Here is a 121,896-nt window from a genome sequence, read left to right as displayed (position 1 = left end):
GTTGGCATTGCAAGAGCCCGTTGCCTGTTACGAAAGAATTATTTCTCCATTTCCAGACCACTGAATCAGTAAGTGCCAGCAAGACCAACCCGTCTCTCTTGCACACCGTGCTTTCCATTAACCTACAATATGAAGCCCTTAGCATGTCATTATGTTCAGAAGCCAGCAGCAGTTTCATCGCCTTTCCAGGAGAAAAATCGAAATAATTTTCAACAGGTACTGCAAGCTACTGTAAAAAGGAATACTCACTTTTATTAATACTTCAAAAAAGATGTATAAAGACAACCAAAACATTGTATCACAATTTACAACCTGTACATTATAAACATACATCTCGCAGTAACTCATACAAATATTACAACAGCAGTTTTCCCAACACGATTTTATCAGTCCAGACAGTGTCCTGTAACATTTAGCTGCCTGTGTAATATTTAGCACGTTCCCAGATTCAGTTACAGTGAAGCGTAGCTGCAGAATATATCCCTAAAGGGGCATTTCTCACCCAAAGCTTAGTTAAGGGAAGCCAAGACGAGGGCTCACCATAGATCTGCATGGCTGGAGTGCCGCAGGCTGATGGGAACATCACACAAGATTTGGCTCAAACTACCTCCCATTCAAGCAGCTGAAAGAGGGGGATGTAAATGAGATTTTTTTCCATGGACTCTGGCTAGAGCTTGGCTAGAGAGAAGAACCACGTGGATAGTTAAGAAAAATATCATTGTCTAGTTACAATCTTACTCTCCGTAGAGTGTTTCCACCTTGCTGTCTTGTACTGTTGCCTTCTCGTACTAGGTCTGGTTCCTTGCTCTCCTTTGATTAACAGAAACAACAAACCAGACCTTCCTTCCCTTCTTTAATTTGTCCACCCTCCATCCCTGCTGCCAGGATTCTGCAGGCACTGAAACTTTAGCAAAGAAGTATAATTTGCTTGAAAGAAAATAAAGATTGTGGGTTTGAACTGTTTAAAATCAGGGACTTTTTAAAAACCAAGTAACAGAGTATTTGAGAGGTTCGCTGAGAGATTCTAGTTTGCATAAATCCTTAGGTCAGTATTGTCAGTGCTTCCTAGCAGAAAAGATTTCAAGGAGGTTGTTGAGCTAACCCTGAGCTAACCGTGAAGGAGAAACCTCCCTTCTCAGTTTGTAGCATATTGAATATTTCTAGTTTTTTTCCATCCCTATTTGTTTTTCTGTCTCTGGGTTGTACCTGGACAGGGAGACAGAATGTTAAGTTCCTGACAACTGTCTCTGTATGATTACAAGTTCTCTCTGTGTTCACAGAGCTGAAATAAAAGAAAAACGGAGACAATTGGTTCGCTATCACAGCCAGCAGGGCCAGTATTTGGCCCACATATCACTGATTGATCACTGGCCCACATATCAGCACAGACACATGATAATGCTTTGAAATATGTTATTGTCTGTCATTGCCTAGTTATTCATAGCTCTGTAAAAGGCGGCCACATAAATCGCACACAGTAGTGATTTCACTGTCAAGTATAAAATCGATGCTTGTACATTTATGCTGCCACTTGCAAGTGAGAAACTAAATCCTAACCCAGGTATAAGAATTTAAAGTTCACATTTGAGATGGAGTAAAAACCTTTAAAGGTTGTCACTTTGGGGATTTTTGTGTAATGAACTGAAGCTATTTTTATGCATTTGGATTTCTGTGATAATGTCAGAAAAATCCTTAATAGTTTTCCAGTTTTAATTCATTTCTTCTGTTTACTTCTTCCCCCCTTCCCCCCGCCCCGCGTCTTTTGGAAGGATTCTGTAACAAGAGAGTGATAGCCCTTAAGATATCCCTTAAGACAACATTGGTGATTAGCATCAAGAAAAGGGCTGCTTCTGGATTCTCGTGGATAATCTTACAATATCAGACTGTCTTCTATGACTGATCATTCTTATTTATGCTCCTGACCCCAGTGCTTCAAATCAGTCCAGATACAAGGTGAAATCAGCAACGTTGAGCTTTGGAAGTCCAAAATCATCAAACCAAATTTGATCACAGTTACTACTGGCACCATGAAACAATTAGGTTTGATCTGTCACTCCCTCAGATGTTGCAGGTCCAGCAACTTGCAGTCTACTCTTTGATGAATCGATGATGGAATTTTATACTACCAATGTCCTGGTGATTCCTGGTCACCTTTAAAGGTGATCACAATATCCAGATGCTTTTTTCATCTTTGAAACTCAATGTTTCTTAATGCTTCATCACATCAGTAGAAACACAACTGGGTCTTTGAATAGCATTTTAAATGAGTTTTAAAAAATTTGAACTCCGTCATTCACCTACTTCAAGCATCACCCAGAAGCTTAAAAGTGACTTTTTTTTTTTTCATTTTGCCACTATAATGAAAATCAGCCACTGATTCATAAAGCAGCAAGAAGATAGGAAAACACAGAGGACGCCTTCCCCTCTTCTTTATGTTACCTGTGAAATGATGAAAACAGAATATTAGATGCACGCCCATCAACTTAATCACCATTAACATCACCAAAACCATATATTTGGTATGCTCTGAAAACAGAAAACCGTGGCTGGTAGATGCTGAATGTTTCAAGTTTGGGAGACAGGGTCCAGACTTCCTGCTGCTACTAATGCTCAGTGCTAACGAAGAAGAATGTTTCCTCGCATATTGAGATACTATATTAATGTGGTAACCGGTGCCACAGGCATGGGCTGCAAACATGAGAGAACAGCAGTGAAGAGAGGTGCAAGGGGTTGTTTATGTGGAGCTGTGCGAAACACTTCTTTTGTTTGGCACGAAAGCTCACCAGTGTCCAAGAATCACACAACAGAGCTCTCTACCACTGACTGCCATTGCTCTGTGTCCAGAGGAAAACCGAGGTCATTTGGGAGCTGACCTACATGTTCAGAGACTCTTATCGCATGCTCCCCTCGAATAACAGACACAGCAGGTTAGAGAAAGCTTTGTTTTTGTAAGGTTCCCTGGCAGTGTTCATATCTCTAATGTCATCTTTCCCAAGTAGGTACGGTTATTCAACAAGACGAAGCGCTAGTTGTACTTTAGGCACTGTAGGATCACTACAGGTTTTCACTGCTGCTGTGTAAAGCTAGTCTGTCAAGCTGGTAAAGTATCTAAGTCTTCCACAACCTATAGCCTGATCAGTGCCATATATATATATAGCCCAGTCTACATCCAGTGACTAGTGCACTGAGAGCAAGAATCACGCAAAAGCTTGGCGCACTGCGTAGTTTAGGGAGCCATTAGCAAGCGCAGCCATTGCCAGGACCATTCAACCCACAGCTCAAGCAGCTGGCAATCACTCTGCGATGCGTTTTTCTGAAAGCAAGCTGGAGGGCATCTGGTGTCTTCCTTGACTCCGGCTTCTCATTCTTCACTGGGATCATTTCACTGATGCATCCCGAGTAATGTTTTTTTAAGAGTAAGAGGAAACACGTGGCAGAAAACTGGGAGCAGAAATCCTAACTTCCCAGTGCCTGCTGCAGCTCCTTCAGTCCAGGAGCGTCAAGGCAGTCAGATCCATCAGCAAACTGTTAGCAAATTGCTAACAATGCAATTATTTCAAGAATCCTTGAAATTGTGCAGGCAGAATCAATGAAGTTAAAGTGACTGCCAGTGGCTAAACCACACAAAGAAGACTGAGAACAAGGAGTGTAGGAGCCCATGGTTCGCTCCGAGTACAGTGTAGGCACAGCTTCATAGTGAGGCAAGCAGCTGTTGAGGATTTGTACTAAACAAAGGAAAAGTGAAAGGACACTTACTAAAACTCAACACAAAACAATCTCTAAGCAGTACAGAACTCATCTATTAAACATGAGAAGTATACAGAGCTATTCAGTTTCCCGCAAGAAAAAAGAGGAGGTAAGCAGGCCAGCTGCCAGCCCCTGCCCTGGGCTGAACGAGGAGTCCTCGAAGTCCATTCTTGCTGATGCAGCTCTTGCAGTCTCTAGCGATGGTGCCAAGGAGGTGGGGGGTGCAAGGTGAGTGGGGGCAAAGGCGGCCTGATGTGATATGGATCTGTGCCACTCTAGGGCAGCATCTCTATACCTAGCCATGCATGCGTTGATGCTGTTACTGTGCCTGCTGCTAGTGAGACCAGATCAACAGCTCCCCCAGAAACAAATCTTGTTTCAGGGAGCCAGGGCTTACGTTACCTTTATGGGATCATCTGAATCTACACACTGATCCTAGAGTCCAGCTGCTGAAGGTGTTCGAGAACTCCATAGGGAATGGTGGGATTCCACATCCTGTAAGGGCAAATTCAGAAAGGAAAGAGATTTTAAGAAGTGTAATTTCCTTCACAGTTTTTTCAGTGTGCTTAGCATGTTAGTCTTTTGTTTTGTTTTTAAAGTTGCCTTTCCCTTTTGAATATAATTCCATCAAAGTATTTAAGCTATGGAACAAATGAAAATGCATTTTCATTTAGAAGGAAGCAGTTCGCTCCCCCATAACCTAGCTGACTCTGGTTATAGGACACATTACAGTCCTCTTCCATAACTGTTCCTTAGCTTTCTATCAAACCCCCCTCTCCTGAGTGTGTACTGGCAGCTGCAGCCTATTTAACCTCTAATGACGGCTGCTCATTGTTTATCCTTCAAACACAAGTCCTGCAGCAGAGTAGGTCAGGTACTCTGGGACGGTAGAAGATTAACAAAGGGAGGGTCAAGATAAACTATGCTTAAAGCAGGACAAGTGGGAATTAATGCAGCTGAAACCAGAGACAACATTTTTAACATTTCTATGACTGCTTTTGTGTTTTGGTGATGTCTTTTTTTGTGCCTCTTATAAATCTGACAAATACACAACACAGCTTTAGCATGAATTCTAACTCAATTTACAGAACAAAGATACAGCAAATGGCGTATCAAGAGACTTACACCAAGTTCTTTATATGGGGACATTTTCGTAAGCTGTCAGTCAGCTGCTGGGCTCCAACACCAGTTATTTTGTTATATTGAACGCTGAGGGAAAAAAAAAAAAAATCAGCAAACTTTGTTAATCCAGATCAGTAGCGGTAGCAGTGTAATCAAATATTTCATTCAAAATCAAAAATACTACATGGGTTTATCTGCAGATAGAGGAAGAAAGAAAAAGAAAAAAAAACCCCACAAAATAGATCCTTCATTCAAAAAAACCTGTCATAAAATATTCAAAGGGTCAAGCTGGAACTTCATTAGGTCAGTTTGTCTGAAGAATTCCTTATTCTATGTACCACAGGTCCTTCTCCAACTCCCCATGACCCTGTTCTCCCATCTTAAAACCAATTTTTCGGGTTTTATGGTGAACTGCTCCTTAATCCTTTCTAAACACTGACTATCTGGACTCTGCACAAGCACATTTTCCCTGTGAAATTTCCCTGAAATTTTCTTCCTCAAATTCTGTCTCCTCTACCCTGAGCATGGAAGATATGAATTTTCAGTACGCAAGCAAGCAAGCTTTTCTGGGCCATCTCAAAAAAATTCATACTCACTCTAGCACTCTTAAGGATGACATCGCAGGAAGAACTTTCGCAAGATTTTCTGCTCCAAAATCACAAATGTTATTATTGTATAAGCTGCAGAAAACCAAACCGGTATAGTCACAATTGAATAATGGATAATGTAAACAGATTATGTATTAGATCAAGGAATTTCAGAGATGGTTGGTACATCTTAACTTCCAATTTATCCTTATCTATTTGCAGTTAACTTTTAAAACACAGTTTCATATTTTTGGTATCAAGCAAGGCAAACGGTCACATCCTTTCTTCGGCTAGCACAGCTACAGCAAAAATAGGTCTGGATTCTGAATGAATAATGAGAACACCTCTGTCTACATTAGATCAAATTAAAAATCTGCAAGAAAATGAAGCTCATATTTGGGGCACAGCATTTAAAAGATTTCCAAGTGAGCAAATTATTCCAGAATTGCACACCACGGTTTCTTGCATTCCCTACCGAGAGACTTCATTTCAGGCCTATGCCAGACATTTTAATGAGGTGGGATGGACCATTGGTCCCATATCAGCACACACACACCACCTCGCTGCTGGCTTACTGTTTAGCACTGCGCTTAGCAAGCTCCACATAAGCTTGCAGTAGATCATGGCCCTGGGTGCACATTTGTACAGGGTATTATTCATAAGTGGGTATTACGGATTGGATTTAAAAATCAGTACAGTCCTCGTTATATTCCTGAGAGATCCTTCTGTACATCTACACTGGGTCATACATTTTTCTCCCCTTTTCTCTAAAGGCTTTATACAGAACAAAGTCAAAAGCTTGGCTGCTGCTCAGTGTACGTATTTGTTCCATGTTCCATAATTTCTGACAGAGATAGCAAGGTATGGAGTATAAAACTGAACAGGATACAACTACTTACCTTAGTGTCTTTAATGAAGACAAGGAAGGAAGAGCTGTAGCTAGTTTCTCTGCACCCACATCTGTTATCTTATTCTGCGATAAGCTACAGTAAGTGAGATCACTTTGTTAGTTGAGCACGTTTATTCTAATTTATTACAATGTAGGAAAAGTTAATTTTTGACATCTTTTTTATATAGTTTGGACAGTCTATTTAGACCAAATGCAGCTAAAAATACCAATTATGACCCTTGAAGGGAAATGAGGAATTGCTTTAGGATTAACCTATTTTTCTAATGAATGTATAGATTAAGTATGTCCATAGACTCATTGGTCTTGTATGCCCATGGGTTAGTTGTGTCCATAATTGTTAACACGTAGCCCCTTAAGGCTCTAGGTTTAATCTATTTCTTTGCCATTTTTCCTAGAACTGTTAACCTTGCACTTACTTCAGTATTTCCAGTGATGTCAGGGTTGGAAAGACTTCAGACAGACTCTTTGCTCCTTCATCTCCTATGCCATTTTCACTCAGAGCATCAAGGCTGGGTGACAACAAAGAGAGAATTAGCTTCCCTTTTAATATAAATTTTTGCGGTTTATTCACCTCAGAGACCACTCTATCATGAGACCCTCCTTCTCTGCAGTAGCCTCAATCACCAAGAAGCATCACACAAATTACAGCTTCTCTAATAAGCAGCTTTCTGCTTCCCAAATTTAAGCCTAAGAAATTTTTTTTAACTAGTTGAACGGCTTGACCCATTTTCTTTGATATGCAAATGGTAGCACTTAATGCCTTGCTTCCACCATACACTGACGATTATTTAAATGGTTATGAAATAGCTGTGTTCCAGCTATGCTGAAATGAGATTTCCTGTGCACACAGAAATACAGAACTGACAAAATCCAGCAGATGCTGTAAATCCCTGCCTAAACAGCTCCTTCTCCAGATAGGGAGTATTAGAAATTCCTCGTTCAGGTATCCAGATATTTCAGAGTTTCAGATAGGCACAATTTTAGATTTTGGATCCCCTTCTAATCTGACAGACAAGGCTGGGATACATCGGACTCATTTCAATTTTAGAGCTTTATTGTTTTCCCAAAATATCACGAAAAGGCCAGATACAACACAAACAAATGGCCAATGGGCTGAGCCAGGAAGGCCAAAGGCTCTCTCAAAACCCAGTAATCTTCCCACAGAGATGACAGCAGAATATTGACTATTGTTGCTACAATTGTTTCTAGCATAAAGAAGCTTAACATTCAGAGACAGCTGGTTTGTCATGGATACAAGACAATAAATAGTAACTGGAGTTCTTAAAACTATTTCTAATACTGCTCCTGGAAAAGGAAGGGACAAAGACCGCGCAAAAATATGTTGGCAGAACAAAACCAGATACTAGCTGAATATAGCTTTTAAATATCTTTTATATTAATTAAATCCACAAAGCTCTACCTCTTAGAAGTTCTACCAGAAGTTCAGGATGCCTGCTGACACTGTAAAGTGCACAGCACGGGCACAAATACGGAAGTTAACCCCCACATTTAACACTGCTTCTGGTTCAGGAGGGAGCCTGTCCTCTCCTGCTGCAGACATGACCGTGAGTCCCTCAGAAACCTCACCACGAGGGAGCCTGGGGCTTGGGCACGTTATGGAGCTTGAATGAAGAAATAAGTAATCTGCAGACAGTGTTGATCTCTGTGGCAGGGAGAGGGAGCACGCCATGGGGCTCTGTACTAAACCTTTCCCACTTTTAACCACTGAAGAACACGTGGGGAAGCGACTGAAGAAGTATCAAACAAACCACTACCAAGTGTCTTAAGGCAGATGACGAGCACTAGCTTTTAGTCTGCAGTTATATTCTCTGAATGTTTTTGTTGTTCAGTTTGTTCATTAAACCAAATAGTCTTGTTGACAAATAAAATGTTTCTTGGGTACATGACTTCCCCCATCATCAAGGGTTGCTGAGGAGCAACATGTCGGGGGCGGCTAGCAGAAAAGTACAAGTATGCAAGAAATTCGAGGGCATGCCGACCTTGCAGACCTGAGACAAATAAATCTGAAGAGCCAGGGAACAACTAGCCTTGCAGGTCTGAGATAAATAACCTTGAAGAAGTAGGGAGTTAAGCAACAAGTTATCACTGTAGCTTTTAGCACATTCCAAAACTGTAGCTTCTAGCATGTAGCGAAACTGCAAGTAGGAGGGATTATTGTAATGAAACATTTAGAGCTAAGCCAATTAGAAATGATAGAATTTGTGTAATTTATGTAACTGTTAAGTAGCTGTATAAAAAGCTTTCCGACGCGTCTAATAAACCGACATTTTGCTTGCATCAAGCAGCGTCCCGTCTCTCAATCGCGGCAGCAACATTAGCCAAGTTAATCTTTAGCATTACTCACTCTAAATGCTGAAGTGATGGAAAGGCTGCAAGAATTTCCACAAGTTTTAGGAATCCCTGAAGGCCGCATACCGGACCCAGCCTGAAAGAATATAAATACAGTTTTTTCACATGCTCGGAAACAGCAGAAGTTATGAATTTATAAGTTCTTCCCCTACAGCCCCAAATGCAAGCTAGTTTACGCTCCTCGGAAGCAGCCATTCCCTACAATCTGCAGCAAGGATTTTTGCTTTGAAGCCTCCAGAGGCTTGAACCCCACAAGGCTAAGGGCAGAGAGGGCAGAGCTGCTTGCACAGCAGCAGTGGTACCTGCATTTGCCACTTTTTTGTTACTCTCTGCAAGACTCATATCACTTGTTTTAGATTCCTGTATTTATGTTATTTTTCTATTTTTTCAGGTTTTTAATTTTAAATATTATAAAATTGGTATAGAGATGAAAAAAAATATTCCCCCCCCCAAACTATTGACAATTCAGGCTAACTTAAGATAAACATTTTACTGCAGCTTAAAGCATAAATTGCACTTTAATATTCCAGCTCCAAGTATTTGTCCCTCAGATGCTAACCTCTTAGTATAGGGTTTCTTTGGTATCACAACAAATTCAGACAAGTTAAAAGGACCAGAATTTTAACCAAAAATTTTAAATAAAGGGAAAGTAGGAGAGGAAATGAGAAGAGAAAGGAGCATAAAATCACAAGTGAGGCCAAGCATAGCAGTTCTAGACTGGGCCAGATGTGAAGAGGAGGAAAGAGATGAAGACTTGATGAGAATTCTCCATTGCACTGGTGCAATTTCTGCCCAAATTAATTCACATACAATGGCAGGAAATTTTAAGCAGTAGAATAGCCTTGGAGGTTGCTTACAGTTTGTGGGAAGAAGAAATGTTACTACACCTAATTTTTAAAGTCAGTGTTTCCAAGTCAATCTTCCTTCTACCAGGAAAATGGTGCTAAATATTTTATTTGGGAGGCATTCTCTGACCTTATTCTCATGGCCTAAGCTCTGGTAGGGCAGAAAGTGACATGAGAAGACTCGGTTAGAAAAGCTGAGCGTTTCTGGGGAAAAAATAGTTCCCAGGTAGTTGGATCTACATCAAGATACTTTATACCCTCGGGCACAAGATCTACATCTGGCGATAAGGAGTTAACTTGTAATAAAATAAAATAAAACAAAATAAACCAAAACAAAATAAAATAACATATGATAGAACCATGTTGATCTGTACCACTGCAGGGGCCAGAAATGAATTTTTTTTAGTTTTGTCCATAACTTAATAAATTTAGTTGAGAAAAGGAAAATAGAAATAAATGGTGTTTACCTTAATGTGTTACCATAAACTAATTATACATTAGTTCAATGACTGTAGCAAATATCCATGACTCTTCTCAGTCTTAAATGTAATCATATATCAATCAACAGAGGGGTATACCACTTACGCAAATTCTAGTTTTCTGAGGTTTTTGATGGCAGGAATTTCATAGCTGCTGCAACCAGATGCATCTTGCACACTAAATAAACCACAGTAGAACCAGAGTATGAGAAATATTTTAGTAATGAAAACAGTGTTTTAAAAATAATTTCTTAGTAAACTTTTACAAGAAATAAACCACTGCTGGATTAGCTGAAGAACCAGGAAACTTCAGAATAACTTCTGCTTCAACCTTTCTTTGTTTGATTAATTTCAATCTGATAATTGCCTTTCATACTGCAGTTCTTTGCTCTTTTTCCAATAAAACTTAAAAATACATTCTTCTAAATCAATTATCTTCTGTCAAAAATGAAACTTATTTTGATCAAAATACTCTGCCCATGTTAAAATGGAAGTCACCATTTTTATGTTAAACACACAACTGAAGTACCTTAATGGTTTTAATTGCAACCAGTCTCCTAACCACACTATAAGCAGGGATGAAACACAGGATTTGTAGATCACATAACACAAGCTTTTACTTCCTGAGCTAAAGGACTGACACGGGTAATTTGTGACCCGTGCAAAATAAACCTTCATTTATGGCCCAGGTGCTGCAGGGGGGCGGAAAAAATCAGTTAGCCCAAGGTATGTAACTGAAAGCAATTGGAAGATAGCATATTCGGAGAATAAAAGGAAATCTGAAAAATAAAAAAAGACAGCTTGCTTTTTTATTGGCAGTTTTGACTAATATTCTGCATGGTGCTGTCATTGCTCTTCCCTGCCATGACAACCACCACACATCAGGGTCGGAAAACACTCTGAGATGATACAAGAGTTTGCAGTGCCTTAGTTACTTCTCCTTTGGACAAGCTGAGGACTCCATTCTCCATCACTGTCAGTGAACCCCCTCTTAAATTGAGAGTATATTAGGAGAACTTTTGATTATAAATGAGCCTACCAATTGATCATCTTCTCCTGCATCTCTACAAGGTCTGAAAGGTCACTGATGTCCTTCATTGTCTTTGCCTTAAAGGGATCAAGAACAAATTTCTCTGTTGATGCTCTCAGCAGCTCGTAGTCTTTTGTTTGTTCTAAAGATTTCCAGAGCCTGACTGTATCACTGAGGGAGGCCCTGTGAAGTGACAAAACATGTGAAATCAACAGATATGACTGCTGTTGTTGCATGAAAGTGTCATCTACATACAGTCTAATGAATGACACTACTATCTACAAAGAATGACCAACCTGAACGATGCCACATTCTTTAGGCCAACCAAGTCTTTTAGCCCTTGCATGTCAATGCTGCTGTTCCACAAATCCAAGGAAAACTCTTTTCTTGACCTTTTTAAAATATAGTGCAGTACATGGACATCAGGTGGTGTAAGAACTACGCCCAGAAAAGACAGGTCTGTCTTGAGCCTTAAGGCCACATGCTGCAAAAGATAGTTGCTTTGTGTTTCATAAATACAATGTAAAAGATCGAGTAACCTCTCCGGACAGAGCTCATTTATCTGCAGCCTTCTAATATATTTCAAGAGTGTTTTCTGCTTCTTGGTTGATTGTTTTACATCCTCATTTGAAAGGGAGCAGAAGTAGGGGTCGTCCTGCAGGAACAACAATCCAGCCAAAAATCGAGGCACTAAATCTAACCAGTTATAAGGTTTTTTCTTCTTGGATGGAAAAGACAGGTACTTTATTAGACTTTTATCCTTGATCTCTTCTGCTAACATAAGGTGAAGCGCACCCAAGAAATTCTGAATGACAAAATCAGAGAACGTGCTCCCAAATTCCTCTTCTTCACTATCTGAATGTCTGGGGAATGCAAATGGCAGGAAAAATCCATGTTTCAGAGCAAACTCTTTAACTTCCTTAGAAGGAAGAAGGTTACTTTTCACGGCATTTTGGTGCTTTTCTCCAAGATACCAGGCTATACGGGCTAACGTAGCAAGACTCTCTTGATTTTGCATGGCTGTAACATCTGTTTTCATAGATATTATCTTTTGCTGAACAAATTTCAGGAAGACTGTAGTAAGAGTTGAAGGAAGGCTTTTGTCTCCCATTTCAAGTACTGTCTCACAGAGAAAACAAACAAATCTACACATAAGAGGGCTGTAACAATGACTGAACAAGTACTCACACTCTTTGATTAATTTCAGTGCATTATCACAGTAGGGTAATCCTTCAAAGTATTTGGTTATGTATAATTCTCTCTGCTGAGGGGAAAATCCTACTATTTCAATAGTCTTATCCACTTTGGACACATACTGGTACACCTTGTCTTTTGGTCTTGCTGTAAGTAATAAAGTACAACCATTGAGTATCTTCTTTTGGATGAGTCCTGAAAGCAGCTCCTTTATACTGCACAAGTCTTTTTCAGGCTGACTGGCTGAGCAACGAGGAAAATTCTCATGATCATGCAACCCTTCAAAACCATCAAAAAGCAGGAGGACTTTAGTAGGATTTTGCAATATATACTCAAAGATCTCTTTGCTTCCCTCTTGAGGTTTTACAAAAAATTCAAGAAGCAGATCCTTCAGGCTGTATCGTTTCTCAGGCAAGCTTATTTGTTTGCAGTCAAACCAAAACGCAAACTCAAATTGAGAAAACTCTCCATTGGACCAGTCCTGGCAGATCTTCTGAACAAGAATGCTTTTGCCCATTCCTGCTTTTCCCAGCACAACAATCACTTTAGTCTCTGAGTCTTTACCTCCTGGGATTTGAAATATTTGGCTTCTTTTAAGGGCTGCCTTTTCCTTCCCTTGCAGACCGCAAGTTACCAGCTCCTTTTCCATTGCTTTTATGCTATTCTTCCCAGTCTTGGTTTCAGTTTGGCTTTGAACAAATGTTCCATCAATAAACAGGTGATCAAGAGTTACTTCACGCTCCATGGCCACAGATTTGCACACATCTTGGAAATAATCCATAAGTGATATACAGAAAGCTTCCACTGACTCTACAGAAATAAAAAGCACACACAAGCTGAAGAAAACAGCCCACAAACTACAACATTGTTTCAGGGTGGTTTAAGTACATAATTGTTATATGGTCAAAACACATCAGTCCCCATAAAGCATGTAGGTCTGGATTTATCCCATGCAACTACAGGTACTTAAACAAGCAGTGCAGGCACAATAGACACTTTTAGACCTATAAACTGAATAATTTTGGAGGTATCTATGATATGATAAAACCAGCTAAGTACACTGACCTCCTAAGTAGGTACTACAGCTAGATATCTAAAGGTAGACAAGTCTAACATCTTAAAAACCAGAATTGTGCTCAGACACTCAGAACCACTTCACAAATTGTTGAATGACAATTCCTACAGCAAGCAGCTTTTCTGTATGGAAAGAAACACCGAAAGATTAGGCAAAAAAATACTGGAAGTTTTAAGTTCAAGAGATCTAAACTCACTTGGTCTTTTGAAAGTTTCTTCAGAAGAAATTATGGGAACGCGGACTTCTTTGAACATTTCTAAACCTGGAGAAACAAATAATATACTTGAAGATACCTAGATAGTAATCCATTCTGCTTTACTAATTTTAAGAATAAGACTAATGCAAATTTTCAAATTCATTGCAACATAAATTATGTGTCGTCCAGAGAAAGAGATATTTTGTTTATTTACAAGGGAAAGGAAAAAAATCCTGACACGAGTACAATTCAGCTGACACGAACTGTTGCAGGCAGTGTGACACCAAACCAGATGATAGCTGTTCCAACCGCTGTACAAAGCGGAAGACCTATCATAACAAGGTGACATCCACTGTTCTTTGCAAATGTCTTTGCAAAAGTGTTTTACATAAATTCATGTTCACATATAGGACTTCTTTATGTCATCAAAAGCAATAGCTTCTTTTTGTTACTCTACACTTTGTGACCAAACTTGAGGATGAAAGCGACCATTGGTAACAGAATTTACCCATTACTCTTCCTGATGATGTACTGTCACTGCCCAATTTTCTTTCTTTTTGCCTGTTTGTTTTCCAACTACTGCAGGCCTTAGCATTTGGTCAGATAAGCAGTGTCTGCCATACACAAAGAAATTGGGAATTTTTCAGAGAAAGCATATTTTCTAGAGCCTGTTAATGACAGACTATCAGTTTTGACAAAACTTTGGTGGGAAAAGCTTTGCAGACACAGAACATAATTTAAATTGACAGAGACTGTAACAAAACTAACCTCATGAACAGTCTCATGGTAACCACACTCAGCAGAGACACGGGAAAAAAAAAAAAAACAAAACAGGTTAATCTCCCTAGATTTGTACAAATCTATTTATTACCAAAATATTTCGTTCATCTTGATGTAGAATGCGGTTTTAAAAAAATACAAATCTTAAGTTTCAGAGATCTGTAAATAAATTCCTACCCAGCATGCCAGCAACCAGTGGAACAGTTAGAGTTTAGAGTTGCTTCTGGCAGACTTCTAATAAGCAAGTCCTTTTTCCAGTGAAAGAATACATTTGATACAGAGATAGTTCTCCCCCTTGTAGAAGAAAAATCAATTTAAGATATTAAATAAAGAGGGGGCATGCCTGTTTCCACGCAAGTGGCTGTTTTTTGTTTACTATTTATTTTATTAAATGAAAACAACAGAATGGAAAATCAAGGAAAGCTGTAATGAGACGTTTAGATGGCAAGCAGCATTGGTCAAATCAATCAAGTGTTAATAATTTTTTAAAAAGGAAAAGAGACTGCCTTGGTAGCTTATGTGCTAATTTTTCTGCTGCATTTGGAATTCTGAGGTTTGTGACATGCTCATAGATTTTATGCTGCTGTAAATCAGTCGGAATTATCAGTATTATGTATTCACAGAAATGTATATATAATTTACAAATACTTCCCTAAACCTAGGGGCATTTGCCTATTAAGCCCCACTTTAAAATTTTGCTATTTTGGGTGGTGTTAGCCACCAGAGGGCAACAAAACACTTGTACTAAGCTGCAAGCAGCTGTAATCACCAGGATGCTCTGAGGGCTGGAAGAAGCATCTTAGGAAAGTTTGCTGCTACAGGTAGGACTGTCATACCCTGACCAAGGCTCTAATTTCTTTATAAGTCTTGCTGTATTTTAGGCTTCTGTGTCGTTTCGTTAAATCAGTCATCATCACGCTGGTTTTGGGCTTCCATGCGAGCCGACTGCAGTCCAACCTCCAGCACTGAGCATTTAAGATGCTCAAGCCATGCCAGTACCAGCACAACTTCCACTTCTGAGGGTGCTCAAGCACACTTTTTTATTGTTTTAACTAGACAAGACGACTTCATGTAGAAACTGTACTTCATAGCAAACACAGTGGATTGGCTGCTAATATATAGCTGAACCTGTAGCTCTACAACCCCTTATTTGCTCTGTATTTTGGACTAGACTAAGCAGCCAGTGATCGATACAAAGGAGGAAACACCGTTAATTTTTACTTTCCTCAATAAGGTCAATATGAGTAAAGTATGGCGGAGAGAATTGGCTTTGGGTGGAAGCAATATACTCCTTCTCCCAATCCAAAGTTCTGCATATTCAAAACATCATTTTCTACTTACCACATAAACTAACTGGAAAACTTGGGGATATCAATGTTTGGGTGGAAGAAGTCAGCACTGGAAAGAAACAAATGATAGTTTTCAGCCTATCATAGCTATCAGTAACTAAAATGAGGGAGCTTAGTTCTTTATTGACAGCATTGATTTTCCAGTACTTTCTGCCTGTTTATATGGACAAAAGGTTATTGCTCTTACTTGGATATATTATAACATCAGATGTGCCATTTCCAAGAACGAAGTTAAGTATCTGCTGAGGAGGATCTGCAAAGCCTGTATTCTCTTGGCTCCCTTTCACGCCGGCAGGTAGACACTCCAGCGCTGAAGATCCTGAAATGAGTGCAGAATAATTACTCTTCTGTTTTTAAAGGCTCCTGGTTTCTAAAGATTTCTGAAAAAGAAAAAGCTTTCTAAAAGTTACTTATCCTTTCTGGCAGCTTCTGGGCAAATATTCACAGTGGAGAGTTTATGAACCAGAATTCATAGGTCCACAGAATACATTAAACAAAACCCCTTAAAAGGTATGATGAATGTGAAACACAAGGGATTACCCAGCTTTTAGTGACCACTGGTTTTCAACAGTCTAATGAGAAAGTCTATTAACATAAGGGAAAGTGCTTGAGGCAAAGTCTGTAAATGTCTGGAACAGAGATCCAAAAGAGAGAAAATGTGTAAGTATTATATATCTGAATTAATTTTACCGTCCTTTGCACTACATCTTTCCCACATAATTGAACACCGTGCAGCTTGTACAAACAGACAGCAAGCAGCCTCCCTCTGAACCCACACGGGGAAATTTTTTTTGTTGATGCAGTGCTTGCAATTTAATCAGCCATAGCTGAGTTTCTGTAGGTGCGACAGAATTTCTTCTGCTACTTTGTGCTGTTTCAGCTAGCATCAGATACTTCAAGACTTCTAACTTACCCACTGCTTTTTGGTTCTTTTCCAGCATAGATTCAACAGCAAAAGGTGTTGAATTGTGTCTTTGTCATTAGTACTTGCCAGAGTACCATAAGAACCCTCTGCTACACAACATGATCAATGTGAGGTGGCTACACAGCCCATCACTTGGATTAGTGCTCAGTTTCTGTGAACAAAATCCCAGCCTAGATTTTGCTCTACTATTGCAAATATAATTATTCCACAGTCCTTTACAAACCTCTGGATGAAAAAGAAATTGGAACTAAACCAAAGTTTATTATGAAAATTTTGTGATTTCCGATTCTTAAAACAAGTAAGTAATTATTTAGATTAGCATAGAGTAAATAACTCTGTTCTCTCATTTATTAATCTGCACTTCACCAATGAAATGAAAGACTCATTCTATTTCATTAGGGGCAATGCGCTTTTAATTTCCCTTGAACATTTTTCATTCTTTTAGTGAGTGCCACACTTAAGTGCTTGATTGAAACAGCTGCCATACTTGTTTTCCCTGACATTGTTCATCGTCAAAGACCAGATTTATAAGAGAGTTTTCCCCTTGTATAAATCACCCTGCGTACAGGTGCACACCTATAGCTGTACTTGTACATACCAGGAATTATGAAACTTCTTTCCAACGCATTGGTAGCAGGAACAGAAAAGGACCCGTGATGGTTAGTTTGCGAGGTGGATCTAGGTGGATGACTGTTGAGAGGCATAGCTAAGAAATTGCCATTCCCTGCAGACACTGCAGGGACTTCCACTTGAAAAAAAAGCAAAACAAAAGGAGAAAGTTATTTCATTGCTAGAAGGTAAGGGGGCCAAAAAAGAGGTCTCAATAGGTATCATAAACCACTTGATTCTGATCAGTTGTGTTTTGATTTTTCCAGAAGCAAGAACAATTCAAAATAGCTTTCTGAAATTTACTCAGGTCTCAAAATCTAAAATATATTTATGAAATTCTGTAGTAGATCATTTTTTCTCAATAGTTCTCTCCTTTCATTTTCTTCATCTTTCCTGGCCTGTCTTCTTTCTAGAAACCTTCAGATGTGTTTAGATGTAAATGATCCTAAACATAAATGACTGACAGGTGAGACATAACAAGGTCTTACCTTGGCTGTACTAAGTTTCCCAAACATGGTCTGTTACCTTAATATTGCAAAAGATTAGAGAGGCCCAAGTACAATAAACTGGGGACCTTTACTCTCTACTTAGACACTACAGTGCTTGTAACAGGCTGTGTTAAGAGGGTTTCCCAGTCAGAAACACCTGAGTTTTAAAAGATGCAACTTGCATTCAGCACTTGTTTTTTTCACGATGAGAACAAACAGGGAGGGTGACTCGCGTGCATTGCATTATTTCAAATTAAGTAAGATTCCCTTGCTTATTTTGAACTAGTCTGCTAGTTTCCTTGGTTTTGCCACACCCTTATTGTCAGAGTTGGCTTGCTTTTCTTTCTCCCTCCTGTCTAGCAGCAACAATTAAGTCTCTATTTCATCAATTTCTGTGGTCCAATGTTTTATCAGGAGCTACAAACCTGAGTGAGTTTTGCGCCACTATAGCGCACACTGTCATCTGGAATGCAAGCTCTTTAGGATGGGATGTGTTTGCACTGTTTATCAGGAACTGATGTATTATTTTGCTATAGGAATCCTTCATTTTTACTGTGGTATAAAACCAGACTTTTAAAAGTGGTTTTTGGCTTGTGTGTAAATCAGCATATGAATTTCCCGTGTAATTTCCTATCCAAGGATTCTTGCATTGCTACAGTCAGGTAAGATTGGGTACTATTATAGCTAGCCACAAGTGGTTGGGCAAATCTGAAGTTTAATTTCGTTCAATTCCTTTGAAAGAGCCTCAACCTTGGCTTACCACTCTGAACATCAGTACACGTTATACTCTTTACTGTAGATAGTCTTACACTTCCGGAGAGCTGATGCATTTGCCTTTGCAGGATCATACTGTGACACTCATTTTATGACAGGGTAAATAATTCCTGAATTTGTCATGTAGCTCATCTTTCTGTCAATTAGATTTTTGTACCCAGTATGTATACTGCTGTATACTACCAGTATACATACACCATATACCATGTATACATACTACCAGTATGTATACTGCTGTATGTATATTCCTTCCCTCAGCATCTTCATTGGGTCAGGCAAGGTAGAGAGAGTGACAATATTCTGAGCACTTTCCGGAAAAGGATAGCTGTAGCTTTATAAAGCACCCATTAGCTCTGCAATCATACTGTAGACTGGAATGCAAGCTCCGCAGGGTGAGGCATTTTTACTGGTTTGGTCTTGTTTTTTTAAAATCAGGAACTGATGTACCATTTCCTTATTGAAAACTCTCATTGTTAGTGTGGCACAAACACAGGCTTTAAAGAGTGCCAAATCTATAAAGGAATTTAAGCAGATCGAAGATAATCCACTTTAATGGGTACTGCCAGGAACTTTACATGTGTCCGAATAACTACAACCTGCAGGTACCAGTTCAGTAGAAACTCTGATTACATTTCCAGATCCATCAAATGTATTTTTTTACTGTAATTCTGCTTAATCCCCCCCAGAAGTCCACATGAACATTGGAAAACCAGTTTGGGTCACAGTCCCAGTGCGTATGTGTGCTCTCTATGACTTTCATCCAGTCTATGCCAGTTCCTTAGCAATTGCCGGCCTGAATTTTGCTGAAGTGCAGTCCCGTGATCCAAGCACTCTCTGGATGGGTCTCTAGGTTACACACTGGTTTTGGCTGCCCATCCTGACATGTTCGGTTTGGTACAGTCAGAGTTACCCTTAGGAGGCTTCGGAAGTGTGCTAGCATACAGTAATGCATACGTCACTTCAAAACACAGTATAATATATTCATCCAAAGGTGATTGCGTTCACATGGATTTTGGAAAAGTATTTTGCTGGTTTAGCTATGCCTGAGACACCTGGTTGGGCTACAGCTGAGAAAGAACTTTAACACCAGTTTACACCTAGGGAACAAGCTACAGCCTGCCTGCTGGCCACAGGTACTGCCTTGTAGATGGTCTAACTGCCTGCAACACCTAGAAATTTCCCTTTCTCCCATTCTTACTTTGGTTTAAAGGACTGTATAGCATGGGCTGGGCCAAGAAGCCATCTCTTCACAGTTATTATTTTCACTAGGATATTTCATCACATTTTTGGAAGGTGTCACACTTAGACGAAAAGAGGATCAGACCCAGGAAATGCCAAACTATGGCCTGAGTCACATTACATGATGTAAACAAAAGGTGTACATGATAAAAATTACAAAATTTTGCACCAACCCAATTCTCCACTGTTCTGCTTTCTTCTCTCAGATGGATTTAGAAAAGTTTAACTGTGCCTTGCTGATGCTACGGAAGTAATTTTTCTATCACCCAGCCGGAAGATATGCTTTTGAAGCATAAGGATCCAACTGTTTCGAGGCTACCATGCAGTTGGTCCTAAGATGCACCATTTAACAGCTACTGATAAGAGGACACAGATTTCTTGCATCATGAATTAGCCAGAGGTGTATAATAAGAATGTGATTCTACAGTGATTTCTACTCTGCTGAAGTAGAAACATTAAAATGCATGATGAAGCTGCATCATCAAATCTATGAGAGCAAACTTTCCCTAGAAGATAGGGTTACAATACCTAACCAAGGATGAGACCTTGGAACATGAGACAATATATGTTCAATAATCTTCTCCTATTCAGCCAGTAACTTACCAATTTTCTTGTATTTGGGTTCTGAAGCTTCAGAGCAACCCTCTGCAGAGCCTAAGAAGGCTGAAAGAAAGGCGACAGTAAGTGATAAAAATTGAACCAGTTTGGTAATCTTAAGTTTCCACCATGGAAACTTATTTTAACTTTTCAAAGTAGAAGGGGGTGTTAGCAGTTCCAATTCAGCTATTTCAGAACAGTACAGGTCCAGTGTATAAAACATGAATGTGAAAAGACTCATATTATATTACTCAGACTGTGAAGTTTCAATTAGACTGCAGATTTTTGTGCCAGTAGTCAAAGATTACTGTTGTTCTTGCTATTGAAGAGGGGATCATTCAGCTAATACTTGCTAAGCTATAGATACACTGAAAACAAAGCTACCACTGTCACATAGATGATAAAAAAAAGGGAAGAAATATAACATGCTTATTGTCATGTTACAGGACAACAAATTCTGTGAATTGTAAAGAACATGCCTGAGGGAGTTGTTTTCACTTCCAGCCCACACAGGACAAGTAAAGTCAGAGGAAGCACATCTGGTTGCATCAGTGAAGAACTACATGAGACATGCATTGAGGCTGTGTTAAAACCAAAGCACTGCAATGCAAATTTAGAATTCAAACACTACAGCAAACACTACAGCCTTTCAAACTCTTGCTATTTTTCACTTACTTCGTTTGTGACATTTCTGCACCTTTATGTCGGTAAATTTCTCAGTGTTTTCAGTAGCCATTTCATCCAAAAGGCTCCCTGCTAAAACCAAGAAATATTGCCAAATGTCAACCTTTGTTCTCCCAGAAAAATTACAGAAAGATGTAAAAGCAAGAGAAACACACCAACAAGGCAGGGAAGATGAAATATGCTCCAAATAAAAGATGAAAACCAAATCATGTGATAAAACACATATCCAATTCCAGATGATTTAGAAAGCCCACAGAGCTCTGAATGCAGATTCTGTCAGTTTATGTTAGTTTTTGAACTGCAAAATGTTAATCTACTGTCACAAATTCAGTGGCTAATAAAACATAAATACTTCTCAATGCTCTAATGATGCGCAAAGGATAAAACATCGCAGCTGTATCACAGTGTGATCTCAGTACTAGTAAAGTTACTCTTTTTATATATGAAACGGATTAGTTCCTTTAAGAGACAGGACAAAGGGTTCTAAACAGATTTTATATTTTGTGTTGTAAGAACTGTGAAGTTATCCATACCATTCCTCTACTGGCAAATACCTAAGTACTAATATTGTATCCCATTTCCTCTAAAACCAATATAAATTTTGCCATTAGGTGTAAAACCCCCCAAAATTCTAAACACACCATGGAGCAGTAAAAAATATTTTAAAAAAATAATCATATGAGCTTCTTGTAGCGAGAATTGTCCTAGGTAAGGACTGACCTTTGGTCCTTATTCCAAATTACTTTGCCTAAACATAAAACAGGATATATAGATATTCTGTGAATCTTTCTGATTCTACGGATTTCCCAACAGCCACATATTTATATATATATTCTAAAATAGTAAACAGCTCCATTTATGCCATAACCAAAACAATAATTTTGTACCAAAAGTCAAGCAATTATCTCTGGTCAAGCACTGAATGAAGGAATCATTTACTACGTGTATATTATACCATTGCTGCACTGATCAGGGAGAGAAATAAAATTTGACACACTTCCTCCAGCAGCTCTGTGCATCCTGGACAGAAATAAGTGTGCATGAACTTCATTTATATGCATGCTAAGTCCTGTGGGTGGGTCAGGTTTAGTGAACTTATGTATATCATCCGTGTTGCGCTCAGAATAAGTCTGATGCTAATCAAGGGCATATACTGCACTAGGCAGTTAAGCTGTGCATATACTATGGCCACGGTGACATGATCAGCAACTTGGTAAGAGATTAAATTGGCATTTTTGAGAAAGGCCTGCAAAAATACAGAAAATCCTCAAGGTTTGCCAAGAAAATCCTGGGACACAGTTCCCAGGAGGAAAGAAGAGGATACCAGATGTATAGAAACCTTACTAGTATTCAAATTGTGGGGATGAAGTACAGCGCAAACATGAGCCAAAACACTGTCATGGAGAAAATTAATCTTTGCCACATAAGTCTTACCAAAAGTGTCTTCCACCTGCTTCTCCTGCTGATCTTTGAGCACATATTCTGCTAATTCAGCTAGCAAGGAGGAAAAAAAAAAAAAAAAAAAAAGGAATACAGCAATGACACAGTAAATTTCACAGTAAAACTCTTGTAAGCTTACCCTAATTAACAAAATTCTGAAGTATGAGTGAAATTGAAGAGTTAAATTAAGTTTTTCTTGTAAACTGTTGTTCAGGAAATAAAGAACATGAGAAAGGAGAAGTTGAGACAGGAAGTATTAAGCAGAAGAAGCCATTAATAGAGAGATTTTCCCCCAACAACCACAAGCTACTGTTCGTCTGTTTCCCCACAATGCACAGGTTTCGGTACTCAGGCTAGATCTACCATGCATTAGGGACAGGCCACTTGAACGTACACACTGCTTTAGACTGAAAACAGAATTTATGAGAAATAGCTATAGCAACTGATTGGAAAAAAATGATATAAAAATAATAAAAAAAAAATCTTTCATACCTATTCTAGCATAAGCTTCTCTGGTATTGGAACAGAGATACCATTCATCCACATTTTCAGCATTTTCCATCGTACACAGGAAATCCATATTATTGAACTGATCATAGTTGCTGGCATCAACATCAGGATCTAGAATTAAAAAGGAGTACACGTTGGCTCAATGAATACCATAACCAAGGAGTAAAAAAAAAGCAGATAGCAGGACTTGCAGAAAAGGCAGATTTGTTACTTCAGCATAAGGCTTTGGCTCTTCATTGTATGTTGGCTAAGTAGGAAGAGTACTGAACTCTCAGTAAGTTACAGTCACCCAGAAATCAACACTTTTCTTTTGCTAAACTCTATGATTTCATCTCTCCTAGTAAATAAAAAAGTTCCAGAATCTGTTCTATGACACTAAAGCCTAAACACATGGCCTGGTCTCATCCATATTATTAAACCTTCTTATTCTTCAAGATATGGCGGTACCATGTACATTCCCTGTTCAGAACAACACTGGGCCCATGCTAACCCCTGAACTGCAGCTACAAATCGCCAGTGAAGCTACTAGTTGGCCATGGCCAAAAACATGCCAGGGACCATGCTAACATCTTCACAGGAGAGATGTCCAGCTTCCAATAACTGGCACCATGTCCTGACAATATTCAATTTAACTACATCATCGCAGATGTATTTAAATTGGTGAAACATCTATGATATAACAAGAGTCAGTCCTTGATCCCTAATTCATCCTACTTTCGGTCACTGAGCAAGTGAGGCCATGGGAGTGAAGAAACACTCCTGCAGGTGTTATTAACAGTCAGAAGCCAAAAGAGCAAAGCTCAACCTGGGAAATAATTAATCACAAAGACGATTCTAGATTATGGTGCCCAGTTTTCCACTATTTGTCCATGTAACTGCTGACACTGGTCATTCATGTAATAAACGAGGATGCAAGGTGGTATCCTCCAATTTGGTAACGTTTTATATTTATCTGGCACAGAGCTATAGGACTTCATATCTGGCATACATCTGTTCTTTCATTGCCACTCTCAACCCACAGTCCAGCTCATTTGTTTAAAGTAAGCTCATCTGCTTATTTTTTTATATATATCTATAGTTTATATAACTATATATAGTTTATATAGTTATATAAATACATATATACATATATATATAGTTTATATATACATAAACTGCCATGAGATGGCTACATAATTGAGAGGAGATGGTAATAACTTACAGCATGATGACTAAACTAATCAAGCATTTTTTAGTGTTTTACTAACCTGCAGAGAAGTCACCCTCTTCATTTCCAGATAACTTTGGATCAAGGAGAGTATACAGATGCAATGGATAAGTATCACTGTGCAGCAAATCAAGACAGCCACTTTCAGGCACAAATGCTGAATCCATGATTTGTCTCTTGCTGTCTGAAATCAAATTGCAGAACAGTTAGCTATGACAAAACCACGGCTTTTGTCAACCAAAACTAGAAGTCCTGCACTGTGGCTTTCTGTTGACAAGACATTGAAATCTTAAGGCTGTGGAATTGGTATTGCTTACAAGTCTTGTGCTGAGTTATAACCCTGAGTTACCTAAATTTACAGATCCAGATACAACTTGCAATGAGACTTATCTATTTTTTTACTCCAATCAGGGGAGTGGGATACTGCAGTCTGACCACCTGAACCAAAAGCGCCAAGTACTGAATAAGTCGCAACTCCTGTATCTTTATCAGGAGATAAACGATGCACGCACAAATGATCCAAGTAATTTACTCCACCATAACATTGAGATGCCAGCATGAAATGGACAACCAGCAACATTTCCAGAACCTTTTAAAATAGATGTCCACGCACCACAAAAATGAAAAGTTTTAGCTTGGCATCCAGGGCCATATTTTGCAATGAAGGATAGCTACAATACAGCTCTCAAATATTACGCCTTCAGCAGAATGCCATTAATGTCCCTGGTTGCACATGTCTGCTTTTCTGAGGTGTGTAAATGTGGAGCAGCCTGCTGTACCAGGAAGTCTACCTGAAACATGAAAAAACAGAAATACAGCTAACACTGCAGCTCTGATGAAAGTAGGCAGAGAGGACCTAGTCACACACTACCACATTTTTATAAACTAATCTTCATTCCTCTTACCCCTCTATGGGGCTGTCCCTCTGAACAGCTTGGAAACGGACCTCTCCGTGTTCTGCTGCAGAAGACACCGGAATCTACAGACAGAACTTAGAAGAGCAGGTGGACACAGCAAGGTCCCACAAGTAGGAATAATCTACACTCAGGTAGTTCCCCTTTTTCATGTTATGTGGCCTCATTACTTTACCAAGTTTCCAAAAATTTGATATTATTGCCTGGTGTGCTATAAATGGAAAGCAGATGTTGGTAAACCTGCATGAGAACTAAGAATGAGCTTATAAACATATCAGATTAAATTTTCAGTTAGTTGCAACATTTTGCTTTGACCTTCCCTTAGTTGATATAACATAAAATCTAAACAGAGTTGGGCCTTCAAGAATGCCAGGTTGCCAGACTTTGTGAATAATGCTGTTGAAGGACCTCTGAGTCAGTATAATTTTGGGGTTAGAGACAGAGAAGCAATTGGGCAGAAGCCATAAATGGAATGCAAGACAGACAAATGCATTGTTCCAAGTTCAGTGATTAGTAAATTGCCTGATGTCAAGTCCTATGGAAAGAGACTAAGTAGGCCTACTTAATCTTCATGGAAATACTAAGCTTTAATTAGGTCACAGTCATAAGAGCTTTTGTTATTTCTAAACCTTTCTTTCAGTAGCATTTTTTTGTGGATAAATATATAAGTAATGCAAAATGTTTTCAGCTCCAACGGTCAAGGAGTCAGGAAGCGATCAAGAGGAAGTCTTGAAGGTGACAAGTCTGGATAGAGAGCTGAAAATTAGAACGTAAAAGGTGCTATAACCCAGGAGCGCAAGAGCGAGAAAAACAGAGCCTTCTACTTTGGGAAGAATGAAGATTGCCACTCTTTCAAGAATGAAAAACTTGATTACTTGTCTTTTTTGTTTCACCAGTCTGAATGTCTCCCAGCTTACCAGCTTTTTTCTTCATTGCTTTGCTTTTAACACAAATCTATAAATAGGTGTCTTTCTATTGACTGCACTGGATTTGGGATGCTGCGATTTCTTTATGTAGCTGAACCAACAAATTCTTAATAGCAGCTCTGCTCTGCTGCATTAAAATCATGGTGCCACCAGAGAAAGCACTCTGTCTAAGGGTGTAGGAAAAATGAAGTCAGTTTTTGAAAGAGGAAATTTTCTACACCAAGAGTGCCACAGGCAAGCAGAACTACACCTCCGGGACAGCCAGCGTTCTGCTGTGTGTTTTAACTGAAGCACACAAAACGAAACCAGATGTTACCAAGCTTGTTTACAACAGCAACTCCTTTCCCAGGGCTTCTCCTTTTTTTTCTCACAGCATCCCAGCAGTCCCCTGTCTGAGACCAAAGATGAATGAGCTCTATATTGCTCAGCACTTTCTCTGTTGTCTCATAGATGACTTTAACTTAGTTTACTGATAATACATTCCCTTTGGGGTCCCATACAGTGTTGCCAAAATGGATATTTGGCACATTTTCAAATCAGAGGACTAAAATATATCATAATAATTTTTGTGTAAGGGCTGTGAATGCTAGCGCCAGCTCTCAGTGGGAGGAAGCCAGACCCCGCACGGACCTGCAAGACAAAGGACAGAAGCCCCCAGAGAGTCCTGCGCTCCCTCTGCAGCAGGCCTCCCTGTACAAAGTGTATGTGCTGGGTGGGGGGAAGACAGGATGTATTTCCAAATACATTTACATGCCATTCAGGAAGTTCAATCCTTTGTTGTGTGGACACTGATTAAGAGAGATTTTTTTTCTTTAAACCTTTAAATAACAGCTCCTTTCTCCAGCAGCCTATTCACTCCAGCTGCATCGCTATATTCAGTAGACCTCTGTTCCCTTTGTATTACCTCTGCAATGATTCCGTGCATACCCGCTACAGCAAGGGCTCTACTCGGGATGCATTTGTTTTAGCGCTGTATTCTGCATACACAGCACAACAATATGATTCACTTCTAAGACTCTCAATGTTTTGCTCAGTGGTCTTTCAGAGTCTAAGTGAAACCATATGAATTAAAAATGCTGGAAAAGTGGTAAAAGAAATAATGAACATTACCGTACCAGGACAAAGAATCCTGTTCAAGAAGCAGAAGGTGTTCACTTAAATCACATACAAGTCTGAAGAGTTAGATGGGGCCTTTTAGATTTCTAAAGGTAAGGAGGGTGGTTGTGATTTATCATTTGGTCCCAATAATTTGATTTATCTATATCTTATATTTTAAAGAATCAACATGTTAAAGAGTCCAGGCAATGGAGTCTGCTACTAACTAAAATCAAATGGTATCTAACAGAAAGAAGGAGTATACGAACAATAATGTAACATTTACTACAAAAATAACGTGGATGCTTCTGAAGAGGTTTGTTATGGAATTATGGAGTTCCCTTCCCCAAACTCTGTTGACATCTGAACTAACAAGTAATAAAATATTCTCCCACACGACTATAGAGGTTAAGAAAATAAAGTCATTTCAGGAATCGAGGAAACCCCCTTGCAATTTAATTTTTGTACCAGTTTAGGAAGCTGAGGATAATTCACAGAAAAGAGTAGTAGTGCCATGCAAATCACACACTTCTTAACCAGAGGATAACATAACATTACAGCTCCAAGTCTTAGATTACAGAAAAATAAGAGAGTGGGACAGCTGTCAAGACAGGAGGTTGAAAAATTAAACACAAAGATTGCTGAAGAAATGTTATTTTCTTGCAACACCCCAGACCCATGAAGGGTCTATACACAGGAAATCTGAGTGAAGCAAGCTGACAAACGCCAGGCTGTATCAAACTTTAAATAAGGAGTCCAGTGAAACACTGGTACTTTGAGCTAAAAACTCAGTATCATCAGCCACAATTTTAAAGCTTTTTTTTTTTTAAACAACTTTAGAAAGTCTTCTCTCTTCTTCTGTGGCACCCCCAAAGGTTATGTCATTGTGCACAATACACGCACCAGAAGGCAGGGATGTTTCCTGGCTTTTGCTGCAGGCAGCGTTTGGGGCAATGCTCTCTGGGAGGTGGGCAAGCCAGCAGTGAGGAGGGATGAAGTCCCCTCCATGCTACAGTCACCTGTTTCCCGTTCCTCTCCCCAAATCCATCACTAACAATTCCTCTGCTCCACAGGTACCAAACAGATTTTCCTTTCAGAGATGGCCCTGATTACTTGTAAACTGCAAGAAATGGTGCTCAATTTCTATTTAGCTTTGAAGGTTTTATTTTCTAGTTCAGATCTATGAAAGGCTTGTACATCTGAAAGCTGGTTTAACTTTTCCTGTTGTATTACCCAATTTAAAAAAAGATACTGCTTTTACTGACAGTCTTTATCTTGCCCATGGAGTGGTGTGTTACTTTCCACAGGCTTTATAGTCTAAAACAGAAGAACAGAGATGATGCTGGAAAATAAAAGCTGCTCTATATCCCATCACATTCTCCCTTGTGTCCCTTTAGAGAAGAGTTTAAAGAAGTTAGAAAAAGTATAAATATCAGGTAAAAGGAGCTTCTGCCTTTCAACAAACTTAGCTGTACAGTGACCACTGCAACAGATAAAAGAAATGCCACTAGCCTTACGTTGGAGACAGCTGATTTCAGGCAGACTAACAATGTACTGTCCTGCAGGTGTCAGAGTTGCGATTTGAAGCAGAATTTGCTTTTTCATATCCATTATCGCCTCGTGTGTCACAGCTGTGCCCAGCTCTCCTATCCCAGCAGTAAGATGAAATAAAGTGGCACAGCAGACACCTTGCCTATAAGCTTTTTTGGCAGAAAAAATACATTTGCACTCAGAGACTTTCTTCAAGACAGAATCTCTGCCTTCCTAAACAGGGAAGTAAAGCTCTAGGTTGTCTTGCCAGATCTGTGAAAAAGCTGGAAATAAGCCAGTTTCTTCCAATAATTCTCAGTTTCACTTTCTAAAGGTGCAAGATTTGTTCAAAAAACAAGTACATTCTCAACCAGGTCTGAAATAAACTACAGCAACATTCTGAACAAGTAAACAGGGCTAGCCACAAAACACAATTGCTAAAAATTCTCCAAAATTTCGTCCACGTTCAGACTTCATCCTACTAATATTTCAAGCGATGCAAGTCCCAATACTGACACGCTATAGTTACCAATGTCTACAAAAGGTAAGGTAAGATGAATTAGCCATGACAAAAGCAATGCATTCAAGAGTTGAGGAAAAACTGACCTTAGTTAACTGGACAGTTCCTGCTCTTTCACCCTGGATTCAGTACCAAAAACCGAGGAGGGCTGCTATCACTACCCAACGCTTACAGAAAGTAACACCAGAAAGGAGGAAATGAGCCAGCCCTGTGACTGTAAAAAAGTTAAAGGCTCAGGGGAATTCCAAAGAGGAAAATGAAAAGGAACCTCCCTTCTAGCAACCCCTTCATAATAAGCACTGTTACCTTTACCGGTCACTTGTCACTGCTAAGAAGACCTTGCACTTGCCATTAGTTAGGAAGAGATTGATTTATTCGGTTGGAAACCGAAATTGGATGAGAGCCGGCGGTAACGATTTCTGGTGCTCCCCAGAAATCTACCTCTTCTTTTTTATTCCAGTTCAAATCTGTCCTGAAGTCAAGCTGTTAAACAGTCCATCAGTAAGAACAAAGCGAGCAGCATGCAGACACGCTTACCTTGCAGCTCCATTTCGTGTAACGGAAGTGAAAGTATTTCTTCGCATGTTCACAGAATCTACCCATACAGAATTAGTTTGATATCTCCTGCCATTGGCCCCAAAAGACAAGTAGGATGTTTTACAAAACAGGAGGTTGTAAATCTTGTGTGTCTTACACATGGTGTTCAGGGTTTGCTTCTGACAGAACGTTTATTCATCTAATCATCGCTTACCCTGCCAGCGCCTACCTGGCGTAAGACAAACAACCTTTTGAAAACCAACTTCATTCATGAGCGTTCCTGTCATGATTCTGTGTGCCTCTGCAAGGTTATTTGCCTATTTTTTTATCATGCATAGACCTACACAAATTATAAATTAATTATGAAAGAGAATATATTCCCAAGGTAGTATTATTCCATTGGCTACAGCTTATAACAAAAGTTCCACCAGAGTCTGAAGGGCAAAGGAAGGAAGTGGGATTTGATGAAGTCAGTGACACCCAGGACTTGCTGCTACAGTAAGGCAAGTTTTTAACCATCTGCTCCGTAACAAATGGCTTGTGCACATGGCAGCAGGTCCTATAAGCAAAGCAGCTGCTGACCTGCGTCAGCCTTTTCCCATTGCAGAGGGGATCCCCTCCCACCAGGTTCCATTGGAACATGCTCACTGAGAAGAGAAAAAGCTGTTTCATTCCTGGGAGTGGCTGATCTGTTCCCAGTAGTTACAGAGATACAGGGCCCAGCCTGCAATGCAGACCATTAGCCTCTTTCGGCTCTCTAACCTGCCAGGCAGCAGTGTTCTTGGAATTCCTCTACACATATTAGAAGAAAAACAACATCTCAGTACAACAGCATTCACAGCAGAAAATAATGAAAGTCTGCACAAATACAGATTCTATATTTTAGTGCTCTGTTTTGATAGGAGACGCTGCGTGGGAAATCCCTACAAAAGTTAACAGGGTTATTTGTTAGCCCTGTTCTAATGTGCAGCACAACCCCGCAAGTTATAAGCTCCTTTACAATCCCCAGCCCCATACAGGCAGATTTTTTTTTGCCAGCTTCTGAGGCTGTAATCCCATGAGGCAATCTATATACTTCAAGAGTGAAAGTTGGGAGAACAAAAGAATTCGGCTGTTTACTGTGATTCCAGTTCATACCTACAGCAAAGACTGGCTGTCCACTTTTTGTACAACACCCACTGCTGCTTAGAAACAGCAGAAAAGAATTGCTGGAGCAAATCAGAGTACTGGTTCATCTAGTGGACTGGTCTATAAAGATGGTCTTAGAGAGAGAGGGAAAAGTAAACTGGAAAACAGGAGCCTGTGAGACAGCTGAGAACTGCCTAAGCTTCTCAGGTGACCATCAGCTTCTTTGCTTCAGTGATTGCTGATACGCTGCCCTACTGCAAAAGGAGGGAACAGAAGCTATTGATTAGTATTGGAAGCACTACAAAACAGATGTCAATAGCGCACTTTGCAAGAAGGGGAAAGCTGGTACTTTTTTGTCCAGAAATTGTAAAGAACTGTTTTGTGGTAGAATAAATAGTTGCAAAACTATTAAGTAGAAAGTGAGAAACCTGCTGATACCAATGTTCCTAACCCCCAGTTTTCTTTGCAAGGCTTGTTCAGAGTGAAACAATGATTGAACATAAGGGTGAAAAAATCAAGAAATTTCAAAAAGAAAGTCAGGAAAGCATTTGCTTCAAAGAAAGCTGTCGTCTCTAATACAATTTGAGTAATTTCCTGGTGGTCTTTGAAACCACTTATTTTTAAGCCCATCTCTCCTACAGAACCTAGAGAACAGTGACAAAGGGTTGAACATGTGATGGATGAAGACTAATGCTTCTGATGCACTTCAGGTTCCCTCTGTTATGGCTTTGTGACAGAGACACAGAGCCAGGCATGAAAGGATCAAGATCTTTGAATGGAAATTTTAGGTGCTACCATTACAAAAATGAGAAGAAGCAGATATCTTTTCAAGCACTTATCACTTTTTTCAAGCACAAAGGATTTAATTAAAAGTAGAAATCAGACTATATATGCTCCTAGCATAAGTGACACTAGGCCGCTTGCTATGATAGTCTACATTTAAAATATGAATTCTTGGCATTAATTTGAATGTCCGTAATAATAGAGATAAAATCTTCCAGGTTGGTATTTTGCCTTCTCATGAACTGTCTTAATTCTTTTCCCCCAGCATTTCCTCTTGTACTTTCATCTATGCCCTGAGAAGTGATGTCCAAAACTTTAGGAGAGGAAGAGATTTATACCCCTGACTACATTGCAGCCCAAGGTTCCTTCCATCAGTTTTACAGGACTACCCCAATATTCTACTAAGTATTCTTTTACTCTCCTTTTACGGTTGCTTGGTTATCTAAAAGTAATTCTGAATGCTATAATTTAAGATGGGGTTCTGTCATTTTACATAGGATGGACAATGTTAGGATTGTCCCAGAGCTATCCCTGTTCTCCAACATATACAGTAATCCTCTGGTAGGTAAGACTAAAAAGTGAGTTTACTGCCTCAGGATAATAAGGTGTCTGGATTTCTGTCTCTCCTGCTGCCCACTAAAAACCTCAGAACTCCTGAATCCAGCCTCATAAGTCATGAAGTATCTCCTCTCCTCTCCTTAAATCTGCAGCAGTCTCTTGTAGGCAGTGTAATTTTGTTGCTTATAGACATCTGGAATTTAAAAGTGGAGAGCATTCCTCCCATATTTGATTTAAAAAGATAGGAGATTTCCCTACATAAATTGCCAGCATATGCCAGGAACAAATGCTACTCAGACTATGAACGGTTGGTATGTCTGTTCAGAAAAACTGACCTTATCGTGGTCTCTTTATCTACTTTGCATTACTGGTTCTGCAAAAGGTAGCAAAGAACAAATTTTATTGTGGCCTGGCTATGAAAATGGGTATCCAGTAGCTACTCTGAATAATCATCTCTTTTTAGCTGCTCTTGCATTACATTCTGCTCTCTTCTCTTTCCCCACCTGCTCTCCACTGATGTACTTTGCACTATATCACGATTCAATCTCAAAATGCAATAAACAAAAGTAAATCTTTAACAAAGCAAAAAAGAAAAAAAAAAAAAAAAAAAGCTGATTTACCAGAAATGTACTTGCTTCCTGTTGGCTCATTATCTGTCATGTTTTGAGGCTTACTGCCACAGAGGTTTAAACAACAGAGGGGAACCAAAGTGTTCAAGTACAGGTCCCATTTTTCCATAAAGGTCAGAGATATCTTCCTTGCAAGGTCCTCTCTGTCTTTTTCATGGAGCAAGGCTTGATGGTACTCCTTGGATATCACATCTTCCTTCAACATGAGGTTAAGCAATGCGCGGTCATCAGAAGCTGTAGCAGTTGAAAGAATATTCCTTACTCTAGGTAAGATCTCCTTAAAGAGATTCATACCTGCATCTGAAGACGTTTGAAGGAGGTCTGAGCAAAATCTGAACTGTTTCAATAGAATTAAAAAAATCCACTCAGTCAGCATCAAAAAGATGAAGTGAAAAAAAAAAGTTAAGAGACTTTGGCCTGCAATAGCAGAGGTATTTCCTCATTCGATTAAGCCTTTAAATAACATTTCCAGCAACAAATAACTTCTTGATGAAATGACACAACAGCACAATTCTTCCAAGCATTCATAAAACACAGTTTTCCAATCAGCAAAACGGTAACCTGAAAAAGTAATTAAAAAAAAAAAATATTTGTCCCATTAAAGAAGGATTGCTATAGGTGGACCTTTGCCTCCTGGCCAAGTCATTGCTGAATCAGAACAGTACCAAAAGCTTCAGCACAAAACACATCCTCTGCAAGAGGGATAAGTTTAAAACTTGGAGACTCCAATGTAAGATTAGAGATTAGGTTATGAATACATTTATTTGCTGCTAGGTTTTACTACCTTGAATATTGCCATGACTTCTTTTCAGCACTGGACACATTTGAAAGTGAAGCAATAATTCCACCTAGTAAGAAATAAGGCACCAAGAAGAACTTGATAAATCTTAATAAATCTTTTAAGTACACTACTGCAAACTCTGGTTAAGATCCAACATATCTTTGTAGAATACCAAGAATTTTATGCTCTTTCTGATGTTTATGTTCAATATCAGGAAGTGCATGCGAAACGCTGGAAAAATAAGCTATCTCATTATCCAGTAGTATGATTTTGACTTGCAGTGCAGATGGGTAACAAGTTTTACTCTAACTATATAAATGGCAACTGAGAAAAGCAGATTAATTTATTTTCCTTATGGAAAAGTAAATACCTTGGATCTTTCATGCATATTATCTCAGTCAGAATTTGTCTTTTAAACATATTTTCCTTTAAAGTTGTTGCCTACATTGATTCAAAACAAAAGAGAAAACATTCGTTTTGTTGAAGTATGAGTAGGAATAAATGCCAACTCATTCAAAGTAGCATTGTTCCTGGGCTAGTACGTGAAAAGGACTGTTTCCCATCATTTTATCAAAATAAAAGTGCACTGAATAAGATGCCTTCACTTGTACTTTACCATATTGTGGAGCAGAACACATGCTAAAGGCAGCTAGGGGTTTGTCTTGCAGAAAGTTGGGAACTGCTTGCTATCACTGCAAATCTGAATGAGTTTACCATGGCTTGGGGAAGAGAGACAGTCTCAAATCTCGGGTTCTTCTGCAATCACTGTCCTCTTGAATGGGTGCAACAGACTTAAAAAAAAAAAAAGTATTGTCTCCATTATTTGGCTATTATTTTTGGAGGTTTTCAGAAACATTTCTTAGCATCATTAGTCACATTCAAGGCCCCTGTAGACAGCAGTTATCCTGACTAAGAAGTCTCCTTCTTGATGGAAGGTGGAGAGTTCAAGTCACATGAGAAGCTGTGTAATAAAAGAAGAAACTCAATTTAAACTGTAATCCTCAGCCAGTCTCTGCAACTCATTGACCTGCTGCACCTTACCTCTGGAAAAGCCAGATACAGAAAGCCTTCCTCAGTGCTCCAGGGTGTAAGTCTGTTTGACTGTGAGGGGATATAATAGTGTGGGAAAGGTGGATTTCTTTTTGTGGGCAAAGGACTCCCCTCCACAGGATAGTTCCCTTCAGAAGCAGACAAGCAAGTGAGCAAATACCTTGTGATATGTCATCATGATTGCCACTTAAGCAAGAGAAAAGCAGATTTTCTTCAAGCGCTTCACACCTTAACCAGTTTCCATCTGCAGATGTGCCCAGGCAAAGTTCACCATGAATAGGAGATTACAGGCTTTTCAACTCAGATACAATATTTTTTCTTCCGTTATGTCTATATTTAACACAGATCAAAAGTAGGATTGCCTTTGCGTAGGTGTTAACATATAAAGATTTCAAGTTGACTCCTGTCTTATTCTTCCCACATATTTTAAGAATTCCTGAGGAGTTTTCCAAAAAGATCTCAAGATCATCATCTGGGAGGAAGTGTGTTTTCTATACAGTTGTCCCCAGCTCTTGCTGGGCTATAGGCAAACATAGCAAGAAATACTGTGCTAGAAGTACTCTGCCTTTGACCTCAAAACTGATTATCTCGTAGCTAAGGCCAAAATAAGGGAAAGGGGACTACAGTGGCTTAAGCTTTGAAAACTTAATTCAAGTTCTAGTGCTGCTACAGTCCTAATTTGCAATTTCGATAAAATAATCAAATGTGATTTCTATTTCTGCTTTTGTTTTTGCATTTGTATAAATTAAAAAAAATATTTCGTATTATCTTGACACTAGATAAAATCTGCTAAGGCTCGTGACATACCCAGATGCCAGGTACTGAAGGACATAACCCGGCCTACATCAGTACACCTTCAGCTGCTTTCGCTGTAGGAAAAACGGTGAAATGAATCGCTAAGATTTTACTAAGATTATTTGGATTTCAAAATTAGCTGTAGACTTTGGGCAGCATCATATTTACTTAGAAGTGATACTTCCTCTCAATGCAGAGAAATCAAAAGCATGAGTTCTCCTTTTTAACTAACTTTCCTCTTTAAAATGTATCATAGCACAAACAATGTGTGTGAAAAAGAGAACTAAGTCAGGCTGTACATTTTTATTATTTGATACTTATTATGTTGTTATTGGTTAGCACTTTTTATAGTTAAGGCATGTCTTTTCCTTTGGACTTTGACAGGAAGACTACCATGATAATCCTTAAAAACAGACAGCTGCTATAAAACATCACTCTGACATAGATAAGCTTTGTGCCAGTTAAAGAGAATCCTTAGAACAGGAAGGGAAGTTGTGCAGTTAAATACATACATTCATCTGTGAAGCAAAGTAATGAAATGCTGATGCCTATATTATACAGGCTTGAGTCATTGCAATCAGAAAGTAGGGAAACTTGTTAAATAGACTTTCTGTGAAAAATTGCTCAACCAGCAGCATGTCAAAGCTATTCAGCCTTGATAGAAGGAATCCCAAACAGAAATTCTGGTATTGAATCCAATTTATGTCTAGAGAGGCCAAAGACACCAGCTAACTGGGAAACCAGAGCTCGAAGATAGAGCCAACAGCTCAGACAACATGAAAGGAATTCTCAAGGAAGCACAGTTCGTTCATAACACACTCTCTACTGAAATTAATAAGGACTTTGCAGCAATGTCCATGAGCATTAGAGAATGCTGCCCTCAGTGAGTATCTAATTACCAGCCTACCCCTAACTTTATTATATTTTGCAAAGCTGGACTCTGGGAACTTACTTCAGGTAAATCTTAGAATGGAGACTTTGGTTACCAACGTTGTATCTTTTGTTGTGCATACGCACTCATGCAGGATTTCCTAAGTAATTCTGCCAAGGTTTACAGCTCTTAATGCAAAATATCTTACGTCTATTATGAAAATGACTTCCTGTAGGAAAGTAAAGATGTGATATTATGGAAGGTGTTTTGAGCATAAAAGGTCTGTCTTTTATATTGCGGAGTTTTGCTTTTTTCCCCCAGAGCTTGTTTTTAAAACTGTCTGATCAAATCTTTTCCCTCCTTCCTCACCTCAGAAACTAGCTGTGGTTCCATTAATGCATAAAAGTCCTTCAGCATCCTTCCATACCTACACATTGCTTCCCAAATACTATGATGAGCCTCAGTAGCGCAGCACTGCAGGTGAGACACAGCACAGAGTCCAAGGTAATGCGCTACAACGCTGCTGGTCATCCTGGCAGCTTCCCCAGAACATCATTTTCTCAAGTGAGGTTAGGAACTTAAAAGGTTGGGAATTTCCCATCTAGTAGGTGTGAAGAAAGATTAGGGCCTCAAATATTTGCGGTCATTCAGAATCTCATGGAACTTTGGACAACAAGACAGAAGACTGACAGAGCAAAGCAGGCTGAATGAAAGACCTATTTAGACAGCTGCTTTGCAAAATCCTGATAAACTAACTTCAAAAAGCATTCCAGCAGAAATGACCTCGGTTTCTACTTTTATTAGGATGGGATATCCAGGTTTGCTGCTGGTCTGCCATAAACATTCAATGGGATTCTTTTGCTTCTTTAAAATATTAGAATTTAAAAACTCATAATCCTTGCATTTTTAGCTTAGTAACATAAATAATAGTAACAACATAAAAACATCAGTTTGCCAGCCTACCTTGTGCAGTCCAGATTCATTGTTGTGCCAAGAGGACACAGCTACCACAAAGTGCTCTGTAGAGAATTAGGTAGCTATATGAAGACAAAGCCGTGATGCTGTTTTCAACAGCAAGGAATCAAATATTTTCTAAACTATCTTTGTGTTATAGGCCCACATTTAAACTATGAATTCCACCACTTTCTTCTTCACCTGAATCCCAGTGATTCATAACTTGCACTGGCATTAGAATGATTGTGCTATGGTACGTGCTGGAACTTCCCAGAGAAAAAAGTACTGAAAAAAAATGAAAATTAACAAAATATTGCTGTTTTATCAATATTTTGCTAAAGCACTGTGGATTTATAAGCATGCTGTTCTCTTATTATACTATTTTACTAGCACAAGGTATTTTACCAGGAGGCCAAGGATGGAGCGTGAAGTGTTTTCACTAGCAGTTGGCTGCAGCTGTGTGCTCTGCAAGCACCCCATGAGCACCAGGACCTGCACCAACACCCAGCTGCTGCCTGGCCTACGGACGGAGGAAAAGACACTGAGAAAGGATCTTATTTCTTCCCTTGGTTTTCAAGAGGTCTGTAAGTATCAGAAATGCACAGATGTCTTAGCAGCAGTTTTGGGACAGGCAGTGCACAACAGTATTCATCTTGTTAACAGAAGGACTTGTTATACAGCGGAGCGGAGAGGAGAAAAGTGAGAAGAGCAATGCAATTCCTAGCCTTTCTGTCACCACCACTGGACTTCATATACCTAGTCCAGTACACTGGTACATTGGAGAGTGTGACAAAAAACCCTATGGATACTGGTGCATTGGAGCATGTGACAAAAAACCCTGTAATTCTCATTACACTGAAATAAAATTAAGCAAGAACGGGAAACAGAATACAAATGCAAACCCAAACCAACAAGGAAAAGGATGTTTGCAAAATCACAGCTTGTGTCGAGTTTCAGAATGATAGAGGCAAGAAAACTGGGCAAAAATACTACACTGACAGTTGAAGAAACCATGTATTTTAGGGGCTTCCCTAAAGCATTTCTGATTTTTGTCAACTAAAACACATACCAGACACAAAAAAAATACTAAAATCCACATCAGACACAGTAGCTCTACCTTTAGTCACATGAATAAACCAGCACTTACCACAACTTTCATTTCAGTAGCTGTGCTATTATTCTTGTAACTGCAGACAGTGAATGTGGTATCATAAACACAGTCACACTGCCTTTTTTTTCCAGGAGCTTTAGGTCCATGTTTCCGCAGTCCGGCAGTGCGGTCTCTGGACTGCTCTGCCACGGGGAAGGGGAACTCTCAAACTCTTCTGCTGAAGCTGCTCTACCCTGCATGAAGGATGAAAGCCAAACGTTTAGTGCATTCTCTGAAAAACAAACGGGTTTGGGCCCTTGCCCTTCTTCGAAGGTTTATTTCGGTATTTTTTTATTGATGATTATTCATAGTTTTTAAAGACGTGTGGATCGTGAATTCAGGCCCATTCACAGGAGAAACAAATGCTTCACCCCCCAGTTGGGGAGTCAGGCAGAACAGCTTTCACAGGAACAGCTGTGGAGGCCTCTACTACAGCCCAGAGCTTCCTCCTCTTCTAAGCTGAGAGGCTGAGGCTATCACCTTTCAGGCAGCAGAGGAAATTGTGGTCTCTTCCTGAGCACAGACTCCACTGTAAAAGGGGCTCTTAGGCCACTGACATGAACCTTGCTTTTGGTTTTGCCAAAAGAGGTTGGGGTCCTAACTCCAGGAGAGGCTCAAGAGCTGTGTATTGCTCACAGAGCGAGTTATCGTCGGTAGCATCTGGTATATCTTGTAAAGAACATGCAGTTAATCTGCCAGATCCCACTCCAAGGCACTTCATGTTCTGTGGCTCATATGGGGGATCCAGCTACCTAAAGACCAATCCCGAGCACCTCTACTCTTTGTATGATTCAGGCCTACAGAAACAGTATGGATTTTGTGAATTTTAATTCCTCGGACATCCCTTCTCTGTAACTGAGTACAAGGAATTTTAAGGAGTTAAAGCTATTCAGTGAACTAGAAAAAACATATTAACAAATCAAGGAAAGATACTGTTAAACAAGCATGCTGTAGAAGTAGGGACCACAGTCTGCTTCACAAAAATCTGCAGGTCAAAAGAATTAAGAACTGTAGGTACAGGTTTCTCACGTCATTGCATCACCAGATTAGGAACCCTTTCTTACTTCTCTTTTTTGTGTTTTCTCTATATTCTACTTTTTTCTGAGAAAGTTATTGCCTTTACCACCCCTTTGACACCAGTTTAGAATAAGCAAAACCAACAAATGCCAGTAAATAGAGCTGCTTAACCACAGCCTCCACAACAAAAGATGAAGTAGACATTGCTAGTGAAAGTAGTGGTTGAAGAATTGTCCAGCAAGCACCTTAGGGATCTGAACAAGCCTATGTAGATATTACTAGCAAAAAAAACCAAAACCCAACACCAGAACAAAACAAACACCAAAAAAAGCACAGCTAGGGAATAAGCAATTTACAATTTTATAAACAACTTTGACTTTTATTTTTCCAGAGAAAACAGTAGAAGTAACAGTACTCAATTTTTCATATTAATCTCTTGTTGCACTAAGCTTCTCAACTGTTTGATAACCCTTAGGGTTGTTTATCTAATAGGTTTAGATTACTTCCCCCCCGCCTCCCCCAGCAAGCCCATAGAGGACTGTCTTAAGTCAGGAAAGCTATTGGATACTTGTGTGAGTGTATATAGGCCTTTTAAATTCATATAGCAAAGGAGAGAAGGGACCCCAAGCACCTCTTCTGGTGAAATCAGAAGACTGGCACTCTGGGAAATGGATCCTATCCCAGCTCACTGCAGTGGATCTATTAAGTCACTTAAACCAAACTTTTGACAGGTGTCCAAACAGCCCAAGTTCCTTATTTTTGGAGTTCCCAAACTGAGTAATAAGAGATGATTTGCAGAAGTAACAAGTACCAAGAACTGCAGCTACGAATGACTGAAGCTTTGAACATATCAAAAGATATATAAAGCTAAGCACACTAAGAAGTGTGCATCCAAGCGTTGGGAAGCAATGCACCCCAAGCTGGAAGAAAGCTGATGACTTTGCTTTGGTCTGCCTTTGTTTTGGCCGTTTCTAAGTGACTACTGCATAGTCTCAACAGAAAAAGATACTGAAATAAACTCAATAATTGCAGAGCATTTTGTCTCCCAGGTAACCACAGTACAGATTCCTACAGCATGACTTAAATAAGGCCTAAAGCCATACAGAAAATGCAGAGGAGAAAATAAGCTATTTAATAAAAATATGTAATGTTTTCTTGATTTTTTCCTAATTGAAAGGAATGCAGACGCTACTGCACTTTTTAGAATCAAAACCAGTTACTGTGCAATAATGGGTATTTATACTCCTCTTGAGGTACTCAAAATTTTTTCATCTTTTTAGATATGAGGCTGTATTGATCGTTTCCTTCATTCAGTTTGTTTGTTGTTTGGGTTTTTGTTTGGCTTTTTTTTTTTTTTTTTTAAATCTCCATTTATATTTAGGGCCCAGACCTCTTCCGCTTTGACATATCTTTTGGTTACCCGTTTCTTCCTGATGTCAGAACCTGATCTCTTCTAAGAGTGTATTGCTACATATCACCCAACTAAAAGACACTATCCTGATCTGTCCAGTAAATGCTATGGCTTCTCAGCTGTTAATACAGAGCTGCCAATTACAACAATTCAGGTATGCCAATTACAACAATTCCACAGAAATTGGTTCTGGGCCAAAACAGGAAATCATCTTTTACAAATTAATTAGGTGACAGTCTAAGAAAGTTATGTATTTAATACCTTCTCTAATCTGGCCTATCTCCTCAAAATTTAAACATTTCCCTGAACCTCCAAGAAACCCTGTAAGCATGTCTAATGTGAGAGAGGTAAGAGTTATTCTTGGATTAACAATATTTTCCAATATTCAGAGGAAGAGAGTATTTAACTGAAAACTGAATTTAAACCAGAGCAACAACTGCCAAGTTATTCAACATACCTTTGTCCAGTTTACAGTGGAAGTCTCTGGTATTGTGTCAGTGCAAGATTCTGGGCAACGGTCCAAAGAAAGAGAGAAATCAGCTGACTTCATGTTAATCGCGTGAATGAAACACCATATTCGTCATAGAGGAGATTCTATTTATTGTTGAAACAGACAGCAAGAGAGATTTCTCAGTTATTTGTACCAAGCCTTGGCACTGATAGTCCTCTATGATAGAAAGGCCATTACTGCAGCAACTGCACAGCAGCAAATTTTACAGTTTTGAACTGTTTTATGCTATATGTTTCGGTCAGCAATTAAATGAAATCTTAATACATTTCATAAACGGTCAAGGTTTTCTTGTGTACAAACCTGAAAACCAAACCAAAACTCATAAATTCACTGTAACTATCTTTCAGTTTTGTGCTGTTGAAGCAGTATTTGAGGCCTTACATCACCTTTAAGGTGTTGCCAATCTTTCCAACGTTCAAATAATTTGTAGTTAAATCACAACACTGAAAAAATGTTGAAAATAGGACAGTTTGTTCTGTGAAACCCTAGAAAACATTGGAAAGTTCTGAGGTTTTGCTTGGATGTATTTATTTTAAAACAGGGAAGAATGCTTTTCTAAGAATCACAAAATGAAGAAATTCTTGTTTGACCAATGGTTCCTTTTGTGACCTTGTGACCAAGGATTCTTTCTAGCCCCTAATTTGCTCTAAAAGAAAATGATAACTCATACAATACCTTGAATAATCACACAACATAATTTGACATAGCTTTTTAGAGAGCGTTACTCAAAGCATTCGCATAGTATAGTGATAGTCTTCTGTGGGATTATCTAATAGATTTTGTTAGGAAAACAGATAATCTCTACCGTGAATTAGTGGAGGTGAGCACTGGAAAGAGAGGAAAATTAAAGAAACTTTTATCTGTTTTAAAATTAAAAAACAAAACACAGGTTGTGTTTCTTTTTTAGTTACATAATTTCATCTCTAATGAAATCAGTTAGCAGCACCAGAGTACTAAATCAGATACCTAATGCTGTTAACAGGCCAATTCTCACTTCTCCTGTAGAAGCAAGTACTGTTTTGTCTGATGAGAAACGTGGCACACAGTTATCTTCTGGTGCCTTAGAACAAAAATGCTTCTGAGTCAGAAGCCTGTTCTATTTGAGTTATTGTAAATGTGTTGCTCGTAAGCAGAAGTGCATGTTGATACAGTAAATGAAGTAGAGGTCAGCTTCAGGTATGCACATAATTATTTCATAATTGTAACTCATGATAGCTCTCAAAGAGTTTATGTTGTCTTTGTGAGTGAAAGCCTATTTAACTATTTTAATATTGTAAACTATCATGAGCCATCCCATCAAATTACAGACTGCCTATTCAGTTTTTTAGTGCTAGTCTGCTGTACTGACTGACATTCTATAAAGTGCTGTTTTGTCACTACCAAAGCCAAAATATGACTACCACAATATTAACATCATTAGTCATAAAATACACCTTTCACGCTCTACAATTACAAATCCTACTAAGATCACTTTTACCAGTTTTTCTGATTCATTAGATATTGTCTTGCTCTAATAACTGGTCTTGCACAAAGCTACTTTCCAATTAATGTTTTTGAAGTGTTTGCCATAGTAACTTCTGTATTTATTCAATGTTCTGGTTTAGTTAGATGTTTTAGAAAAGACTAGGAAGTTATTATTTTGCAGGCTTATTTAATGCTAGTAGCTAGTCTGATCTACAAATGACTGTGATTTATCAGATCTTCCGTGATCCTCCACTTCATACCTAGCTGACTGGACTATTTCCCCTCATTATTGTGAAACTGTTGTCCCGAATCTGGGTTCTTTACCCAGCACACAAGGAGCTGACGCACACAGAGTCAAGATATTTATTTCATGTCTGTGCAAGATGGGTGCTAGGTGGAAAAGCCACAAAGCTAGCACACCTTAGCACACACATTGAAAGCTTTTACATTTTACAAAAATTGACTAATTGGCATACTATACTTATCATTGGCAGCTCATGATTTCACAATAGGCTCCTACTGGCTACTTGTATTCTTGTTTCGAATTAAAGATATAGTGCATTCATAAATCACTATGCGTGCTCAGAGAGTAGGGTTCTCATCTAGGAGGCACATAGCTCAAGATTTGGAGGTGTGGTTTTCGCAGTATAATGTGCAAAGTTCACCTAAAGAACACATACTTTTTATTTTCAACACTTTGTAACCACCAGCAACCTTGCAGTTTTAATGGAATGCCCCAGTGTCTTTTTCCTATCTACAGAATGATACAACACACTTGTTTTCTTTGATTTCCCAAGGTCTCTTCTTCCTTAGCAACATCTTATCTGCTTTGCCTTCGTTGGGTTGACCAAATTTGATTTCTTACCCATATCCTGAAGCTCCGTTGTCTCATTTCACTTTCCTATGTCCTTAACTCTGCTGCATAATACATCTGCAATTTGAGTAAAAACAGGAGAAATCTTTAACTAAAGGGCTGTTACCCATATTACACTATTAGTACATCTGCAGTATTATTGTTGTACTGGATTGCCCCTCAAAAGCCATATTGTGACAGCGGTGCAGGGCCGCTGCGAGGTGGGGGACATTGGCCCATCACTGACAGGACAACAGACTGCTGGAGCCTGATGCTGTCCTCAGATGGGGGTCTATCATACACGTACAGGTACGTTCACCTTTCTCTCCGCTACTTTTTCCTTTTGGGGTTTATCATCAGCAGGAGGCCTAAGAAGCCCTGTCCAGGTGGGTGCACTGGCGAGCAAGCAGCCCTCTCCCGCGGAGCGGACACCCTGAGAGGCTGGAGGCAGGCTCCGGCTCCTCAGGCCCCAAGCGCGGCCCCCTGACAAGGCCCGTCGGGCCGCCCTGGCCTGGGCTGAGGCTGAGAGCCTGGAGGTGGTGGGGAGGAGGGCGGCAGCTGAAGGCACCTCAGCCACACGGACGCAGGGCAGACGGCCGGGCCCCCCGTCGGGCCCAGCGCCGGCTTAACCGGGGCGGCCCAGCTCCGAGGCGCGGCCCCCGGGCGAGGGGCATCCCCGCGCTCCCGCCCCGCCGCCGGCCGGCCCCGGGCAGGCGGCAGCCCGGACACTTTTCCTTGAAACACCTCCCGGGCCCTGGCAACCATCGCGCCTGGCAACGGGGCTGCGGGGCCGGGCCGGCCGGCCGAGGCGGAGGATGAAGCAGGTAGAGGCGCCGGCGGTGCGGGGCGGGAGGCGGCGGGGCGGCTCCCCCGGTCCCTCCCCGCTGACGGGATGGCTCCCTGCCGCAGGCACTGGTGGACGACACCGAGGATGTGTCCCTGGACTTCGGCAGCGAGGAGGAGCTGGCGCTGCGGAAAGCAAAGATCAGGTAACGGGGCGGGGGGGGCCGAGCGGGCCCAGCCCCGCCGCGGGGGCCTCAGCCTGGCGGTACCCGCCTGAGGTACCGAGCCGGGGCAGCCCCTAGCGCTCCAGTTGGACTGACGCGATGAAATACAACAAGCTTCATCTAAGCACCTAATGCCCGTTTTTTACAGGGAGGGCGGTCGATCGCTGGAACGGGCTTCCCGGGAGGCCGGGGAGCCGGGCAGGCCCTGCCGGCCGCAGCCCGCCCGGCGCCGACCTGCCGCTGGAAACAGGAGTTTTACATACCCAAAGCCAACATATCACAAAAAAAAAAAAAAAAAGCGCCCACCCCAAAACACCCCAACTAAACAGTATTGTTAGAGCTGGAGAGAGCGGTCATCTTCCAGAGAACGGGCTGTGCAGCAGAGAGCTCTGGCCTCGCGCCCAGCTGAAGGGAAACAGCAAGTTATTTGCAATAAAACCATAGTGTTTTCCTAGCACGGGATGTGGTCAGAAATATACGTGGAATATAGGATATCTTATCCTTGTAGCTGTTATCTGAGAAAAGCCATCCCATCGATCCATCTGTCAGGTGAAGCAGTCTACCGCGGTGTTACCGGGGGTGTCACTCAGCAGCTCTGTCCACACCGACGTCCCAGAGCCACTGTGCCATCAGGGGTTTTTTTGAAGAATCTCCCATCAAAGGCTGTCAAGGGAAAAGTTTTATGTCAAAAGGAGTTATACATATGCATGCACTTGCCAATAATGTGTGTAATCAGCTTTGATTTTTATTGCTTTACTTCCCTTTCACCTTGCCCCAGTTTACTCTGGTCTATTACAATATTAGTATATCTTGTAGGCATAAAAAAAGGAAAATAAGAGATGTTAAGCATAACATGAACGTTATCTGAGATGTGCAAACAAGCAATTACATAACTTTACAATATAATTACTCTGTTTTACTAGTGTCTGGTGAAGCATTTCTGCCCTTCCAGTGCATCTGACTTTGCAACTACATGATAAGCAGCCGCAACACAAGATTAGCATTCCCAGAGTGGCTTTGTTTCTGAGCTTTAGCAGCAGCACACAGCTTAAATGAAGGCTTATATTTTGGTGCAGTCTTGGAGACCGCAGTCTAAAGGATTACACTAAACTGGGAAATACAGTTTATGAGCGTGTCTTGAGCATGCAAGCCACAGATTCAGTTGTCGGGACCAGGCTAGCGTTAGCATGAAGTGAAACCACCCTGAAATGTTTGTAGCAGGTCCATGGCACCAGTTACTTCACTCTAGAGATCTGTTCCTACTTGTTCACGCTGCCGAATAAAAATAGACAGGCAAAGTATCAGTGAACCGTACTATTAATTGATCCACTTTGTGTGGATACATATTTCATTAGATACTTTTTTTTTTTATTTGCCCTCGTTGTGACAATACTAAAAGATAATCTCAAACTGAAAAATTTTCTTCTATAGAATACAGAAATGAAACTCCTTACATTGTTCTCACAGAAGTCTGTTTTTATATTTCTAAAGAATCTTGTGCAAACAAGCTTGGAACATGGCCATGTGCTGCAAAATTTTTTTGTCTTAAAGAGATCAACAAGATGTTCCAATCATTTTTCTTTATTTAACTTTATCCCAAGTTCATATATCTTGAACTTGGTTGGAATTTGCATAACAAAAGCACAACTTGCTGTAGCTTATTCTCCAAGGTAAATGCAAGTGCTCCTTAAAAACAAAAGGAATGTGGATAGTGATTTAGTAAGTGTCTACTTTCATAAGGAGGTTAGGACAAAGGTGACATACGTCATCTTTGCTGTTCGTTGCAGTATCAGAACATTTGATCTGGAACAGTTAGGAGCATATGATTGCTTCTTTTTCAAATCAGCCAGGTAACACAAGATGATCAAGTCAGAAAGCCTGGATGATCAAGTCAGAAAGCCCGTTTGCTCAAATTTTGCCTAGATATATTTGAAGTACCAGACAGAGGTATAGAAAGCAGCTTATAGAATGCTGCCATGGCACTTCAAGCAGGTACGGGGAGCAATTCTCCTGTGGTTCAGCGGTATTCCTTAGGGTTGACCCCATTTGATTCCTTAATATGGGATGCAACTAAATTCATAAGAGCTCATTCCTATCCTAATAGGCATCATGCTTGCAAACTGAACAGAGGTTACTGTAACAAGATAAACGGGAATCATTTAGTCTCAATGCTTCAGTTCTACACTGTACAGATGTTAGGATGCAACAAGATAACTAGAAGTCCAAGCAAGTGGGTTGCCATGCTTTCAGAAGCAAATGTATGCCGAGCAGTTATGTTTTAAAGCCTATACAATTAAAGAAATCATGTTAGTTTATACAATGATTTCTTAATGCCATCATATTTATGGAAATTAGCTTTTAAAAAAAATTATAAAGTACAATTGAATTCAATATAAATGCATTAACTTAAAAGCTGTACAGTTTTTTTGTTTCAAAAGGACACAGATGGTTTAGCTTCAAGTTTTAAAAGACAATTTTACCTATCTGGGATTATCTGCTTGTTAAAAAAAAAAATCTCTTCTTATATGATAGGAGTTACAAATTTCATCTGGTGGCTGTGAATTAAGAAAATACATTTGTTCTGTTAAATGAGGAAGCAAACAGTTTATTTACTGGATTCCATTAGTTTCAGGATTATTCATTTTTTTTAAAGGTGGATATTTTCTGAGATTGAGAGAGTTGTCCAAAGAATGAGGTGCAAGTTTTGATATATCTCCATATTCCTCCCCCGGGATGAGAACCTGCAAGCCGGAGTCTTTGGCTTGACTAGCCAGATCCTTGTGAGAGGACTGCTAGTCCATAGTCTCAATGAAGCGTTTCATGCCATGATAAATTTGAGCCCCTTGCTCATGCACTGTTTTTTTAGTAAACACCCTTCAAAGTTTGATGTTGGAACAGATTCAGCATCCGCACAGTAATACATCATCTGACTTCCAAAATGAAACACTACTTCTCCAAAGTTACTTTCACATTTGAAGCACCAATATAGTTATAAAAGCCCAGTCCACCCTGATGCGCTTTAGGGTTGCGATCTACAAATAGCTTGTATCAATACAAGACACGATTTACGCAAGTGAACTCTTATGTCTTCTTGAAAGAGATCAAGACTTGAAGTAGCAAGACACTATCTTTTTGACAGTTCACAATATTCCCTCTGCTTCGCCCACCCACCTGTCTGCTTGTGGCAGAAAAAGCTCCTTTCACTTAAAATGTCACATGTTTAATTTTAAGTCAGGAGTAGCTTTTGGAAAGTTTGAGGTTAGCATGAGTAGGATCAGGAGTAAATATAAGCCACAGCTGTGCATCATTCTTGCTTCTCTGGTCACATGTGTGTAGTACTACAAGCACAATACTGCCATTATAGAACACGTAATTACTAGAACAGTTAAACAGCTATAGACTAATAATATTACAATAAAGATATAACCATTATAATTTAAATCTAATTATAGGGTAACCTTGTAATACACAGTTATAATTGCGTATATATTATATGTACATTTTGTTATACACAATCGTAGAATAACAAATTTAATAGTTGAATAGTTAATTATGACCTAGTCCATACTACTGTTAATTATTTATAGAGGTAGAGGAGCTTAATGAGACAATCACTGACCTAAAAAAAAAAATTATTCAGAAAACAAGTTTTATTCATTCAGCTCACAAATATCCAGTGAAATTAATGAACATTTATTCATAAGAACTGCTAGATTCCCAAATCATACTCCCTCTGTAAAAGGAAGTGTTTGGTTTCAGACGTTACATATGAAGGTTTGTTTTGTCTTATACCCAAGAGTTATATTTGGTTGCGTTTGGTTGGTTTTTTTTAAATTTTTTTTTTATTTTCAGAGGTCCTGTTCTTTTCAAAAGAGTTGTGAAAGGCATCAGGCCTGTCTCAATTCTTTTGTGCCTTGCTATGCTGATTTCTTTCATGAAACAATGAGGATTTTAGGGTGCGGTGTTGAACACAACCACTAAATTCCTTCATGCACTACCAAAGAAACTAATGAAAGACCCAACTTTGTTCTATCTTTGACATGAATGACACATTCCATCTTTTAGCTTTAGATTGGAGGTTGGCTATTGGAAATACTATTGCTCTGATAATGAAGATATACATCAACATATGAAATAATAGCAGCTACAAACCAAAATACCATTACAGACTAGAACTAGTTGTGTTATATGACATTGTTAGCAAATACTGTAATATTCCTTCCTGTCCCATAACTTCCTAAGTGCTCTGTGTTGTTTTTTTTTTTTCCTAGGCACCCACTGGCCACCTTTTTCCACCTGTTTTTCCGAGTGAGTGCTATTATTACCTACTTGTTCTGTGACTGGTTCAGCAACAGCTTTGTTGCCTGTTTTGTCACTATTCTGCTCCTTCTATCCTTTGACTTTTGGTCAGTTAAGGTAAGATGACCTTGAATAGTAGTTACCTTTGCAAGTATTTTATGTGCCATTAAATAAAGCAAAAAAGAAAATATGTATACTGAAAAAGGGGAGAAAAATATTATCTGTTGATTTATTAACTACCTAGCCCATTTTAATGAAGAAAATTGCATATCTTAGTGTTTATCACCATGTTCTCTGTGGCTGATGGGAGCTACTGACATGGTGAGAAAATTGCCTTGCCATAGGTAATTTGTTTGTATGCTTACCCTCTTAAAAAAAAAACAAAACAAAATAAAGTAATACTGGCTTTCAGTAGTGGATACCAAAGGATGTCTGAGGCTGCGGCACTGCAGGGGCTGCAGAAGGTGCCTGGGGGCACCAGTGCCCTGGTCATGTGCAGCCCAGAATCCCGGGGACTCCACATGTGGAACAAGGCTTTTGTTTTGTAGAAGCAAAGCATTGATGCATCCCCAGTATACTGAAAACTAATATACATCCAGGTGCAGAAATATTTTCTTAATTTGTTTGCTCAATTCCATGCAGCACACTTGGTTATAATTAATATTCCATTTTTTTTTTCAGTGTCTTTGTTTGCATTTCTCCTCTCTTACTAAAGAAATTTGTTTATTGGGTGCTTCTACAACTAACTGACTTATAAAAGTTACATCCTATAATTTCTTACCTAAATCAACGTTATTGTGCTAATTACCATATTAGAAGAGAACAGGCCTCTAAATTTGTGGTAACTCATCCATCCTTAATGGCTGGCACAGCTTTTAGAACTAATTGTATTCTTTGATAAAAGAATAAGATTTTCAGACATGCTTGTCTTTTTTTTTGAATGTTAGTCTGACAAGTGAATTATGCAACTGAATAATGTAAATAATTGTTTCTGTCACTAGAATGTGACAGGAAGACTCTTGGTTGGTTTGCATTGGTGGAACCAGATTGATGAAGATGGAAAAAGCCACTGGGTGTTTGAAGCAAGACGAGTGAGTATGTTAATAAAAGTAGGCACAGGACAAACAGAGTCCGCAGGAAAGCTTACGAAGCTGATGCTAAATCAAATAAAGAAGTAACAAAAGAGCACCTTTGTAACAGTTACTTTTTATCCAGCTTCTATAGAAGATAACGTAAGTATTCAGTTGCAAGCACACCGGATTGTCACATCCTGGAAGCATTCAGAACAAACTGGTCCCGCAACATTGGCATCATATGCGCCAGCAGAATAAATATTCATACCATGGTACTATAGGTATGAAAGATTTTTGGTAGTTCTATTTTATTTTCTAGTGAGAAAATCTTGTAATAAACACATCTTCCCATAATTAGTCCCAGTGCAGAATCCTCTTCAGGAAAGGTCTGTGCTGAAAGCAATGCTGAATAGTTCAAAAAATCAGCATTTTAAAATGAATGTTTTATTCATGCTCAGGGAATACAGTGGGGAATAGAACACAGATCACAGAGCATTCTGATACTGCTAGAGCTCCCCCAAATACCCTGAGCAAAAAAAAAAGCTATAAAATGACTCTTGGCATCACTGCCAGAGCCAAGACTGCAGGTTTTTGCTTTCACTCCACAGCCCCATTCAGGAAGGGGCCTGGCAGAAGCACACTAGACATCCCTTTGGAGCCCACACAGCTGCACACAGCCCGGGTGGCTGAGCCCATGGTAAAACACCCCAAATGTGTGGGGCCAGGGTGCCCTCTAGCAGCCCCACTCCCTCTGCAGAGAGAGTGCAGCCCAGCAGCAGGGCAACTGCAGAGCAGAGGACAACAGACGTGAATGTTCTTCCCATAATTTAGGTGACACCTAAAGAGCCAACGTAGGCAATCCTACATAAAAAGCAAAGAAACAAGACGACCTTCAGAATTTCTGAATTCCGTCAAGTCAAGACAGTGAGCAAGAGTTTTCTTAACACTTAAAAGCAATGACATCCATAGAAGGACCTCCTGACCTCAAAATTACTGTAAAATGAGCAAGCCAAGCCCATCTATTACAGTTTGTTAATTCTAGCTGAGAAGTACAACATTGAATCATCTGTGTGGGCTAAAGCCTTCCAAAAATTCTGGCAAGTCATAGCTTGATTAAAGTGAAAATGATAGTACCGCAAGAAGGAACATATCATTAGAGTGGATTGTATTTTTACCATGGCTTATCCACGAGAAATATTTTGTCATGGCAAGGCCCTAGAGTACATGCAAGTCTCTTACTTTCTGTAGTCAGACGTTCCCCCTCCTTCACCAGTCCCCTAGCAACTTTTTAAGATCTCTTCCTCTATGGGTCAATTTGCTTAGAAATATTCCAAGTCACTCACCAACAATAAACAGCTAATTCCAGGCGTGCTGCTGATGCAACAGAAGTTCACCCTTGAAATCCCATCATCTGCTGAGATTTGCTGGAAGAAAATTAATTCTCACACTTGCATTTCAAACATCACAACTCCCTTCCTTGGCATGACTGCAGCCTTTTGTAATCTTGCTCATCAGGTTAACTAGGTCCTTTAGGTGCAGAGTTCTCAGGTGCATTGACTTTTTTTCTCCTAAATAGTCGGTGCTAACGCAATGTCACTGTTGGGTCATTTGTCAATAATTTGGGATACAGGTGATTAAACCTTTTTATTGACTCAGAACATCTGTCTTTTTTTGTAACTATAAAGGTATAGAATGTTATTCTCTGGACCTCTGCAACATCACTGGTTTAGAGGGTACATGGAAAAATTAAAGATGCCTTATAATCATTGCATCTTGCAGGGTTTTTTTAGGTAAGATAGAGTAACTTAACCATATTTACAAGTTGGATGCTATTATCTGCCTCATGAACTCTGGTCTCCTGTGAAAGGTCAGAATCTTCTGAACAACTCTCTTTAGCTTCTCCTGAGTGTTAGGAGTTAACAATGATCCTCGCAGTGCAGATGGAGACACATGAGTTGTGCTGACAGAAGAAATCTGCAACCAGGGTTTTTTGCAGCTGTATGAGGTTTTTTTGCCCTCCCTGAAGAACACAAATAGAGCACCGTGAATAACGATGCCTCTTTCAGAGAGGTGCCAGCAGTTACTACAGTGTCCAACGCTAGTATTACAGAAGAGGCATTTTCAAAGCCACAATTCTTCATTTATGCAGTATCAGTGGACTTCATAAGCAAAATGGAAGTATTAGTTTATGTAATAGAAAACTAAGCTTCATGCGAGATTTAAATTAAGCTAAGATAGTGCATGCTTTTGGGAAAATGTATGGAAACAGACCCTGTTATGAGAATTCCATTGTCTGAGCTGGAACCAACTGATAAATCCCATGGGGGACGTTTAGAGTTTGCTTGTTAGCACTTGCAACAAACGGCTCGTTGCAGTTTCTACATTCAGTGCCATAGCTTTTCTGATACTGGGCTGACTTTTTCCCCCATACTTTTGATTTGTGAACAGGGCACGTGTCAGGAGTCTGCAGTGCGGACAGTGAGGTACTCGACCAAAGCTCAGCTTGTATCACTGTTTCTGTTTCACTCTTCTCGAAGGCCTTGCTCAAGTTTGAATCTATTCTGAAGTTTAAAAGCAATTGTCAGCGTAACAAAACTTTGACTTAAAAATACTACTAATCTGTAGTGTTAGGGGGAGCTATCATTAACAAAAGGAACAATTATCTCATTCAAATGTGAACAGTGATCAGAACATTTTGAAAAGAAAATACTGTCACGTACAGTAGGGCAGCGGGCAGAAAACTTGGCATGAGCTACTTCTTTTCTTACTCAGTGTTCCTTCCACGCATATAATAAGGGAAATCTAGGTAAAGAAGTAATTTTGTCCATTCCTCCTCCTCCTCTGCTGCTTTGTTATTTATTGTGGAATTTATCTTTGTGGCTAGTAGTTTCAACAATTTTCCTTCTAGGTGCCTACAAGAGCTGCCTCAACTGAAGCTGAAGCTCGAATCTTCTGGCTCGGTCTCATTATCTGTCCTGTTATTTGGACAGTGTTTTTCTTTAGCACCTTGTTCTCCTTGAAGCTGAAATGGCTGGTAAGTTGGGGGTACTGACAGACCTGCGGCTGACAGAGTGTCAGTAGAGGGGAGACTCAGATCTGTTAGTTTTGCAACGGTCTTCAAACCAAATCTTCCAACAATACAAAAGTCACACCAACAGTTTCAGGAAACCAGAGGATTTCCCTGCACTCTGGAACGGATTAGCAATTTTTAGCCCCACTTCTGCCAAGTTGGCGGATGTCACGTCCTTCATCTAACTTGAGAACCATAAGTGATTGGCGGAATTACGGACTTTTTTTTTAACTATAGCAACTTACTTTCCCCAACTTATTTCTGTCAAAGGAAACTAATAGGAGAGGACAAAACCCACACCTGGTTTTCAGGTTTTCACATCTCCTTGGGACTTGAATGTTACTTGTTTTTAAAAGTATGGATTTTAGATCTCTGGTACAATTTCCTTTTGAAAGAACCAGTATCATAAGGCTTAAAACCTCGATAAATTGAGCCGTAACTGTGTATTTTGTTATTACTGTATTTATAAGCCATTTCTCTATGATGAAAAACATTACACATTTTTCTAAATACAAGAGGAAATTTTCCCCATGTAGTGCATTATATTAAGATATTTTTGTCTGTGAAATCATATTTTCCCCTGTAAACATTAAGTGCTTGGATAATCATAGAATTCTTTTGTTGAGTTCCTAGCCATGCTACATACAACTTCTTAATTCAGTTTGAAAAGATAAAAAGTATCTTGCGCGTGTGCAGCTGCAAAACCAGTAACAGCCAAGATTATACTTTATTATTAAACAAAACAGGAAATTCAGCTACGGCTATAAATCAATTGCAAATTATTAACTGCTTTCTAGTGCCCAAAGTGGCATAGCTAAACAAGCAAAATTAAACCAGCAGTCTTTCTCCACAGCTCCACCTTTATTTTTGAAAACCAGAGATTGTTTGCTAACTAAGAGCTGGTTGGAGAAGGAGCCCTAACTAGCACGGGAGGCAAGTTGCTCAGTGCTTGTAAAAGGCCAGTTGCACAGATGAAAACATGATGCCTTCCAGGAAACTCTTTCTGCGGCTAAGAAAAACATTTTTTTAAAGTTATTTCATTAGTCAATTGGATGGGTTCCACCTACTGCTAAGCCTATAGTACCACAAAAGTATCCAATTATTTTCACTGCCTGTTAATGATAGATATTGATTTGTATCTATCGCTGCTCTTTGTAAATCTGTAAGTTACAGGATCTTATTTGTGTATAAGGTATTTGTCAGCTAAACAAGCCTGCAGGCTTGCTGTGTATTCGTGTGTGAAACCTTCAGATACAAACCCAGCTGAAAAAAAGTGAAATGATTATGGAATCAGTTGAACAGGCCCTTTTTTGAATAGGTGCTTCTAGGAAAGTAATGAAGTCATTCAAGATACAGAATGATGAAAAATTCGTATCTCCGTGTTGATAGAAAGGCATTTTGTAGAAAGGTAAGTTTGACATGATTGGATCTCTTTGAAGGTTATTAATTACTGCAAGGCATATCCTCCTCTTATAGCATATATGTAAATAGTATGTATACTTACACACACAGTTGTATGTATTCTACACATATAGTCTACATATAGCAGTGTGTTTGTCCCAGCTGAACTGTTGTTTGTCCACAGGCTCTTGTGATAGCCGGGATCTCCCTGCAGACTGCTAATTTATATGGCTACATCCACTGCAAATTAGGGGGACACAAAAGCACCAGGAGAGCAACTTCAAGTTTTGTCACAGCAGATGTTCCCAAGAGTAAGTACCGAGCTGCTCTGCCAGCTACAGCCCCGAAGCGTCACGCACTGACCTGCCTCACGCTCTTGGTTTTGGGTCTTCCCAGGTCTTAGTTCCTAAAACGACTCCTGGTGGGGCTACCTCCATTCTCCAATAAGCCCCTTGCGGAACTTGCCCGGAGGGGCCATACCCCGTGTCACTTTTCTCAGTGTTGAGAAGCCTGCGGGAGCTTCACAACTCAGCTGCTTCCAAGCCCCATGAAGAATGTCCTCTAAGTTAAATCCCAAGGGATGTCTTCTGAGGCCTTACAATGCCTCTGCCTGGGCACAGCTGGGAGAACGATCTACAACCCTCGGGCTTCCACCTGGCTCTCTCCTGCTTTTTGTAAGAGCTGCTGCCATCCCAGGTTTCGCTAACAGCCACGCTTCCTCTGCTCACTCCACAGGACAGGCAAGGAGAACAGCAGAAGACCACACTGAAGAACATGGGAAGACAGGCACCAGATAATCAAATAAAGAACAAAAAGGACAAGCAGTAAAAATACTGATTTATGAAAGCTGTTCTTCGTAAGAAGATATTTAAGTAAAGCTCTTCTAGAATTATGCCTGCATGAAACAATAAGGATTTTACGTCATTTGTGTTTGAGTCTTTAGATTCTGAAAGGTTTCGAGCCTTTGTTACTTGAAAGTTTCAACAAAAAGCAGGTTGTACAGGCACAAACCCAACGCTTATGGTTTATAGAGAGCACCCTTCATTAGGAAAAGATCTTGTCAACTAACCTGAAACTGTTGGATTATCTTAACCACGAATTAGAATGTAATCAGCTGACTGCTAATTTGTTTAATTTTGGAGCTACAATGAACAAAAATCAAACCTTTCCCTCTTCTACACAGTACTGATTTCTTGAAGCTTTGGTTCCTCACTAAAAAAAGGAATTACAATCACAAGAGCCTCTAAGTTATTGAAGATACCAAATGTTTAATTTTTAGTGTTCAGGCTGAGGATCAAGTAGAATAAAGTACAAAAGCCATGTGGCAGGTTCACACAATGCACAGTGTGTGTGTGTACAGCAGTTCCCAGTGCGTGAAGCAGCCAGTTACGTATAAATAAATATGTTAATTTTATTGTGATACCTGTAATAAATATCATACTCATGCTTTAATTAACTTGCCTAAACTCTAGCAGGTTTTTACTTTAAAACTGATGCCAGTTATAAGAAAGGAGACAATACGACACTGAATTTCACTCTAAATATAGATCTTTTCCACTGAAAGACACTAAAATGACCATTATTCGGTAACAGTGGGCATTACAAGTGACCCTAGTGCAGAAGGCAGGACAAAGCCGATACATCAGATACAGCACCCCAGTGTCAGGGAAGTGTATTTTATATTCAGCTTTCTAAATAAAATCTTGTATCTGCATGTCCACAAACACTAACTTATATGCAGTTATTTATTAGCACCATGACAGCAGATGCAGATTGCGCCTGTGTAACACAGATGAAGACTCAGTTTTACAGCTTTCTAGCAAGCTTTGAGAGCACCTGTGAACCACAGGAATCTCAAACTATGGAAAAAAACTAAAGCAAGAACATTTGTATTAAGAATTTATTTGCAATATACAAAAAGAATACATTCCTTCTATTAAATCAAGGCATAAGTTACTTTTCCATAATTAAACATGAACTACATTTTTATTCCATTCATAGACTAGATAATCTTTTCTTCATGAAAATGGTGTTGATCACAGTATTCCTGAATTCCTGCAGACAGGGGAAAAAAGTAATATACTTCAGTTGCACATCAGGAGTTAGTTATTGCTGCATCGCTCTGTCCCCTATTGGTACAAATATCACAAGTTGGGCCATTACCACCGTGAAAATGGCTTTAGGAATTTCCCAGCTGTTTGTAGTTTTAAACTGCACATCACTGCCTCTTTAGGTAGTTTCCGTAAGGTTTTCTGGTGCAATTACAATTAGAAGTGGAGGCAGTAATTAGCCAGCTGTATCACCCCTCAGCAGGCCTGCTCGAGAATCTTAGAAATCTTCTGTGAGAGCAAGTACACGCATGTCTTTTCTGAAAATTAAGGACTGAAACCAAACATTGAAACCAGTTATTAAACGCAACTTTGCTATCGCTTTAAAAGCCTGTAATAACCGATGCCCAGAAGAAGCGATCACAGTATCTGCATCTGTTACTTTCAGAATTGCTGTGCACACCTACTGGTTTTATAATTCGTGACAGAATAACGTGATGCTGTTTAGCACCTTTATGTATTGCAGAAGTGCTCAGAACCGAGAGGATTCATTTGCGCAGGGACTTTCAGACTTACTTTGAATAATATTCCTATAAGATGACGTAGCTGGAGACTCAGGTGCTTCAGACAAGAAAGACTGGCCTTTGTCACAACTTTTTCCTTGAAGAACAGGGAAAAACATGAAAGCAAAGCAGTGGGAAAAGGTAAACTTTTCTTTATTGTACCCTTTATCCTGCTCCCACTTACACCCTTCCGAAGAGCCACTGGCATCTATTCCTTTTACGGAGTCCTCACGTCAGTAACATAACCAGAACTACAGCTTACAGTTTTACAAAGGAATACTATTAGCAGAAACTGCCAGTCATTACTTTGGAATTACTGACCTGTTCCTTGATGTCATTAAATCAAGTATTAATTGCTAATAGCTACTCAGTGGGCATGAACCAAGCCTTCTCACTAGCCACAAGAGGATTTGGGTGGTGCCAGTAACAGTGAAGTTAGAGCACTAGTTTCAACGCTTAAGGCCTACAAGGTATTATTCTTCCTAGTGGTTATGATTTTATTCAGTCTGCACCTCCAGGTGATTACACCAAAGAGAAAAAAACGTTCTTCAAATATGATTAAACAGCTGAGAAGATGCAGAATATAATCTTAAGTTTCAGGCTAAGGAAGTTATCCCAGCACTCTCCTCTTTTCATATCTTGCTATGGCGCAGTTCCAGTAACTTTTGATTCAAAAAAAAGTTCTATCTACAAGTGGATATTTACTTAAGAGACAAAACGTTTAATATTCTAATTTACCAGCATCCAAGTCAGGGTTTTCCAGTAATAACATCAGATCAGTATAGGAAGAAAAACTTATTTTAAATGTAGTGCAATACAGTAACTTTACCTATTTGAGGATCTAGAGGCACTTTACCCAGGAGGGAAACATTTAAGTTTTGGCACATCTTCTCTGCACCTCCAGTAGTCGGGGGAAAGATCTGAGATTCATTCTGGGATAACATAAAATTAAGAGTTAAAATATTGCTATTCAGAAAACAAGGCATTTTTGGAGCAATGTTTTATATACAAACACCACCAATATAAAAAATTCTGTAAGATATAGATTGCCTTACCTTACACTTTGGACATATAAAGCCACTCATATTTTCCACAACGCCTATGACTGGCAGTTTCACTTTACGGCAGAAGTTGATCTCCTTCCGAACATCCTGAAGCGACACTTCCTACAAATAATAGGAAACACACTGCTATTTTGACTGTAATGTTTTGATGCTGAACCCATTAAGTTAGATCCTTAGAGCTACTTTAAATACAGTTCATAATGAATTATTACTGCTGTCTTCACATTTTGAGGAACATAAACCTGTGGTACATGCTCTAGTAACAATTCCGTGCATGGCACTGGAACAGGTACAGCAGTTCTAGCCCACTGAATGTGGTTCTGTTTTGAAATCTGACTTGACTCTAGTAAAGATTCAGCCATATTTATCTTTTATCTCCTATTAATGTCATATCTTTGGTTCTTTAAATGTAACTTTTTCACATTTTCAGTTTACAGAAAACCCTGGGCACTCTCAATAGACCAGGCAAGGGCAAGCACCCTTGTTATCTCTTTTCAAATCCAATTTCAAATAGCTTATTATCCCCTCAGACTTCTCACATATATGCCTGACCTCATTCAGTTCCCCTGTTCCCTTCTTCCCTCACCACCTATCTGGTATCGCCCTCAACATTTCACTTCCTCTACATTTTATTCTTTCAGCTGTTGTGGAAATAGCAGGTGTCTTTTGCTAGTTTGATCTCCTGCTCCTTTCCAAACCAGGCTTTAAAACCTAAGTTTGAATCCGATGTATTTTAAGTTTCAGCTCCCCAGGGCCTCGTTTTTCTTTTAAAAATGCAGCACAAAGTTGCCTACTGGAAACAACAGGCTATTTCACATGGTGGCAAACAGTGTGTCAATCCCGTCACTTAAAAACTAAACTTCTTACTGACTTCTGGACATTAAGCTGTTGGTGAGTAAATTACAAATTCGTAACGATGTGAACTCTAATCTCGAAGAAGGAAGTGAAAAGGAAGCATTTCCCTTCACCAGACAGATCATGACAGCTTTTGATTGTGAACTGCTCAGCCGTTTAGTGACCCGCTCAGATCCCCTGCTCCACCGAGACATCCATCTAGCTCACAAACCAGCCGGCTGCAGGCACAAAGCAAGGAAGTCAACCCCCTTAGATTCTGTACCATCGTTTCTCTGAAGTTAAATAGAGACTCTAAACCAAGGATTGGCTTTAACTGCCATGATGCTTCCATCAATGGAAATCCAGTTCTCATACCTGAGGGGTAGTGATTATAACAGCACCATCTATGTGCATTGCACCAAGATACTGCACAATAGATAAGTGTTCATCTGATGTTCCTGGAGGGGTATCTACAATCAGGTAGTCAATTTCACCCCAGTCCACGTCACGAAGAAATTGCTTGATCAACCCTAAAAGAAAGGATAAGAATGTGGAAAAGAGAAAAAAAATACCTCCCTGTATTTCAAATTTTAGAGTCAACTTCAAATTTTAATAGTCTAGGTATGCAGATCCTTCTAACTTGTCAACCTAAGTACAGAAATATTTATTTTTTCCCCAAGGGTTTAAAAAAACCAAACCAACTCCAACCCACACCAGTACAGCATCTGACCTTCTAAATTCATCAAATGAATATGTTCAACTAAAGAAATGAGTAAACATTCACTAATTTTTTCCTATAGCTTACTATATTATACTTACATTATTAATTAAACAAGTTCATAACACTAAATCATTCAAATACAGAAGTTGTTGAAAACACTTGACACATACCATTTTTTTTTGGTCCTCTCCAGATGACAGCATCATCAGGACTACTAAGCAAGAACCCCACGGACATAACACCTAAGTTTTCTTCAACATACTAAAAAGAGAGGTAGAGAAACTCAGTAAAGCACACAGAACAGTAAAGAAAGAGCACAGAAACCAACTCTAAAACCAGATTTTATAGAAAACGCAGTTTGGGTGCAGGAGGAAGACATCAAAAAAATAGAGGCAGAGAACCTTATGCTTCTCTTTTATTAAAGACCATTGAAAACTACAGTTTTTGTGCAACGGTCACCAACTACATTCATAGACTGAAGAAAACACAGTTGCAGTATGATTTACGTGGTTTACGGAATAACTGGAAACAGCATAAGGATAAAAGCAGCTTTCCCTCTCAGCATCAAGCTGCCTTTTTAACAGTGTACACGCTAAAGGTGATCTTTAGACAATCAACACTCCTGCAAAACTCTGCCTGCATTTTCTAAAGATGAGTGAGGTTTTTCTTGGGTGTAAGATACTTTTTGTCTGTCATTGAATAGGTGACACACTGCACAGCTGCACGATAATCAAAAATAATGAAATCAAGTAACTTATATTTATGGCCCATAGTACAGTACAAAGTCAGTAAAAAAAAGATACTTAAAATAATGACACTATTTTAGACATGTAGTTGTATTACGATTAATAAAAGAAATTTAACACTCTGATCTATATAGCCTATAGAATCTGGATATTTACGTCATTAGAAGAAGAACCAATAGAAGTACCGCCTGCTCCACCCTCACTTGTTTTTCACTTTAACAGACAGTGCCCAACCCAAACAAACCCAACAAATTTTCTGAAACAGTTACACCAACTTACCACTGGAGACCATCCAGATCCACTCTGATGAACCTGAAAATTGAAGTGACACATAAAGTTACATTAGAAATAAATACAGACATTACATAAAACATGAATGTAAGTCAAAACTGGGTAAACAGATATCCTGCCTACAAGTACAATACTGCTTTAACGGAGCAGCTGAGTTAAAAACTGCAGAAGGGCCAGATCGCCATTGATCACAGAATCACAGAAACTTCAGAGTTGGAAGGGACCTCTAGAGATCATCTAGTCCAACTCCCCTGCTAAAGCAGGACTGCCTAGAGCACATTACTCAGGACTGCATCCAGGCGGGTCTTGAAAATCTCCAGAGAAGGGGACTGCACAACCTCCCTGGGCAGCCTGTTCCAGTGCTCTGTCACCCTCACTGTAAAGAAGTTTCTCCGTGTATTTGAACGGAACTTCCTATGTTCTAGCTTGTGCCCATTGCCCCTTGTCCTGTCACTGGGAACCAATGAAAAGAGTCTGGCACCACCCTCCTTCAACCCACCCTTTAGATACTTGTATGCCATAATAAGGTCTCCCCTCAGCCTTCTCTTCTCCAGGTTAAAGAGTCCCAGCTCTCTCAGCCTCTCCTCATAAGGGAGATGCTCCAGTCCCTCAATCATCTTAGTTGCCCTACGCTGGACCCGCTCCAGTAGTTCCCTGTCCCTCTTGAACTGGGGAGCCCAAAACTGGATGCAGCATTCCAGGTGTGGCCTCACCAGTGCAGAGTAGAGGGGGAGAATGACCTCCTTCGACCTACTGGCCACGCTCTTCCCTGTGCAGCCCAGGATTCCATTGGCCTTTTTGGCAACAAGGGCACATTGTTGGCTCATGGATAATTTACTGTCTACCAGGACCCCCAGATCCTTCTCCTCAGAACTACTTCCCAGCAGGTCCACCCCTAACCTATACCGGTGCTTAGCATTCTTCCTCCCCAGGTGGAGGACCTTGCACTTGCTTTTGTTGAACCTCATTAGGTTCTTCTCTGCCCAGCTCTCCAGCCTGTCCAGGTCACGCTGGATGGCAGCACGGCCCTCCGGAGTGTCAGCCACCCCTCCCAGTTTGGTATCATCAGCGAACTTGCTGAGGATACACTCTATCCCATCATCCAGGTCATTAATGAATATACTGAACAAAGTTGGACCGAGTATTGACCGCTGGGGGACACCACTGGTTACAGGCCTCTAACTAGACTCTATGCCGCTGATCACAACCCTCTGAGTTCTGTCACACAGCCAGTTCTCGATCCACCTCACCATCACCTCATCTAGCCCATACTTCCTCAGCTTCCTAATGAGGATGTTATGGGAGACAGTGTCAAAAGCCTTGCTAAAGTCAAGGTAGATGACATCTATGGCTCTCCCCTCATCCAGACAACCCGTTATAACATCATAGAAAGCTATCAGATTGGTCAAGCATGATTTACCCTTGGTAAATCCATGTTGACCACTTCCAATGACTTCCTGTTCCTCAACATGTTTGGAGACGACATCCAGAATGAGTCGCTCCATTACCTTCTCAGGGACAGAGGTGAGACTGCCCGGTCTGTAGTTCCCTGGCTCCTCCTTCTTGCCTTTTTTAAAGATTGGAGTGATGTCAGCCTTCCTCCAGTCCTCAGGCACCTCTCCTGTTCCCCATGACCTTTCAAAGACGATGGAGAGTGGTCTAGCAATAACATCTGCCAGCTCTCTCAGCACTTGCGGGTGCATCCCGTCAGGGCCCATGGATTTATGAATGTCCAGATTGGCCAAGTGGTCTCTGACCCGGTCCTCCCCAACTGAGGGAAAATCTTCCTCTCTCCAGACCTTCCCCCTTGCCTCCAGGGTATGGGATTCGTGAGGGACGGCTTTATCAGTGAAGACCGAAGAAAAGAAGGCATTCAGTAGCTCTGCCTTCTCTGTGTCTTCCACCACTAGGGCACCCGTCTCATTCATCAGTGGGCCTACATTTTCCCTAGTCTTCCTTTTTCTATTGATATACTGATAGAAACTCTTCTTATTGTCTTTAACTGCAGTGGCCAAGCTGAGTTCTGATTGAGCTTTGGCCCTTCTAATTTTCCTCCTACATAGCTTTGTTATATCTTGATAATCCTCATAAGTTGCCAATCCCTTTTTCCAGAGAATGTAAGCTTTCCTTTTTTTCGTGTGGTCCAGCCAAAGCTCTCTATTTAGCCAGGCTGGTCTTCTTCCCCATCGGCTCATTTTTCGAGACATGGGGATGGCCGCCTTCTGTGCTTCTAAGAGCACCTGCTTGAAGTATGACCAGCCTTCCTGGGCACCTTTGCTCTTCAACACTGCCTCTCAAGGAACACTCTTGACCATGCTCCTGAACAGGCTAAAGTCTGCCCTTCGGAAATCCAAGGTGGCAGTTCTGCTGGCTCCCCGCCCTGCCAGCAGAATTCAATTCTTCAACAATTGAAAATTCTACCATCTCATGGTCACTGAGCCCAAGACGACCTCCAACCTTTACATCCCCCACAAGACCTTCTCTGTTAACAAACAGTAGGTCCAGTAGGGTACTCTCCTAGTTGGTTCCTTCACCAGCTGTGTGAGGAAGTTGTCTTCCACACACTCCAGGAACCTCTAGGACTGTTCCCTCTCTGCTGTGTTATATTTCCAGCAGACGTCTGGGAAGTTGAAGTCCCCCACAAGAACAAGGGCAAATGATCGTGAGACCTCTGCCAGCTGCTTATAGAACACTTCATCAGATTCTATGTCCTGATGTCCTGGTCTATAACAAACTCCCATCACGACGTCTGCCTTGTTGGCCTTCCCCTTAATTCTTATCCATTCACACTCAACACTGTTATTCACACTGTTAAGTTCCAGACATTCAAAACTGTCCCTAACATAGAGGGCCACCCCGCCACCTCTCCTTCCTTGCCTATCGCTTCTGAAAAGTTGGTAGCCATTGATTACTGCACTCCACTTGTCTGTGTCTTCCCACCACGTTTCTGTGATGGCAATCAGGGAATAACAACTGTGGCACTCTTTTGCAAGAAATTTACCCATGACTTTATATATTGACTTATAATATTCTAGGGCTGATAAAGAGCATTATGCTAAGATTACTTAAGTTTCAAGTAGTAGTGAATATGTGGCAGATATGCAGAAAAAGCTGGTTTGCAGAACTGGTCATCCTGAAAGCGGACAACTCTTTTAAAAACTAAATTACGCTGAACTTCTCTATTCCACCATCTTTATTTCCCTACCCATTGCCACGCAGGTTTCCCAATAAGCAGTCCTTTTAGAAGCTTTAAGTCTACATAAACCCCAAAACGTTAATGAAAAATTGAGTGGAAATCCTTTCAACAACATTTGAACACTTACCTGTTCTCCTTCGAGACCCATCATTTTTGGGATTGATGGCCCACAGATATCTATGTCCAGCAGAGCAACCTGGAAAACAAACCGACCAGCGCACCCCACTGGAAACAGGCCTACACAGGACTGCTTCCAAGGTCTAAATCATGCAACGAAAACACTGTCGTGCACTTAATACCGCACAGAAGTTCAGACCCCTGACGCGAAGGGGAACGCGACCAGCGCAGCCGCTGCCCTGCCCGGTTACCCGCGGCGTGCCGCGGGGCAGGACCCCGGGGGCACATCCCGCCGGTGCCAGCCCCTGCCAGCTCCTCCCGCCCGCGGCTCCGGGACCCTCCGCCTCCCGGCATCAGCCCGCCGCGCCGCCCCGCGCAGCCCACCTGCTTGGTCTCGTCGGCCGCCAGCCCGTGGGCCAGGAGGGCGCTGAAGGTGCTTTTCCCCACGCCGCCCTTCCCGGAGAGCACCAGGATCGTATGCTTCACCGAGCGCAGCCGCTCCCGCAGTTCCGCCGCCTCCGCTGCCGGGCGACACGCCGCCGGTCAGCCCCGCACAGACCGTACCCCCCGCCCCTCAGCGCGCCTCCCCTCAGGGCCTCCCTCACCCGGATCCGGTGCGGCGGCGCCGGCGGCGCAGAGCCTCTGGTTGGGGCATCCCTGGCAGGCGGCGGCCCTGCCCGCCTCGGCGCTGCTGGTCCCCGGGCAGTCTGCAACGGACAACGACAGACGGACTACCGGCACCCCGGCACCCCGTCCGTCCAGCTGGCCCGCCCGGCCCCGCCGCGGCCCTCACCCTCCGGCCGCGACCCGCCCGCCGCCTCCGCCATGGCGCCCGCCGCTGCGCCACCTCCGCCGCGCGAGACGGAGGCGGGGCTTGGAGAGGGCGCCCTGTGCGCACGCGCCGGCGATCTCCGTTGCCGCCGGGGGGCGGTGTTCCCGGCGGGGCGGCCGGCGCGTGTGCGCCGCCCCTGCAGCGCGGCCGTCCGGCCCCGGGCGAGCAGCCGCCTCGGCAAACAGCTTATGGAACGATAGACTGGTCCGGGTTGTGAGGGACCTTAAAGCCCATCCAGTCCCACCCCTCTGCCCTGGGCAGGGACACCTCCCACCACACCAGGCTCCTCAAAGCCCCGTCCAGCCGGGCCTTGAACACCTCCAGGGATGGGGCAGCCACAGCTTCTCTGGGCAACCTGGGCCAGGGGCTCACCACCCTCACAGCCAAGAATTTCTTCCTAATATCCAATCTAAATCTCCCCTCTTCCAGTTTAAAACTGTTACACCTCATCCTATTGCTACACTCCCTGATCCAGAGTCCCTCCCCAGCTTTCTGTAGCCCCTTCAGGTACTGTAAGGGGCTCTAAGGTCTCCCCGGAGCCTTCTCTTCTCCAGGCTGAACAGCCCCAACTCTCACGTTGCACGTATGCACTGGGGAGACGTGCACGGGTCTGTGGTGACGAGCTAAATGAGACCCATTGTGGACAGTGGCGTGTTTTTAGGGCTACGTTGAAATTTCCCCACTAGAACAGCATTAGAGAGAAGCAACTGGCACCAGTGACACCAGCGCCCCGAACCCGTTGCAGTACCAAAGCCTGGGTGCTCATCAGGACGCGGCCCCTCGGAGCTGCCGCACCCGGCTCCGCCGCTAGGAGGAGCCGTACTCACACAGCCGAGCCGGCCCCGCCACCGCACGGTATTGGACAACTCAAAGAAAACACCGCAGATTGACACGCTTTGCTTTTGTGGTTCAGAAGTTTCATACCTAGGAGATCATCTATAATTTCAGTAAAATCACGCCATTACTATATTTCACGCCAATACTATATCTAGCATTTCTGAATACATTAATTTCCATACCTTGCTAGTAGACAATTTCTATTAATTTAATGGGTACATTCATTTGGAGGATTACTCTCCCTGAACTTGGCCAATCAAATTCTGGGCAATCAGATAGCCACTGTATTTGGTACGGTTTTTATTTGGTATGTTTTATTTTGGTACCTTATTAATGAAATAAATTCATAATTAATTTTCCAAACCGAAGAAGTGTGCACCCGCTGGTGACGTAACCTTATTACTGGCCACCTTACCCCCACCACTGCTCCCTTTCTGCCTCTCCCACGGCTGCCTGAGCATGGCCTTGGCCTCTCTTCTATTTGTAACACACAGCCCAAGAACTGAATTACCGATTGCAAGCATCGGTGGTTATTCCTTGTACTGCTCATCACCCCCGCACAAACTGACGGTGCCCCTGACTGAAAGCTGCGTGACTAAAAACTGCAGTTGTAGGACTGAATCACCTACAGAGACCGCGAATCCCCAGCAGGGCATACCTTACCAACATTCAGCAAAAAACAATCCTGCCTCAAAACGCTTCCAATCTACACAGAACGAGCACTAAATCACAGGACCGTATTTAGTCTTATGAGGAGGAAAATGCTTTTCCAAGATCTTTGGCAATCCTTTCACCTTCCCTTCAGTTTCCCATTACCTATGTATAAAGTTCTCACAGCACTGTTACGGTTAAAAAAGTGCAGAGTCCAACCGTTGCAGATGCAGCGACAGCCACCTGAACGGCTGTTACACAAGTAAAACGTAGGTGTTCGGAAAAAGGCGTTAAACAGTGTGACCACTTTGCTTTGGAAAAGCGCACACATTCACATCCTTTACAGAAGTTTTCACTTTCTCTCCTGGAGATGCATGTAACAGGTATGAACCTCGAAACAACAGCCCCTCCTGTGGTGGTCACTCCTCCTGAGACAGACTGACTGACTCCTGGGGCAGGGCCCATGAATTCTAGTTTAAAAGCCACCGATGGTAACTCAGGCTTGAGAGAAAGGCAGGTTGGGGCGGTGGTTTTGGAGGAACTGTGAATGAACCAGCACATTTCCTGCTCACAAAGCCCCCTTCTCTTGCTTTGGTTGCTGTAAAAAGGGTCAGGAGCCTTGAGTATTCCCACTTCTAACCGATCAGTCACAAAACTTTATTTTTTTAACATACAAGTCTTTAAGTTACTATTTAAGGCGGCCTCACCTTGGAAACACAATATATAGAAAAGAGTATCTGGTAATATTTGGAAAGGTACCAGCTCATCCTGGTGTTACATACGTCTTTTTGAGAGAAAAATACTTCAAAGTTATCTTCTTATGAACACACTCTGCTTCAAAAAACACAAGCTTTTCAGAAAGAACACTCTGGGTAAAAAACACACACCAAAAACTTCTGAATAACTGTCCACCTACAAAAAAAAACTAGAAAAAAAATCTTAAAATACATTTAGTTAAGGTACTTGAGGAGTTTGGCCTCCGTTTTTTGGTCATTAATAAATAGGGTATCGCCCACTTTCCATTTCAAGTATGTTTACCTCAGGTAAATGCCCATCACCGCTTCATACTTGTACAACTTCTGTACTTCACTGCTCTGTAATTCTCTTCTGTGGGAAACTAATGAAAAAAATGTTATGTGGAAGTGGATCCAAATGTCTAAGCCTATTTGGGGTGGGAGGAACTGGCCAGTAAGATGTATCTGAGAAATTCATACTGTACCTTCCCTATGAAAAATTTGGCTCTGTTGTAGACCACAGCTCAGTACAGCACTTTAGGTCTGTGCTTCCTTTCAAACACATGGATTAGATTCACTGATGTCAGCAGGACTTTCCACATTTTAAACCGAGGTACGTGTTCAAATATTTTTCTTTTGGGGCCAACAGATCATTTCCTGTTCCCGGGGTTCTATCGAACATTCCCCACAAAAAGCACTAAAAGGGAAAAGTAAATCCCTTCCTCAGCACCCCCCTTCCTCCGAGCCAGCAAGGGCTCTTCTTGCAGGGGTATCGGGGCAAAAAATAGGGTTTATTTAGTGCTTGAGTCAGGCCGAACTCAGCGGTGAACTCTGGCAGCACTCTTGCAATCTCTCATGCTCAGGAATAACTTTACCCTCCTGGGCAGCTGCTGAGAATTAGTTCCATCAGTTATTGCAAGAGCAAAGTTTTTTGTGTGCGTGAGCATTTGCAGTATCAATCGTACCCTGCTGAGACACCCCGGTCTGGTGTCTGTCCACCGCATGTGGCTCCACGGCCTGCAGCTCACCTCCCTACAGTTAGCACTTACACTTGTGTGTATTTTAAACATCAGGAAAAGATAAATTTCACTTACAATGACCATTGATTTAAAATTACCTCTACTTTTTTTAGCTGGGGTGTAATGTCATGCTAGCTTTCTGAGACAAGATATGTTGTAATGTAATGCACATATCTACACATGTATTTTATTTCCCCAAGTTGGAAAAAAAAAGGTTACCAAGCTGTTCCATAGGTATATATCCGGAGAAGAAGAAACAATGGCAATTGTCTTGCATTCAACCTAGAAGAAATTTGTGCTGATTTAAGGACTCTTCGGATAGTGAAATACAGTGCCTAATTACAAATAATTATTTATGTTCAAAATTCTTGGCACAGATGGTGGGTCACAATGCAATTGTAGAGCACTGGATTTCGGAAAGAGTTTTTTGCCAGAGAGGCCAGAAGGCCAAAAGGAAAAATTAGAAAAGTAAGTTATCTGGGAAGTTACTCAACATTTTAAAGTGGAGAAAAATCATCACCAAAGAAAGGTTTCTCCCATCTTTTATACTTTTTATGAAAGATGAATACAGTTGAGGGGAAGAGCAAAACCCAAGAGAGTTACACTGTTTTTGTCCATTTGGACCAAACCACCTGCAGAGATCACTAAGACAATCGTCAAGAGATGACTCCCAGAGTCTGCGTTTCGGTTCAGAATGCTTGTCTCCACTGCCCCATTTCCCTGCAGTCACCAACTGACACACGTGAACCACTCTGAAGTAAAACTTGTATTTTGCTTCGCTGCAGGTAAGCTCACTGAAGGCGAACCTACACGTCCATCTAGAGTGAGCCTCTGGAAACCCCTCTGCACTGTAAGCAAACAGTCTCCATCCTGTCTAGACCTCTGGATCCCACCATGCACGGCGCTGCTCTGCAGGAGAAAGCACTGTTTCTTTCTGGGAAAAACAATGTGCCCTAGGACAGGGGGTACAAATGGGGCCCCCCCAGGTTTCAACCTGCTGGCAAGATGGAACAGCCCTCGGAGCCCCGTGACACCCACGGGTGTCACAAAGCACGGCACAGCCCCCAGAAGGCTGGCAGAGCCCTGGGGCTGCTCAAGGTGTCTGTGGCCACTGGACAGCCCGAGGGCAGCTGCCGGAGCCCAGGGCAGGATGGAGTTTCTGGGCACCACGCAGGTAGCCAGCTACTGCGGCAGAAGGAAGGGCTGCCTGTTCCCAGATCTAGCTCCCACCAGCACCACCAAGGACACCTATCAGTCCTACTGCCTACCGGGCTACCGCTACCTCAACTCCTGGAGGCCCAGTCAGCTTCACAAAGTGGTTTTGGTCCCTGACAGCTCTGACAAGGAATTTAATTCCACTGGGCGTCCGCCCACTGTTCTGCCTGCATTACGCTCCAGCCTGCATGCCCGCTACAGCACTCGTGACTGGCACCATGCGAACATGGTTCAGTTAAAAGGCTCCGAAGCCTCCAGGTACTGTGCTGGTAGACTGAATGCTGATTCAATGAGACTGATGCAAAATAAGGATCAACTGACTTATCTGATGCAAGAAGACAGTAGAAGAAGCCTAGGAGAGAGGATCACCAACATTGATTTCTGGAGATCTGAGCTCATCTATGAGCTAGAGTGCCTGCTGAAAGAGACCCAAGCCTTGGAAACAGCAAAGCAGCGGCTCCAATGCGCTGCAGATGCACTGCAAGGACCACTGAAGGTAGGTTTGACACAGCTAGTCATCTCATGACTGCGTTGTGGAATGGGTAAAGCAAATGGCTTTATCTCTGTTGAATACTAGTAGGACATTTACTGTTATCATCAAGGCATGTCTTGGTGAAACGTTATCCTCCGTAAGAAGGAAACCTGGCCACCATGGGCTTTATGTATAAAAGTCAACAAAGGAACCTATCCACACGCTTCCAGGCCTTCTTTTCCTTCCTTGCTGCTTGAGGCTCCAGGAGGCCAAGTGTCCCTCAGGCACTGGCCGGTCAGCTCAATACATTACAGGAGAGCAGCAGACGGCCCTCTAAGCTGCGATATCCTGATGTTCTTATCTAGTTCTGAATTTTCTGCTGTTGCTTGGTGAAAATAATATTTTCACTGAGGATGGCATATCATTTGTGTTACATTTTGAAGTTCTCCAGAATCTTAAAGGCAAATTAATTGCAACAGAAAAAGCAACAGTAATATGAGTGTCAAGGAATGATGCTAGCAAAAACTCAAAACATGCAAAAACCAGAGTCAAAGTTGCCTCATAAATGTCGTCTGGAGTACTGCTGATGGAAGATATGTCTATCAGAAATGTTTCTAGGCAAATACAAATAGAAAACCAAATTTCAGTATTCAGTAATGACTTTTTTATCTGTTTGTATCTGTACTGATTCAGAGTGGCAGGCTGAGGATGCTTTCTATTTTCTGCTGAAAGGCGTTGTGCCCGCTAATGCTGTTTCATTTATTAGTACGGTTCTAAACAAGTGGATGAGACATTAAGAGCCAAGTTAACCTGCTGGGGCAGGTTAACTGAATTCCCTACTCAATGACTGGAGTTACGCAGTCATTCTCTTGTATAGGTATGAAACTTCCAAATTTTGGCATTGGGCAAGGGAGGATGAGGGGAGATGAAATTAAAGGATTTTGCTATGGAAGAGTGTAGAACACCACAGGTGTTTTAATCCACACAATTTACAACAAAGCTTGGGCATGTTGAGAAGTAGGCCCTGCTACACATTAATAAGCAGCTAATCAAACGGCAGCTAATCCTTAAAAGTATGTATTAACCGGTAAGTAGGAATGAGCCGCTAAGACGGATCATCTACCCTCAGTAGATGTCCATTACTTGACACGTCAGCTTGGTGGCCCCGTCAGCAAGGTTCAAGGTTTCACTCCACAATGTGGTACTGAGCCTATTACAAATGTCCCTTGGTTTGCTTACAGACAGCCCTAGAATGCTTGTACCACCGTGAGATGCGGAAGGGTATAGACTTAGTTCATGATGATGTGGAAAAGAACCTCATAAAGGTAAGATCAGACTTATTAGTTCATTTTTCAAACTGTGGGAATAACTAAAATCCAACTAAATGCTTATCAGGGTAAAAGCATTGGAGTATTTTCTTCCTTTTGTTCATTTGGAAGACTGAGGGGGGAAAGGTGAAGAAACCAGGTAAAACTAAATATATTGGGAATGGTTAACGTTCTATTCATCCTTCCTGGAGCAAGAGGAGCCCAGCATCCTTGTAAGGTCTTGTCCAGTTCTATCTTCTCTCATCCTATAAAACATTTCTCAAGATGTTTTTTTTGGGCCATGGTCTATAGAATCTCAGAATTTCTTAAGGCTTACAGTATAAAATGCTGGTTTACTGCCTTGGTCTATATATAGTGTTACTGAACAAAATAAAAGAGATGGATAGTAATGATTGCTAAATCTTTTAAATAAAAAAAATAATCAAGTAACATTTTGCTAACATATTTGAAAGAAGTTCTATTGGATGTGTATGAGAACAGAAATACTAGAAAAGAACATTTTGGGACAATGGCATTGCTTCGAGCACTTTTCTGTATTAATAGATTACAGAAGGATGTGCAGACCACTTGGATAACCAAGATGCTTGTTCAGAGCCTATAGCCTGCAACTTGAGTTTTAATGAAGAAACAAGGAGCGAATATATATGAGCTGAAGTATTTCAGCACTTAATTTAGCATGAGAATTCAGGGTAGGATGAAATACTGCTAAGTGTTCTCCACAAACAGATGAAAAAAATTATTTTTTCAAAATGAAAAATAAAGACCATTTGCCTGATCTCTCCAAGCACTGCTCTGACTAGATAGTGACAATAAAGGACAACAAAGGCTCATTTTTTAATAACATTCTAAAGTTGCTGTCACTCCTACACATACTGGACAAGTACAGAGACAAAGACTGTCTTTTTAAATTTGGGGTGTCTTAAAGACTTACAAATAATTTAAAAGAGTTTATTCACTGTTTCAAAACTCACAAGTGTACACAATTAGGTAAGAGCGTATGTTGGGCTAAAACAGAGTTTTTAAAAAAGAGGTTGGAACACCATAATGTTGTTTGAGGGATGATAATTACTATGTTTGCAGAGTTTGCAGTGTGGTTGGTTTGAGTATTTTTTATTTATTTTAAGCTGAGTGGAACCTGGCTTTGAATTTGAGTAATATTTACAGTTTTGAAGAATATTACAATATACTTCCTTAGGGAGCCTGTTTCTGAAATCAGATATATTTCAACCTACTGCACTATGAGCAAAATATGTGGATTGTTCTAGAAAAATACAGAAGTAGCTAGAGAGAGTAGTTTAATGGCTTCGTTCATGTTTCAAGTTTCTTCATTATACTTAAGCCAAGCAAAATTTGACTTTATATTTATTAGAATAACTTCATCTGATAAAATGCAGTATCATGTTTGATATAATACAAAAAGTAATACAAAACTAAGTCAAAAGATACAACTTTGTAGCACTGAGGAAGAGAGGGACGAAAACACATCCTATGAGGACAGGCTGAGAGAGTTGGGGTTGTTCAGCCTGGAGAAGGTAAGGCTCTGGAGAGACCTTATTATGGCCTTTCAGCACTTCAAGGGGGTCTATAGGAAAGATGGGGACAACCTTTTTAGCAGGGCCTGTTTTAAACTAAAAGAGGGTAGATTTAGACTAGATATAAGGAAGAAATGTTTTTACAGTGAGGGTGGTGAAACACTGGCCCAGGCTGCCCAGAGAAGTTGTGGGTGCCCCATCCCTGGAAACATTCAAGGCCTGGTTGGATGGGGCTCTGAGCAACCTGATGTAGTTGAAGATGTCCCTACTTCTTGCAGGGGCTTGGACTAGATGGCCTTTAAAGGTCCTTTCCAAACTATTCTATGATTCTTGACCTACACTGCATTTGAGATATGTGAGAAGGTTGCAACATCCAGAATGCAGAATAAGAAGGGTAAATAACACTGAAACAAATGAAGTTTGATGAAAGCACTGACACTGTATATTTTCCACTGTAGGAGGTTGATGCATTCAAGGACTGTCAAGAAATATTGACAAAACTTGCACAGAAAATCAATCAACAGCTGGGGTAAGACTTTACATTTCATTCCTGTTTTAAAGATAGGAAAGCTGAATTCAGTGTTAGCTAGTATCTAACGACAGACTGAAAATGGCAAAAGCAAAATGAGAGACTTAGCCTGTTAGATGCTCATTGTCCTCCACTTCTAATTTGTACCATTGATCGAATTTGGATGTTAAACTGCAGAACAGCAATACTTACCATTTAAAGATGACTGTGACTCAATTTTTAAAGTCATGTTTATTCTGAAATTTTTCATTAAAATTAGGGACACAAAAATTATGGCTTAGTTGTGCCAGTGTTGCTATGTGGCGCACTGCAGTGATGTTCAAAGGGATTTTTTTTTTTTAATTACAAAACTAAATTCAAAGGAAATTTATTATTGACAAAAGAAACAGGAATCTAAGCACATCATAAGGTATGCGATGAGTTGTGGAGTGGACTTAAATTATTTTTAAGTATATTTGTATATATTTTTGCTATGGGAGGCTTTGGAATTTATTTCCTGTGTTTGAGAGTACACAAATATCCTAGTAAATGCAAATTAAATTTAAGTCTCACCATTTGATTAGGTAAAACTATTCTGAATACAGTGTTTTGTCAACTACACAGAACTGATACAAATTTTAAAAGCCATGTTTACATGCCACGACATGATTCGCAGAAGAAAAAGTCCAAGTATTCACACACAAGGAAGATAAAATTGTACAGCTCTTGATTATTATGCTATAGGAGAAAAAGTCATCAGTAGATTTTATAAATGATTGCTCTTATTAATGGCAGTCAGGACTCACGAGTCAGGTTAGATGTAGTTCTGCAGTTCATTCTGCTACTGTAACGTATCGGGTATACGATCAGATAAAAGCTAAGTTCTTATTTGGTGGCATGAACTCTGTCTAGCCCTTTAGGCTGGTATTTCTGGTTACCTTTGATTCAGTTCTGTCACCACATCAGGCAGACCAATAGTCATGTCAGTTGACAGAAACTGCAATATTTGCAAAAAAGTGTCAATACGTCGGCTGTCTTCCTGATGCTCTGGAAAGCAAGACTTTGGTTCTTTTTTCATCCATATTAGTCCAATTCTAGTCCAAAGTCTGCCAGGCCTTCCCCCTTTTGGAAGAGCCAATGGAGATTAAGTTACTCCAAAAATTCCCTGTGGGTAAGAAAGCAGAGGTGGAGCAACATGTTTCTCTCCTCGTGATCAAGATGAGCAGAAATATTTAAATAGGTTTTCCAGTGATGTACAATTTGAATCACACCAAGTGAATTTGCCCCCCAAATTAGGAGAGATGGGAAACCACAGCTCTGGTCTGCCCTTTTCTTTCTCACTTACAGCTTTGCTGACATGAAGATTATCACTGAAAACCTCCCCTCCATTTCCTCTGGGGCTTTCCTTTGTGCCACATAACAACTATCTGTTGTTTTTCACCCTCGTGGCTGTCTCTCGTCAAAATGACAAACATTATTCAATGCAGTGAGTTAAATTCAGTGCTTTGAGGAACACTCACTAGAGGCTGAAAGGGATGAATGGTACAGCAGCTCCCTCTAGATAAATTACAGCACCGAGCATTTTCAAGCCACTGTAAATCCCAACAAACTATGAAGTGAAGCATTGTAGGAAGATAATGAAAGCAATTAGCTATTTAGCATAACAGCATTAAAGGTGGTTCAGATTAACGTAATTCTTTCCCCTTCACAGCATCAATAGAGATGCCCAGCATGCCCTGGAACAGGATCTTTCTGACAAAAATACAGCCTGTTTTATTGATGAGAAGTGCTTTAACCTGAATAACACATCGAACAGCATCAACTTTTACCATGGAGTGGAGAAAACAGATGGGACGTGAGTATGAGTGACTACTGTAGCCTTCTCTTTCCATGCTCCCTGCTCTAAGAGCAAGCCTGATTACAGCACAAGCCCTGTCCTTATCTTTGAGAAGTGATATAGAAAGAAGTGGCCTCTCTCTCTGTATGGCCCTGTCCTTCCTTGGTGTGAAACGCTCCATCATCCTCAATTATTCCCTGCCTCCTAACAGCTGCCCTTGTTGGAGGCCGGGCAGAAGCTGGCAGTCTGCAGCACCCACAGCCCTGGTGTGCAGTGAGCTGTGTTCCTCAGCGAGGACGGCTGGTTGAACCGCGGTGCAGCTGACTCCTTGCCCTCAGCCTCCTTCGTGCACATCTCTCCCTCTGGTTTTCACTTACACTGTTCTGTGGCCTTCAGGTTTCAAAACCACTTCCAAACAAATAAAAATTCAGCTAAGGTGTGCAGTTAAGTGCAATGCGGTAAACAGCATGCAAGTGTACACCAAAGACTATTTATATTTTCTGCAAAAATAGCTTGGGTTATCTGGAAATCGGGCCATCAAGCTATACAGAGATACATATTAAACAGGATGATCAAAAAGATTTGGCACAGCTTTAGCATTACAGACAACTAAAATTACTGAACTAAAATGTCCCAATTGTATACAGTTTCAAAACTGTTTATTAGGAGTGGCCTCATCAAGGCCTGCATCCAATCCAAAAGCAACAGCAGAAGAAGAGCAGCTTGCAATAGAGGGCAGTGTTTTTGTGCTAATGACTTGTTAGTTCCCTTATCACTCTCTAACATAGCGATATTCGAATAGTGAATGTAGTCCGCAATCTCAAATGATAACGACTATCTTGTTGGAAGGAGAAAAAAAAAAATCAGTATACTTTGTTTACTTATGTTCTGCTTTTCATTAAAAGATCACCTCATTCACTACTGAAACGAGGGCACATTCGAAGGAAACTTGGCAGCCATTCTGCTGACTCTAGTAACACTACCTACTTTTAGGATTAGCAATAAATAAAATTATTCTAGTCAGCTCTGGTGAAAAGCAAATTCGTGGGGATAAGTTTTACAGCCCTTTTCCTTTCTCACCAACCATTATCCAAAGAAATGCCATTTTTCATTAACATTTTCCTGAAACCATTTGGCAGACTGAGACATACCTGCAGCACTCAGGAAAAGAGCAGGTGTTTTCTGTGCACCAGAGCCAGCCGGATGAGTTACAGTCTGAAAAAGCAATGTAAAAGAACAGATTAAGTACTAAGTATTTCAGATAGTCAAGATGGAAACCTACTTGGAAATTTATTTTTCTGATGAGAATATGAATATAATGATCACACCACAGATGGAAAAAAACCCCAAACGCAATACTCGGCAGAAAGTACACTGAGATGGTCTGGAACAGTAGCTGTAAGCAATGTCAGCTCAGGGGTAGCATACCAATTTATGTGCTTTACTACGGTATCATGTTGCTTACCTGAAGCTGCCTAAATAGATGTGTGGCACTAAGGAATTCTAAATCGTTTAGGAAGACCAGTACTTCTGTTTGGGGAGAGAGGAACACCCTATGAAAAACTGAGAAAAGGGCCCCTGAGAAAACAAGCACCAACAAAGTTTTTTTTTTTGCATCCCTTAATATTTATTCTCAGTGTTCAATTAAAATCTAAAGTTAATGTAAAACTCAATAAATAATGACCTTTCCCTGCAGAGTTTAATACAGGCATAATTCTTAGAAAGAAGTTTTGTGTGGAGAATGAAGTCTAAACACAGGCAGAAGTTTGTCTCAGTGTTTCAGTTTGGCAAGTAAAATATCCGTACCTTTTCAAAAAATACGCTAAATGTTTCTGGGTGAAGGGAGAGGTGATCTATTAGGCTAAGCAATGCATTAATGAAGGTGGTGACTTTAACTCCAAAGAGAGTAGCTTACGCTGCATCAGTTTTCAAGCTGGGGGCTCTTTAAATTCTCAGTTTGGAAAGACTTGAGTGTGGGATTTATATTCATAATTACGTTAATTATGATAATGAAGGCCATCTGTGAAGCTTGGACACAAACCCAAGCATCCCAAAGTTTGTTTCCATGCAGGACGTTGCAGCAGGAACATTCATGGGTGGCATTTTTTAGTGCAGGAGCCCTATATTCAGTCGTTCTCTGTGTATTCATAGGCCTTTCCATAGCAGCGCCATTTCTGCTTGTCTCATAGATATTATTGAATTTAACAGTAACAGCCACGTAAGTTAAAGCAGAGGTGTTCATTTTAATACATAGAGAAGTAAGAGGATGGAGATATTTATCTGAACAACACAGCACAGAACGACAGTGTTGGAACTGGGAGAAAAATTCCAGTTCTCCTTATTCCTAGGTCCGTGCCTTATCCGTTCTTTCTGATGATGAGGGCTACTGGCATCTCAGCGCCACACGCTTTATTATATAGTTCATGCATATGTTACGAGGTAGGGCTGCTCTGACAGCAGACAAGAGCTGTCTGAAGAGCTGTCTAACAATCCTTCCCTCCTTTGGTTTCTTGCTTATTTTCCCTGTAGACATCAGGATACAACGTCAGGTGCTCATGTTCTCTGGTGGTTGGTGACACGTAACTCTGTTTCCCCAGGATAAGGATTTGGGTTCACAAAAATAGACTGTATTGGAGTCTAATTTGATGGTGTGCAATGTACAGGAGGTCATGCTACATAATCTAATAATCCACTAAGGCCATAAGCACTCTGAACCTTGATACAGAGAAACGTGTCAAATTTCAGCTGAGATACAGCAGCAGGTATGAACTCAGACCATCACCTAATCTGTTAAAGACAAGAAGAAGGTGCGTTGCTGACATTGATACCTGATCTTAAAAACTATATTTAAGCAAAAGGTATGCAAGAAAAGGTCATTCTTTATACAGCAGAGCATAAATCTACTTACTTTGGTGATGACATTAAGACCTGAATTAGCAGCTACAATATCCAAGCAACCCATAGGAATTCTGTTGAAGCAGCTCTCCAAAATCTTCACTTCCTGTTGCCAAATCTTTGGTTTATAGAGGAAAAAAGGAAAAAGAAGCGAGCATGAAACCAACAGAATCACCTGATTTATGTGATTGCACAGTTTGCACAGTTCAGTGGATGAACACTTAATCTCAGTGCATTTCATTGTAATTATCACTGAACAGAAAATAGCTCACCTCCACTTTTATCTTTTGTTTTCCTCTTATTTTCCATTTCTAACTAGTGTTTCAAATCCTGAAACATGGGCTAAATTCAGTGAAGACAATATCAGGTGCTCTCAACATGCAAGGGCCAACTCTGCCAAGCTCCGAGAGGAAGCAGAGGTTAGACTGGAGAGCAAATCTGAGGAGATATGGAATCATTTCATCAGTACCAACCTGGCCTTTAATAATCGTATTGCTGAAGTAGCTGATGCAAAGAATAAACTCCAAGCACAACTGGGCAAGGTAAGACTCACTAAGAGTTGGCAGCTGCATATTATCTTAGTTGTACCTGAAAAGCATAGAAATCCTCCTTCCTGAATGAGCCCCTCCTCAAAAGATATACCTGTATTACCTGTCCTCAAATGGTGCACTTGAATCACACACGGCCTGAGAAGACCCCACTCAAAGACAGGCAGGCTGACAGGATGACAAGGTTTTATAAGGAACCATGCAACGTCCGTCCATAATCACCCACTGATTATGTTCATTTGCAACTTACATGTTTAAAGTGTTTAAATCTCAGACGGTATTTTTTTCTATTTTACATTTATTGATGATATTCCCTGGCTGTTTCCTGATACAGAAATAGTACATGAATTACTTTTTCCTTTTTTTTAAACAGTGAATTAAATTTCATTTTCATAGACTCATAGAATGGTTCGGGTTGGAAGGGACCTTACAGCTCATCCCGGTTCCACCCGCCTGCCCTGGGCAGGGACACCTCCCACCAGACCAGGCTGCTCAAAGCCCCGTCCAACCTGTCCTTTAACCCCTCCAGGGATGGGGCAGCCACAACCTCCCTGGGCAACCTGGGCCAGGGGCTCACCACCCTCGCAGAAAATAATTTCTTCTGATATCCAATCTAAATCTACCCTCTTTCAGTTTGTAACCATTACCGCTCATTTTTTAGAGCCCTACATTAACTAAAATTTGGAAGTATTGACATAGAGAATATCATTAGTCTACCTTTTACACCTAATTTACAAGTTTTTCTCTCCCTTTCAATAAATATAATTCCACATCTTTAACCTGAATTTTGGCCTGGTCGGGGTCAGAAACGGCCTGATATTTCGGAGTGGGTCAGACAGCGAACTTTTCAAACATTTGTTCTGCCTTTGTCTTCCTAAAATACAAAGCAGAAATGACACAGAAGGAGAGAGACCTGTATTAATCTCTACCTGTATTACCTTTTCAGTAAGTTTTCACTGAAATAAGTGACGTGTTGGATGTGTATTAGTTGAATTTTGAAACATATCTTCTGAAGTTAACGAGAGCTCCTGCCTTTGCACTGACAGCTAAGATCTTGTTAAGCTAGCAAGACTCCCTGTCTTACCTTCATGTGACTTCAGTCAGAGTTCAGTAAGTTCTTCCGTTGAGACTCTTTCTCTCATATTGGACCCTCGTGTTCACTCATTTGTTTCAATGCACATTTGGAAACAATAGAGTTTTCCTGCCATTCTATTTGCCATAAGTAGTTTATGATGTTTCCAGTTTATTTTTAGGGACTCTTAGGAAAGTGCAAACTAACCAGCAAAATACGTGTTAAGTCACAGCACATAAATTAACGTCTTGTTGGGTTTTTTTTCCCCTGCTTATAAAGCATGGAAGATGTTGAATGTAGTTTTTCGTGTGTTTTTGATTGTATATGATCTAGCCAACTATAGCACTTTATCCCTGAATTACCCATCCATCTAAGTTTCTCATGGATTTAATCTATGAACATTTGCTTCACATTTTCCATTGACCTTTTCTAATACTGTTAAGCGCCCCTTTTATAAAAGAACTTCTAGCATAAGGTAGGACATGGTGCACATACAGAATCACAAAGTGCACTGTAAGATATCAACATACGAGCAGGGATTTTGTCATGGAGTCCAGCTGATACTGTGACATAACTGCTGACAACTGGTATATAATGGCAAAAAATTATTTGTGTCTTTATACCGTTACACCATTAAAAAGCAGTAATAAGCTATCTGGAGAAACTTGCATAATCATATTTGTGTAAAGAGTAAGTTTGTATGGTATACATGGATAAAAAAATAAGATTGCAGTCTATGAACGAATGCTGCTGTTACCGCTGAGTTACTAGTTAGCACGTACGTGCAGAAATACTTTACTCGTCACAAACTCTATAGTAATGCAGTTACATCAAAATAACAAAATGCTAGAGAAGAAGAAAGCTGCCCATGCCGGTGAGGAGTAATTCAGGCTTGTCAGAGTTGTCAAAGGTAAGGAGAATACAATAGCTTTCCTGAGCAAAAACATTGCTGGTTTCGATGTGGGTGAAGTTCCATGGTAGAAGTCCTGTTAATTCTCTTGCTCATGACCATACCTCAAAAGGACAACAGGAAAGAAAAGGCAAGTGAGGGCAGAAGTGAGTAAGGAACGAGTGCTCGTTTAACCATTATCTATAGGTAAGCATAACATAGTACACTTTCTTCTTTCTCCAGGCTTGCAGCATAGTCTGTAATAATCGGAGAAAAAAAAAATTGCTAGGATATGCTTTAATAAGACAGCCAATGGCTGTCCCAAATTCTGCTGCACTTCTGTTCTTCCATTGGGATGTGATTATAGTCAAATGCAGCTACTAGAGTTCCTGTTCCCTTCAGGTCTACCAGCAATTGGACAGTGGTGCCACAATTTTGATTTTTCTGTTTAAAAAAATCAGCCAATCTTTCAAAGGCTGTTTTTGCACTGACTTCTCAAGCTATGAATGCCACTCTCGGAGACATACTTCTCTCTGCCAAATTATTTTCCTAGCTAAGCAGGCTAGCTCCATAAAATGAGAGGAAAATGAGCATAGAAAAGATTCGCTATCTTGGAACCAGGAAATGCTATTAATTTAATGAGGTCTGGAGCCCATTTGGAATGTAAAATACTTTTCTGATTTGTAAAATAGGAAAATCTCTTCCAGACAAAAAAAACCCCAACAACCTACAGGGAACCTCCTGCAACTGTTTGTTTCTAAAATCTGTACCCTGAAAAAGGAAAAGAAATAAAAAAATACATAAAAGAGTAAATAGTGGGAATATGGTGATGATCTAAAAATGATCCTATGTTGAAATGGCACATTTTCTTCTGTTTGTATCACTTGCATATCAAAGATTGGCTGGTTAAGATCACAAACCAAATGCCTAATGCCTCAGCTTGTGGTCCGCTGCATGCTCTTTGGAAGCATAGAGCGCCAGGTGGAACAGCTTGTCTTACATTGTAGATTTCATCTATTGGCCCTGGAAAAATATAGTTTTCCTTTGGAACTAAGCTTTTTGTAAAAACTCATCTAATTACGCTTAAATTCTTGGATCAGTACACTGTACTAGTGCCTGCCATTGATACTGTGGTGGGGATTGTGCTGTGCGCCATGGTTAGCATTTGTCATATTGTACTTAAAATGTTTCTCCTGGCCTGATCTTTTTTTTTCATATTTAGTTTATATTGCCTATACGTATGATGGCTTCATGGCCACACGTTTACAGTCCTGACTTTCTATGCAACAATGTCATTGCTTCAAACTTGTTTAGGGAAATCTACTACCAAAAGGAACGTGGGCATTGCTCTGGTAATGATGTATTGGAACATTTTTGCACTGCTGTACTCAAATGGTAAAGGGCCTTTCTCTTCCTGCCTTTCTTTCTCTTGCTTGATGACAGTATTATATCACATAGGAGATTATGTGAGCAGAGTGCTATTCATTAATTGCTTGGAAAACAATGAATAGGAATAAAAATACAAGAATGAACAAGGTTTAGTTAGTTCTGAATTTCCCCAAGCAAGCTAAGGAATTCCATGTGCAGTTTGCTATACCAGTTACTTCTAAAGAGGAAGGATTTCCCCCTTGGTAGGCATTTGCGCATGTTGCATCATTCTTTCCTGGGTGCCGTTGTCTGCAGCAGTGCCTCACAGGACTGCTGCTCCCAAGAAGGTTGCTGGGTTGATATTCTAGTTCAACGGAAGTTGATAACAGTTGTGTTATCAAAGGCTCTGTATGAACAATCTACAGCAGTCCTTCCAAAGCTTCCTTCTCCTCCTAAGTACCACCAAATTCATATTTCTCCTATAAACAAAATGTAAAGAAAAACAGTAATCCATTATTATTCTGTTTAGTTTTATTCTAGGATATTTTCTTCCCTGATGGCTAGACAAGTCTGTTCTTTATACCAAAAGATACATAGAATGTATTTATGTGATGAAGGTATCCTGTTTTTACTTCTATCAAGCATTATGCCAGGAGTTTTGCCAAGACCTTCTCCATCAATGACATAATGTCTCCATTTCAGCTTACAAACTGTACAAGTCGGAGTAATAACTGTACCAGCAGTCCATCTGTTTTTATAAGGATTTTGTCTGCTCCTAGAACTGCTGGTGGGCTTGTACCTCAATTTCTAACATGTTCCTGCACCATTTGCCTTGAGTTACTGAAATACAATTGAATAATAAACTCCAAGAATTTTCCTGTTGTAACCGATTGAGGTGCTGTCATAGTAATTAACCTAGGTTCACACTATAGAGTGTGCACACATCATATTTAGAAGCACATGAACAAAATACAGTCTTCAAAAAAAGACTTCAGCTAGTTTGCCTTAACTGTAAGCACTTTCCAATCCAGGTAAGCCAAGAGATGCACCTAAGAACTTTTCCCGGTAGGCATTTGAAAAACAGATTTTTGCTCCTTAAATAACTTTCTCAAACCCCAACATTCAAGCTGCTTTGCCTCTTTTTCATCTCTAAAACAGTGCAAACAAGACCAAATGACTTCAATTTCTAGTCATTAGACAATACATACGATGAAAACATGCATACGCTATCATAATATAAATTCACCTGTCCCATCACTTTTTTTTTTTCACTATAAACCTACAACAACTTGCATTTAGTTAGAGGGACGGTTTAGCAATTTACAGATGTCTTGTCTTGGGGCAGATCAGATGCGTTTTTACCCTTTATTCTACTTGGAGTTTGGTCTGAATCCCAGTACTGAATAGGCTCCAAATTCAGATCAAGTAACCAAGTCAGCACAAGGGAAGTCTCTAAAGAGCGCTGGTCAGTGATTCCCATGTGCTTTTCTGCATTCTCAATCCAGCTGCTGTCTGCTCTCACTCTTACTTCATTGATGTATTCAGGAAATTGTCTGATTTTCATTGTCTGCTATTTGGCTCTTGCTGCCCGCCCCTTCTTTGGGAAAGCTGGCTACAGAGGCTGAAAAACCCCAAGTCTATCAGAAGTCTTGGAAGTGATTTGTATAGAGGAACAGTAAAAAATGATTAAATTGCTTTTGTATAATTTTGAACAGACACCCATTCAATGCAGAAGGGAAATGCTGTCCTTGAAAACCTGTTTTATATGTGTTCGCGTCCAGTTCACTGTAGAGCTTCTATGTAAAATTACTGTCTGCCCACTTTTGCTTGATTTTCTTCTAGAGGACTAAGACAATTTGCCATCTTACAGTGGCAATCAGAGTATGTGGGAGCAAGGCTGTGGTATAAAGCATTTCCTACTGCAACTCCAAAGCCCGAAAGTCATCACAGCTGCAAGAATGATTAAAGGACTGGAAAGCAAGCAATTGAGTTCCCCAACTTTCTCTTTAGCAGGGTGAAAAGGTTGATGTTAGTAGCACTAGATGACACCGCTTTATTTACCTTATCTGAATAATAGTTGGGGTTGGGGCAGAGAACTTGCTAAACCCAGAAGTATCTATACAGAAGAAAAAAGAATCGTAATAAAAGACTTTTTGCTTGAGCAGACAAAACCAAAAGAAGAATCAGTGGCCAGACAAAAGCCAGACGAATCTAGATGAAAAAGATAAGCATTTGTTTTTCAGAGCAAAGGAATTCATCACTGCAACATCTTACCACAGATAGATGGCTTCATTAGCACCAGGAACTCAAAATCAAGATCATTGTTCTCCCTGAAAGCTCTGATCTCTCTACAGGCGCTGGCTTACAAAGAGGAATTTCTACAGGATAGGCTAGTGTGACCTGCAGGCAGAGCAGACTTAGTGCATAACTAAGACGTCTTTCTGACCCTAGGACTGAAAACGTCCCATTTCCATTTCTGTGTCAACTGCACAAGTCTATGATTAATTTATCTTTCTTGATTCTGGGACTACTCTTGGTCACGACAATGCGAAGTTCATCCAGAATTTGGATAGCAGAACGCAGGAAATATGAAGTGCTGGAGGCAGAAGCCCAGAAGCCCTAGCTAGGTATTTGGCAAGAGTTAGATCACAAACCAAAAAGGGTATTACAGCTCCACTGTGTTTCATCATCACGGCGCTCACAGAGCATGTGGTTGTTTGGACATGCGAATATTCTGCAAGAGTCTAATCCAAGTGTATGATCCTGGTCAGGCTCAGAGCTGCTATGGACCCGATTTTTAGGCTAGTGAACAGAAAATATAGTGTATGCAATTCAAAGTAGAAGAGGGTGGTATGCTGTCTTCAGCACGCCTCAAGAAACACTCAATTTATGCCAAGAGAAATTACAGTAAATATGTTTTACATCTGGTGTAAAAGTACACAAATTTTTAGAAAAAGAAGGAAAACGTTTAATCATGGTGCCAGCCCCACATTAATATGTTTGCATCTCTTTTCCATAAAGTTAATATTAACATAAATAGTTACTTTGGCTTCAGTCTCCTGGAAATAACCAACAAGGCAGGATGTTTACATACATTAGCTCTGGGAATCAGTCAGACCAGACAGCAAGTGATGTGTTTATATAGTCCAGTATTTATACCATACCTAAATAGTAGATTAACTCCACCCGCTCCAACACCTGTACTGTGCTCAGAAGTGTTTCTCTGCCCAGAGGCAGAGTGCCCAGCCTCACCCTTCCTGCAAGCCTTGCTATCCCTCTACCCGGGGGCACAGGGATCAGAAAGATGCTAGAAAAACAGGTACGTGTTTAATAGAACCATGAAAAAATAACCACTCGCTCCAATAAATGAGTAGCCATGATGCTGAGTATTTCCACTCAGTTACTCAGCTCACTGAGAATGTGTGCTTTTAGAAACAGCTCCAGGTTTGGTTTTTTTTTTACCCCTGGGGTGTGAAAAGGCATTATATTACATCAATATATGATGGAAATTAACTTTCACTTTCCTTTCTGCCTGGTATATTTTTACTCTATACCTGAAGAGCCTACAGAACTTTGTTTTAGTAAGTTAATCCATCTCTTAAATAAGTTACCCCCCTCAGAGTCTCCATCCTTCACACGTTATTTTTCGTAAATTTATTTGTAAATTTAAGGAAAAAAAAATATCTTTTCCTGTCTTAGCAACTATCAAGTATGTTTATATGGTGTCTAGAAGGAAATACTGAATATATTTTATATTTATACAACTTTCTTCTAATTCAAGCGATGAACCTATTTAATTTTATAACTAGCATAAAATATCGAATGAAAGCCAGGAAAACCTTAGCGGCAATAAAACCAGAAACTGCCTACAAGCCTCTGAAATAGTTTTCAAACTTCTTATCTGAGAAATTCTGACCAGAGCCCCCTACGGCTGTTGAAAGGGAAACAGCCTGCTCCTCTGAACAGGAACGTACAGAAATACTAAAATACAATGGGAGGTGCCCACGCAAGAAGTGTGCAGGAGAGGTGCAGCAGCGTTGTGAGCTTCAGGCAGGAGTATGCATATAGCAGAGGGAGTCCCTTCCCTGTGGCACTTGTCCCACAGAGGCTTCCATCTCAGGCCCCAATGTATCCTCCACCTAACTGTTTTACTGTATTTCTGTTGATCATCTTTTTCCCTTCCTCTTTTAATGCCTTAAAATCTCAGTTATTTACAGTTTTTCACGCCCGTTCACGGTAGCTAGGTATACAGTTAATCTTATCATTTGGTACTGGAACCTGTTTGAGGGTAAAGTTTTCAGATGATTAATGAAGAGTGACTCAGAAGCGGTTGGGAAGGTGTGTGCGGGTTGGTGTAGGCAGTTCAGACTTGCCTGGAAAAACCTGTTTGAAGGGGTAAATAGTTATTTAAGCTAGGAATAGGCTTTTGCCTACAAACCAAGAGAAATTACAGATGAAAGCTAAGGCACTCACTTGAAGACAAAGCCAGATTTCTCTGTCTGAAAACTGTTTCTTAATCTCATGAAATCATAAAGACTTGCGTAAACTACATCAGAGTACAAACTATGGGTAAGTGGAGAAACCACATAGGAGAAGCCTTGCTCCTCAGCATGCCGTGCAGCAATGCTCCGCTTCATGGAGTAGCCTGAGGGGAACATGAAATGGGGAAGGATAGAGTTATAATCAAGTGACAGCCATTGCGCATCAGGATGTATTCAGCTTGTCGTGAATCCAGTTGTCTTTATTTGCAAAATATCAGAAATCTCTTCTCGCACTGAGGGGCACACAGCTGCTAAGTGAAGGCAGCCAGGATTGAATGGATGTGAGACTTTGTTGGCATTGATATAGAGATAAGTTCTTTCTGTGACATTTACGTGTGAGAAACTGAGGTGGTTGCTACTATTACTGCTCCCTGCCCTGCAACCCATCTGCACTCAGGCAATTCGTGGAAGCTTGGCAAAGGAAACAGGACTTAGTGCAAAGCAGCAGCACTCATATGCATTCATAAAACTGTTCCTAATTCTCAGAAAGGGCTGTCTTGCAGGAAAGAGAGATGGACATATGTAGTAGCTTTTCTAGAAAAGAAGCATTTTCAGGCTCCAAAGGATCATGAGACAAATGCATTGCATTGACTTTGAAGTCAGGGCAAATTTGGCTTACCATGACTGAGTTGAAATTTCATCAATGACTAAGAAGAACCTCATTCCTGATAAGAATCGGTATTACAGAGTAGCTGCATGAGCCATAGTGGTTTCTCTCTGGCACCATCTCTTTCTAGAGACATGTTCTCTCTATTAAAGGGATGTATACCCTTCTCTCAGATGAGGTAACTTGAGATAAAACAGAACCTGCAGAAGGCCCAAACTGCCAGTTTTATTGTTATTTTGTCCAGGTTTAGCAAAAATATGTTAATAACATAGCACTTAATTTTGTTCTCCTAAATGATGACATACTCTAAAATTGCTGGTCCTGCAGCACCTGAAAGCATGATGCAGTGTAAAATGGAGGAGAAATAACAGAACTCTGATACTTGTTCTTCAATAGTTGGAAGTGTAGCAAGGAGGTATGCAAAGAGTTAAGCATTTCCTTGTGTAAAGTTAGTGCTTCCTCTGTTATTTTGGAAATATTTTAGAAAATTCAGGCCAAGTTAAATGATCCCATGTTTTTCTCCTCTAATTTTAATAAAGCTTTTTTGAAATAAACATCTTGTACATTTTTAGGACCAGTGGAAAAGTTAAGTAGAAACTGATTGCATATAAATTTGAAATTGATTAGATTATTTTCAGAGATTAAAGTAAAAAATGCATACTTGAGTTCAGTAGAAGGAGGATTTTTGTAAGATTGTAAATTGTTATACCGAGCAAATAGTGGAAGGCCCATGGTCCCTGGGTCCTCTGTTTCAGTCAATGCTGAATAGACCAATCTGTGTCAGGACACAGATTCAATGTCCATATGTATATTTAAAGCCGCCTTTGTTTTAGAAGTATAGTATTTACATTCTGATAGTTTTGACAGTTATAAAGAAAATGTTTATAGGTATTCTTTAGCATGTGTAGAACTTAAGAGTATGCTTTAGATTTCAGATCCGTTGACTGTATTTAGGCCAACCCTATTCCCATTGTTAGGAAGCTTTATAAATAAAAGCTTGCGATATTCCCAAATCCAGACCAATCTCTCCACTCCTGATATGCTTGATGAATTGTGTAATGCATGGGCTTGAAGATATTTCCCCTGGGCGCAAACGAAACCGCTGCTTCTCTTAACTATGAAGCTCAGATCTCCCATATGGGTACACACAACAAATGCCCCAAAATTACTGCTCGGAATGATTCTAACTCTGCTTCAACACAGTTTAACTATTTGAATGCATTACCTGCTGATGTCACATTCTGTTGAGCATGATTTTTTCTTTTAAGTGTGCTTTTCTTTTCTTAAAAGATTCCTGGACTATTTCCCACCACTATCTGATTAAAAACAAAACAAAATAAGTCATAAAACAGTGACCTGCAACTAAGCTTCAAAAGAAACACATAAACCCTAAACCAAACAAGAGCAAGGGACACCGTAATCTCGATCAAGAATTTGGCTACGACATGACAGTAAAAACTATCAGGTCCAAATCCATTTCAGATTCAAGATCTAGGTTATACTTGTAATCCAAAGATTACAAGATATCACAGTTTTACTTTGAAATAATGTGGTCACATACCCTAAAATTAATTGTGAAATCAGTCACAATTATACTATTCATTCAATTACGCATGATAACCTAAATAAATGCAACTTTTACAAAATAAATTGGATGAAATGTGGAAACATGGATGAAAAAAAGTTTAAAAAAAATGGCTGAGAGGCAAAATATTAAATATAGAGAAATTTACAAAATGAGGAGGCACAAGAACGCTCCTCCCACCATATTACTGGGCTGCTGCTTTTTGCATTCAGATATTGAACACTGAGCAAACTTCAGAAACAACAAAGAAATAAAGATAGCTGTCAGACCGTAGCATTTTAAAAATGCTTACGTTGTACATAAGACTATCCTGAATACATGATGAAACACGTATTACTTCAATGGCTTCTTCTCTCAATCTTACTGCCTATAAAAATCCAGACCTCGGTGAGGTGAGAGAATAGTGGGAGTGCAGTTTTCTACAAGCTCTCAAGAACACTGCAGCACAAAACTTTACTCATGTCCTGGAAGGGAAAGTTTCCGGATGGGCAGCTGCCCGAGCCAATCCCTCACCGCGCTCTTAGGAACACGCTGCTTAGCATTTGTTGTTTTTGCTTCCTGCCTTTGGAGGTCATCCAGAAATGACGTAGACTGGTGCAACACTATCTGGTGATCCTCCCCACCAATCCGTTTATGTACAGCAGATTATCTAAATCATTTTACCCAATGTGTGGCCACAATGAGTAATCAAAAACTGTTTGTACAAAGCTTCTGCAATGCGTTGGAGGTGGTTCCCCCGAGGACATTTTTCTTTGTATGTCTTAAATGACAGCACTTTAAAAAAAAAAAAAAAGTAAGAAAAAAATTTGAGAACACACAACGAACCTCAACCACATCCATTTCCATGCAGCCAAGCAGGGCTTAAAGATGGATGTATAGTTTCACATCTGAATTTTGGGCTCACCGGCGGATTTAAACAATATTTTTCTTTAATGAATGAAGGAGGGGTTTGCTCAGTAGCGCTAATCCATTGCCTTGGTTGTGCATCACGTGCTTGCAGACTACTCCTACCTTTATGAGCAGGACACTAGAGCATGTAGGGAACTCACATGGCACGGGAGCGTAGTTACTGCACATTGTGGTGACATAAAACATTATAAAGGGTGACATAAAACTGCATTTTCAGTGACTTATAGATAAAATCTCCCTTTTCATGACTAATGAACTACTGTATTCTGAAGAAAGAAAAACATTTTCTATTTAGACTTCAGAGCTTGCCCTTTTGGAACATTAACGTTGTGTGAACTTGCGGGCTGTGCAAGCTCTACAAACTGAGTCACTTCTAGATACAAGACTGCTATTATCCTGTGTCAGTTACATGCCATTATTTATGGGGGAGCTGTACACATGACTTAGTATTCTAAAAAGTGAGCACAGTAGAGTCTCCTGCTTCTGTGTCACTAAGGGAACACCTCTGGGTTTGCTACATGTACAGCAGGCAACGAGGCCCAGCCAGGTTCTGCCCGACAGCACAGTAAGTGCTGCAGAGGAATGGAAACAAACCTCAGTTTTGATGATTACCAACATTCACGCACTTGAAACATTACTACTGAATTTGAAATGCACAGGTTTGTGGTCTGGCTGTTGTACTTGCACTGTGGCCACACATGAATGCATCAGAAGAGGATTTAAGAAACGTGTGGGTTCAGAAAACCACTCTTCTAAAGTTCCCTCTGCTAGCTGAACTTAAAAGAAAATGGCCTTGCCAAGAGACTGAGGACAGTTTATGCACAGGCAATCTGCTCAACGCTGTCTGTACTAGAATCAGCTTGTTGTTTTTACATCTTAAAAAAAATATCTGATAAGTAATTTATTTTTTCATGCAAGCAGAATAGAAGCGTAAAGGGCACCCAACCATTCCAGAAGCACTGTCACATAGTACTGGGATGGCCATGGCTTGCTATAGGCAATCATTATATGATAAGGGTTTGTGGCAGAGGAGCGGCACTGTTACCTGAAATACTAAAGACTACTAGGTTTCTTCCCTGGTCATCTTACAAATTTGTGTAGTGCTTCCAGAGCCCGCTGCAGTATGTTTCTGTGCACATACTATATGCTATACTGCTTTCAAAGAAAAAGAGGGCAGGAAAAAATTTCTCGCAGAAAACATTAATTTCATCCTCTTCTCTAACCTGATTAGAACAATTAGCACTAATTAAGCGTAAGAGATCTTGTAACCTAACTCTATTCACTGTGTTCAAGACCAGGCTGAATGGGGCTTTGAGCAACCTGGTCTAGTGGGAGGTGTCCCTGCCCATGGCAGGGTGTTGGAACTAGATGAGCTTTAAGGTCCCTTCCAACTCTAACTGTTCCATGATTCTATGAATAAATTAAATTATTTTTATTCATATTATCACAGGACAGGAATTATTAGCACAGTGACTACATTACGTGCTTACCATAACACAAGCACATCTGTAATCTGTGGCATCGCTCTGGGGAACTGGTTTCACAGTCATCGTTCATTTCTAACCCAGTGCTCTGGCCTGCTCTAATCGCACTGTTTCGTTGATAGATTTGCTCCACAAAGATGAATCGCCATTTCCCCCTGCTGCCCAAGAAAGCGTTACTACCAATAAAGCTCAAAATCTGAACCACAAAGGTCCTACCCAGGACCTGAACTGAGAGCGCAAGTCCCCTCTTCCACCATAAGCAGAAAACAAATAACCCCCTTAATCCTTTCTGAAACTGAGACATAACTTTCCCCAATCCTTACTCTGGGTTGAGATACTTACTGCTTTGTTTCACTGTTTTTACTTTGAATCATGCTTTTTATGGAAAAGAAATAAATCTGCTTTAATAAATTTGCTCTAAATTGCAAGTAGAATTAACGTGAGGGGCCGACATCTGCACCGCACCCCGCTGCAGGTGACAGAACTGCGCCACTGTGAATTTGGCTCACTCACAGAGCGAGGCGTAGCATGGGAAACACCGCCGTAGTGACAGAAGCTATAACATAAACACAGGAAAGGAGGACCCTGCAAAGCAGCGGATGACCTCTCAAAGCACTGCCTATTCTTTGCCTCACAGCCTCGGTACGTCCCTGCAGGTTGATGTTTTTGGTTAGCAATGAAGGTGAACAGCGGGAGGAAAGGACAGGACTGACGGGCTTGTAAAACTCTGCCTGACGTACATCTGCTTCATCACCAGCAGCCTGCCTATGAGCTGGACCTCATCTTTGTCACGTACAGATAAATACACGCTGGATTCTTAGGGAGGTTGTAAATAGCAAAGTTCTGACAACAGCACAAACTACTCAAATTCTGCATCCAAACAGCAGAAGACCCAAATCCTTGTTGTTTTCACAGGCAAAAGCAACGATGTGGGCTTGATGCATAATGAAGGCATTTAACTTTATTAAATCTCTTCCCTTTGGTTTTTATCTATAGAAATAAGTATGCATAACCAGTAAAATTGTAGACGAGATGCAAAACAATGTATCTAACAACACACTCTTGTCATAAGTAGTGCCACTGCAAAACAAACAGCAAAATGGATCACCTGCACAAGTATTCCCTGTAAGACACAGCTAGCTTACAGTGATTATCTACTTAAGAAGGAACCACTGCAGAGTAAAATTATAGGGAGAAATTTACTACCGTTAGCTTCACTTTCTTCCATCCTGTGTTTCCTTCATAACAAACCAGATTTTCTTCCCTGCAGTCTAGAAGCAATTAATGCTTCTTTTTTGGGTGAGGGTGCTCTCAAGCTGGCTCTGGGAGAACCAGCCTTGGACCCAAAGGGCTCAGTACAGCACGGAGCCCTGGCTTCAAATCTGTACAGTCATGTTCATGCACTGCTGCTTCAGGGTCCAAGATGATTCATCTATTGGAAAATCGTGTTGCTGTAAGGGTTGGACTGGTTTGGACAGTGCTAGCCAGGAGATCTTTCACATCACTCTACTATATAACATCAACACGCCCTTAAGGATTTGGACTGGGGTGCCGGTTCCTGGCATCCTTAACTCTTTAGGTTTTGTCTATAAATAACTTTTCAGCAGCAGGAACTAATTGAATTTTCAAACCACATAAATCATTAACAAACCTGGTACGAGTTAGTGTGTAAGCAAGATCTAAATAGCAACATAATTTAAATCACATTATGCCACTTTTAGTGGTTGTTGAAATTCAAGTTGCATTGATTTTAGTAGACTGGCTGAGAAACTACATTAGTTCCATTTGTTCGCTTCCATTTTAAAGCTGTCTATAGGAAAAGCCTGAACAGGCTCAATACATTGGCTGTAATGAATTCTGATAAATGAAAGGAACATAATCAATTGGCTGGGAAATGTGATCCGAGTATAAACGTTTTCTCCCTTCTTTCTTTTTTAAGACGGAGCAAAACTTTTCCCTTGCAGTTTCTCTCATTTATACAGATTAAAACACACAACCTGATCTAGTGGGAGGTGTCCCTGCCCACGGCAGGGGGTTGGAACCAGATGATCTTTAAGGTCTCTTCCGACCCTAACAATTCCATGATTCTCAGGGATAATATGGTTGTATGGTAACATGCACTGCAACTAAAAGCTGTGCTATACTAATTCCATCAGTCTGTCCTTTTTGGTGATGTTTCACTCCCTATCTTGTCCATTTACAGGAAATAAGTCTTTGAAGGAATGTGGCCTTCCCTCTACAACTCCCAGTGGAGTTTTAAAAACTTTGAGAATGTAGTTTCAGTATGAAAATGAATTGTGTTCTTATGTTCTTGCAGCAAATGTCCCCAAAATACTTGGGGTATGAAACAATTTCAGAGGGAACATATTTGATTGCTTTTGAATTTTCATGAGGCAAAAGGAAATAAGAACTGAACGAAGGTTTAAATGAAAATGGCAGTTTACTGGAATGTTACATTTGCAAGATGTTCATAGATCAAGGAGCAGATTTTTATTTAGGAGAAAAATTAGATAATGAAGCAGAATGGAAATAAGTCCCTGTAGAGCTATAAACACTGCCTCTATGAAAATGGCTTTATCACAAAACCACTGTTGAAATTTCCCCCATCAAAATAATTCGGTGCTTGTAATAAACTTATATTCCAATTTGCGTACAAACTTCTTAATTTTATAACAGGAAAGAGATGGTGCATTTCTTAGTGGAAGTTGTTTGTCTGTTTTCCAGGAACAACTTCAATAAATGCTTTAATGTGATGTATGAGTGTTCAGCCCCCTCCTTCTGGCTCTCCTGTGAGATTCAATTACCATATGTCCTTTTAAAGAAATGGCAAGACCAAACCAACATTATACAAATCCATATGATTGATGTGAGTTTATAGTGATCTCCTCCCCTAAATTAAGCAAAATGACATGCCAGAATGGAAGCAGTTCCAATAGGAGTGTTTAAAAGCAGGGGTGAGTTCGGATTTTGTACGCATTCGAGGCTTACAAAAGCATTCTACTTTGTTCAGGTACTTCAGGAAATCTTCCAGACAGAAGATACAATCATGTTACTGGAAAGAGCCATAAAGGCAAAGGAATACCCACTGAAAGTGGCTCAGACCCGCCTGGAGGGAAGAACTAGACGACCCAATATAGAACTTTGCTGTGATGCACCTCAGCTTCAGTAAGTAGAGGCCAGACTACCCCCTCCCTTCCTGCATCAGTCACTCAAGGACAGGAAATACAGTGACAGTGTGAAGCAGTTCGATGAGATGAGAATTGCATTCGTTATATTGCAATACAAATTCTGGGAGAAAGTAGTAAAATCCAAGTAGCTAGGTTGAAATAATGGGCCAAAACATCTGAAGTTCAATGCCTGTAGTTGCCTTTAGAGCTCAAGTGCTTGTTGGTGACTGATGTGTTTTGGGATTCAGTCTCATGTCTGAGCTGGGACTTAGGAATTAATTTTAATTCCATTCTGTATGAAACACAAGATTTCACTTTAGGAAATACCTAGTTTTGGGAACATGTTATCCCAGAGAAAAAACTGTCTTTTGATGCAAAAAAATATCTAATGGTCAAGCTTATTAAAAAGTTAATCGCAAACAAGACTGAGGCAGCATCTCTTACTGCCTCAGCTAATTTTCAGCTCTATAGTGACTCCAGTATCACCTTTGTGCAGGTTAGCTCATCTGGCATACATTTTGGTTATAGAGCTGTGGGGGCTTCTCAGCACATGTTGGCATCAGCTAGGTGATCCCTGTGCTATGATCCATTGTACAATGTGCATTGTGTTTTTCTGGATATACAAGAAGATGTCTGAGATACTAGCCTTCCTTCCCTAAGGACTGAAGAAGGGTCTTCTGAATTTTCATCCCATTTATCACATCAGTGTTACGAAAGAACCCTACCAAGTATATCTTATTTAAAATACTGTCTTCAAAATATTCAGGAGGGTGTTTCTCAAGAAATATTGCACCAGGGTTCTTCCCATAGCTGAATTTCAGTGTTCAGTAAGACAATTTTGCATATTTTATGAAAAGTAGAAAACTATTCCCTTTTTATTTTTGTCTCTAGCAAAATCCCACTGTATACAACAGGTTAACATACAATGAGATTAAAGTAGTACATCATACTTTAAGCTGAGTATTTATATTACTTTTCCTGAACAGCGTTTTATCAGCTCAAAAAGCTTCTATTCAAACAAGGACAGGGCAATAAATCATAGTTTATTGTACTGGCATCTTTTCACTTTTTCTAACTCCTTAAATGATAAATTGTAATGCAATACGCCTTTTTTCCAGCCTCGTACCTCCTTAATGAGATTTGACATTTCCTTTGGTATATCCATATATTAGATTTCTTCAGCTTCACACTCTGCTCTCTGCATCCATTCTGTCACAAAATATTGCTTTGGATCTGAATTCATTTATATCCTTTTGGATAGTTTTATTCACATGGCTTTTCATATAAGTCATGCCTCTTCTAGATGCAGGAAATCAGCCATGAGAAACCAAAGAAACTTCTGATCACAGTGTAGCATTCACGTAGTAGTCACATTTACTATAGGAGCAGATCATTTGCCACTTCAGCTACCACCACACCATCAATTAGGTATGCAAATAAGCTAGTACCAGCATTTTATTAAAAAAAAACCAACCCCAAACCAATACAAGATGGCCTTAAATATTAATACACAACTCCAGTCTTATACTCACTGTGAGTCTTGTTCTCTCCCTAATTCCTTCCTGAAGATCTCTTCCACAAAAATGTCTGCAGCATTATGATTGATATCAGTCCGGTCAACAGGATTGCATGTATCCAAGATAGAAAAGTTGTTTGATTTAGGATCAAAAATGTTCTGAAGCAGAGTGTTGCATTATCCCTTCTTCCCACATTTGCCAGTAATGCTGTTAATGTTCCAAAGGGCCCTGTCTAAAAAAAGTTTGGGAGCTCCATTTAAAGTCACTGGAATGTCAGAAGGTCTTTGAATATTTTCTTCAATTAGAGTGAAAGAACATTAATGTGACATTCTTAAAACCAAAAAGTACATAGGGGTTCTGAATCAATCAAACTCCTACTAGATTCTAGGTTATATGAGAGCTTCACAAACCTGTGCACAGCTATTTGGAAGTATTTTAAGCTTAACATACACGCAAGTTCTCTGTCAGTCTAATATGATTTCTAATATTTTAACCGAAATGTTTATACAAGTACACTGTTTACTAGATGTAGTTATAGTGACAGATAAATAGCATATCCTGTTCTCCTTAAATGCATAGGAATTTTGCTCTACCACAGCTCCCTAATCCAGACCAGGTTATTTTGGATGCTTTACCTTATTCAGATCATTAAATATTATGTTCATCATAACTGCAATTAGAACCAGAAATTCTGACAGGGTATTGAAATTTGGACACTTTTTTCTATCATAGTTTTTGGCTGGGCTCACATCTCAAAATGTATTTTTTTAGAGACAAAATCCTATCTGAGAATGTAAAACCATTTGCTGATTCACTTTTTACGGATTTTTTGCTTTTAAATACATGAGAAATACACTACACAAATTAGTTTAAAGCAAGAAGGAATTTAGCCCAATAGCTCAACTGTAATAGGGAAAGAAAATATCAAATGAACTACTTCTTTGTAACATGTACATGTTATCTGAGTTTGCTGTTTATTTAAAAGGAAGTGCTGATGTTGGCACTTGTTCTTTGTGTGTGCTGCCAACTTTGTAGTTGAAGGGATAAGACAGAAAACAAATTAATAACGTCTAGTTTTTCTGTGCTGAAACTGGGACTATCACAAAACAAGTTAAAGTTGGTTCTGAAAAAAAAATCAATCTTTCTTATATTCTATAGCGCACTGAGCAATTGATAGCACATTAGACAAAACACAAAGTTGACAGTATTAAAGAGAGTTTACCAGCTCAGAGACTATACAAGAAGATTTCCACATCTCCATTGATAAGCCACTGGAAGAGATGTGGCTAATATCAGCTCCCAGAAAATCTTGATTTCAAAGCTCCATATTCCATGTTTATTCTGGGAAGTGATTCCTGTTCTGATTAACATGCTTCTGCGCCAAATCTAGACTGTTTAGCACATACTGCTGCACAAGTTTAAGCCCTCATGAACACCACCAACACTTAGCAGTAACATCCACCCCAAACATTCCACAGGACCACATGCAAGTGCTCAACACAGCCATGCAAGCCCTAGAGATGCCATGCAAACAAGAGGCTGCAGGTGAAGAAGATAACAATTAGAAAGATATATCAAAGCAAAGTGGCTTAATCTGCTCTGAGGGTCAACACAAGCAAGAAATCACCAGTTCTTATAGGTGCTACACAAGCTAGTTTGGCAAAGAGGTTTCATATTGAATCAGTTCAAGGCAGCTGTTCAAATCCTGCCTGAAAGCATCACCTGTCCACTGTCAAAAAAGGAATATGGTGAGGGTCTGATAAAGTTATGTGAGCAACCTGTCCCCTTCTATTTTTTCAGGCTTGTCACTGAAGTTTACACTACAGATGACACCTTACAGACCTTAAAGCGACGTCTGCAAGAAGCCCATGATGCTCTGCAGATGCTGACCCTCAACAAATCAAACCTGGAACATGAAATTTCTGTGAAGGCAAACTCCTTCTTCATTGACAAGAAGTGTATGGACATGCGCAAGGTCTTCCCCAGCACCCCACGGCTCATTGGCTATGCTTGAATTTTAACCCTTGATATCTGAGCACATGATATAAAAGTTGCAAAGGTTGCAAATATTTCCTGAAGGAAACCACAGTTATTCTGTTTTCTCAATTAATGAAGACCTTCAGAAATAAACCAATGAAAATTAATATCACAGAATGGTAGGGGTTGGAAAGGACCTCTGGAGATCATCTAGTCCAACCCCCTGCCAGAGCAGGGTCACCTAGAGCAGGTTGCACAGGAACACGTCCAGGTGGGTTTCGAATGTCTCTAGAGATGGAGACTCCACCACCTCTCTGGGCAGCCTGTGCCAGGGCTCTGCCACCCTCACAGGAAAGAAGTTCCTCCTTATGTTTAGGTGGAACCTCCTATGCTCAAGTTTGTGCCTGTTACCCTCTTGTCCTGTCCCCGGGCAGCACTGAAAAGAGCCTGGCCCCATCCTCCTGACACCCACCCTTTAAGTATTTATAAGCGTTGATAAGATCCCCCCTCAGCCGTCTTTTTTCCAGACTGAAGAGACCCAAATCCCTCAGCCTTTCTTCATAAGAGAGGTGCTCCAGTCCCCTAATCATCTTGGTAGCCCTTTGCTGTACCTTCTCCAGCAGTTCCCTGTCCTCCTTGAACCACGGAGCCCAGAACTGGACACAGTACCTCTTTTCTTCTAGCAGCTTCATATTCTCAGCTGTAGCTGCTACTAATTCAAATAGAATTAGGAGACTTATTCTAATGGAATCGGACCACGCTTAAATAACCAGACAAATATTGCAAGACATATGTGAGTTACTAGCTAGAGAAAACATTAGGTTGAAATGTAGTATTTCAACAGAATTAATACAGTACAGGATTTAACTGTTACAGGATAACATGCCATCTTTGTTCCAGTCCTTGTCTGGAAAAGTCCAGTTTAAAAGCTTCCCCCATCTGTACACTCTCCTCCTGTCTAGTACTGCTAGAGTTGGTGTTTGGAATGAGAGGACGTTGAAAAAACTTGATTCACAGAAGCTGAAGGGCAATTTCAGTGCAACCACTTCAGGTACACATGTAGCCTGTATTCACTGAGAGGGAATCTTTCCATCTCTACCTCTTTTTTTCTTTTTAATTTGATTTATGACTGATGTGATATTTGCCTAAGTCTGAAAGGTCTTAACTATTTAGAAATATGTACTATTTATCTATCTCAAAGGACTTCATGAGCAAAGACAGTACTGTTGCTCTATTGTGACTAACGAGAAAATTAAAGACAAAGTGGGAACAGAACCTGCATACAGGCACACGTGCTTAAAGTGCGCCAAAATTGTCCTTCAGTCTGTAAGTCACGATCACTCAGCTTTCTAGTTCTCAGTGGAGCATTACTCTGTGTGGTGGAAAGGAGAAGGATGGAATGGGCTTTGAGATCCGGCTTGTCCGGATGACAGTATAAACACATTAACAATGCAGTAATCCTAGTGAAGGATTTGAGGAAGAACGAGTTTTAACTCATGGTAAAGCAGTCTGACTGTGCTGGACAAAATGGAGTAATAACGTTGTACTGTTATTTGCATTTCTTTCCTGGAGTTACTCACTCTCATTTACAGAGTAACCGGCAAACTACAGTTCTAGTAACTGAGCTGTTTCCTGCCACCTCAGGCTCCTCTCTACGGGGCAGCTCCAGGAACACCCAAAACGTATTTTATGCTGGACCAAAGCCAAATCCGAAACAATGCTAGATTTGAAAGTCTCCTGAACAAACCGGCCCTGTTCCTTTTCCTTTGTTTTGTGTGGGTGGTGGCTTAATCTAGCGACCAATAGAAGCAGCAATGCTGAGGCACGCCGAGCTGAGCGGTGCTGAGACTGCCCCGCAGGTTAACCTCAGTGTTCGCTGAGCACGGCCAAGCCATCTTACACCCGATTTCTCTCCTTCAGTTAAAAAAAGTAGTATCTCCTACTTATTGTGTCAAACCATTTACATAGCAATGTTTCTAAAGATTTAAAAAGCATGGGAAACCATTTTGGAACACAGGGTTGGGAAGTGACATCCAGGCCTCCTCCTGCTGCAGGCTGCCCCAGCCAGCCAGCTGATGCCAAATGGTGGCTTTTAGGGAGGAATTTCTTCAAATATAGTGAAAGTTTCAGAAATAATTTGTGTTTGTATTGCAATACTGCAGAGCAGTTCAAGGGGTCCCAGTGATGGGCTGCCAGAGATAGGAAGAGCTCGGTCACCGAAGACTTCACTGGTAAATCTGGTTTGAATTAATAGTTAATTATTTGAATTAATAATACCTCTCTGTTTCATACTCAGAAGCACTTCACAACAAACTTCTATCACAGAACCCTCCTTGGGACATGACTTTAGGTGGGAGGAGTGAGGAATCTCGCTGTTTTGTTTCCCAGCAGGGAAGGCTGTTACCACTGGTAACATTTTCTTCCCTCTCTATGCCTTTGTATGGAGGCAAGGGAGATTTTATCGCTTGCTTCTGTTACTACCAACCCGTAGAATAAAGCATTTGATTTGCATTTCATATACTATTTTTACAGGGTATGAAGAATAATATTTGTGTTGAGCTGTTAAATATTGACAATAGTCCCACCCTATTTATCAAATACTGACAGCTGACCAAGCAAAGAAGTAAAAATTATTTGGAAATTTGGATCTTCTTGAAGCCTTTAAATATATTTCTAGAAGTTGGAGGCTTTCCCAGTTCACACAGCTACTCTAATAGCTAGAAATAGTTTCTCCCCCCTCCTTATGCCAAGAACTCAATTAAGAAATATATAGCACAAGGGAGGTACTTTTAAGAGAGATGAATTCTTTTAACAGTTCTTGACAGAAGAAGAAAAAAGAAAAAATCTTTGTTTGAAAACAATCAACATCAGTGAAAAGTCAGCCTGAATCAAAGCCCTGAATTTGAAAATTTGGGGACTTTGGGATAGAGATGGTGGGGCTGAACAATAGTTCTGAACACTACAAATTCCAGCTCCTTCCTGACTGTGCCTTTGTTCGGCAGTGCTCTCTCCAAGACCTCGGCTCTGCTTTTGGGTGGAGTACTCACTTGGTACATTGTCAGTGCAAACAACACTGAACTTGTTTGAACACAGCGTGAACTCCTACTAGGAGTGACTGCCTGAAACCACGGATCTCTGACAGTTAGTACTGTTCTTTGAGAGCATCATTTTGCATGATAACAGTAATTCCCTGAGATTCAGCTACCATCAGCAAGAATAAATTTTTACTGAGTACTGCAAAAACAATACTGTGCAAAAATTCCCTTTTTTCCTAACTATAACTGACTAGAAGATACGAAGTATATTATGCTAGTGGAAAAAAAACTCAGTGAAGAAAGTGCTCTTGTCTTTCACTAGTGGTATCCACGTATGCAGCGTATTTCAGTTTGCTGGTGGCATACAACCTCTTTTTAAAAGTAAACAACTTTCTTTAGGCTATCAGAAAGGGGGAGACTTCCATGGACTTGCACTATAAACCTATATAAATCCAAAAAGACTAGAAATAAGTCACCATTTGCTTCTTAGAAGTCAAGGTAGATGGACAATGCAGAAAACCTGTACTGTAGTCTTGTTTTGCCACTGATTTACTGTGTAAATGAATTACACTCAGCATCCAGAACACAGTTAATCCCGGTTGTGATGAGCATACGTCAAAGGAAACACATTTCTAACAATCATAAAGATACTTACCCAGATAAACCTGAGAATTTTTTTTAAAAAACCCAACAGAATATAAACATTCTTTCAGCTTTCTTCCCATAGATCTCTCTTCTTATGAACTAAATCATAAGTAAATTATTGTACTCACAAGCAGCCAGACATCAATAAGCAAGATCTACTGTATTTCCATGTATAAAACCAGAAATTTAACACGCAGTTCCATAATACTTGAAAGATAAGATCCTTTTTATAGCAAATAGACTAATGCAGAAGAGATTGAAACTTGTCCCTGCCTGTTTCAAACAATGAGATAATTTTAGTTCCAGACAAGCTATTTCCTAACATTATCTAAACTATAGCTCATAAAAGTTTATGGAGTGGACCTCCAAACAGAGTAAGAAAACAATGGATCTAAGTATCTTCACTGATAGTAATCCCAGTTCAATGCCATAAGGTTACTGATTATAGTGAAGGTACCTTATTTTACCCAAATATACGAGTAGTTTGTTTGGTGGTTTTTTTAATTGAAAAAAATCACAGCAAGGAAACAGAATTTGTCACGTATAGATTAAATGCCTTGTGGCACAGAATTCACAGATGACGTACCCAGTCAATATATGTGATGGTGCTCACGTGACAAGTCTTTTCAGTATAGCTACTCACCTGGGTAAGACCTGGCATTTGCTTTCTGCACACGATACTAATGTGTGAATAACAGGAGACGAGGAATATTAACTACAGAACCAAAAGAGTGCTGAGTTTGGGAATGTGCATTTAAATACCATTACAGTTTGATAATACAGTTGCACAACTGCACTTTTTCATAACATTTAGTTTTACTACGGGGGATAGCATGAGAGGTGTCTCTCAACACCTGCTTTTTGTTTTTCCCCTCCCTTCCTATTGGTGCATTTTGGCATTTCGATTTTTATCAAAAGTCAAGCAATGTCCAGTTTTGTATTTACTTTGAGCACTAGAGAAGCTGTGTAATTGCTCACTAATGTAATAAGAAATCCCAAGTCAAATGAAGAATTATGCCAACAGTGGTAAGTAACTACTGTTGTGGGTCAGGTTATGCGCTGACTTAAGACCTCTGCAATATTCAACCTGAAGATATGGAGTAAAACCTTCACGTCTTCACTCTGCAGCTGCTTCAGCAACACTAATTTCACAGAATCACAGAACAGCTGCTGTTGGAAGGGACCTCTGGAGATCATCTAGTCCAGTCACTCCCTTGGTCAGAGCAGAGTCAACCAGAGCACATCGCTTAGTGCCATGTCCAGTCAGGTTTTTAATGTTACTAAGGATGGAGACTCCACAACCCCTCTGAGTAGCCTGTTCCCATGCTCGATAACCCTCACAGTAAAAAAGTTTTCTCAAAATAGGATTTCCTATATTTTCATCTGATCCTCCTCTACCAAGCGTAAGTTTTCCTTGCCCCAGACCTTCCCATTGGTCTCAAGAACCTGGGATTTCTGAGGACATAGAATGGTTCAGGTTAGAAGGGACCAGTAAAGACCAAAGGTGAAGAAGGCATTGAGTATCTCGACCTTTTCCATATTGCTGTCACAAAGCCACCTGCCCCACTCACCCAGTGGGCACACGTTTTCCCTAGTCTTCCTTTTGTTGCTGATACACTTGTGGATGCCCTTCTTGTAGCTCTTCATGTCCCTTGCGAGATTTTGGCTTTCCTGACCATCCCTTCATGCATGGACATTGTCTTTGTACACTTCCTGGGTGACCTGATGCTGCTTCAACCTCTTGTATGCACCTTTCTCATGCCTGAGCTTTGTCAGCAGCTTTCTTTAGCTGTGCAGGCCTCCTGCCACATTTGGTTTATTTCCTGCCCATTTTAATGGGCCATTCTAAAGCTCAGAGCAGGTCATCCTTGAAAAAATCAGTAAGATCTCAGGGACACCTCTTCTCTCCAAGACCCATGGGATCCCTGATCGGGCCGAAGTCCACTCTCCTGAAGCCCAGGGCTCTGATCTGACTATTTGTCTTATTTCCTTTCAGAGCCTGATCTTCAGAATTATGTTCCTTGAAAGAGGGAAGTAAAAAAAAAATCCACAACCTGGATATCTCATGTGAAACCTCTCAAGTTAAACATAAGGAGAAGTTAACCCTCTTCTGATTGTAGTGCTACAGAAAAAAACCCCAGACATTATTTAAGTCTGTTCCTTAGATAGTAATTCTCTCCTATTCCTCATGAGAACAGAGGTGGGTATCATTAAGTTAGAAGAACTTGGGTAACCCTCCTCTTTCACGCTCTCCTTTTCAGATCTGTTCTTTTTTTTTATTGGTGGAGTAGTGTGACTGGAGCTTGTTCTTCGGCATGCTTCTCCATACCTTCTTTGAGACAGATCCAGCAATTCAGCTCCAACTGAGCTCCAAGCCTGTTTTGTTTCACTTACTTTTTTCAAAACTAACCATCTCTTATTTATCATTAAGAGACAGGAAGGAAAACTGTAGGTTGAAACTAAAGTCATGCACCCACCATTCTCCCTAAGGAAACCATCTTTCTCATCCCACGTGTCAGCTTGGAAGTTTTTAACTAGAAGACACTGCTCATTCCCTAGTATGGAGGAACTAAGTATTAGCTACTTAGAAAAATAATAATCTCTCAGCAGACCTATTTCTGAAACCATATTGAGTCCAACCATTTCAAACCAACATCTTTGGGCCTTTTGAATTTGAATCTAAGCACGATCTGAACTCTTACACATCCCCAATCTATGCTACTACTTTTGCCTCAGAACAGATCAAAACTTATTTTTGTACAGCAGTAACATATAGGAAACCCAAGAGATCTGTATTTTTCACTCCGCATGGACATAACATCATTATCATTAATCAAAATACATCACAAAGATAGACTCTCACACACAAAAAAAGGTCAGAAACAGCAAGTCCCCAGGAACAGTTAATGACTGCAGACAGTGTAAGCCGCATGGTAGGATGGTCAATACAACGGATCTACAGACCAAAAAGGATTTTCTGGGATACTTCCCCCCCTCCCCAGAAATTACAGGCATGAATTTAAAGCATTATGATCATGCATTTCCCTAATACAACACAACTCCTGACAGCTTTTGGAAATAATGGCAAAGTGCAGGCATCTAAACTATGTTCATCAGAGATGAGATTTCAAATTTCTGTCTCCTTGATTCCCAAATAAGAGAATTTTCTGTTAGATAATTGAGCTTTTTAACCCACAAGCAGCTATGATATGTGCTTGTCACTACGCACAATGGTTTTGGCTCATTTTCTTTCATCATTGTGAGGGAAAGCATACAGGGCAACACATTCTATAGAAGAGGTCCATGAGAACAGGAGCATTGCAACATGGTAGTAAATATACTAGTGACAAACAAAAGCAAAAGCAGATTACTCCGGACCTGCATTCTGACACCAAAGTAGTAGTTTTTAAACTACCAGGACATTTTTGGCTTATTTATGCATTTCTCCCCCCCCAGTTCTTTTTTTTCAGAAGGAAGCCCATCCCATGTAGATTACAGGCTTCTTTTTTAAACCAAGGGATTAAATTCTTACAGTAAAGGTACAACGAATTCCAACAATGAAAAATAATCAACAACAAAATAAATAATACTTCACTATGCAATAAAGAATTTAATTTTATAGAGGATGTAAACCAGCAGCTCTTTCTTCCAATGCAAATTGCTCTGAAGTATTAGAGAGTAGTAGAAGTTTCAGTATCACTGAATTATGATCCCACATCATGTAAGAACATGCTTGCGCTCCTCAAATCATAAAATAACCGCTGGCTCCTTATTACATGCATTACCAGTTCAGATCTGTTCTCTGGCCTCAGGGCTGCTGAAAACCATGCTATAAAACAAACCTTCTATTAAAATTTAGTCAGGAGAGTAAGATACAGGCCAGACTGGTCTAAGTATTATTTGGTGAAGGAAAGATCATCCCTAACTATTTGGGCTCTGTAGCTCTAGTTATTTTTCAACTGGAATCCACAAATGTTTATCCAGTCTTCCTATGATGTCCTTTGATCTCTTACATTTTTATTTTTAAAAACACAGATAACATTCCTGTATCCATATTAGACAAATAACCAGAGGAGACAAAACAGTGGTTTGAACTTTTGTTTGGATTTTCTCTCAGGATTTATAAACACCAAGGCAGTCCTTCATTGGTTGCCAATGCAAAGAAATTCAAGCTTATATAAAATATCCATGCTGATCTGGCGTGTTTAATGCAAAGCAGACATATTCTATACAAATGAAACTCCCAGTTTTGTTTGTTGTCATTTTGGTTGTGTTTGTTTTTTTTTTTCCCCTAAAGGCATTTACTATTGTATTACTACCACTAAAGCCTCCAATACTGAATGGAATTTATTTAAAGTGGAAAAAAATTGAAGGGAAATATGTCTAAATAAATAAGGCAGAGGTTGTCTTCTGGTGGGAAATTTCTTAATGTTGTGAAACAAACATTCATAAGAAAATTTAGCACAAGAAAACCAGGCTTTAAACAAACAAACCAAGAAAGGCAGTGGTGAAAATAATCTCCAGGTCAGAGGGCAACAAGCAAAGCGTGGTCAGGAAGGTGGTGGACAACAAGTGTCAGTGGGTCCCTACTCTCCAGAGTCTAAAGGCCCATCACATGTATTTCGCAGCAAAGTGGGGCTGGCACAGCAGGAGTAGGGCGCTGCAGTGATGCCATGGGACACTGAGCAGCACAGGCTGACGCACTCAACCACGTTTCAGCTATGGTCACAAGTGCCATCCTGCACGCTGCTGACCACCCAGGTCACAGGCAACCCACAAAGCACTCCTTGTGGCCTATACATTCTGCTTTGGTCCTTTGCTTTAGCATGCAAGAAGGAAAAGCGTTCCTTGAAGGGGCATCTGATATGGTAGGGCTCAGGCTAAACATCCAGGCACTTCATATGCCACTGTGCAGTTAAGGCACTGCAGGAGGAAGAGCAACAGTGTTTTAAAAGCTCAGCTTCAGAAACACACACAGTCGTGTTATTACAAACATGCAACAAAGAGGAGTGTATTCACTGCCTCATATCACATCTGTACCCTGCAGGCAATGTTCTGACAGAAGTCTGTGAAACTTGTACTTGCAGCTATCTCAGACAGCTCCACCTATAACTGTCTCAGCTCCAGCCCTCCAAGTACCTGACACCATGCCAGAAATGTGTACGTGATCCCCTAATGTTCCTACGAAGTACTAGCTTTGTTTAACCAGCAAGTATTTACAAACACACCATACAGGAACACAAGGTAAACATGAAAATGGACCCAGTAGTTTTATTTGCATCTATTGTGTTCATTTGCGTACACTGCAGAGAAGCCCAGTGATCTAACAGGCTAACACTCCTGAATTTCTCAGGGAAGGACTGGGAGCTGCTCAGTCCTGAGGGAGCTCTAATCCAGCCCTGTGTCAGGCAGTCTGTGGTACTTCTGTACCGCGGATGCCGCTGTGACTTCAGCCCATGGACTGAGATGACTAAGTGTTAACCAAGGATTTTGTACATGTTTTACAGTCAAAATTGAGCTCCATGCTGTTATGACGGCTGCATTACCTCCATCAGTTGCAGTATTGCTGGATGCTTTTCTTGCAGTCTGTCTGTCCTGTTGGCCACTTTCTCCTCCAGCATCAGGATCTTCTAGACCTCGAACATCCCAACCCGTAACTGGCACGAGCAGTCCTGCTGTTTCCCACTAGCCCCAGATTCCTTGTTCCAAGGTCCATTCCTAATCCCACTCCTTCGAAGAATAGCAAGGGCCATCTGCAGAGCTCAGCGAGATGTCCTTTATTAAGGGAGCACAAGAGGCAGCAACCACAAGGCTGGTCTATCAATGGCTGAACAATAGCTGGTTGGCCAAACCCAGCAGGTGGAATTCAAATTCAAGTACCCACAAGCATCCTTATGCATTACACACGTTTTATTAGATTGCAGGGTATGCTGGCTAACTGGCAAAAAAAGCATGTTTGCATACAGTAATCATTTCCTCAGCATGTGCTTTTTGTTGCTTTTGGAGCTTGCCTGTCTTATGAGCAATCTATACATATTGCTAAGTTGAACTACGGGTCCCTCATTTTCAGTAGCCTGTCAACATTAACATGGAGTAGCATCACACAGCACTATGCAGAGTACTTCAAGGATCTGCGCTGACTGACAGTTCCCTCATTGGTTATCATCCTTTTTATGTTTTTGCTATGCCAAGGTCTACTGTAACCATTACTGCAGAATTATGCAAAGGTACAAGAAATGGCTGGTGAAGAGACACCAGAAAGAGACACTCATTTGGAAGAGCACAGCAATTTTTGCTTTACTACTGCTGATGGCTCCAAGCAGGAACAGTGGTGTTACTGGTGTCTGGAGATGTACTCTTGTGAGCTTTTGCATAATCACAGAATGGTCAGGGTTGGAAGGCACCTCTGCACCCAGAGCAGGCTGCACAGGAACACGTCCAGGGAGGTTTGGAATGTCTCCAGAGACAGAGACTCCACCACCTCTCTGGGCAGCCTGTGCCAGGGCTCTGCCACCCTCAAAGGAAAGAAGTTCCTCCTCATGTTTAGGTGGAACCTCCCATGCTCAAGTTTGTGCCTGTTACCCTCTTGTTCTGTCCCCTCGCACCACTGAAAAGAGCCTGGCCCCATCCTCCTGACACCCACCCTTTAAGTATTTATAAGCGTTGATAAGATCCCCCCTCAGCCGTCTTTTTTCCAGACTGAAGAGACCCAAATCCCTCAGCCTTTCTTCATAAGAGAGGTGCTCCAGTCCTCTAATCATCTTTGTAGCCCTTTGCTGTACCTTCTCCAGCAGTTCCCTGTCCTCCTTGAACTGGGGAGCAGCTCCTGCACAGACTTCAACAAGAAGCCTCTCTTCATCCTCCTGTAGCAGAGTACATATTAGAGTGAACTATGACAGTACTGAAAGGGACAACTTTTGTTATCAGGAAATCAGCTATCTTGGTTAGCTATTTCAGGTACCATGACAACTGCTTTAGTATTGGCAGGTCATCGGTTCTAGCCATGGTGGAGACTTGTTATGAGCGTCAGCACCAGTGATGTACCTGAAACAAACACCTGCCTCTCAGGGAATGGATTTTCCATAGAGAATGGAATTAGTGGCAACTACTACACATCCTACCTCAGAACATTTGAAGGAAGGAACAAGAATCTGCTTTTTCTGTAGTGTTTAGGGGGGCACAGAGATCCCCGTGCACAGCCTTGGTAGAGTTTCAGAAAGCCTCACAGCCTGAAGAACAAGGAGCCACTGAGAAGGCTCAGTTATGCATGTGGCCATTGCAGACCTGGGGTTGTGCGCTCTTACTGGTTCAGTCTAGTTTAGCTGAACTGGCTGCTGAAATTGCAGTTGCTTGTTCTAACCTGCCTCTAGCAAGCTCTAGTCTGTGCCACCACAGCTCCCTATCCAGGCACCCTGCCCTGTCCCCTCTCCTTGGGAGCTACAAGGCACAAGCTCTTCTCTTCCTGCTGTTACTGCTTTCTGCTTGCTCAGGCTCAGTGTCCCCGCTTCACCTTTCTCATATATGGGAGAGCACAACCCTTGCCAAGTCCCTCCCTCCCGCCATCTGACACACAAAAGAAAGGGCACCACCATGCCTCCCTTTCATGCAGGAAAATACATATCCTACACTCAGGGAAAAAACTGTTAGATGCCAGCATCACATATGCTGTCCACAATGTCTACAAAGATGCACATACTCCTATGAAAGCAGCCGGTCACAAGAAGTATTAGCTTTCCAGCTGAATTCTGTAACTAGAAAGTGCCCCCGAGCTACATGGGCTCAGGGATGCTATGGAAATTAAGTGACATATAACTCATGTTCAAAATGGGGAAAAGTTATGCCCACACATCACAAAATGTTTCTCCCTCTTCCAGAGCCTTAAAGCTGAAATTATTCCCTAAGTCTACGGGAAAAAAAAGGAAGAGTTCACCTGTACAAGTTACTTAGTGCATTGGACAGAGCATGAATGGATTGATTTGCCCAATAAAAATACCAGTTCATATATTCCTCCTCATGTTTGTTAGTCTGAGCAGAGAGTGTACAGATTTACAGCTAGATGGAGGAATGCCTTTTAAAAAATGTACTCTGAACACTTCATTAAAGATTTTTGGCATAGCTGAGGTTTCCTGTGTCCCGAACACTGAACAGACAGTAAGTGCCTAAGCAAACAACGGCGCTTTACTGAAGTCACAACTCTATACAAAGAAAAACTCAGGAATAATATGGCCTAGCAGAGAAGTTAAGCGTCAGGGGAGACCGCTGAGCGGGTTTGGCTTGTTTGTTAACCTGCAAATGATGTACGAGGCTTTGCTGCTAAACAGGTCATCCAAGGGTGGGTGGAAAAATATTAGGTTTTCCTCATCTACAGTTTGTGCAGGCAAGTTGACAGACTTGCCAAGCAGACAGCCCTAAACGATACATTATTTTTTCGTACCCCAACTGAAAGCACTTATGCAAAAGAACTGCTACCCGGTTCTCCCCAGGGACAGTTAAATTATTGCTATGGATTGGAGAGCTCCGCAAGTTCTATACATAAACATTTAAGCACTGTGATTTATTACTAGTAGATAGCTCCACCATGTTCATGTTAATTTTTCTTTCATATTCCAAGAGCAGCAGCAGAACTATTCTCGGTATGACAACATGTACAGAGTTTATGCAGCCAGATTTACCTACTTAAGGCCATCACTTTGTATTTAGGCCTGTCATAGTCTTGCAGAGTCCCCTGGCACATGGCACCGAGCTTGGTGGAAAGGATGTTTAATACCTTCAGCAAAGCAGAGGCAGGGCTCTCCAACTGGGGAATACTTGAGGCACAGATGAGGGGAAGGGCAAACAACTGATGAGACGGTGACAGACCTGCGTTTTTCTGAGCTGAGCAATATACAGGGCTTTAGAACAAGCTTCTAAAAAAAAAAAAAAAAGAAAAAAGAAAAAAAGAGAACAGCTACAGATATGGGCTAGGGCCCTCACTACAAGACACACTGAGGTTCTGGAGCATGTCCAGAGAAGGGCAACGAAGCTGGTGAGGGGTCTGGAGAAGAAGTATTATGAGGAATGGCAGAGGGAGCTGGGGGTGTTCAGCCTGGAGAAAAGGAGGCTGAGGGGAGACCTTCTCGCTCTCTACAACTCCCTGAAAGGAGGGTGTAGTGAGGCGGGGGTCGGTCTCTTCTCCCAAGTCACAAGCAATAGGACAAGAGGAAATGGGCTCAAGTTGCACCGGGGGAGGTTTAGATTGGATATTGGGAAAAAATTTCTTCACTGGAAGGGTTGTCAAGCATTGGAACAGGCTGCCTAGTGACATGGTGGAATCACCATTCCTGGAGGGATTTAAAAAGATGCGTAGATGTAGCTCTGAGGGACATGGTTTAGTGGTGGAATTGGAACTGCTAGGTTAATGGTTGGACTTGGTGATCTTAAAGGTCTTTTCCAACCTAAATGATTCTGTGAGCGCAACTGAAAAGAGGACAAAATGATATAGATTTAACACAGGCAGAAGGCATCCAGTAACCTGATCTCTTCCCCTGAGAGGACAACTTTTTTTTGTTTTCCCTTTTAAACTAGGGAAATGTAGTAGATCTAGTCTATCTGGATTTTTGATACAACACTTTAACTCATGAGGAATTCACTCTGTTGAAGGCAACACTGAATAACACAAAAACTGCCAGGTAAGGAGCTGGCCAACACGAAGAGTTTTACAATCAGATGCCATACTTCCCCCCAGCTCTCTGCTGGTTTCCTGCTCCCTCTAGTTCCTTGGTTGGGCTGCTGGGCAAGTACCAACCTGGCTTCTCCTGCATCCCGAAGAAACGCATATGATCAATGAACCATAGCACAGCGGTAACAACTGGTCAAATAACTCAGGGCCGAGTTGCCTGAATGCATCCTGTGGAATGAATGATTTCCTTCAGGTTTGGGTACCTGCCTAGAAACCACTTAATCAGAATCACGCCATGCATCCTCTTCCCCATACCACCAACACCCTCCCCAGTACACGCTAGAACTTTGTTAGAGGTATTCTACTTTCTATCCTTGCAGTTTCTTTTTTTCTAAGCTAAGATTGTTTGATTTAGAAGCAGCCCAGGAAAAAAAATCTGAAGGACTTCAGTGAACAGTCATTTTCCTGATAATTTTGCATCAGCTAAGATGAGCAAAGGCTGAAATAGCCCAAGAGAGCTCCAAGCCTGTTTTTGTATCTGCTTTTGTCAGTTTTGATGGGTTAGGCTCTCTTTGCTTTTCTGCATTCCTGTAGGCATTAAAAAGCCTGAAATGGAGCTTGCAGCGTTTCTCAGAGTTCCTCCTTTGACACAAGATAGTTCTTGGTTTAGCATTTCGGCTCGTCAGAGGAAGACTCTGCTAGCTGTCACTGTGAGGGAGAAGGCTTTACCCCACAATGTGATTCCTGACACAGCTGCAGATCTCTTGAGAAGCCAAAAAAGACTAATTCTAGCATGAACTAACAAGCATGCCATGATCCTGTCAGGCATCAGGAAGCACACCTATTCTCACCATTCCTCTTGGGGTGTGTTTGGGAAAACTACTTTACAACACTCTCAGCTTTGTACATAACCACAAAAAGACCCTCCAAAGTAATTTAGAATGAAAAAATCCAACCCAACAAATAAAATAAGCAGTAAACAGAAAGAAATTAAATCCTGCATCAGTAGCACTGTGTTTATACAAAATTATTTTCCAAGAATGATCCAGAAATTAGAGTTCTGTAACAAGTGGTTTAATTTTTTTCCCTCTTCATTCTAAATTCAGATGACTTTCATTTTTCAATGCTAATCTTAGAATGAAAATCTAATTTCATTTGAAATCATGAACATACAGGAATTTCTGAAATCAAATGTGTATACACTACTACCTTTGAACGACAAATGGTGGGAAAGGAACAGATCTCACCAAGTGGGAAGAGTAGTTTGGAATAAGTTGTAAAGGATGGGGGAAGAGGGGAAGCATACTGGCAATACAGGGACAGGGGAAGGTGTTCAAGTTGTTTCAGGAACCAAGATAATTTTATCATATACACAAGTGAAGTAGAGAATGTAATAGTTACCATCCAAATTCTTTCTTGCAGAAGGCATTTCCTTCCTGCCTGATGAATTCAGCAATGGCAGCGTAAGCAAATTGTGACCTTTGCTTTTCAGCTTGTCTCAGTAATGAAGTGAAAGAATTGCCATGAACAGCATTAGCTACAGCATAAGTATACTGATTTTTCAGACTTCGGGACTGACAATGAGATATTCCAGACCTGCAATTCAGTCTGAGGTACACAGTTACGCTAAGTGTCCTCACTGCAAAACCATATGTGCTTTATTATGTCTACCCTGTTCCCTCACTTGCCTGCTTCTGTACAACAAACAGCAGATTATTGTCTTAGCCAAGATTCTTTGTGTTGAGATGTTTTACAGTTCTTTCCCAGGCCACTATAGAAGAACAAGTCTGTCCTTTGGAAAGACGTATGGAAAGTATGTTGAAGGGGAACCAACATTTGAATTATTTTTGCCTGTTTCCTCACAGCAAAACAATCAGGCTGCACCAAACATAAGTTTACAGTTCCAGCTGAATGCTAATTAAAGCACTTCCATAGGTATGATGAAGCTGAAGTATACTTGGCCAGTCATACAATTTTTTAAAAAAAACCAAACAAGTATCCTTCCCTTGTGAGCAGAAGGAAGTGACACTGATGCTCATCACCGAGAATCCCTCACAAACAAGTTTTGTTGATGTTAGTTATCAACCAACCAGCCACTGCTCACAGAATTCTGTCTGCCCGACTGCTAAGTATTGGCTCTGGATGCAATAGGCTGTAAGTACCATAGCTACAGGGGCACATTTTTGTGATGGAAAGTCCTATTCTGTTATTGTTAGAGGCCTTCCACACCAAACCTGTAAACAAGCTTTATATAAGAATAAGATGGTTTAAGTGTGCTCCACTTTCAGTAATGACAGTAATGAACAGTCAATTGCTTCTTTAATTGCTACTTTACCCATTGGGCCCTTCAATCTTCATGACTTACATGCTATAGTTCATCAGTAATCCAAATGCTGAAGTAGTTTGTCACTCAGAAAATGCATGACATTTCTTTCTTCAGAAAGAAACAGTCTGGGATTTATACTGGGTGGAGAGGTTTACAATGTATGACTCTCTAGGCATTTCTAGTTGTTCTGAATATTTCTCATAAACCATATCATTACCAAATCGAAATCAGTCAAACTTCTCATTTGTTATTTCTTGCAAAACTAGGAGAAAATAATATCTCCTACAAGTGTTCTGCATTCTTCTCTTGTTTAGAAATGTCAGGGTGTAAACAGAAAACAAAGTAGTAGCTTGTTTCCATTTTTGCTTCCCCATAGCGCACTGAACAAGCAGCTTCTTACATACTGGATGCACGGGGGGGGGGGAAATAAAGGATTCAAGTAATTACAATGCCAATTTTATTATTTTCAGAATTCTCAAATACAGAACATTCCTCAGCATTAGCAAAGCTAACACCCATTTATTTCAAAAATAAAATTCTTCTGAGAATCTAAAAAAGCCTTGAGGAATTTCCTCCATCTCTCTAGGACTAAAGATGCCCAACGTTTCCATGCAATACTACTAAAACTAATCTTCCCCCTAAAAAGCTTTCTACTTGCCAAGTTTTTTTTTTTTCCTGTTCCTTAAAAAACAAACAAAAGTTTGTTTTGAAAGAAATATGAAAGGAAGTAAAGGAGTTGTGTTGAGTACAGTGAGGGTGGAGAAAGGACTTTTGGCTCATCTGCAAAGCATCTGGCAAACAAATCCATTGATAGTTTAGAAAAAGCTTTTTATCTGTCCTCACAGGCTTAAGAAGGAAAGTGAATAGCATACCTATTCCATGGACTAATTGTACATTCCCTTTATATGATTGCCATTTTGAAAACATAAGGGTGCAGCACAACATCTACCACGTTCACAAAAACCCTCACCCACCTTCCCTAGTAAAGCTGCATGAAACCCAGGTTAATAGAACCTGCAGCTACATTGATTCCATACTGGGCTCCCAACAGCAGCACAGCGAGGAGACACCAACACATGGAGTCTCCTTGAGTCCAGTTGGGCTTATTGCTTATTATTTGTTTATGCTGATCAACTACACCCATTGCCTCAACCTCATTTTTCTGCCTTTTTCTTTACTTCAAAACGGACGTCCCAGGTCTTAGATACAGAAGTGGCTGGACTGCTGCTGAACCCAGGTAAAAGGAGCAGAAAGGAATCCAAGGTATTTCTGTACGTATTTGCTGGGCTCTCCCTTGATCCATGCTCTGCAGCTCCCACATACTTGTTACTAATGATCCAAATAATGAACAGTGGACTGCAGTTCCCTTTAAAATGTTGCCACGTTCAAATGTAAATCAGGACTTAAACTTTTTCTCTGTCTTCCATGCAAAGTCCTTTAAATAATTTTGAATGTTCACTATAAAATATGACCATTGCCTGGACAAAGCCAGTAGGCAGATTACTTCTAGAAATACTGTCACACCTTCATCTTCACACAGACTAAAGCAGGGAGATCAAAGGCGTGATATCTCTTCATTTCATGCTTGTATTAAAACTATATAAATACCCACACTGTAGCTAGACATTAAACTGGCACGTTGGGACGCACATGCAAGTAGTCATGAGTCCTCCCAGACCTGATTCATCCCATATGATATTAAGCCACATCCTTGTTCTCCCACTTCCCCATCTTCAGTCAAAACTGATGTTTACATATCTGAAAAACTGTTTATGTTATGGTAGCACTTGTAATGGCTCCTCAGTCCAACAGACCACTGTACAAACTGTCTCGGTTGCCTCAGGGCATTAGTTACAGTTCTTGCCTTAAAGATACAGTAGTCAAAGTGGAGTTTTCCGCTGTTGCTGACAATGAGAAATAGGTGCAAGTTCAGAGATGGACCCGAAACTTTAGCTGTTGAAATTTAATGTTTACAGTTTGACCCCTTATTGTACCACTGGCACAGCTATCAACACAGATTCCTGAAGTATCGTCTAAGTTGCAACCTAGCTTTCACTTCAAGCTTTCACTAAAGCTTCAGTCATTACATCCTATGGGAACAGTTTTCTTTGTGTATCTATATTAACATACGTTCATCCCATCCTTTATGGCCCAATTGCCATTGTAATACCAGGAAGTACAGTTCTTCCCTACTACAAAGTATAACAAGTTCTAGTCTCTCAGATGACCACTTTCCAGTCCAGTTTTTGGCTTTTGAAAAAGAAGCGTTTTCGTGCTATTTAATTTTGAGGAGATTATAATACTGACACACCAAAATCATAGATCAGTACGTGGCACTCTACACAAAGAGCTGGTTAACAATAAGTAATCAGAAAAACACAGACGAAGAGCAGCCTATAAATCCTGCCTCCATACTATAAGTCATGAAGACCAGGCAATATACTGTGCTTCACTGGAATTACAAAGTATACATTCCTCTCCTGGTACATAAATTTAAAGCATGTAAAACACAGTGAGAAAAGGAAATTATGAGCTGCACTGCCTTTCATGCACATGTATGTATATTCCACAATTACAATAAGCAACCAAAATAGCACTATGTAAATTTGAACATGCATCACTGAAAATATGCAAATATTTATATAACCGTTTAAATGGGAAACATTTAGGATAGTTCTTCGTTAGAAAAAGATTAATTTTCAAATAGCTGATCACTGTAAAGCTGGAAATTGGCTGTTTACTAGAATTCAAGCATTCAGCTCAGCTTTGGGGACCTAATTCCTTTCTGTGCTTACAGGTACTGTCAGGAATCAAATTTCCCTTGGAGTGAAAAACTTAACCCTGCAACAGCATAAAATGCCTAATTACTAGCCTGTATATAATAAAATACCAATTTTCTGTTTTTAGTTTTCATAGTATTTGGCTTTGTACAATAATAAATACGAGTACACCAATGCCATTTCCCATATGAAGTGGCCACAGTATCGCTTTCTCACTCCTTCCTCAAATATGTAAGACGCATATACAAGATTAAAAAGAGAACAAATATATTTTTATAAAAACACCACATTATATGAACCATTATAATATATTCTTTGGCAGATGCATAGTCTCAAAAGTTATTTTAAATCTGTTAAAGAGGTTAAAACAGGTTTGCAAATGACTCAGACTTTGAGGAGAGTTCTTGGGAATGCTTTCTTGGCTGTCTTGCAATCCAGAGCTGAGAAGAGATGGGGGAGGAAGAAGTAGTACTTTTTTTTGTAGGTAGTTTCAGTTTTTTAGCACTATCAAACTGAATTTTGCAGGCCATCATTGCTGTCTTTAACACTTCACATGTCCTGCAAACTTCTTTAGCTCAGCTGTACGGCATGCAGTATACAGCACAAAGTGTGTCAAGTTACTAAATACTAGGAAGAAAACCCCTAAATATCACGAGCCACTGAATTTCTGGGACGATACTTTCAGCTGGAAAGCAAAATGGCAGCTCTCATTTGTCCACATTTCTACTTCTGATTCATAATGAGGGCTAAAATTTCTTTTGAAGGGTCCCTTTTAGAAGGCAGTACAGATCTGTGGAAGCTGCCGTGCTAATGATATTACACGATGTTTGGCAGTCCTCACTGTCTTGCCACGTACTCCTCCCAGCTGCGGTTCCATTTTAGCCATTCCACCGAGCTCCCTTTAATGGACTGTCAGAGCCTGAGGACACTGATGTTAACAGCTACCATCAGTTTAAAACAAAAGCAATTACAAATAAAAATCAAGTTTCCTTTTCCTGAATGGATGACTACTCTTCTTTTTCTAGAGACAGCACTTACTCAAGACTGAGTTACTGTTCTAATACCATGCTATTACTTATGAATTTCTAATTGACGGTCACACACCAGGGAGAAGTCTCATTGTCTCCCCAATAATCTGGTTTACACACAGAAAGGTGCAAGAGGTTCTCCACCCTGTTTTTTTGCTTTCTTTGTTTGCTTTCCTTCTACTCACTATGTATTTTATCTCCCCATCTTTGCATTAAATTATTTAGAGCCTAACTTCAAATAGAGAAGAGCTATGCTATTAGATTACTTATACACAGAGAGATCTGGGTTCTTTTTCAGGTTGAGTAAGCTAGACTAAGATTTAGTAGCAGAAAAAATTTCTAGCACTGCACAGAGAAATTCCAAGAGCTGCTCGTCATCTGTTGGCTAGGGGAAAGAGACAACCCCCAGACACATTTTAAAATAATTCTCTTTCAGTAGAATAAAAACCAGATTTATAGGATTTAGACTGAGCTAACATACAATGAAATATTACACCTGCCAATCCTCACTCATTCTTTATTAGTATTATCTACTTCTTAGTAATTCTTACAGCATCCCACTTCTCTCATGAAGCACTGTATAATGTGTTGAGAATTTTAAAGTTTTTATTATTTCAGTGACTTAATTCTGTCTCAGAGTGGGGGGACAGAAGATACTCCACTACATATACACACACACACCAGTAAAATCATGTCATTTCTACAGTACTCTTCCAGAATTTCTAATTTTAAGCCACAAAGGTGATCTCATTGTATGCTGTAGTTTTCATTCAAAGATAGTCTAAATAAAATATGAATGCACTGTTTAGAAGAAGATACACTCGTTTAGCTGAAGACAGCACAGGTGTGCACATACCTATCTCCTCCTTATTTCTGTGGTGAGGCTCTATTCCCATACTCAGTGGCACTGTCATGAGTTAATGCAGACAGGCACAAAGAATGAGCATGGGCTTCATGCAAGCTTCATTTAGTGCAAAACAATGAATGTCACAGAGTTAGAAAGTGACAGGAGGTGACTATGTGCTTGAAGTTGTTTCACACTGCCATGAGCACAAGAGAAAAAAAACCAAAACTTACCTGCTCAGGTAGTGAAAAGCACAGCTGTAAGGCTAACTCTGCTAACAAAGCAGCAGGTGCATTTAGGTTAATTATATCCTGCCTTCAACAACATAAAGGAGAGCTAAGCCTCAGTTTTAAAGACCCTGAATGTCCTGAAACGACATGCTCAGATTGCATGCTGACCAGTTAGCACCTAATACACATGCTTGCCACCCCAGGAGGCTTCTGCTCTGCCTTTCCCTTTGCAGTACTGGCTAAGGTTCCATCTATAAGAGCATGTTAGAATCTTCTGAACTAAGATGTTTCATATTATTAATTTAGAAGACAAGCAGCAAGCACTAGCAGCATTAGTCAGTCTAGAACAAGGATCACAGCCTCGTAAGACAAGTTTTCCAGTTTTTTGCTAAAGGCTTTCAGCAAAAGGAAAAATTAAACCTAGATTTTGCTATTTAACACCTTTTTTTTTTTCCTTTTTTAAATCCACATTTCTCTGAAGAAATACAAGCAAAAACATCCGTTCTACTTAGGTTTGCTGTATGTGCATTCCTCTGCAGGAGCTATGCATCTAACTGATTACTACTTGTGTTGGTTTCATTAGAGATCATGGAGCCTTATACCCTGCGGCTGTTAATACAGCTCAGCATTTCGGGAAGAACTGAAGCCTCTCCTCCCCCTCCCTGGTTCACACTGTCCAAATTCTCTTTATTTCATAATGCCTTTGTAGGTCCTAAGCCTGCTTTGACTCTGTTGCTATTAACCCACAAAGCTGAAAGTATTAATGGCTAAGGCTAGAAACACCCGCCCTCGTAACTCTCACTCAGACAGGATCTTCAGGTTAGACGCACGTTTATGACTATTACACCATGTGTGTTAACGTCTAGTTATTTTTAGGAAAGACACTCACAACTAAAATGGGTTAAACCAAGTATTGTTCTTTTCACACCTTCCATTAACTAGGATCTTGTTCTATACCTGCAAATAAAAGAAACTCCTGAAGTTTTACTCACTTCAAAGATTGCTCTTCCTGTTAACTGTTACCCAAGTATCATCTTAATATTAACTGGATATTAATTTTATTATTAAAAATGATGCTTAATTCATGAGATGGAAAGCAGGAAGACGATAAGTATTTTCCTTACACCAAGAAAACTAGAACAGAAAATAAAAAGGAAGCCCCAAATACACAGAGCACTTAAAGCTTACAAAAAGGGAAAAAAATAAATCAGTAGTCATTGCCCTTAAAGTATGTCTCTACTTGGGGCTGCCCTCAGACCAAACTGGAACAGCCTGCAGCCTTGCCAGCCCGAGGACAACATCCAGCCATGACTCACCGGCAAGCCAGCAGCAGTGAGAACCTGGCAGCTTTCCACATCTCCCAAGGCCTGGGCTTGTGATGTCCTCTGCCTCCCCTCCAGCTCTGCCCACAGGACTGCTGCTAGGTCATGCTTACAGGTGAAATGCAGCGCCCTGGCTAAGAACAGGTTTGTGCTTCAGAAGGGAGCCCAGTCAGGAACCTGTCAGGTCTGCACTCCCACAGCAGCAGCCAGGTCAAGCAAACCACTTGCCAAACAGCGCACTCTCTGCATTTGCTGGTAACATTGCCTCGTCTCCCAGATGGCGGTGTTGACTTTCTGCCAAGTGGCAGGGGATATCTGTGCCCCTTGGATACCATCCTCAAGGAAACGCAGCAGTGAGACTGAATCTCGATGTATTTTAATGGAATTGCTTTTGCTAACACATACAGCCCTAAAACCAGGTGCCCAGTTTGCAAAGCAGTATTATAGCTGGTTCCTACATTGTGCTTACAAAACCCACACTAACCATATCACAGAGCATGCCCTTGTACTTCTTGGGGTCTACTTGTGTCTTCCAGATCTGAAGCCTCACAAATCTTGACATGCCTGAAGTTACCCTTTCTCAAGCAAGAGTCTTCTGTTTCTTTCTGCTTACCCACCCATTGTAAGTAAATTTACCTATATTCCCTTTGATTAAAGCTGCTTGCAAACTGACCCTTGCTAGATACACAATAAGTGAGGTGAGAAATATGGCAGGCATACCCTTAAAATTCCTGCACGCTTGCCAACAGCACAATGAGGCAGTGAGTTAGTACATACCACTAGAAGGTTTCTGGCAAAGCAATCTCCATCAGCATATTACCTATATACTCCTATGCAAATCCTAACAGCATATCATTTAACCATAGTCTGTCAAGCAAACCAACCTCCTAGATTTTTTGTTTTTCCACTGGAAGAACCTTAAACCAAAAGTAGCCCCTAGATTGCACTGTCAGTGGTACTATTATGCATACACACATCAGATAACCAAATAAAGGTTCTTCTGTAGTCTATACTGACATGTTATGATGACTGGACAACCTTTATTCACAAATCCAATAACCTAATGCTTCTGCAGTCTCAACTTAGCCCTTTGCATCCCCTAAATTTCTGACTACTGCTCCCTAACATCAGTATTTGCATTGGCAGAGAAAGTGCAGGGACAATTGTTTTTAACAGAAAAGGACAAACACATCAACATTGAGTCAGGATCTCCACAGACATCTCAAGAGGAACCTAGAAGAGCAGGGCTCCGCTCCGGGCTAACTACTGTATCTTTCTGATCATCAAGAAGCTCTACCCACATAAACCAAAAGCAATTAACAGATCACAAGTGCAACACTTACAGGAAAACCTATGAAATGATGAACAGTCACGTCACCCAACACATCCAGTAATAAAGAGCAAATTTAAGATACATTTGGTTTTATTTCCAGAGTGACACTACGGTCTTTGTAAACTCAAAGCAGTATCACAAGCCGAGACAATATTCAAACCTCACACTAAGATCAGTATTCAGCTGCCTACACATGGTATTCCTGGTGTCATTTACTCTGTGCCTCTTACTACCATGCTGGAAGGGTGTTGGTCTCCTAAGTCCTGCACCACAACCGCCATCTCCCCCTGTGCACAGGTCTCAGGCACCTAAGGGCATTTCAAACAGAACCATAACTCATTAACCCAAACATAATCCCTCTTCTCACATCATCCCTCTCCCCAAAGACGAGCACCCTCTTCTCCAAAAGCTACAGAAGCTCTGGCAAATCAAGAGTGGGAGGGTAATTAGCTCATGATTGAGCTAATCAAAGTGTTCTGAAATAAAGTGTATCTATTTATAGGCATAATGAGTTCATGGGTATTCAGGTCTTTCTCAGGTAAGGAATGAGCTCAGGAACATACTAGAACTCCAGAGTCTGGAAGCAACAATGGTTTGCGAGCTTGGGTCTGTGCCTAAGCTCAGATTTCAGTCACTTTCATTTATTATAGTGCTCAACTCCACAAATTTATTACCAACATGTCCAGTCCAGACACTTTTCTATATAATTATCCTCTATTCTTAACTAGTTTTCAGCATACGGCAAGTGGAAGTTGTTTCTTGACTTAGGAAGAGGTCAAATAACTAAAAGAAGCAGCAAGACCAGCATTGCTAACAGTCTGAAAACCTCATACTTCAAACAATAGAAATATTGTTACTGATTGCCATGATGTCGTTGTTGCATGACCTGGAGGAATATGCAGGAATAATTTCCAGGGCTCAAAGTGAGGTGTTGTTAGAGAAGTATTATAGCCTACAATTCTTTCTTTTGTAGCTAAAATAGAAGCAGCAGTTAAAATAGATACAGGCCCCCAACATACAGCAGGTCACATGTAAATCAAGAATTTACCTGTTTAATGATTAAAAAAAGTTTTTATCACAGAAGTTACAACAAAATCCTCAAGTTCC

General features: G+C 40.6%; 4 protein-coding genes across 11 annotated transcripts; 2 read left to right on the top strand and 2 right to left on the bottom strand.

Annotated features, from left to right (window-relative positions):
* Positions 1 to 250: 250 nt before the first annotated feature.
* CIITA (class II major histocompatibility complex transactivator) lies at positions 251 to 43,874 on the bottom strand. Of its 4 annotated transcripts, XM_063345199.1 has the most exons (26): positions 43,647 to 43,874; positions 41,264 to 41,400; positions 38,376 to 38,572; positions 37,634 to 37,748; positions 34,273 to 34,349; positions 33,562 to 33,625; positions 32,769 to 33,338; positions 24,198 to 24,341; positions 22,933 to 23,061; positions 22,435 to 22,494; positions 20,992 to 21,072; positions 20,323 to 20,382; positions 17,204 to 17,357; positions 15,872 to 16,026; positions 15,677 to 15,733; positions 13,556 to 13,621; positions 11,387 to 13,094; positions 11,100 to 11,273; positions 10,167 to 10,238; positions 8,732 to 8,812; positions 6,783 to 6,875; positions 6,356 to 6,439; positions 5,466 to 5,549; positions 4,873 to 4,956; positions 4,150 to 4,242; positions 251 to 2,439 (listed from the first exon to the last, which is right to left on the bottom strand). In XM_063345199.1, exons 7-25 carry the CDS (start codon positions 33,151 to 33,153, stop codon positions 4,170 to 4,172), a joined length of 3,744 nt encoding a protein of 1,247 aa, XP_063201269.1. In that variant the 5' UTR covers positions 33,154 to 33,338; positions 33,562 to 33,625; positions 34,273 to 34,349; positions 37,634 to 37,748; positions 38,376 to 38,572; positions 41,264 to 41,400; positions 43,647 to 43,874; the 3' UTR covers positions 251 to 2,439; positions 4,150 to 4,169. The 4 variants fall into 4 exon arrangements, with proteins under 4 accessions (XP_063201269.1, XP_063201266.1, XP_063201268.1 ...); XM_063345196.1 differs by lacking the exons at positions 251 to 2,439; positions 4,150 to 4,242; positions 4,873 to 4,956; ... (1 more) ...; positions 6,356 to 6,439; positions 17,204 to 17,357 and having other exon boundaries at positions 6,562 to 6,875; positions 15,872 to 16,003; XM_063345198.1 differs by lacking the exons at positions 251 to 2,439; positions 4,150 to 4,242; positions 4,873 to 4,956; ... (2 more) ...; positions 15,677 to 15,733; positions 17,204 to 17,357 and having other exon boundaries at positions 6,562 to 6,875; positions 15,872 to 16,003.
* Positions 43,875 to 44,227: 353 nt separating this feature from the next.
* On the top strand, positions 44,228 to 55,651 carry TVP23A (trans-golgi network vesicle protein 23 homolog A). 4 transcript variants are annotated; one of them, XM_063345205.1, is made up of 7 exons: positions 44,228 to 44,458; positions 44,544 to 44,623; positions 48,913 to 49,057; positions 49,942 to 50,031; positions 52,922 to 53,047; positions 54,669 to 54,795; positions 54,881 to 55,017. In XM_063345205.1, exons 1-7 carry the CDS (start codon positions 44,450 to 44,452, stop codon positions 54,892 to 54,894), a joined length of 591 nt encoding a protein of 196 aa, XP_063201275.1. In that variant the 5' UTR covers positions 44,228 to 44,449; the 3' UTR covers positions 54,895 to 55,017. The 4 variants fall into 4 exon arrangements, with proteins under 4 accessions (XP_063201275.1, XP_063201277.1, XP_063201273.1 ...); XM_063345207.1 differs by lacking the exon at positions 54,881 to 55,017 and adding an exon at positions 55,220 to 55,651 and having other exon boundaries at positions 44,251 to 44,458; positions 48,913 to 48,949; XM_063345203.1 differs by lacking the exon at positions 54,881 to 55,017 and adding an exon at positions 55,220 to 55,651 and having other exon boundaries at positions 44,251 to 44,458.
* Positions 55,652 to 56,370: 719 nt separating this feature from the next.
* On the bottom strand, positions 56,371 to 64,981 carry NUBP1 (NUBP iron-sulfur cluster assembly factor 1, cytosolic). Of its 2 annotated transcripts, none has more exons than XM_063345202.1 (11): positions 64,858 to 64,981; positions 64,670 to 64,771; positions 64,449 to 64,585; positions 64,075 to 64,143; positions 60,740 to 60,772; positions 59,885 to 59,975; positions 59,369 to 59,523; positions 58,151 to 58,261; positions 57,925 to 58,027; positions 57,109 to 57,192; positions 56,371 to 56,539 (listed from the first exon to the last, which is right to left on the bottom strand). In XM_063345202.1, the coding sequence occupies exons 1-11, from the start codon at positions 64,889 to 64,891 to the stop codon at positions 56,487 to 56,489; spliced, it is 972 nt and encodes a 323-aa protein (XP_063201272.1). In that variant the 5' UTR covers positions 64,892 to 64,981; the 3' UTR covers positions 56,371 to 56,486. The 2 variants fall into 2 exon arrangements, with proteins under 2 accessions (XP_063201272.1, XP_063201271.1); XM_063345201.1 differs by lacking the exon at positions 56,371 to 56,539 and adding an exon at positions 56,546 to 56,866.
* A 4,306-nt stretch (positions 64,982 to 69,287) lies between these two features.
* Positions 69,288 to 97,625, top strand: TEKT5 (tektin 5). The gene is made up of 7 exons (XM_063345200.1): positions 69,288 to 69,852; positions 71,070 to 71,149; positions 73,143 to 73,213; positions 74,904 to 75,047; positions 78,244 to 78,466; positions 93,938 to 94,092; positions 97,412 to 97,625. The coding sequence occupies exons 1-7, from the start codon at positions 69,288 to 69,290 to the stop codon at positions 97,623 to 97,625; spliced, it is 1,452 nt and encodes a 483-aa protein (XP_063201270.1).
* The last annotated feature ends 24,271 nt before the right edge of the window (positions 97,626 to 121,896 follow it).

The sequence above is a fragment of the Chroicocephalus ridibundus genome, chromosome 8, assembly GCF_963924245.1.
Source record: "Chroicocephalus ridibundus chromosome 8, bChrRid1.1, whole genome shotgun sequence".
Taxonomy (NCBI): Eukaryota; Metazoa; Chordata; class Aves; order Charadriiformes; family Laridae; genus Chroicocephalus; species Chroicocephalus ridibundus.
The sequence above is the reverse complement of the archived record's forward strand: the minus strand, read 5'-3'. Positions and strand labels throughout refer to the sequence as shown.

Bases quoted from the DNA above. Each gene is read 5' to 3' on its own strand.
- TEKT5 (XM_063345200.1), top strand. From the start codon at position 69,288: ATGGAGTTTCTGGGCACCACGCAGGTAGCCAGCTACTGCGGCAGAAGG. The intron at 73,214-74,903 runs GTAAGACTTTAC...TCCCCTTCACAG, and splicing joins AAAATCAATCAACAGCTGGG to CATCAATAGAGATGCCCAGC. The intron at 94,093-97,411 runs GTAAGTAGAGGC...CTATTTTTTCAG, and splicing joins TGTGATGCACCTCAGCTTCA to GCTTGTCACTGAAGTTTACA.
- NUBP1 (XM_063345201.1), bottom strand. From the start codon at position 64,891: ATGGCGGAGGCGGCGGGCGGGTCGCGGCCGGAGG. The intron at 64,772-64,857 runs GTGAGGGCCGCG...TGTCCGTTGCAG, and splicing joins GGGCGGGTCGCGGCCGGAGG to ACTGCCCGGGGACCAGCAGC. The intron at 56,867-57,108 runs GTAAGTCTGAAA...GTTTGGTTTCAG, and splicing joins TTATAGGAATATTATTCAAA to TCCTTAATTTTCAGAAAAGA.
- TVP23A (XM_063345203.1), top strand. The intron at 53,048-54,668 runs GTAAGTTGGGGG...GTTTGTCCACAG, and splicing joins CCTTGAAGCTGAAATGGCTG to GCTCTTGTGATAGCCGGGAT. The intron at 54,796-55,219 runs GTAAGTACCGAG...CTCACTCCACAG, and splicing joins CACAGCAGATGTTCCCAAGA to GACAGGCAAGGAGAACAGCA.
- CIITA (XM_063345199.1), bottom strand. From the start codon at position 33,153: ATGCTGACTGAGTGGATTTTTTTAATTCTATTGAAACAGTTCAGATTT. The intron at 8,813-10,166 runs GTAAGTGGTATA...ATATTCTTTCAG, and splicing joins CTCAGAAAACTAGAATTTGC to GCTGGGTCCGGTATGCGGCC. The intron at 4,957-5,465 runs GTGAGTATGAAT...TTTTTCCCTCAG, and splicing joins TCATCCTTAAGAGTGCTAGA to CGTTCAATATAACAAAATAA.